The sequence below is a fragment of the Nansenia antarctica genome (genome assembly GCF_963989245.1).
Source record: "Nansenia antarctica genome assembly, chromosome: 8".
Lineage (NCBI taxonomy): Eukaryota > Metazoa > Chordata > Actinopteri > Argentiniformes > Microstomatidae > Nansenia > Nansenia antarctica.
Window position 1 is genome coordinate 6,489,748 of NC_137678.1, and position 144,179 is coordinate 6,633,926.

The following is a 144,179-nucleotide window of genomic DNA, read 5'->3' on the forward strand; positions in this document are numbered from 1 at the left end:
CCCCTCCCAATCAGACAGTGAAAATGACTGGAGCTTGGCTCAACCAAAACGCAAAAGACCACAAAAAAAGGCAATCCGGAAAAAACCAGACAAAAAGACTACTCCAGAACCCAAACCCCAACGCCATACAGGTAAGCCGGCTCCCCCCCCCAAACCCTCCTCCCCACCCTCTTCCTCTCTCCAGTCATCACATGCTCCTCACCCTGCACAGCCCACCAGCCACCCCCAGTCCATGCTCACCGGACCGTACGGGCCACCGAAAATCACCTCATCAACAACACAGATGAGGGGGCCACCAGGCAGTCAGAGGGGAGACAACCCCCACACCATGAGCAGCCAAGGGGAGGTACCACACTATCTGGCCCCCAACGACCCATTGGAGGGCCTCAACCTCATGTGCAACAGTTTAGCAAAAATTGGAACAAACCAAATCCAAGAACCATGAGGATAACAATCTCATCTCTCAACACCAGAAGCCTCCGGCAACCAGACAAACGGGAGGTCGTCTACCAGTACATCACCCAACATCAGTCAGACATGTATATCCTCCAGGAGTGCGCCATCCCATTCAAGGAGATGGACGCCACCCTGGAGGAGGAATGGACACGGGGGGACTCTCTCTGGTCAGGCTCAAACATTGATAGAGCTGATGGGGTCGGCATTTTGGTGGCCAACCCTTTTCTGCAGACCAAAAAGGGGGAGGTTGTAGAGAGCGGGCGAATCCTGGTTCTGGACCTAGAGATCCAGGGTTCGCCGCTGAGGGTCATCAATGTGTACGGCCCAACCAACGTGGCCAAGAGAGTCTCCCTTTTCAAGAAACTTCGGTCTCTCCTCCTCATCCCCACACCAGTCCTAGTGGGGGGAGATTTCAACTGTGCCCTCCGGGATGAGGACCGCAGCAGGCCCAGGAGAGACCGATCCACTACAGAACTTCAGTCCATCATAGACGACTTCCAACTGGTAGACGCCGGTGGCACCTCCCCGCCGACACACACAAGGGTGAGTTCCTCCGGGAATTCTTCCTCCAGGATAGACATGTTCTTGCTCTCGCCAGGTCTGAGGATGGGAACCCTGACCAGCCAGGCGGCCCACTTCTCGGACCACAGGATGTTGACAGTGTCCCTGGAATGGGATGGCCAAACAAGAGCGGGTAGGGGTACCTGGAGGATGAATACATCGATCCTTCAGGACCCAACAGTGGTGCATTCCTTCTCCAGGCGCTACCTGGAGTGGAGGACCCTAAAAGAACTGTTCGACTCCCCGATAGAGTGGTGGGAGATGGTTAAGGCCAGGACAAAGGGCTACTTCGGGTCAGTCGGAAGGAGGAAAGCGGCAGAACAGAGGGCCAGGTTTCAACACCACAACGCGGCCCTCCAACGCCTAAGTCTCCTACAACTGGGTGGTCTGGATGTGGCCCGAGAACTGGCTGAGACCAAACAACACCTTGCCACCCTCTACCGGGAGCAACAACAAAAGAAACAGTTCAGGGAAAAACTCCAGGGCCTGGAGGAGGAGGAGAAATGCACACGCCACTTCTTCCGCAAGGCACGGTCAAAACACAAGCCTATCCTGTCCCTATACGACACCAATGGGGACACCGTGTCAGACAGAGGCAACATCCCGGGGGTGGCAAGAGAGTTCTACGAGAGTCTCTACAACATCAAGACAACCGACGAGACTCTCATGGCCACCTTCCTGGATGGTCTGGACCGGGTCCCCGAGGGTGGTGAGAGTGAGAACCCAGAGCTGACCACGGAGGAGCTCACCCGGGCCGTGCACTCCTTGAATACACACAAGGCCCCTGGACCGGATGGGATCCCAGCAGAGTTCTACAAGACTCTCTGGGATCTCCTCAAGGAGGACTTGGCGGAGGTCTTCAAAGCCGTCTACAGGGAAGGGAGGCTTGGAGAGTCAATGAGACAGAGTACGGTCACACTGATCCCCAAGAAAGGGGACCTCAAGGACCTCCGGAACTGGCGCCCCATCAATCTCCTCCCAGTGGACTATAAAATTATGACAAAAGCCCTCACCCAACGGTTTCAAACCCTCCTCCCCTCAGTTATAGCCCCTGACCAAACCTGTAGCGTCCCCGGTAGGTCCATCAACGACAACCTGCTCCTGGTAAGAGACCTCATCCTGCACTCCCAGGAGCGGAGGTCCCCTTTAGGCCTTCTCAGCCTGGATCAGGAGAAGGCCTTTGACAGGGTTAGCCATGGTTTCCTGCAGAGGGTGCTGAGGGGCATGAACTTCCCCCAGCACCTGCTCAACTGGACCGAACTCTGCTACAACAACATCACGAGCAGAGTTCGGATCAACAACCAGTTGACAGACCCCTTCCCCATCAAAGCTGGAGTACGGCAGGGATGCCCCTTGGCCCCTCTACTGTACGTCATCTACCTGGAGCCGTTCCTACGGAAGATCAGGAGCTCCCCCAACATCATGGGCTACCCTCTACCAGGGGCCCGGGGGGAGAGGCTCAAGGTGGTGGCGTACATGGACGACATTACCATCGTCGGCACAGATAGTCGCTCCATTTCCACAGCAACGAAAGTGGTGGAGGACTACTGTGCAGCCACTGGCGCCCTGATCAATAGGGGTAAGTGTGAGCTGTTTCTGTCGCAGCACTGGCAGGAGAACCTGGCAACCTCCTTCCCTGTAAAGACGGAAAACATTAAGCTGCTGGGGATCACCTACCAGAAAGATGGAGGAGCCTCCGGCAGCTGGAAGGAGACCATCCGCCAGGTCCAAAAGAAGATCTGTGAGTGGAGTGCACGGCCTCTCACAATGACAGGCAAGATCCTGGTCCTGAAGGCTATTGTTCTTCCCATTCTCCTTTACCTGGGCAGGGTGTTTCCCCCAGACAGAGCAGTATCCAAAACCATCGAAAGGATCATGTTTACCTTTGTCTGGGGGAGCCAGATGGAAAAACTAAAACGCACCACCCTGTACAAAACAGTGGAGAATGGGGGGAAAGGGGTCCCAGACATCCTAAACATCATTAGGGCACAGGGACTCTCCAACCTCATCAACAACATCAACAACAAAGATAGGAAAGCCAGGTTCTTTGAAATATACTATGCCACACCCATCCTCCGGACACTCAGGGTGACCGCATCAATAAATCACACTGTGCCCTACAGCTGGGACCCCCCTCCAGTCTACAAGATATGGAGGGACTTTGCCTTCAAGACAGGATTGTCCGCGGCTGGGCTGGCCTCATGGAAATACAAAGACATTATGACCTTCATAAGGTCGAAGGAAACCATTACTCACCCCAAGGCCAGCACAGCCGTGGACTCCAAACAGGTATGGAAAAACATTAATCATAAATGTACTAACAATAAACAAAAAGACATTGCCTGGATGGCTGCTCATGGTTGTCTCCCCACTAGGGAATTCTTGCATAGGCGGCACATCGCAACGACTGATAAATGCCCCCACGGATGCACGGACACAGAACACATTAACCACCTGTTCTGTGAGTGCTCCGTGGCCAGGCGGGTCTGGGCCCTGTTTGTTCCCTCTGTCTCCCTAAACAGCCTGCTGACCCTGCCCCGCTTGACGAGCGAGAACATCCTGTATGGTCCTCCCGGGGGGTGCACAACCCCCCAACTACAACAACAGTGGAGGATCATCAGCGCCGTCAAGCAGGTACTCTGGGAGACGAGGAACATCAGGGTCTATCAGAAACAGAGCGTCCACCTGACAACCCTGAGGAGGAGAATCACCCTCTGCCTCAGGGACCATGCTATTGTTGACTTTAAAAATAACCCGGATCAAGCAAGAGCGGTGTGGGGGGTGGAGAGATGGAAGGACGTCATCCTCTAAATCCCCCCCCCATGCCGCGCCGCATCGCCCAACCCCCCCCCACCCCGGGCCTACCTCACTACACCACCAGTTCCTGCACTATCACCTTCACCACCGTTCCAGCACAAGCCCTGGTCAGCAGTATCACCATCACAAGGACCAGGAGAGGAGCAGCGCACAACACCAACAGGGAAGTTTACTGCACCTTCCACCACCTACACATGTACACAGCACTGACCCACTTCCTACCCTCACCAGAATATCACCACACACAACCCACAGCCGAACCAGCCGTCTCTGCCAGCACCACCAGCACCAGGATGACCAACACCACTGGGTCACAGGGAAGTACTGATCACCCGCCTGACACCAAAATGCACACTACACAAACCATGCACACCTCCCTTCTCTCACTCCTGTATCTTTTCAGGCACATGTCATATCCAGCTCTGACACCTACCCAGGCTTCCAGACCCAGGAGCAGAGACCGGCGGGAACCACCACGTCACCCCAGCACCAACCCCAGGTTCCAACTCAGCGACCCCAAACCCCCTGTTCCGGGCCCCCCCCCCCCAACTCCAGGCCCCCAGCTACAGGCCCAGTCCCCTACCCGCCAACCCCCAACCCCCAGCCCGGAACAAGCTGAGAAGAGCCAGGGAGCTTTTTCCCTGGATAAGCTGTGTACAGGTTTTTCGCCTCTGCTTGCCTGCCATGCGCCGAGCTCTCTGGGCCTCTCCTCAGGGGCCTCCGGTCGGCCTGCGTGCTCGATCTGCTCCGCCGCTGGGGCGCCTGGTCCGGCTAGCCTCGTGAAGGGCTACAGGAGTCTGAGCCTGGTGGGCTGGGCCGGATGCGCCGGTGGTGGGGCGGGTCGGGTGAGTCGGGTGTGTGGGGTCCCTCGGGGGAGGGAGGTGGGGGAGCCACGGCTTTGCACTGGTGGGCAAACTGGATAGTAGTCGCTCTACAACTAGAGGGCTGCAGGGGAATTTTTTCCCGGATGCACAGCGAACAGGTTTTTTACCCCTGCCTCCTACCGACACTGGAACCTGGACACTGAACACTGAACACTGAACATTACACTACACTGGACAATACACTGAACACTGAGCACTTTAGTTAGTTTAATGTTGGTTGTTGTTGAATGTAATGTCTTAAATGTCTGATTGTTTGATTAATTGATTGTATATACGGTGTTGTGTTTTTATAAAAACCAATAAAAAACACCTGGTTCCTACAAATGCAGAGCTTTGGGATGTTTTCTGGCTGTTATATCCTGAGGTGGTCTGGATGTGGCCCGAGAACTGGCTGAGACCAAACAACACCTTGCCACCCTCTACCGGGAGCAACAACAAAAGAAACAGTTCAGGGAAAAACTCCAGGGCCTGGAGGAGGAGGAGAAATGCACACGCCACTTCTTCCGCAAGGCACGGTCAAAACACAAGCCTATCCTGTCCCTATACGACACCAATGGGGACACCGTGTCAGACAGAGGCAACATCCCGGGGGTGGCAAGAGAGTTCTACGAGAGTCTCTACAACATCAAGACAACCGACGAGACTCTCATGGCCACCTTCCTGGATGGTCTGGACCGGGTCCCCGAGGGTGGTGAGAGTGAGAACCCAGAGCTGACCACGGAGGAGCTCACCCGGGCCGTGCACTCCTTGAATACACACAAGGCCCCTGGACCGGATGGGATCCCAGCAGAGTTCTACAAGACTCTCTGGGATCTCCTCAAGGAGGACTTGGCGGAGGTCTTCAAAGCCGTCTACAGGGAAGGGAGGCTTGGAGAGTCAATGAGACAGAGTACGGTCACACTGATCCCCAAGAAAGGGGACCTCAAGGACCTCCGGAACTGGCGCCCCATCAATCTCCTCCCAGTGGACTATAAAATTATGACAAAAGCCCTCACCCAACGGTTTCAAACCCTCCTCCCCTCAGTTATAGCCCCTGACCAAACCTGTAGCGTCCCCGGTAGGTCCATCAACGACAACCTGCTCCTGGTGAGAGACCTCATCCTGCACTCCCAGGAGCGGAGGTCCCCTTTAGGCCTTCTCAGCCTGGATCAGGAGAAGGCCTTTGACAGGGTTAGCCATGGTTTCCTGCAGAGGGTGCTGAGGGGCATGAACTTCCCCCAGCACCTGCTCAACTGGACCGAACTCTGCTACAACAACATCACGAGCAGAGTTCGGATCAACAACCAGTTGACAGACCCCTTCCCCATCAAAGCTGGAGTACGGCAGGGATGCCCCTTGGCCCCTCTACTGTACGTCATCTACCTGGAGCCGTTCCTACGGAAGATCAGGAGCTCCCCCAACATCATGGGCTACCCTCTACCAGGGGCCCGGGGGGAGAGGCTCAAGGTGGTGGCGTACATGGACGACATTACCATCGTCGGCACAGATAGTCGCTCCATTTCCACAGCAACGAAAGTGGTGGAGGACTACTGTGCAGCCACTGGCGCCCTGATCAATAGGGGTAAGTGTGAGCTGTTTCTGTCGCAGCACTGGCAGGAGAACCTGGCAACCTCCTTCCCTGTAAAGACGGAAAACATTAAGCTGCTGGGGATCACCTACCAGAAAGATGGAGGAGCCTCCGGCAGCTGGAAGGAGACCATCCGCCAGGTCCAAAAGAAGATCTGTGAGTGGAGTGCACGGCCTCTCACAATGACAGGCAAGATCCTGGTCCTGAAGGCTAGTGTTCTTCCCATTCTCCTTTACCTGGGCAGGGTGTTTCCCCCAGACAGAGCAGTATCCAAAACCATCGAAAGGATCATGTTTACCTTTGTCTGGGGGAGCCAGATGGAAAAACTAAAACGCACCACCCTGTACAAAACAGTGGAGAATGGGGGGAAAGGGGTCCCAGACATCCTAAACATCATTAGGGCACAGGGACTCTCCAACCTCATCAACAACATCAACAACAAAGATAGGAAAGCCAGGTTCTTTGAAATATACTATGCCACACCCATCCTCCGGACACTCAGGGTGACCGCATCAATAAATCACACTGTGCCCTACAGCTGGGACCCCCCTCCAGTCTACAAGATATGGAGGGACTTTGCCTTCAAGACAGGATTGTCCGCGGCTGGGCTGGCCTCATGGAAATACAAAGACATTATGACCTTCATAAGGTCGAAGGAAACCATTACTCACCCCAAGGCCAGCACAGCCGTGGACTCCAAACAGGTATGGAAAAACATTAATCATAAATGTACTAACAATAAACAAAAAGACATTGCCTGGATGGCTGCTCATGGTTGTCTCCCCACTAGGGAATTCTTGCATAGGCGGCACATCGCAACGACTGATAAATGCCCCCACGGATGCACGGACACAGAACACATTAACCACCTGTTCTGTGAGTGCTCCGTGGCCAGGCGGGTCTGGGCCCTGTTTGTTCCCTCTGTCTCCCTAAACAGCCTGCTGACCCTGCCCCGCTTGACGAGCGAGAACATCCTGTATGGTCCTCCCGGGGGGTGCACAACCCCCCAACTACAACAACAGTGGAGGATCATCAGCGCCGTCAAGCAGGTACTCTGGGAGACGAGGAACATCAGGGTCTATCAGAAACAGAGCGTCCACCTGACAACCCTGAGGAGGAGAATCACCCTCTGCCTCAGGGACCATGCTATTGTTGACTTTAAAAATAACCCGGATCAAGCAAGAGCGGTGTGGGGGGTGGAGAGATGGAAGGACGTCATCCTCTAAATCCCCCCCCCATGCCGCGCCGCATCGCCCAACCCCCCCCCACCCCGGGCCTACCTCACTACACCACCAGTTCCTGCACTATCACCTTCACCACCGTTCCAGCACAAGCCCTGGTCAGCAGTATCACCATCACAAGGACCAGGAGAGGAGCAGCGCACAACACCAACAGGGAAGTTTACTGCACCTTCCACCACCTACACATGTACACAGCACTGACCCACTTCCTACCCTCACCAGAATATCACCACACACAACCCACAGCCGAACCAGCCGTCTCTGCCAGCACCACCAGCACCAGGATGACCAACACCACTGGGTCACAGGGAAGTACTGATCACCCGCCTGACACCAAAATGCACACTACACAAACCATGCACACCTCCCTTCTCTCACTCCTGTATCTTTTCAGGCACAGGTCATATCCAGCTCTGACACCTACCCAGGCTTCCAGACCCAGGAGCAGAGACCGGCGGGAACCACCACGTCACCCCAGCACCAACCCCAGGTTCCAACTCAGCGACCCCAAACCCCCTGTTCCGGGCCCCCCCCCCCCAACTCCAGGCCCCCAGCTACAGGCCCAGTCCCCTACCCGCCAACCCCCAACCCCCAGCCCGGAACAAGCTGAGAAGAGCCAGGGAGCTTTTTCCCTGGATAAGCTGTGTACAGGTTTTTCGCCTCTGCTTGCCTGCCATGCGCCGAGCTCTCTGGGCCTCTCCTCAGGGGCCTCCGGTCGGCCTGCGTGCTCGATCTGCTCCGCCGCTGGGGCGCCTGGTCCGGCTAGCCTCGTGAAGGGCTACAGGAGTCTGAGCCTGGTGGGCTGGGCCGGATGCGCCGGTGGTGGGGCGGGTCGGGTGAGTCGGGTGTGTGGGGTCCCTCGGGGGAGGGAGGTGGCGGAGCCACGGCTTTGCACTGGTGGGCAAACTGGATAGTAGTCGCTCTACAACTAGAGGGCTGCAGGGGAATTTTTTTCCCGGATGCACAGCGAACAGGTTTTTTACCCCTGCCTCCTACCGACACTGGAACCTGGACACTGAACACTGAACACTGAACATTACACTACACTGGACAATACACTGAACACTGAGCACTTTAGTTAGTTTAATGTTGGTTGTTGTTGAATGTAATGTCTTAAATGTCTGATTGTTTGATTAATTGATTGTATATACGGTGTTGTGTTTTTATAAAAACCAATAAAAAACACCTGTTATATCCTGAGGACTATGAACCTCACCTGTATAACATGTATGACTCAGACAACGGTGGTAACTTGAGTATTTATTGTTCTCTACTGTGGAGCCCCACGTTAGATCAAACATACAGAACAACATGGCCTCTTAAATACCCAGGATGCATAGCGTATACCCAGGATGCATAGCGTTAACAAAACCATAGCAACAGTGAATACATCACACTGGCAACCATTCACAAATGGGACATTCCCTTAGAGGCCAGTCAAGTACCAGACAGCACCCAGTGAACTGGGTAGCACAGAGTCCATGGCTTCCCAGTTGCATTTGTAGGAACCAGCTACTACACTTGACCAAGCCTGCCCAGTTCGCGGAGCACCCAGTGAACTGGGTAGGTTCGTCCAAGCCTGCCCAGTTCGCGGGCCACCTGCCCTGAGCACCCAGTGAACTGGGTAGGTTCGACCAAGCCTGCCCAGTTCGCGGGTCACCTGCCCTGCATGAAGAGGGCACAGAACATGAGATCTGGCATTAAATTAATTTTTAATTAAATTAATTAATCTTGCCATTTAGCAGACGCTTTTATCCAAAGCGATTTACAATTACGAATTACAGGGACATTCCCCCTGGAGTAATTGAGGGCTAAGTGCCTTACCCAAGGGCACACTAGTAGTGGTGTGGTTTCAGGCGGGATTTGAACTCACAACCTTCCGATCCCAAGTCCAACTCACTATCCACTGACTAGACCACCACTACCCCACATTACAGGTGACAAGCAGCTGTCAAAGTCCGCTTTGAAGAAACAGAAGAAGCGAGAGGCAAAAAAAGCAGCAAAAGAGGTAACCATGGCAGATGCCCCTGAGGCCCAGTCAGACACCTCCTCTGCCAGTAGTGCCCAAGCAGGGCCTTCCTGTGGTGACCCGGAGACTGACAAGAAGATCAAGAACCTAAAGAAGTGAACGGGAGAGAGAGAAAGCGCATGTCGAGAGAGACAGTGCGTGCCCAGGAGAGAGAGACAACGTTACCAGGCGAGCGAGCCGAGCCCCAAAGGGCGTATTATTGTTTAGTGGTGTTTATTATTTGCTCGCAAGTGAATTCCGCCAGCACGTCGGTGACGTGCTGAGCTGTACGGAATAAAAACGCTTGGCTCAACTAAAAAAAAAAAAAAACTGTTCTTATCAGTTTAATATCTGATACGTCCCCTACCCGGGGTCCTAGCCCTGGTCAGCAGTATCACCATCACAAGGACCAGGAGAGGAGCAGCGCACAACACCAACAGGGAAGTTTACTGCACCTTCCACCACCTACACATGTACACAGCACTGACCCACTTCCTACCCTCACCAGAATATCACCACACACAACCCACAGCCGAACCAGCCGTCCCTGCCAGCACCACCAGCACCAGGATGACCAACACCACTGGGTCACAGGGAAGTACTGATCACCCGCCTGACACCAAAATGCACACTACACAAACCATGCACACCTCCCTTCTCTCACTCCTGTATCTTTTCAGGCACATGTCATATCCAGCTCTGACACCTACCCAGGCTTCCAGACCCAGGAGCAGAGACCGGCGGGAACCACCACGTCACCCCAGCACCAACCCCAGGTTCCAACTCAGCGACCCCAAACCCCCTGTTCCGGGCCCCCCCCCCCCAACTCCAGGCCCCCAGCTACAGGCCCAGTCCCCTACCCGCCAACCCCCAACCCCCAGCCCGGAACAAGCTGAGAAGAGCCAGGGAGCTTTTTCCCTGGATAAGCTGTGTACAGGTTTTTCGCCTCTGCTTGCCTGCCATGCGCCGAGCTCTCTGGGCCTCTCCTCAGGGGCCTCCGGTCGGCCTGCGTGCTCGATCTGCTCCGCCGCTGGGGCGCCTGGTCCGGCTAGCCTCGTGAAGGGCTACAGGAGTCTGAGCCTGGTGGGCTGGGCCGGATGCGCCGGTGGTGGGGCGGGTCGGGTGAGTCGGGTGTGTGGGGTCCCTCGGGGGAGGGAGGTGGGGGAGCCACGGCTTTGCACTGGTGGGCAAACTGGATAGTAGTCGCTCTACAACTAGAGGGCTGCAGGGGAATTTTTTTCCCGGATGCACAGCGAACAGGTTTTTTACCCCTGCCTCCTACCGACACTGGAACCTGGACACTGAACACTGAACACTGAACATTACACTACACTGGACAATACACTGAACACTGAGCACTTTAGTTAGTTTAATGTTGGTTGTTGTTGAATGTAATGTCTTAAATGTCTGATTGTTTGATTAATTGATTGTATATACGGTGTTGTGTTTTTATAAAAACCAATAAAAAACACCCTACCCGGGGACCATATATTAAATTGATTTTTGGAGCAGGGAGATGGAATAGGGGCTTGCTCCGTCCACTCCACGCATCGACCTGGTATTGCAGTACCTCCAGGAACGGTGCACCCCCTCTATCTGTTTAAGTTAACTAGACCGGTTAAATGTCTGCATATTTATGAATTAGACCTGTTTAGCACCGGAAATATGTTGTCTCCATAGAAAGCATAGAGATGTTTAGTTTAGGCTTTGTAACAAGCCCTGTAGATTATTTTCTTTGTCAGATCCTCTTCTATTTCCCCAAATCTGAAAGCTACTGAACAACTTGAATATGAAGTTCGAACCAGACATTTCTTCAACAGGAAACTAAGAACTGTACATATAAAAACCATACATGGACACAAAAAGACACTGGACACAGGAATGTATTGCAAACAACTTTATTCGTAGTAGATTAGATTAGATTAAAATGTATTGTCATTGAAGAGTACAAGTACCAGACAACGAAATGCAGTTTAGCATCTAACCAGAAGTGTTATAAAACATAGTGTTTTATAGTGATATAAAACATGATAGTGATAAGTGATCGGTACAGTATGGCAAGTACGGTAGTTAGAGGTATGTACAAGAGATGGATAGCAGTAACCTATAGTTGAGGTAGATATGTACAATTAAGGTAGATGTACAGTTAAGGTAGATATGTACAATTAAGGTAGATATGTACAGTTAAGGTAGCTATGTACAGTTAAGGTAGATATGTACAGTTAAGGTAGCTATGTACAGTATGGTGTATACAGATGTATACAGAGGCTATATCAAAAGAGAGGTATGTACAAATGTGCACAAATATGGTTCGTGCAAAGGTACTATTTGCAAACAGAAGTAGTGCCAAGGGTAATTGAGTGTTCACATTGACACTGAGGGCGGGAGGGGGAGGGCTACTTACTATTACGTATGCTCGACTATCCCCTTGAAACAAGAGTTACATTCTTTATAGGCCAAGGAAGACCAACTGTATATAGATAGATAGATAGATAGATAGACTTTATTTGTCATTGTTACAGTACAGGTACCAAACAACGAAATTTAGGAGGGGAGGCTCCCCTGGTGTTTAAGAAAGGAAAAAGAAACACATTTTGGAAAAAGCATAGATGCATAAAATCACAAGAAGATAAGGAGCTGGTTTACATCAATAGAGGCTATGTACACAATCCACTGTACTATACTGCACAGATAGTCAACTAGGGTTGTCATATTGCACAAGAAAGTATTTTTTCACATTTTTTTTAAAGTGTCACAGTTTGCAGGCTTGAAAATGTACATGTTTGTGCCTCAGCACTAGCTGCCATTACAATCCGTCCGGACTTGTCCTGGGCCCAGAACTTAGGCCTTTTCTGTGTTCAGGGCCTTGACGGCCCTGTGGTAGAAGCTGTCCTTCAGTCTGTTTGTCCTAGCGGCCGGGGTCCTGTACCTCCTGTTCGAGGGCAGCTTGACAAAGTGTTCGTGCCCAGGGTGGGTCGGGTCCTTGGAGATCTTGGAGGCCCTCCTGAGACAGCGTGTTTCGTACAGCTCCTCCAGAGAGGGGAGGGTGGCGCCGGTGATCCCCTGTGCTGTTCTCACGACTCTCTGTAGATCGTTTCTCTCCGCTGCCGTGCAGCTGTGGTACCAGTTGGAGATGCCGAAGGTGAGGATGCTCTCCACTGCGCCGTGGTAGAAGGCCACCAGCATCTCCTGCTTGCTGTGTTGTTTCTTGAGGCATCTCAGGGTGTATAGCCGCTGTTGTGCCCTCTTGATGGTGCCTTTAGTGTTGTCCTTCCAGGCCAGGTCATCCCGTATGATGTGTCCCAGGAAACGGAGGTTTGAGACCATCTCTACGCTCTCTCCGTCGATGAGCAGGGGCAGGATCTCGGACTTTTTCCTCCTGTAGTCTACGATGAGTTCCTGGGTCTTTGACTTGTTTAGCAGCAGGTTGTTTACCTTGCACAGCTTGCTCAATTGCTCTACCTCATCCCTGTACGCCGCCTCGTCCCCCCCCGAGATACATCCCACCACGGTGGTGTCGTCTGCAAACTTTACGATGTAGTTGCTGGGGTGGATGGGGGTGAAGTCGTGGGTGTAGAGGTTGTAGAGGATGGGGCTTAGCACGCAGCCCTGGGGTGACCCAGTGCTGAGGCTGAGGGCTGTGGAGGTGTGGGGGCCCACCCGCACCCTCTGGGGGCGGTCGGTCAGGAAGTCCTTGATCCACGCACATATAGAGTGTGATAGACCCAGGTCTAGTAGTTTGGTCACTAGCCTGTCTGGAAGGATGGTGTTAAAGGCGGAGCTGAAGTCCACGAAGAGCAGTCTCGCGTAGCTGTTTCCCCTCTCCAGGTGGGATAGAGTGGCGTGGAGAGTCGTCGCTATGGCGTCCTCTGTGGACCTGTGGGCTCTGTAGGCGAACTGGTATGGATCCAGGTTGGGCGGGAGGCGTGTGAGTATGTGGGCCCGGACTAGTTTCTCGAAGCACTTCATGATGATTGGTGTGAGTGCCACCGGGCGGTAGTCGTTTAGGCAGCTCACCGTGCTTTTCTTCGGGACTGGGATGATAGTTGAGGTTTTCAGGCAGGGTGGGACGGTGGCCTGGGACAGGGACTGGTTAAAGATGTTGGTGTATATACTGTATTCTCTGCACTTTCCCAAAGACAATGTAAACCACTGAAGGAAAAAAGTACCACATCATCCACATCATCTTTACCAAGATATACAGTATGACAAAAGAGATGAAATGATGACGTTTTCCTCATGATCAAACTATACTCCTATAAAAAGAGAAGATCACTACCCAAGTGAAGTAAATAAACTACGAAAAATATGAAAAAGGCTTCTAGATCCCTGTTTCCATAAGATTTTCAAGCGAATTAACTACTAGGGTTACGGTTAGGGTTAAGGTTAGGCCCTAGGGAAAAGATAAAGGAACTAAACACAAAGACAGTTGCCCTGCATGCCTTGCGTTGCTGTCTGGACACAGATCCTCATCCACACCACAGGCAGTGTTCTCCCTGGCCAGGCAGGGGGGAAGTATCGCCTGGCATGACGCATCCAGCCCTGATATAAACTCCTCAAAAAGGTTCGAAAATGTGAATTTGGTCGATTATTCCTCCCCTTTAATTGTCTCGCCTGGTAAAATAAAGGTAAAAAAAATAAATAATAATAATTTAAAAAAATAAAATAATAATAAAATAATTAATACATAACACTGTTTTACTCAACAACAGGATCTAAACCAGAGGAACAGAAACCAAAACTGTACAGCTTCAAAATATGTTTAAAACTCCCATGTCCATATCACAGACTGTCATTAATTCCTTCCAGAGTTTTGCCTTTGAATTAATGATTTCTACAAGGCCAGCCCTCAGCTTTCTACAGCAGGGTTCAGGTTGACATTTAGCAGTTTTTTTTTCTGAATTATGGATTGTGGCTTGAACAGGGGAGCACATCACAGTCACCATGCCTTCCCTGTACCGCCCAGGCACTTTCCTCTAGAAATAATCCTGTCAAACGTTGTCATTTTCTCACCATAGTGTTTAGCCTACGACAGCGGTTCACTTTGAATCGTGCTCAGCCAGACATACAACTGCAAATGGTAAATGGTAAACGGACTGCACTTATATAGCGCCTTTTTGCTGCTCCAAAGCGCTTTACAACGGCCTCTCATTCACCCATTCACACACACATTCACACACCAATGGCGGCAAGCTACCATGCAAGGCGCCGGCCGGCCCGCTCATTGGGACAATTTTGGGGTTCAGTGTCTTGCCCAAGGACACTTCGACATGTGGCCAGCCGGGGCTCGAACTGCTGATCTGCCAACCGTGTGATCATTAGACGGTGAGTCTACCTCCTGAGACACAGCGTGCGGTGTTGTACTGAGCAGACGGGGGAAGGGGACCAGACTGGCCCAACGTGAGGAGAAGGCCACTGGATGGCGCTAGAGGCCAAAGATGCCACCCAGCGTGCCTGAGTGCTTCTTTATTTATGTATTTATTGACCAGGGACAGTACACGTTAATAAACCTGTTGGTACAGGGACAGTACACGTTAATAAACCTGTTGGTACAGGGACAGTACACGTTAATAAACCAGTTGGTACAGGGACAGTACACATTAATAAACCAGTTGGTAAATGAGTCAGTGTTAGCCAAATGGCTACTTTTCAACTGTTGTCCCTGTGGCCAGATGTCATAAGCCGTTCTCTAAAAAATAAAAATAAACATTGTATACAAGCATATTTATCAGAGCAGTATAGCAATAGGCTCTCAAACTAGGCCTACTAGACATTATATACAATATTATTTTCAGAAAAAGCATGTAAAAGCATGTATTAGACATACTGTACATCACAACAATGAACTACATCTAAGTCTAAGAGATACAGGGCATATAGTATATAACAAATGCAGAGCAAAAGGAACAAGTATTAAACAGTACCAGGATTTACATGGAACATTGAGAATAACATTGTAATTAGTGCTCACACAACTGATTAGCAATAAGCCAGTCTTTAAGATTGTGCTTGAACGTGTAGGATGTAAGACCCAGGAAATCATCGTGGACTTCAGGAGGAAAAAGTCTGAGGTCCAGCCCCTGCTCATCGACGGAGAGAGCGTGGAGAGAGTCTCAGCCCTCCGATTCCTGGGGGTGCACATACAGGATGACCTGTCCTGGAAGAACAACACAGCAGCCGCCATCAAGAAGGCACAACAGCGGCTCTACTTCCTGAGAGTCCTCAGGAAGGAACACATCAAGCAGGAGATAATGGTGGCCTTCTACCGCGGCGCAGTGGAGAGCATCCTCACCTACGGCATCTGCAACTGGTTCTCCAGCTGCACAACCGCGGAGAGAAATGCGCTACAGAGAGTCGTGAGAACAGCCCAGAAGATCACCGGCGCCCCCCTCCCCTCTCTGGAAGAGCTGTACAACACACGCTGTCTCAGGAAGGCCTCCAAGATCTCCAGAGACCCAACCCACCCTGGGTACGAACACTTTGCCCGGCTGCCCTCGAAAAGGCGGTACAGGACCATGGCCGCAAGGACAAACAGACTGAAGCACAGCTTCTACCCCAGGGCCATCCAGGCCCTGAACACAGCAAAGACAAATAAAAAACAGCAAAAACAAATATGTACATTTCAAGCCTGCAAACTGCGACACTTTAAATGAATGTGCAATAACACTATGTGCAATATGACAACCCTAGTCGTCTATCTGTACAGTATAGTATAGTGGATAGTGTACATAGCCTTTATTTATTTAAACCAGCTCCTTCCCTTCTTTTTTTTCTTTCTTTTTTTTTTTTCTTTCCTAGCACCAGGGGAGCCACCCCTCCTAAATTTCGTTGTTTGGTACCTGTACTATAGCAATGACAATAAAGACCATTCATTCAGATGTAAACATGTATAACATCACCCTCACATTCTATGGCTTCAGAGGCACACATACTGTACACAGACACAACTCAGACAAAAGGATTTGTGCACATGATTGGCTCTGATCATTCTTAACACATAACAATGTCAACCTGTTACTATAGGGCCTTTATACGTTGGCAGTTACAATATAAAGGGTTGGCAAGAAGATGTATTGTTAATAGCGAAGCAAAGTAATTTAATTAGCACTATGTGTGAAATGTTTACTTTGTGTTAATTAAGGCCAGAATGGTCACGTTAGTATAAATGAAATGAGTCATTAATAATACTGTAAACTTATATTATATAATTATTACAAGGCAAAGACATCATAGTTACATCATGTTACATTCTGCACTCATGGTAAATCTGAGAGAGAGAGAGAGAGAGAGAGAGAGAGAGAGAGAGAGAGAGAGAGAGAGAGAGAGAGAGAGAGAGAGAGAGAGAGAGAGAGTGAGAGAGAGAGAGAGAGAGAGAGAGAGAGAAAGAGAGAGAAAGAACCACAAATCTGATCTCTACATTCTGTTTTTATACCTACAGTACTTCCAACCCTATAGTATTTAAATTAAGAGCCGTTTGCAAGGAGAACCAATGAGACCTCATGCTATCAGTTCTGTTCATCACCACAGCAGTAACACATTCCCCAGGGCCTGGGCTGGTACAACACCAGAGCCATCCCAGTCTCGGCCCGTTGGTACGGACGGGGTGGCATATGTTCCTAGTTGGTACGGACGGGGTGGCATGTTCCTAGTTGCCTCTCTCTGGCCCCTCCCTCTCCCAGCGCCCCAGCATCAGGGACTAAGGTGTGTCACCTGTTCATGTTTGGCACCAGTGTATTCATGTCCCCACCTCCCTGCATGTATTCATGTCCCCACCTCCCTGCACTCCTCCCTGGACTTTCTTTATCATGTGATCTACTTAATTGATCACTACCAATTTATTGTGTCCATTATTATGGCTCCACCCACTTTCATACAGCTGAGGGGAGGGGCTAGTGAAAAGTAACCTATGGATGCAAGGACTGACCCTCCATGAGATCAACATTCTAGTTTTGACCAAGGTCTGAAGCTGGACAGTGTTTGTTTACAGTGGAGTAAAACAAATGTATATTTGGGGTTCTAACTGGGTAAGACAGTTAAACTAAGCTAAACTTGAGGCATTTATAAGTTATATGTTTAAAGAATCAACGGCTATTGATATATGATATCATTATTTAAGTCCAATATAGATGTACCAATTACAGACTGCACCTTTAACCATCAAATCTACATACCTTTAAGATCCACAATTAATATGTAATGTCCAATTACTGTTAAATGTTTGGTATTTCGTGAGCTTAGAATGATAAGGTTCTATCTCCGTTTAGGGTAGTTCAGAGATATTGAGCGTCAAAGTTTTTACAGTCCAGTATGTTTTGTGAGATGGAACCTTTGTATTTGATTAATTACTAACTAAAAAATGTCAACATTTTAAAAATAACACCACACAGGCATTAATAAACACCTAATGGATCAGATTATGTAAAAAACTCAATTTTGACCAAAAATGGAGATAGAACCGTATAATTCTAACGTCACGATTTGTCATAATGTAATTGATTACATGATTAAGGCCAATGTGTTGTGTTTGTGTCTGGGTTTAATGGTCTCTGTCCTCTCCCTGTTCCTGGACACATAAACGCTAACATATTGGGAGATAGGGAGCTTAGGTGGCCACACGTTAACACTGATCTCTGTCTGTGTGACTCTGTCTTCTCATCCTGTCATGGGGCCACTGCAGGGAAGGTTTGCCAAATGATATCTAACACAGCCTGTGTTACCCTGTTCCCAGATCTGGATGTCATTTAGCCAACTGTGTGTGTGTGTGTGTGTGTGTGTGTGTGTGTGTGTGTGCGTGTGCGTGCGTGTGTGTACGTTTAGAGTGAGTGTGTGTGTGCGTGCGTGTGTGTGTGTGTGTACGTTTAGAGTGTGTGTGTGTGTGTGTGTGTGTGTGTATGTGTGTGTGTGTGTGTGTGTGTGTGTGTGTGACAAAAACTGATATTGACAAAGATGAAAAAAGTTGATGTGAGCCTCTATTTATTAGTCTCGATAAGCAATTCACTGGATAAAACAAATACTGTTACAACACAAAATTATTTATTTCAAAGCAAACTTGTCAACATGTTATAGTAACAACTTCATAATAAAAAGACAAGGGTTCTTTCCTGTTCTTGCTCTTTTTTTCATTTTAATTATAAAAGAAACAATTCACTCTCCACCAAGCATTCACATTTAAAGTGTCCAAATAACCCTTTTTTATTTGCAAATGCAAAGACTTGTCAATAATAAATAATACTATAAAATGTACACCAAAAAGTTGAGTATCCACCACAAGGTAAAACGTAGAAGGAGTGAGATGTTTTAGGACAAGTGGGAGTTGGAAGTGCTTTAGGGGGGGGGGGGGGGCTTTTAGCAAAATGTGAGGGTCCATACAAGTCACAGAAAAGCTGATCATCTATACATCAACACTAGCAAGATAACAAAGTCGTTTTTTGTCCCTTTTGTTTTGTACAAAGTGTGTGTGTGGGGGGGGCGGGGGTCTTACAAGCAAGCATCATCATCTGAACTGTGGAGTACCGTACATAAGCAAGAATTAAGGCAGCTTTTCTGTTCACATTTGAAAAGTCATGACATGGTTCACATATCTGTTTAGTCTTCTACTCTTCCTCCATCAAGGTTTTGTATAGGAAGTTGTTGCTGCATATTTCAGACTGTTGACCTAGCTCCTTACCTCATTTCATCAAAATGGACGCTGGATTCTTTCTCATGTTATTCCTCACCTCTCTGCTATGACATAAACAGAGTTTAGTCTCACCCGTTAAGCTACATATGAAAGCACAGTGGCTCAAAGTCCCCAGTCTAGATGTGTACATGTCGGACCAACTGGAAAATGCCTCCCTGTGAAAATCAGATTTGAATAGGCTACCTATTTGTGCTCCTGCTCCTCCAACAGCCAAGGACAGCAGTGTCGGCTGATATCAGCTGTAAACACACACACACACACACACACACACACACACACACACACACACACACACTGTTCTGCTGTCAGACAGCAGACCGACCTATTTCGGTGTCTCAGTTTCAACTGTCTCCCACATCTGTCAAGAACCGCAGACACTACTAGATTTCAGTTTCAATATGTATCTGTGTCTCTGGATTGAATTACATGTGTGAGGTCAAATAATAGTATAAGGACATTTTTTCCCCGAAATGTTGTGCCTTTGGTGTCTGTCTGATATGGGTCGAAATTGTTAGGGATTAGTCAGTCAAAAGTAGTTTGTGTGCCAATTTAATTCATATGTTGTAACTCATAGGCATGTTTACTGTATGTTAGTGTGTTTACATTGGACCAGGGCTCTTTGTGTGTGTGTGAGTCTGTGTGTGTGTGTGTGTGTGTGTGTGTGTGTGTGTGTGAGTGTGTGTGTGTGTGTGAGTCTGTGAGTGTGTATGTGTGTGAGTGAGTCTGTGTGAGTCTGTGAGTGTGTGTGTGAGTGAGTCTGTGTGTGTGTCTGTCTGTCTATGTGTGTGCGTGCGTGCGTGCGTGCGTGCGTGTCTGTCTGTGTATAAGGGCTTGGACCCCTCTGGTTGCTGAAGGCAACGGAGTCTGGAAGAGAGATCAGACAGACGGGGGGAAAGAAGGCTGGGGGAATTCAAGGCGATGATGACTGACCCGGGCCAGACCCAGCCTACATGCCTGACTGTGGCCCCGGGCCACACCCAGCCTACATGCCTGACTATCAACACGTGCTAGATTGCGTTGCAGTGCTTCACTTCTGAGTCGACAGTCTCTAATCTGAACACTGGGCTCTGGTTCCCCCTGCTTAAGAGACCGGCCAAATATCTGATGACCACTGTCAGCATTGAGGAGGTCAGACAAGATGGAAAGATGGAACAATACATTCCCCTATACTGTAGGAGTTCAACTGTATGTATGTATGTATGTATGTATGTATGTATGTATGTATGTATGTATGTATGTATGGGACTATGATTTTAATACTTACTGCCTAAGTCGTTTATATTTTCCTAAATGGCAGAAAGCGGTCCCTGTTGCCTGTTTATGTTGACCAACTGTCCTGTTTTATGATGTTGTAACATGTCATTGATTTAGGTATTTTTGGAGCACAGACTCTGATGGAATGACTAACTACTCAGCTGATCTGGGGGGCAGTTCAATACGACAAAGCATTAGGAGGACTGCAGACACAGTAGTATTGCATATCACTGTACTACGCTCCATAACAACATGATGGTTGTGTGGCCAATCTACTCCATGTGTACCTGTAACTCGGTTGTTAAGTCTGACGTCTAACGCGTGACGTTTAGCAATTTCCGGGTCCAAATAAAAAATTCCCCGCACCAGGGTACCAGTGTACTACAGTGGTAGAAGGACAGTTCAATCGTTTTTTAGACTGGGATCTATTCATACAACAAGGGACACAGCACTTTCCCGTTTTTCCCATATTGTCAGCGTCTTTGAGGAAAAGCGCTATATAAATATAATGAATTATTATTATTATTACTGGCATTTCGAAGAGAGCGCCTCAGCCAACTTTGGACCCGGAAACACGTCACGACTTAACAACCGAGCTGTCTGAGCATTCCACCCAACTGACTCGGCCTCGTGCGCTGTGTTCCAAATCACAAACAAGTGAAGTACAGAAGCTGTATGTATGTGACGCGGTCTGGTGAAAAGGGCCACATGTCAGCAATTCTCAACTCGCGACAAATGAGCAAAAAGCTTCTTTAAAAACAAGCTTCTAAAACACTAGCCGGTTTCACAGACAAGGCTTAAGCCTAATCCTAGACTAAAAAACATCTTCAATGGAGATTTTACATTGAAAGTGTGATTTAGTCCAGGACTAGGCTTAAGCCTTGTCTCTGAAACCGGCCCTAAAGGTTTTCTGTTGTTTTGCATATTACGAAAGTTGAAGTGTTGAAGAGCCCACTCGATATATAACAGCAGTTTTAGGATCACTAAATCATTTGTGAATTGGATTCACTGTCTCGTCTGCTATAGGCTACTGGTAAGTGACACATGGTTTGTAAACAATCATATGTTTTAGGACGTGTTCAAATGCAAGGACTGTGTGATCATCTAATTGTGTGTAGTTATGTGTTTTTAGCATGTTGATGTTCTATCAGTGTGTTGTGATGTGCTAAACATGCAGTTAGATGTTCATAGCGATGTTCCTTTTTAGCGCTAGCTATTAGCAGCTGTTTTGCGTGTGTTTTGATTCAGAGCGCGTTTCTCCACTATTTGGTTTGAGGTGGACCAACATTCAAATAAGATATTATCTTCTTCAACTATTTTCAATGTATGACACATCACTTGAAAGTTTACAATCTGCACTTTCATAATCTGGGATTTAAATAAAAAAATAAAATAAATGACCATGCCAACTAGAGGACATTTTAACCAGACTCTGTCACATATGTAGGTGGAACCGAGGCGTCATGCTTGTGGGATGAGTGACCTCGCCTGAAATATGAACACTTGTTTTGGTTTCCTGAGCTAACGCTGAGGCTTTAGCTTAGGGGGCTAAGGCAGTGTTGTGACAAGCAGAAGACTCTGATTTGAGCTCCGGCGTATGTGACCTATGGTGAAGTAGAAGAAAGGTATGCTGAGAGATGTCACCATTCCATCACTGTGCTTAGTCAGATCTTTGACCGTTGAACAAGCAGGAAACCAAATTCTCAAAAAAAACAAAAACTGTGTGCTGGAGCAAAAAGAAATGTTGCATGGAGGTGTAACATTACGCTACTCAGGTGTAACATTACGCTACTCATTGGTGTTGAGGAGAAAAAGAGGGTGGCGGCGGGTAATTTGACGAACATCTACGGGGGTGTCCTACACTTCAATACTCAGCCCCCTATTTTGTTTTTGCTTGACGCAAGCAATATTTTACCAATTTGTCTGTGTAACTGCAACAAATTGGGAAAGAAAAACGTTTTATTTTAAATTCTCACCAATCAGTAAGTAGTCTATGACATCATGGTTGATGTTCAGGTACACAGATAGAACTGTCGAGGGGCTATGACATCATGGTTGATGTTCAGGTACACAGATAGAACTGTAGAGGGGCTATGACATCATGGTTGATGTTCAGGTACACAGATAGAACTGTAGAGGGGCTATGACATCATGGTTGATGTTCAGGTACACAGATAGAACTGTAGAGGGCTATGACATCATGGTTGATGTTCAGGTACACAGATAGAACTGTAGAGGGCTATGACATCATGGTTGATGGTTCCACAGTCCAGTTCTAAACCAGCTATAATAGGAACGTATGGCAGAAAGTGTTTAGTGTTTATAACTGTTGGAACTGGTTTTTTTCTCAGTTCCAAGCATTATGAATTGGCATTGGTGTTTTTTTTTTTTTTAAACCCAATGACCACCTTCAAAATGTACAGTTAGACTCTAGTTCACCTGAATACAGCTTTTTGATAAGTATACTTTTTAAGCTATAATAATTCAATTGTTATATAGGTGGTGTTGTTATTTGAAAATGTCTTTCAATTGGGCTATTTCATTACATTTGAGAAAAGCAGTGTTTACCGCACATTGCAGTGCATTCAAATGTGTATCTATGTATCTAATTAAGGAAATACAACAGTATTTCAAATACAACACACTACACATGTAACTGCTGCCATAGAGTCCTGTTCTAGTTGGTTCAGAGCTGGACCTAACAAGATGGCTGCCAACTGATTCCATTCCAGTGCATACAGTGTCCATGACAACAGCCTATCTGCAAGCCCACCTCCTGGACAGGATGCCAAGACCATCTTTAAGCACTACTTCTGTTTGGCAATAGTTGTCGTTTTTTTTTTACATACCAGCTGAAACTTAGTTCCCAACTTGTTGTTTTGTAAGTGCGTCTACACTGCACTTACTGACAGTAAGTGAGCATGTTTAATTAGGTCTGGGATGTTTGAATACATACTTGACGGCATTCTCAAGTCTCTGGATTGAAATTGTTCATATCCAAGTGCTGCCTTCTGGTCTGGTTCTATTGTAATACATTAACACTCCAGGGGTAGAGTAGCCATGATTTGAGCCACTTGAAACAGTCAGTTACTGTAATTTGAGCAAATTAGATCTCTCACATGATGTCTCAGAAAAAACAAAAGACACAAAACCACAAATGGAAAATATGAAGCAGATTAAGTCACTTTATCAAGAAACAAACCCTTGCCTTCCTCGCCCTGGACGTTTGTGTCGATCTGAAAAGACTGAACAGGTATTTGATGCTGGAAGCTCCACCGTGAGCCCTGATTGGCCAGGTGGAATCTTCCCTATCTTGCCTATCCAATCCTTATCCTTTCACATCTACACAACTGTCTGGAGTAGGGGTTAGTGGTTGTTTCAAAGTCAAATAATCATGATGATTTTCCATTCATAACCCAAGATGAATTAGTATACAAATTGTGACTTATTAGTTAATTGGTGCATTTGTTTCAGTAGTTTGACTTAAGATCTGGTTTTACAGTACGCTTCAATCAGTGTCTCTCGAAAATGATTTATGATCGACTAGCCAATGTAAACGTGAGAGCCAGCTTACCTTATGAACTGTAACTCCTATTGTGTCATATAACATCTCTGCCTGCACTCATACTCATCCCATGACTGATCCACAATGACTCTCATTGCCCTAAATACTTATTGATTGTAGATCTGAACGGTTCAGATGATTCAGAGCAACAGATCTGGGTTGAAAGATATTTCCCCCTCAAAGCCATTGTAAATAAATGATCTTGGATCACCAGTGTGTTTCTCAGTCATATGACATCATGGATGCTAATACCCATGTCCTCTTTAGGCACCCTGCACTGTCCAAAGTGCTCCACCAATAGCCCTAGAACCACCTTTGTGGCTGAGGCAATGCACTTGGTCAACAAGTCAACCTAACACCAGACTGGTCAGGATCAGGACCCTGTCTCTGACACTAAGTAATGTCTTGGGTAGTTATTGCCTCAAGGGGATGAATAAAGTTAGACACATGTGTCGATCTTTGAAGATTCGACAGGTTCGATAGGCTAGGTGGAACTTCCACCATCTTGTTTGTACTTATCCTAGATGTGTCTAGGAAGTAGGGATTCAAGTTTCTTTTTTTTTTCAAGGACAGGATCACTGACTTCTTACAGCCAGTAAAGTAAAAAAAAATCGAAATGTTGGTAAAATCTGGTAATGGGTTTGGTGGTCTTAACTCTTAATTGACTATTGATTAACCTTTGTCGTCTGAGCAGCAGCTAACATTGTGCACCCCATGATAGAGGTCATAATCCATTATGAGGTCATAATCCATGATAGAGGTCATAATCCATTATGAGGTCATAATCCATGATAAAGGTCATAATCCCAGACCCATGTGAATCAGAGATGTCGCTGTAGGTTCATTACCACTGCGGTGGTCAAACAAATGGAGGAGAGGGACCGACAGAGAAACTAAATGGCTTCGACAAATGAATCACAGATTGCACATGCTCCACAGTTACCCACCGTCGTTGTCTTGGTGAGGTCTCAACCCTGTTGTCCTTGAATTGCAAAACATTGTCTTTTAAAAACCCACAAACACTGAAGTCGAGTTTAATGACAGCCAGGTCTCCTCCTTGTGGAAACATCCCAACTGCTCCAACTGAGAAATGGAAACTGCTCAACTTCAACAGGCAGAGAAAGATGACGAGGGTCGTATTCCACCGCTCCTCTTCTCTCCTTCTTGATCACGTCTAGAGGCTCAGAAACGTTTCCCTCTGATTGTTAACTTTCACAATATGGCCCTGTTTTGGTTACCAGTCCAAGAACGATGCCCTATTACCACCACTGGCCATATAAATAGGGATAGGGCGCTTTGTGCTGGTAGTGGAAAAGGGAGATGGAGGGGATAGGGGGTTTTAGCCTGACTATCTTGCCACATAGTTGAAAAGACAAGCTGTACTGCTCTCTCCTCTTTACTGTCCATATGGGGCGACTCGGGAAAACGCTAACGCCAAAACCAATAAGAATGAAGATCATTTTAAAAACTAGGTAGAGCAAGAAACCCTAGTCATATCCTTGATGCGTCTCAGGTATGGTCCAGTGGAGATTCCACGTATGGACAGATTGCTAGCGATGGTAACTTAGGCCTCTTCCAGCTAACATAGGACTGCTGGTGTACATGTTAAGTGCTGTGGCTTCTCAGTCTAATAGACATTTGCTTTGGAGGGAAAGGACAGACGAGATGGGACAGGGGGCAGTGTGGGCTGAAGGAATGTCTCTCAGGGAGAAAAAAAGTAGAGGAATCGGTCTGGTCAGGGTCGAAGGTCAACGATGAATGCCTCAAGAGTCACCTTGTGCCAGCACTCCATCAGGGTCATTGGGGTCAGCCTGTGCTGAGAGACCAAGACTGCGTGGACTCTCATCAGGTGACCTAGCTAGAATTTGGTTGGATGGACTGGGAGGGGGTTAGTGGAGGGGGTATGGAGAGGGTATGGAGGTGGCGATGGCGGTGTAAGATGGCTAGTGTTGTCAACATCTCGGCGTTCCTTGCTCCATTGGTGAGATCCCTCCTTCTGTCAGAGCTGGAATGTGAAACAGGAGAGAGAGAGAGAGAGAGAGAGGTGATCCCGAATTAGACCTATGAGACTAGACAAATGACATACCGGCATATTTCCTAGATACATTTATTGTTACATGCTAGACAACATAACACTTGCATGTGATTTAATTATTACTTCAGTTACCCTAAAGAGTAAAGGAAAAAATAACATAATGGAAAAGTATATGCAGACAATCATTTCATGTGAGGCTTAGTTGCTTAGAACAGTTGCTTGAGAATTGATGTCCACCCATGACCATGCGTACGCACAATGCAAAGTGGTAAAATTAAGGAACTGCTTATAAAATTGCTAATAGTTAAATTACTTCATTTTCACTTTTCATTCATTTCATTTCAATTCGTTTTATACCATAGGAACTGTTGACATTTGATAGTATTTCATCAATTCGCTACATTGTTGTCTAATGAAAAAGTTGAGCCGGTGCCAGTGCTGGGCCGGTGCCAATTTTGCTTGCTTTTAAGAAACTTACCAGCACCAGCAATACCACTCATTAGGCTCCAATGGAAGCTAGCGTGATGTGGGCTATCGTGCTAGCGTGATGTGGGCTATCATGCTAGCGTGATGTGGGCTATCGTGCTAGCGTGATGTGGGCTATCGTGCTAGCGTGATGTGGGCTATCGTGCTAGCGTGATGTGGGCTATCGTGCTAGCGTGATGTGGGCTATCATGCTAGCGTGAGGTGGGCTATCGTGCTAGCGTGATGTGGGCTATCGTGCTAGCGTGATGTGGGCTATCGTGCTAGCGTGATGTGGGCTATCGTGCTAGCGTGATGTGGGCTATCGTGCTAGCGTGATGTGGGCTATCGCTGATGACAGTTTCTCAAAGCCAAGTGCATTCACAAAAAAGTCTCAGTACCCTTCTACAGCATAAAAGAAAAATAGAGGTTTCGTTAAATAAAAAATAAAAACAATCTAAATGCTAAATGCACACCCCCCTATAGTTTACTGTTGCAAATGCTAAGGTGCTATTGATATTCAGCCAGATCTAAAATAGGCAAAAAAATAAATAATCTTATTTGCACGTTGGTTTGGGCAAAGATGATGAGAGAACCAGGGGCACCTCTTTGGGTCCTCAGGAAGAGGGGGTGCCATGAGACCAACCTTTTCCCCCCCCTCACTTCTGATTCTGATTGTGAATTCGCAGACACCGCCTCTTTAGCGGCGGTTGGAGCTCGGGGCTCCCGGCAGTTGCCAGAGGAGCACTGATGGTGCAGGAGACGATAGCCGTCTTGTCGACACAAGGCTTTGGCACAGGCTGGATGACGACACAGCCGGCCGTGGACAGCAGGGGCAGTGAGTACGGGTGGTCCTCCTCATCCAGACTAGGGTCGGGTTCCAGCTTGCCTTGCCCAGCGCCCCCCGCCTCCTCACACGGGCCCCGCTTACCTGTGTCCCACTCTGCTACTGAGAGGCTGTTCTCCTTCAGCGCCTCCCGCTCCAGCTCACTGTCGGCTTGCTTGCCTTCACCTCCTCCTCCTCCTCCTCCTCTCCGGCCGAGGTCCAGATGCAGTTCTGAAGGAGAAGTGTGCGACGTGCCGTTGACTATTACGTTACAAGGGGCAGCGGGGCCGGGCTCAGTCCATGCGGTGGTACCACCAGGCAGAGGGAGTTTGGCGGGGTGGGGGTTTGGCTGGGGCGGTGGGGGGGTGGCGCTGCAGATGGACATATCGTTACAGAGCAGGGAGGTTGGCTCCAGCGAGCCGCCGAGGGCCTCCCTGGCCTCCTCCTCTCCCATGTCCTCTGGGAGGTCGCTGCCCCCCCCCAGACCAGAGGGATCTAGAAGGGCCGGCGAGGCGGGCGGGGGCAGGGGGGGGCTCAAGTCTGGTTCCACTTCCGGCTCCACCTTCACCTTGAAACTAGGCGCCACCTGATGGATGACTTGTTGCGGCCGCGGCCGCTGGCCCAGAGTCAGGTCGATCACCCCGTCAGGCAGGGAGGGGGAGCTAGGGGGCGAGAGGCCAGAGACGCTCCCTTGACTCTCCTCCGCTTTAACAGTCAGATCCACAACGTCAGTCCTACTCCTCTCTGTGCCAAAGTGGCTCAGGTTATAGCCAGAGAATCCTGAAGAGAGTGTCCCAGAACTGGAGGGGGGCCCGAACTTCCAGTCACCCCCAGAGGATCCCGGGGTGAACGGCCTGCTGGGATTGATGGGCTCCCCAGAAGCATTGGGAATGGGGTTGTTGTTGTTGTTGCTATTGGGGTAATACCCACAGGTATTGGGATTGTATGGGATGGGCACAGGGATGGGTATAGGAACTGGTAGGGGTACGATGACAGGATAGGGGACCAACAGGGTCGGCGGGGGCACCAAAGGTGCAAGGGAGGGCATGCCAAAGTTCATCATGTGCGGCATGGGGATGGGGCCGTTTCCCATCATGTTGGGAAAGGAGGGGAATCCGGGCATGTGGAGGCCTGGGTGCGGCGGCATCATCCCTGGAGGAATTCCTGGAGGATGGATCCCTGCCAGGTTGGGGTTGGAGGACGGGTGGACATGAGGCGAGGGCATGGGCCTGTGCATAGGACTGGACGGGGGGCCCAGGGTCCTGGGCGGTGGGGGGGGCGGACCGATGCCCGGGATCATGGGATTGGACAGGGGGCTGTTGGGTCCTGCGGCGTGAGGCGGGCGGAGGAAGGGCGGCGGGCGGATATGATGCATCATCTGGTGCTCCATGAAGAAGGGAAGAGGCACGGGCCCCCGCGGCGTCATCACCATGGGGGGGCTGCCCGGGGGCATGCCCATGGAAGGATGCAGAGCGTGGACCGACGGAGGGGGTAAGGAGGGGCTCTCGTGAGGTCTGGATGAAGGGTTCTTAGCCGAGGAAGAGGAAGGAGAGCAGACAGCACCGGTCTCTGAGGGAGAGGCAGCGATGGAACAGTTGGGGGCCGGCACAGAGGTGTTAGCGCCCCCTGGAGAATGGGCTTTGCGTCGCAGGTCCATTAGGGGCGTACCCCAGGACTCCGGCGTAAGGAGCTGTACCCCACCACTGCTCTCCAATTTGCCTTCGACAGGACCGTGTCCTGGGTTGGACAGGACACCCGGCAGCGCAGCTTGGGTCTCCTTGTAGAAGATGTCCATTTTGTACTGGTTCAGACATTTGGCACTGCAGAACTGCAGTCTCCGCTCGCCGGCGCCAAAATCCAGGTACTCCTTGGTGTGGCGGATGTGTTTGCACCAGTCACACACCTGCAACACAAGACACATACAAAACAAGACGTCAGCAGGTGCAATACACTACACACGCCATCACTTTTGTAGTTCTGACATAGTTATGTAATTATATTTTGTAAATTTCAAGACTTTAAAATAATAGCCCTGATCCTCAAAGCTTAATGCCACTGGCTTACCGAATCATACCTCAAAATATATATTTTTTTTATTTCATTGTTTGTAATCAATGTCATTGTACACAAACAATGTTTATAGCTTTGAAATATGTTGTAATAAAACAAATGAAATACAACTTATGTCATCATCATAGGCTGTTAGTTCTTGCATCCAGATCTTGGTCTAATCGTTTGAGAGTGGTCACATTTCTCTAGCCCCAGCCTCAACTTTATATTCAAACAAGTGACGGGTTAGCTATTTGGCTAAGGATTGTGTCTTTAACCCTCCAGTAAGTACAGTGTAAATAACTACGCCTAGCCAGAATGACTCATAGGGAAGGGACCTGTCTCCTGTTTCTGTAGTGTGAGGTAGCTTAACACCCCCTTAACAGGATTCTAGTTAGAGAGGCAATGTCCTCCAATAACCCAACTATGACCTGGGTCAGGGGTCAAACCCCAACTGTCCGATCTCAGAGTCGACACTATAACCACTATAACCATAATCACTACACTGGCTCCCCGCTGGTGGAATGAGCTTCCCACGGCTGTCAGAACGGCAGAGTCACTACCCATCTTCCGTCGTAGACAGAAGACCCATCTCTTCAGGTTACACCTTAACTGCTCCCCCTGAGACATCCACTACCCCCCAGCACTACATCTCCTGAGACACCCGCTTTCCCCTTTACTGTGTCCCCTATGACTTCTATTGCCCCCCTTGTACTGTCTCTCTGTTCTCCAGTGTCTATATATTATTTATTTTTTAAATAAAAAATATCACAGAGACTGCCAATGGCCCCGGGCCTGAGCTGGATTACTCTTCCTGCTAGGACTGGTGGATTGATGATTCAATTGATGCTTAGTCAAATGTATTGATTGTAAGTCGCTTTGGAATAAGGCGTCTGCTAAATGCCAAAAGTGTAAAAAAAAGAAAAGAAAAAGTAAACCACACGTCCAGTCAGACACTATGATGTGTCTTCTTCTAGCATTCTGTCTGCCAACGGCCCCTGGCCGAGCTTACTCATTCCTGCTATGACAGATGGATAGATTCACTTACTTGGTCAAATGTATTTGTTTTAAGTCGCTTTGGATAAAGGCGTCTGCTAAATGCCAAACATGTAAATGTAATGTAAATGGGAGAGTATTTTTGTTTATACTGGGAAATTCCAAGCATCCTATGAATCTTAACCCACTCCTCTTGGGAACGTTGTCGGACTGGGCTAGTCTCTTTAAAACGAGAAGTGCCAAGGGTTGGGGTCACGTGACCCAGTGAGTTAAAAAAAGAAATATATAAAAAGATATCGATAAAATGTCAGGACCCTCCTTTCATGACTTTTCCTAGATATGTGCGTTTTGCCACCCAGTATCCTAAATCACACCAGGAGGTATCAGCCTAGTTACATCACTAGTTACAGTGACTCGTCGTCCTGCTGTTTTGCTGCTGCCTCTCCTGTCCACCTGTTGTCGCTTTCATTTGCACCAAAGCAGGTGAAATTGATTAACAATCGTTTACGCTTCCTAACTGGACAGATCGATATCCCAGAAGTTTAATTAACTTGGTGTTATACTGTGAAGATTAAGTGGTCCCTTAATTTTTTTAAGCAATGTATTTAGTGCCCCTATTTAAAAATGCAAAGTTTGGAACATCATTAAAAAGAAGAAGAAAAAGAACACTGATGACCTGAGCTGAAAGGCTGGTAAAGCCACCGAAGACTTCTCCAGTGGACGATTGAAGAATGCTCTGCATAATTAAGAAAACCCCCAAAACAACTGTCCCACTCATCAGGAACACTCTCCAGGAGGTAGGCGTGAATGTGTCAGAGATTACCATCTGCAGAATCACCAGCTGAACAACAGAGGATTCACTGCAAGATGCAAACCACTAGTTATCCTCAAAAAGGATGGTCAGGTTACAGTTTGCTAAAAAGAAATGGACTGCACTTATATAGCGCCTTTTTTGCTGCTCCAAAGCGCTTTACAACGGCCTCTCATTCACCCATTCACACACACATCCACACACCAATGGCGGCAAGCTGCCATGCAAGGCGCTGGCCCGCTCACTGGGAGCAATTTTGGGGTTCAGTGTCTTGCCCAAGGACACTTCGACATGTGGCCAGCCGGGGCTCAAACCGCTGATCTGCCAACCTTGTGATCATTAGACGACGACTCTACCTCCTGCGCCACAGCCGGCCCAAGTAAAAAAAAAAAGCATGCAGATGTCTGGAAAAAGGTATTGTGGACAGATAAGACACATATCATTATCAGTACCAGAGTGATTGCAAGAGGACAGTTTGGAGAAAAAAGGATCTGACCAAGATTTACAACATACCATGTCATCTGTGACTGTAACTAGCTTAGCGGCCTTGTGGTTAGAGTGTCCGCCCTGAGATTGGGAGGTCGTGAGTTTGGTCCCCGCCGAGTCGTACCTAAGACTATAAAAATGGTACCAGATGCCTCCCTGCTTGGCACTCAGCAATAATGGTTGGATTGGGGGTAAGACCCTGTGACGTACCAGCGTTATGCCGCCTCATGCTATGGAAACAGGAGATCAGAACAGAGAAACAATGGCTCCTGGCCATTAGGCTTGAGAGAACCATCGGTTCTCAAGGCTACTTACGTTACCTCATTTGTCAAACATGTTGGAGGGTGTGTTACAGTTTGGGCATGTATAGCTGCCAAGCTGTATAGCTGAACTGGCTAACTTGTCCAAGTTGATGATGTAACTGTTGGTGGCAGCAACATAATGTATTCTGAAGTGTACTCTCGAGAACAAGCAAATTCCTGCAAATTTATTGGATAAAACAATGACCCAAAACATACTGCCATAGCAAGAAACTAGGTAGTATTTTAGGGCCAAGTCAAGTGGCTGGCCAAGTCAATCTTCACAACAAGTGAAGATGGCTGCAGTGGCGGCAGAGCATGGCAGAAGATATCCAGCGTCTGGGGGGGTCAACAGACTTGCATGTCTGAATGGTGAAACCAACCTGTAAAAATGTAAATAAAAGCTGACAATCTCTACTTAAACCACATAGTAAAAGTTTCAATCCAAACAAATGGAGTATAGAGCCAAAAGTTGAAAGACAAAAGAAAAAGCTGTCTCATTCAGGGCACTATAGAACATCCTGAGAGTCTTCCTTTTTTTTTAAATGCTTAAAAGCTGAGGTAAAGATGGCTTTTAAGTGGCTTTTAAGTGATTCCTAACCTGGGCGGATGTACTCAGAGCCCTTTAACGAACAACACCAGTCCAGACAAGAAATGTTCATTAACATCTTCCACCTTTGAAACCTCCTTTATAATGAGTAACGTGTGCACACTGAGCCATCGAGTCATGTGTGACAGTCGTCACAGGCAGAGCAGCAGGATGAAAATGTTTGTATCACATTGCCGCAAGTATAATATTTTTTCTGTAAGATGTACAGTATTATGTATGGGAGGATCTCTGTGTGTGTGTCCATCGTAGACACTGAAGACCCATCTCTTCAGGTTACACCTTAACTGCTCCTCCTGAGACTGAAAGACACCCGCTTTTCCCCTCTACTGTGTCCCTAAAAACGTCTATTTGCCCCCCTTGTACTGTTTCTCTGTTTCTCCAGTGTCTAAAAAAAAGGTTGTTCCTTCTATCAATGGCCCCGGGCCTGAGCTGGATTACTCTTCCTGCTACAACTGGTGGATTGATGATTCACTTGCTTAGTCAAATGTATTGATTGTAAGTCGCTTTGGAATAAGGCGTCTGCTAAATGCCAAACATTTAAAAAAATATCTTGGGGGGCTGAGAGGGATAGAGCCAGGTAAGCAGGCTTCCACTAGAGGGCGCTGTATTAGCTTGAGTTCTACACTCTGAAGATACTACTAGTACGATGCTACTAATAGCTGGTGTTCCAATGTGAATTCCTCTGAAGCTAAAAGCAAAACAATCAAGAATATTCTTCTTCTTCTTCAGTGACTACAATCTGTCTCACTTTTGCTTCCAACCAGTAGCGGCGGATTCCTAACTGGAGATCTGGGTGCAGAACGTTGACATTCACATTATGCATTGTTGTCAATGGGAGGCTTCACAGGGGAGGATTAACAACACGTTAACACAGGTGTGTCTGTTTACTCCATCTCATCCCGGAGCACAGGGACCATTTCAACCTAATCAAAATCAGGAATGGCAACATTCACAACAACACAACAAAACACTATATCGACCGGTGACTGCATTTCAATACAACTGATCCAAGAGCAGTTTGGCATTGTTCTCCATTCCAGTACCGGAGGCCACCAACCCCACGGTCTTGTTCATGTCCAAAAGACTCAGTTCCACTGCCCTAATCATTCATTATTACCCTTTTCCCGCTTCTGCTTGCTTTGAGACTGAGATAATCAATGTGACCCTGGTGAATAAATAGCTGTGGGTAAACCCAGAACATGGCCGGTACTTGTCAGGCCACACACAGCTCACTCCACCAGCTCAAGGGGGCCGTGGCAGCGACTCACTGGAGATAATTACGGCATTAATCAGTTGTCAGACCCCTAAATGACGTCCATCCATCAGACAGGCCATCATCCCCCTTGCTGAATGCTAATACCTTTCTGGGTTGCTGCAAGGAGTTGACTGGGTTTGGCTCACAGACTGCTTATGGTACTAGACTAGCATATATGATACTAGACTAGCATATATGATACTAGACTAGCACATATGATACTAGACTAGCACATATGATACTAGACTAGCACATATGATACTAGACTATGATACTAGACTAGCATATATGATACTAGACTAGCATATATGATACTAGACTATGATACTAGACTAGCACATATGATACTAGACTAGCATATATGATACTAGAATGATACTAGACTAGCATATATGATACTAGAATGATACTAGACTAGCACATATGATACTAGACTATGATACTAGACTAGCATATATGATACTAGACTATGATACTAGACTAGCATATATGATACTAGACTATGATACTAGACTAGCATATATGATACTAGACTAGCATATATGATACTAGAATGATACTAGACTAGCACATATGATACTAGACTATGATACTAGACTAGCATATATGATACTAGACTAGCATATATGATACTAGAATGATACTAGACTAGCACATATGATACTAGACTAGCATATATGATACTAGAATGATACTAGATAGCACATATGATACTAGACTAGCATATATGATACTAGACTATGATACTAGACTAGCATATATGATACTAGACTATGATACTAGACTATGATACTAGACTAGCATATATGATACTAGACTAGCATATATGATACTAGACTAACACTTGCACACATCAAATGCTCAAGTGAAATACAGCATTATCTGCAAAAACTCACATGTATCATACAAAACATGTATGCCATACAGGGGCTATTGCTGTGCGCTGTGTGAAAACAACAATATTATTACAATGTTTTGTAAAACAAGCCAAAGGAAGGGCCAGACTACACCCAATGTCTTTCAAAGTTACAAATTGCATAACCTACTTAGTGTTCATTATTGATGTTTTTTTATTGATGTTTGTTTTAAAATGTGTGGTTAAGCAGCACACATACAAAGATGACATAGGGAGCATCGATCCCAAAAAACATATTCAGAAAAGAAATCCTCACAATATCAGATGTCAGTGTTCACACAACAAACACTTATTTGACCATCAAGGTGCTTCTAATGGTAGAATTTACGAAATAATGTAATCTCACTGGGTTCAGTGATTTAAAAAAATAAAGTGACGCATTTCTGATTCTCTAATAAATGGACTGCACTTATATAGCGCCTTTATCCAAAGCGCTTTACAACAGCCTCTCATTCACCCATTCACACACCCATTCACGACAAGCTACCATGCAAGGCGCCGGCCCGCTCACTGGGAGCAATTTGGGGTTCAGTGTTTTGCCCAAGGACACTTCAACATGTGGCCAGCCGGGGCTCGAACTGCCGATCTGCCAACCTTGCGATCATTAGACGGCAGCTCTACCTCCTGCGCCACAGCCGCGCCATGTGATAAAGTGCTCGATCTGCTGGTGGCAGATGGTGGTAGTCATTTAGCAGACGCTCTTATCCAGAGCGACATACAATAAGTACATTTGTCTAAAGTAGGTGAATCAACTACACATCCTATCATCCCCAAGCACACCCCATGTATACGGACTACCTAAACCTTACTAGTTACTAGTTGTACTGCTAATTGTATCCTGTCTTATTTTGGTCAGTGCTAGAGAAGTGGAAGAATACAATTGTTAGTCAATTTTCTTGATGTGTCTTCTTGTTTGTGCAAAAGTTCAGGTTTAGTACACGTGTGTAAGGAAGTGCTAGGAGCTCTGAGGAGGGGGAGCCCTAGATCTCTCTATCTCTCTATCTTAGTCTATGCTGGAAGATGGAGGGCAACAAACAGCTAACGACCATGAGCTCTACCTCCATGTCTGACCCAGAGCCGTGTGGTAGATCTTTCCATGCACTAGGAAGCTCTGCTTGCTCCACATCCAAGTGGTCACATGCGGTCGATGTTCCCTGTGCCCTCAAGGGGGCATAAAAGCAAAGGGGTATATATATATATATATGCCATTTAAGCTGATGCTGTTATACCTCCTTTTTTGCCCCCTTGCAGCCAGACATTTCAACCCTGGAGAGGCACACAGCTCCCTCCTCCCTGATCCCTGCAGCCAGGACTATCCAGGACTATCCTCTTCCCTGGAGCTCGTTCTGGACATTGATCATATGCTCCCTCCCTACAGGTCAAAAACAGCTACCTGATGCTCACAATGTTGTTGCTCACGTCGGCACAAACGACACCAAGGATTTTGCAGTGCTTATTGACAGGTTGCAATGCTCAGTAAGGTGTGCTTTCAACTCTGGGCCACCAACACCAACGTACAACTGTGGCAGGGACATATTTAGCCGCCTTTTGCACCTGGCTGAAATATTTCTGCCCTTCAATTTCTTGAGATTATATTGATAATAATTTATATTTTCTGGAAGATTTTAGAAAAGGGAAGTGCTATATCCTAATGCAAGAGAGGCTGGTGTCATGTCAGATAACATGAAAGACTAAAGACCGCCTAAAAGATCACTCTTATTCCATTTTACCATAATCTGATTGGAGACACAGACCGAATGGTGTCTCTGTAGACAACCTTGTATTGGTACCAATCTGAGATAGTATAGATAAGAGTCAAATGCTAATGTTGAGTTAGCTGTTTAACCAACTCTAGAGATACCGTTTGTGACAGGGTCTGGTTAAAAAGTCCTCAAGTAGGGCATGGTCATTTTTCATTTTTTCCAGATTATGAAAGTGCAGATTTGTAAGCTTTCAAATGATGTGTCATACATTGAAATCTGAAAATAGTTGAAGAATATATGCTTATTTGAATGTTGGTACACCTCAATCTAAATACCAGAGAATATCACTCTGAATCAAAACACACGTAAAACAGCTGCTAATAGCTAGCGGCTAAAAAGGCACATCGCCATGAACATCTAACTGCATGTTTAGCACATCACAACACACTGATAGAACATCAACATGCTAAAAACACATAACTACACATAATTAGATGATCACACAGTCCTTGCTTTTGAACACGTCCTAAAACGTACGTTTGTTTTAAAGCCATGTATCACAGTAGCCTACGAAGCAGAATAGCAGACGATACAGTGAATCCAATTCACAAATTATAAGTATTTAGTGATCCTAAAACTGTTGTTTGTTATATCGCGCGACTTGAGAATTCGACTTGAGAATTCCCGCCATGCGGCCCTCTTCACCAGACCGTGTCACATTGGATTTCAAATCACGGCATGATTTCAACTTGATTTCTCACTTTATGGAGTTCTGCCGGCAGAAACATTAATTGTCTCTGCCTTCGGTGAGAACAAATACAACACATATTATGTGACAGCAGCTGGTGAAAGCGGGGAACAAGTCGGCAACCAACCAAATGTTCAGACTTTTATTCTGAAAAATGTGTTGTTGAAAATCAATGACTCACTCACTAGTCAAGACAAAATGGATTGGTTGAGTAATCTCCACTACTCTACACTAACTAGGTGTGTTGACTAGCGAGTGTGTCATAGATCTTTTTTCAACGTCGACATTTATTTACATTTTTCTGAATAAAAGTATGAACATTTTGATTGGTTGCCGACTTGTTGGCGCTTTCACCAGCTGCTGTCACGTACAGCTAGCGCTTATCTCATTTATTTTGTCCTTCATCGTAAATCTATCCCATTCTCACATGCAGTGGCATTGCTCAAGGATTTGGAGAGGATCTGCAAAGAGGAGTGGGCCAAAATCCCTCCTGAGATGTGCACAAACTTGGTGACCAACTACAAGAAACGTCTGACCTCTGTGCTTGCCAACAAGGGTTTCTCCATCATGTTCTAAGTCATGCTTTGCTAGGGGATCAAATACTTATTTCCCTCGATCAAATGCAAATCAATTTATATTATGTATTTTTCTAGATTTTTTTGTTGATATTCTGTCTCTCACTGTTAAAATAAACCTACCATTAAAATTATAGACCGTTCATTTCCTTGTCAGTGGGCAAACTTACAAAATCGGCAGGGGATCAAATACTTATTTCCCCCACTGTATATTTAATAGCCTTTATCCAAAGCGACTTAGAACAAATACATTTGACTAAGTGAATCATCCATCCACGAGTCATAGCAGGAAAAAGTTATCCATGCTAAGGCTTGGAGCCATTGGCAGTCGTCATACTAGAAGAAGGAAGAAGAGATGGGTCTTTAGTCTATGGCAGAAGATGGGGAGTGACTCTGCAGTCTTGACAATGATGGGGAGCTCGTTAACCTCAGCATCATGCTGGACTTCATAATTTTATTTGAACCTCACTCCAGAGACCACATCACTCCGGTCCTCCAAATCCTACACTGGCTCCCAGTCGGATTTAGGATTCAATTTAAGATTCTCCTCAGCACCTACAACACTCTGAACACCATGGCACCCTCCTACCTTCACCCTACCCTACCCTCCTACGGACCGCCTACTCTAACCCTAACCCTAACCCTAAGAAGAAGAAGAAGAAGAAGAAGAAGGAGAAGGAGAAGGAGAAGGAGAAGGAGAAGGAGAAGGAGAAGGAGAAGGAGAAGGAGAAGGAGAAGGAGAAGGAGAAGGAGAAGAGATTGAACATTGCTTTGGCATTGCTATAAACTTTGCAAAGAATGCAACATTAAACATAGACTTTTAATCGTTGCTATGTAAAGACCTTGGTCCCATTTAATTGCCAGGTAGAACTGTTGTTGTAAATGGGTACAAGTCAGAACCCCACTGACTTGAATAGGTTATTCCTTCCTTGCAGTCAAACTGCAGAATGTGAACAAACCTTGAGACTCCTCATCATCTTCTTATGAAGTCTTATATGGTGTTATATCGTCTTATTAACATTCATAGCACCTTATAGACAGAGTCACAGTACATTATGAAGACAATATGATATGATACAATGACATAATAAGTCAGAAGAGGCCTTAATTTCATGAAAATATCACCAGCTATAGCAATTATTGTGCCTAATTACAGAACTTATATGCAACAGTTGCATAATGCTCCATATCTGCCAGTCAGAACTGATATTAGTAGACTCGTCTTTTTAACTGACCATTTAATCCTGTAAAATGTAATGAGGTGTAGCTGAAGGAAAGTGTAGAAAGGTATAAAGGTCTCTGGGTCTCTGGGCTGAGTTTGACAACGTTAAGACCCTAGATATTTTAAATTATAAATGTGCTGAAATTGAAATGTTCCTGGACTCAAAAAGACAGATGGAGAGCACTTACTGTAACGACTTTCTGCACTGTGAGTGAGATTTCACTGCACATTACCCTAATGGAGTTGTTTTTCCTCTCTCACACTCCCTCTCTCCCTTTTTCTCTCACACTCCCTCTCTCCCTTTCTCTCTCACACTCCCTCTCTCCCTTTCTCTCTCACACTCCCTCTCTTGCACACAGATGTTTGCAGGATTGTAATTATGGTCATTTATTTTTACCGTGGCCATTGAAGCGACGGACACTCTAGCACGGTTTAACCGTTGGCTGTGTGGTAATTACCTTGCCACCTAGTGCAGATGAACATCATGATGGCGTTTTGACCTTTTCTCCCTCCATCCTCCTGCCACAAGCAGGGGTCATTATTTGTAGTAACAATAGGTACTTTCTGCGACAATTTTGGAAGAATTCAACACAATGTTCTGTATGCTCTTGTGAGAGCTACTGAAATAAAAGTCTACTGCATATTGGGTAGTGAATATGAATGGCAGAACTAAATTGTTGATGGAAATTTAAAAAACAGCATTGTATGTTACAAACAAAATGCTAATGCTCTTACAGTGCACTGTGTAAGTAACGGGACAGTGAAGCATTTGTTCTTCTTTTGGCTCCAAACGTTTGGATCTGAAATCACTATTACTATGAGCTGGAAGTAGAGATCCTCAACTTTCATTGAAGGGGTTTTCTGTTGCTGTCACCATGAAGACATCACAACACTTTTACATAGACACTAAGGGTGTGTTCTCACTAGAACATTTGCGTCACTTGGAATCGTTTTAGTTTAGGCTAAAATTCGCTTTGCTCTGCGTCGTTTGGAGCTGTGAGAACGCGCATTCGAAGTCGCTCCCGGAGCAAACAACCCATGCATGCTCCGCTTGAAAAGGGTGGTTTCGCTCCTGTTAGAAACGACGCATCGAGGCTGTCCATAGGAAAACAACAGCGCATGCGTGTTGATCTGGATAAGAGCGGGGTGAGTCACCCGGCAGGCAATTTTCAAATTTTCGGACCAATCAACTACCTCGTCTGTTGCTTCGATTGCGTATGTTACTTCGTTTACATAAAGGGCTGTGAGAACGCAAGTCAGAGAAATAATTTATGCAACAATGTTGCAAACTCATCCACTTGCTCCGTGTCTCGATTCAGACTTTCATGTGAGAACATGACCTTAGGCATGTTAGGCTGTCAAAAGTGCAGATTTATCAAAAGTACAACTTAAGCACTCATGTTTAGTATTTGATTGGTAATGCTTGTCTGCAGTAACTGCCTGAAGTCTGCGACCACTTGACCACACCTCGGGGTCTCTTCTCTGGTGATGCTCTGCCAGGCCGGTACTGTAACCATGGTGATGCTCTGCCAGGCCGGTACTGTAACCATGGTGATGCTCTGCCAGGCCTGTACTGTAACCATGGTGATGCTCTGCCAGGTCTGGACTGTAACCATGGTGATGCTCTGCCAGGCCTGTACTGTAACCATGGTGATGCTCTGCCAGGCCTGTACTGTAACCATGGTGATGCTCTGCCAGGCCTGTACTGTAACCATGGTGATGTTCTGCCAGGCCTGTACTGTAACCATGGTGATGCTCTGCCAGGCCTGTACTGTAACCATGGTGATGCTCTGCCAGGCCTCCTGTACTGTAACCATGGTGATGCTCTGCCAGGCCTGTACTGTAACCATGGTGATGCTCTGCCAGGCCTGTACTGTAACCATGGTGATGCTCTGCCAGGCCTGTACTGTAACCATGGTGATGCTCTGCCAGGCCTGTACTGTAACCATGGTGATTCTCTGCCAGGCCTGTACAACCTTCAATTATTGTTTGTTTTGAGGACAGTTTGCCTTGAGTCTCTCTGTCTCCTCTTCAGCGAATGAAATGCTCAATGTTCAATAGGGTTTACATGTGAATATTGACTTGGTTAGTCAACATTATACAACAGTTAGTTCCGACCAAGTAATTTGATTGAACAAGAGGCATTCCATGAGTGCTGATATACAGAATTCGATTGTTAAGTCGTGACGTGTTTCCGGGTCCAACGTTGGCTGAGGCGCTCTCTTCGAAATGCCTCAGTAATAATAATAATTCATTATATTTGTATAGCGCTTTCCGAGGCTCAAAGACGCTGACAAATATGGGAAAAACAGGAAAGTGCTGTGTCCCTAGTTGTATGAATAGATCCGAGTCTAAAAAACGATTGAACTGTCATTCTACCGCTTTAGTACACTGGTAATCTGGTACACTGGTGCAGGGAATTTTTGGTTTGGACCCGGAAATTGCTAAACGTCACGTTTGACTTAACAACCGAATAACAGCACTGGGACTTTTAACTATAGGTATCACTCCGAAATGACCGTTAATACAAAGTAGCTAGCCTGCAGATGTTTGTGTTCAGGTTACTAGGCAACAGTCCAGTTGCGGAACTATTTTTTGTTGACGGAACCAAAATAAATGATTAAATAAACAAACAAATCATAATCTGTTATAGTCACTTATTACTGTTAACTAATAAATTGCGCTGTAGAACTGTTGTATAAAAGCAATATCACACAGGAGGTCGTGCTGTTATACTGAATATCAGCACGGCTGTGATTGTCTTCCTACTCGGCCTGCGGCCTCGTACCTACGACCCAATCACAGCCGTGCTGATATTCAGTATAACAGCACGACAACACAATTTACTCTTTTCCCTTTCCAGAAAATTGTTGAAGCCTCTGCAGTTCTGCAGACGAGGCTTGGGCAGTTTCCGATTTTTGATACCGACAAAGCGTCTCCAAATAATACAGCAACTTACGATTAAACCGCGGTTTTGAGTATCATGACTGTATCATTATTATTACCATTATTATTTTAACGACAAAAAGCTAGGCTTATCAAATAATAACAAAATAACAAAAACAGCAGTAACGAAAATGGGCATAAAAGCGTATCCTACTACGTTAGGCTATTCAAATTATGTGTTAACATAATGTGCTAATTAATCCCTCTCTGTGCTGCCTCTCCATAACGCCTTTTTTGTATGTTTTGGTTTGTTTAATGTATTGCTGTTTGTAAGTGCTTAATGTTGTGTAGCCTGTAATTCTCCTGTGGCTTCTATGTGCTTGAAATGTCGCTGCTCCCATAAGTGTGTATGTGGTGTGGTTTGTAAACATGCTCTGGCTTGTGTGTGCTTCTACGTGTTTGCTATGACTCCATGTGTCCCTGTCCCCTATGCGCTGTTAGTGTTTGTTGCAGCCGCTTGTAATCACCTCAGCTTGCTTACTTGTGTTTTTTGTCAAGTGTGATGTTGGGGTACCTTGTCTCAGCCACGTGTTCTTAGAATATTGAAATGTTTTATTTTAATTAATGACGTTACTTTTCAGGATGCCATGTTACAACTGGCCGGGGACTCCAGCTGAAAATTAGCCGACTACACTAACGCTGCCTTTTTTACTGTATTTTATATGGTTCATGTATTTGGATTGTCCTCGATATAATAAACTAATAAACTAAACTAAACTTAACTAAACCATGTGTAACGCAATGTAACATAACGTCCAGCGCCTGTCTTTCCTTTTAAGATGTTCAGGGACGAGGGATGAAAACTAGCCTTCTTGGCTAATTCTGTACAACCCTGATGCCCAAAAGGTTGGGACGCTGTGTAAAATGTAAATAAAACAGAATACAACGATTTGCAAATCCTTTTCGACCTATATTCATTTGAATACAGTACAAAGATAAGATATTTAATGTTCAAATTGATAAACTTAATAGTTTTTTTGTAAATATACACTCATTCTGAATTTGATGCCTGAAAATGTTGGGACAGAGCCATGTTTACCACTGTGTAACATCACCTTTCCCTTTGACAACACTCAGTAAGCGTTTGGGAACTGAGGCCAATAATTGTTGTAGTTTTGAAAGAGGAATTCTTTCCCATTCTTGCTTGATGTACGACTTCAGTTGCTCAACAATCTGGGGTCTCTGTTGTTGTATTTTGCGCTTCATAATGCGCCACACATTTTCAATGGGAGACAGGTCAGGAGGCTATTGCACGAACGTTGATTAGTATATCAGCGATAAAAATAAATCAGGCGATCAGGCAACTCGGGATTGGAATTCAAGCCTCAGGTGATTCCTCAAACGAGGATCAGGCTTGTGTCATGAGTGTTCACAGAACACCGGCTTAGAAATCCTCGATATGGGCGCGTGCACACAGACATAAAGAGCCCTGAAGTGTCGAACTGTCGAAATGAAGATACTCCACTCTGCAGGGGTCCTACTTTTGCGCAGCATGCCGACTTATTGATCTTTATGAAGACGGAAAAATAAGATGTAAAATAGTGCAATACTGCCGCAATTAACAAGGCGAGGGAAATGGTTTGGCAAGAAATTGCTGCCCGATTAAATGCGTAGGTCATACTAGCCCCAGTTATTGTTATATGTTCATATTTTAATGAATTAATATTTACTACTGTGGTGATATGAGCAGCAGGCTACAAGCTGTCATATCGTCACGATGGCATAGTGGTATCGACCGCTGTCATAGTATTTATTCGTAATTTTAAGACGGTGGTTCAAATCCCTCTTCTGACACACTTTTTACTGCATTTCGTTGTCTGAATCTAATCTAAAATCTCATCTAAAAAAGTATGTAGGCTATAAAATGATGGTGCAGGCTAATTTACAAGAACTGACACGATTACAATGGTGTTTGAAGCCTTTCTGAGTAGTAAATTATGTTCTTCTAACTGGACCCTGGATTTGGCATAGATACTTTTTTATTACTGATGGATAGATGATTCACTTAGACAGATATATCTATTGTAAATCGATTTGCATGAAGGCTTCGGTTAAATGTAAAAAAATAAAAACATTCAGTTGAATCAAGTCTCGAACACGTAACCTTTCGAACTCTAGCTGGCTGCCTTAACCACTGCGCCAGCCACGCCACTGTGATAAAAGCAATGCAAGTTGATAGACTTTTTTAAATTATTATTATTTTTACACTTTTTTGTATTACACTTTTTTAGATCTATCAATCTATCACACTTTCAAAATATCAAGTTATCTATCACACAATCAAACTATCTATCTAACGATCGATCACACTTTCAAAATATCAAATTATCTATCTATCACACAGTCAAACTATCTATCTATCTATCTCATAAAAAGTGGGAACTAATATTTCCTAAAAGACACTTGAGGAACTGTCGTTCGGGATGTAGTTTCCGCCTGTGAGAGATTTTTTGACGCACGCATTACCTAAACTAGCCTGTAAGTCTGCTCGGGACCAGAATTACACAGAAGGATTGGTTGCATAGCAACCAAGCAGCGAATTATTTGAGCCACATTGATGGAACCGACCGCAAGCTTATATAAACCTGGATCAGAGTTAATCGCCTGGATCAGAGTTGATCTCGCTTAGTGGAACAGGCCCCAGGACTGCAGGCTAGCCAGTCTCGTACCCGCAATATTTTACTACGAAGCCGCACACTGTTGTAACACAGCAGAATGTGGCTTGGCTTTGTCCGCTGAAATAAGCAGCAGGGACGTCCCTGAAAAAGACGTCGCCTGGATGGCAGCATGTTGCTCCAAAACCTGTATACATATATATACATGTATATACAGTATATATATATGTACCGTTCAGCATTAATGCTGCCTTCACAGATGTGCAAGTTACCCATGCCATGGGCACTAATGGCACTTTTCCACTACCGTACCGTACCGTGTGAGCCCGGTTTGTTTTGCTTTCTCCACTGCCAACCGAGCCGTACCGGGTCGAAGTACCCGTGCTGGTTTTGGTTACCCTTCCTGACTCAGAGTGAAAGGTACTATCCGTGCCAGGCTGTGTGTGACGTGTGACGCTGCAGACCGTTGAATGGTCAATGGAAATCGTCACAACATCGTCATCCCATTTTCATAGAGTTCACCGCTAACCGCCTTTTTTAAAAACATTTTTAAAAACCTTTGATATTATTTAATAACCTTAGAGATTTCGCTCTCAAAAAACGTCATTTACTTTTTCTGTAATTGCTTATTAATAAAGATTAGAAAAAAAAAATGATAACCATCCTATTATCTTAGTTTAATGTAATTTCAATGCATCATAGAACTTTTCTTTACAACAAGCATAACAATTATGGCTATTATGGCGATGTGCTGTGCCTATGCTAGACCGTTCCACAGTCCAGTGCGCTTCATCATCCCCCTTCGAAAACTGCCATCCCCCCTTTCCATCCCTTATGTCATTTTTATCAATGAACGTGGTATTACTGCTATTTCAACATTTAGTTTTGTCGTATTTGTCGATAACGATGACACGGACACCCACACATGTATTGTGGTTTACTTATTACTGTTCAGCTGCACTTGAGGTTACATTCAATGCATGACTTGTGCTATAGGCAAAAAAGAATTATGAAAGCGGCAAGTAACAGACACGTAACATCCATATGCTGTGTAAACAAAGACTACCAGCAAGACACCAGAGGTACCAGTCACCCTGTTCCTCTGCAACAAACGCAGAGACCACCACACACACACACACACACACACACACACACACACCCATGCACACAACCGCACACACACACACACACACACACACACGCACACCCATGCACACAACCGCCCGCACACACACACACACACACACACACACACACACACACACCCATGCACACAACCGCCCGCACACACACACACACACACACACACACACACACACACACACACACACACACACACACAAGAATGTGGCTGCATCATCAGTGCTTAGGTATAATCATGTATTGAAAACTGCAGACCAATGTTAGAGTCTATTTGTATCGCAAATCATTTGAGTTCAGTGGTTGGATCTGAAAGGCAAACATGGCATAGGAACTCATGTAATGATCCCTAATACTGTACTGTGTGTGAGCTGTGTGTCCAAGTGATCGAAGTGTATTAAAATGGAACTGATCCTATTGAAGATAAAAAAAAAAAGATTGTCTGATTATTTCACACAACACAGCTACTGTATATGAGAAACAGAAACACATCGGAACTTAACACAATGCATAATGGAAAAATGAGAAAACAAATAAAGCCATTTGTATGAAAAAAGTATGTGTATGATTAGCTTTCCTAGTCACAAAACAAGCTATAATAAACAAACAGCATATTTCTTTAAAAAAACAAAAACATTAATCAACACATCCAAACAGTCATGAATATCAAAATATGAAATAAGTCATTACTTTTATCTGCAGTCGCAATCACTCACACTTAAAAAAAAAACTCTAAATCTTAAATCTTGTTTGTTAAAGGTTTTAGTCCTTACAAGAACATCGCTGTTTGCCTTGAAGACAAGCCTGGGCGTGTCCTTAGCATAGCTGCGCTGGGGGCCGTCTTCATCTCTCGCCTGAGGGGACAAATAACGGCCTCTTTTTACGAACTGACAAAAGAAACAGGTGAACAGAAAAGAAGAAGGGAAAAAACAACAACAAACTTATGGATGGATAAGACACTGACAGAGGTCAAAATGGTCTAGAGTGGGAAAAATGGCGAGCATGCACTGGATGTTGTTGTGAGTCCTACGCTGGTTCTCATCATCATAAAACAAGGCTTTGTGTGTGTGTGTGTGTGTGTGTGTGTGTGTGTGTGTGTAGGTGTGTGTTCTTGCGTGCGTGCGTGTGAAAAGGGTGAAATGACATCAGAAGATATACAGTGTGCTGGAGGGAGGTTTTGTGCCAAATTTTCAGAATGACCTTTCAATTCCATTTCATTCAATCTAGAGAGACAATTTAAAAAGTACCACACGGCAGTCAATTCGAACATTTTTCATTGAACATCCCGTTTCAAAAACTTTTTTTCCCCCTCTGCCATAAGGCCTCTCAACACCTGACTCCCTGCACTAACCCTGCCAGATGTACAGCACTTTATCAAGTGTTTTTGTCTTGTGGTTATGTGTGTACATTGTCCATGGTGATAGTCGTGTGTAATGTGTGTATGTTTGATGTATTTGACACTGTCGCTGTATTGAGTTTTTTCCATCTGTACCGACAACGAATGCCACCGACCTTGGTGGTGTGGTCATTAAACCATTCATTCATTCATTCATTCATTCATTCATTCATTTCATATAGAAGTTCAGGAGGAAGTCAGAAAGGTCCAAAACAGGATACACAGGTGTCCTGTGTATGTACCAGGACTGGGAACTGATGGAGCTGTTTAGACTATTGGGTTAAACAGAACCAGACCTGGATAAAACACATTCAGATACTTGAGTTAGTTTTCCTCGTACAGGAGATGGTATAGCCCCAAAGATAATTCAAGTTACCTCAAATAATCTACGGCATTTGATATGTATTTCATCAAGGTTTGACATCTTATTATTTTATTATGTGAAATTATACATTGCTTTTATAAAACGCATCCATAAATTCTCTCTGTCTTAGGAGAGGTTTGGTTACGCTGACATTGTTATTTTGAATGGTGAAAAAAGTGTATTCAAAGAGATTCAACACGAGTTTCCAGCATTGTTATTGTTGAGAAATAAAGAATACATTAACCAGACATGGAGGATTGCAACGGCTACTTGGAAGGCCATTTTCAACTACATCCAACTACAAGTTACATAGATACTGTAGTTCAAAAGACTGCCTCTGTAACAACTTAGCAACGAAGATACAGAGTTTTTATTATTATTATTATTATTATTATTATTGGAAGATTAACTTTCCTTCCTTTTTTCTGACATTAAATAATTAATATAATTAAACAATATCATAATTAAAAGGTGCAATATGTAGCTTTATCCCCTTGACATTTTCACTAAATAAACATGCTGAATCATTACTTATGATGCATTGGCAGTCTGTGACAGTGCGTGCAGCAGCTGGTGAGAGGGGGAACAAGTCACCAAAAGTCATCAAAATGTTCAGACTGTTATTTTGAAAATACATTTCAACGTTGTTGAAAATCACACAATCACTAGTCAAGTCAAAATACTGCAACCTAGTGAACTATAACACTACTTTACATTGTTAGCAGGCTCACAAAACAAGCTGTGTTTGTTGATTAGCGAGTGTGTCATTGATTTTCAACAACGAACTCAAATGTATTTACATTTTTCTAAATAAAAGTATGAACATTAAATCGACTGCCGGCTTGTTACCCATTTCACCAGCAGCTGTCACATGATACTGTGATCCCATCAGTTTCCAATGATCACTTAGGTCACGCTTTTATTTTGAAGTTGCGAAAACGATCTTAATGTGGGAATCTGTCCCGCATTGTCGTTCAGAGAACAGATGCCAAACTGCCCGACATGTTTGTTGTAATTATATGACTTGGCAGATCGCGTCAACCAAAAACCGTATTCGGTAAACATTTTTACCTTTTCACACATTTGGCCGGGCACTGAATGTGCTTATTTCTTTTGCTATTTCCTAACCCTCCTAACCCATAACTTGGGTGGCCGAACATTGGGTGCATTCCTACCATCATCTGATAATCTACTGTTGAATCAACCTTCATCCATAACAAATCAAAAGCAAAAGATGTCATTTTGAAACCTGCCAATGCTGTTGCTGGACTAGCAGTTTCTCCAGGACGCAGAGAACATGGAGATTTCTCAGCACGTGAGATATCATATATACTATATATCAAACATATCTATGACATTCATGAGACACACCCGGCAAATGTACGTTTCTCCGCCAGAAATGCGCAGTCGGCACAATGGCGTAGTGGGCTGGCATTCTAATATGCGCTGGAGCCCTGCAAGCACAGTCCACGTGCACAGCACATGTCTGCACAGGTGAGATGGTGTGAAGGAGATGAGCCCATGATGATGATACAGGAAGCACATCCCCATCATCCTGTCAACCCTTCATCATCATCATCATCATCATCATCATCATCATCTGGGTATCAAACATGGAGCTCATCATTTTATGAAACAGATTTGGAGGAGCGCAGCACACACACCCCAACACCTGAGTCTCTCTCTCTATCTCTCTTGCGCACACACACACACACACACACACACACACACACACACACACACACACACAGGCACACTCACAGACACACATATAGAGACACACATACAGAGACACACACTTACACACACACACACACACACAGACACACACACACACAGACACAGACACAGACACAGACACAGACACAGACACACACACAGACACACACACACACACACAGACACACACACGCACACACACGCACACACACACAGACACACACAGACACACACACACACACAGACACAGACACAGACACAGACACAGACACAGACACACACACACAGACACACACACACACACACACACACACACACACACACACACACACACACATTACCAGTCTCCAGTTTGCTCTATGACCCTCTGGCCCTGTGCCAGTTCATCTACATATAGTACTAATGAGGTGCTGGCACGGCATGAGGGCACGCACACACACACACACACACACACACACACACATAGACCCACACACACACACACACACACACACACACACACACACACACAGACACAGACACAGACACACACACACACACACACACACATAGAGACACGCACACACACACACACACACATAGAGACACACACACACACACACACACATAGAGACACACACACACACACACACACACAGTGAGAAAGCAAGCCAGCACCAGACACAAAGCGTCCATCCTGCAGCAGTGTAGTCATACAACCCAGACACAATGTCCTCTACTGGGCTGAACAGGGTCTGTACTGGGTTGAACAGGGTCTGTACTGGGTTGAACAGGGTCTGTACTGGGCTGGACAGGGTCTGTACTGGGCTGGACAGGCTGAACAGGGTCTGTACTGGGCTGAACAGGGTCTGTACTGGGCTGAACAGGGTCTGTACTGGGCTGGACACGGTCTGTACTGGGCTGGACAGGGTCTGTACTGGGCTGAACAGGGTCTGTACTGGGCTGGACAGGCTGAACATGGTCTGTACTGGGCTGGACAGGGTCTGTACTGGGCTGGACAGGCTGAACAGGGTCTGTACTGGGCTGAACAGGGTCTGTACTGGGCTGAACACGGTCTGTACTGGGCTGGACAGGGTCTGTACTGGGCTGGACAGGCTGAACATGGTCTGTACTGGGCTGAACAGGGTCTGTACTGGGCTGAACACGGTCTGTACTGGGCTGGACAGGGTCTGTACTGGGCTGGACAGGGTCTGTACTGGGCTGGACAGGGTCTGTACTGGGCTGGACAGGGTCTGTACTGGGCTGAACAGGGTCTGTACTGGGCTGAACAGGGTCTTTACTGGGCTGGACAGGCTGAAAAGGGTCTGTACTGGGCTGAACAGGGTCTGTACTGGGCTGAACAGGCTGGACAGGGTCTGTACTGGGCTGGACAGGGTCTGTACTGGGCTGGACAGGGTCTGTACTGGGCTGGACAGGGTCTGTACTGGGCTGGACAGGGTCTGTACTGGGCTGAACAGGGTCTGTACTGGGCTGGACAGGGTCTGTACTGGGTTGAACAGGGTCTGTACTGGGCTGGACAGGGTCTGTACTGGGCTGGACAGGGTCTGTACTGGGCTGGGCAGGGTCTGTACTGGGCTGAACAGGCTGAAAAGGGTCTGTACTGGGCTGAACAGGGTGAACAGGGTCTGTACTGGGCTGAACAGGGTGAACAGGGTCTGTACTGGGCTGGACAGGGTCTGTACTGGGCTGGACAGGGTCTGTACTGGGCTGAACAGCTTAAAGAGACTCAGGAAGGTGGGTTGAAGCCTACCTGGCCACAAACAGTTTTTTCCCTAAACAGAAATCTGAATCATTTCTAACTGGTTGCCGTTCCAGTGATTGAGGGCTACGCCATCTCAGCTTGTCTTCACGGTCTCTCCCTCCCTTCCCTTCTCCTCTAGTCCCTCTAGGGCTATAAGAGAGCCATGAGTTTCCTTAAGTTCAAATTGAAATAAAAAAAATAAAAAACTGAACGAACTACAATTAAAACGGCAAAGAATCTCTGACTCTTAGCGATGGTAGCTGAGGCCGTTGGCTAACTTGGTCTTCAGACACATGGAGGTCATTGGACGATTCAACTGCCTATCAGTTACATTGTGGCAGTGTACGCATGTCACAGCAACTTATATCAGCAACTGGGGTTTCAGTGAACTCCACTCACTCCACTCCTAACCCTGCCACCCCCCCTCTCCCCCTGGACATGCATACAACCTCCCCTACCCCTAACCATCTCCCCTAACCCTGCCACCCCCCCTCCCCCCCTGGACACGCATACAACCTCCCCTACCCCTAACCATCTCCCCTAACCCTGCCACCCCCCTCCCCCCTGGACATGCATACAACCTCCCCTACCCCTAACCATCTCCCCTAACCCTGCCACCCCCCCTCCCCCCCTGGACATGCATACAACCTCCCCTACCCCTAACCATCTCCCCTAACCCTGCCACCCCCCTCCCCCCCTGGACATGCATACAACCTCCCCTACCCCCTAACCATCTCCCCTAACCCTGCCACCCCCCCTCCCCCCCTGGACACGCATACAACCTCCCCTACCCCTACCCATGTCCCCTAACCCTGCCACCCCCCTCCCCCCCTGGACATGCATATAGCCTCCCCTACCCCTAACCATCTCCCCTAACCCTGCCACCCCCCCTCCCCCCCTGGACATGCATACAACCTCCTCTACCCCTAACCATCTCCCCTAACCCTGCCACCCCCCCTCCCCCCCTGGACATGCATACAACCTCCTCTACCCCTAACCATCTCCCCTAACCCTGCCACCCCCCCCCCCCCCCCTGGACATGCATACAACCTCCTCTACCCCTAACCATCTCCCCTAACCCTGCCACCCCCCTCCCCCCCCTGGACATGCATACAACCTCCTCTACCCCTAACCATCTCCCCTAACCCTGCCACCCCCCCTCCCCGTTCGTTAACTCTGTGTTCTATGTTGCTCATGTTATCTGTTGCTTGTTGTTTCTGTGTTTTCCGTTTTTCCCACATTGTCAGCGTCTTTGAGCCTCGGAAAAGCGCTATACAAATATAATGAATTATTATTATTATTATTATTATTATTATTATTATTATTATGAGGACTCACATGAGTGTGAATGTTCAGATAAAACCTCTGTCTTGTAAAGGTTACCCTGGTAATGCTGCTTCACCAAGGAGGATTGTCTTTTGATTTGTTTTTAAGGAGACGGAATTTCTCCATCACCTTGGCAACATCGGCGTGGCAACAAATTGCAGTTTCCATCCAGCTAAAGTGCCCTGTGTAAACATGGTGAGGCTGGGCCACTTCTGAGGTGTGTGTGTGCCCAGCGGTGACCACGGCCCAGAGGGGATGGCACACCAGCTGTCACACTGCTAACCTCCATCTGGCTATGCCCAGGGGTGTGTGTGTGTGTGTGTGTGTGTGTGTGTGTGTGTGTGTGTGTGTGTGTGTGTGTGTGTGTGTGTGCGCGTGTGTGTGTGCGCTCCACCTGCCAATAGGGGTGTGTCTTAGAAAAAGAGGAAAGCCCTCAGGAATGTACACACACACACACACTTACACACAATAACAGCTAAGAAACACACGCTGAGGAGAAGGTCCATTGAATGCATGCACACACACACGCATGCACGCACGCATGCACACACACGCACACGCAAGCACACACACACACACACACACACACACACACACAGACACAGACACAGACACGCACGCACACACACAATCTCACATAAATCCACAACTTTGTATTGGGATGTAGTTCTAGAAGTAAAAGATGTGTTAGCATCTTAATTGAGGTAACTGTGCTAGGCTTCAAATGACACGGTTGACATTTTAGAGTCAGTCACCTTTTTCACCCACCTACACTCAGCTGTGTCTGCCTGACCTTAGGACATGTCTATCACAGCGTGAGGACACGCGTTTTCTGACTTGATGCGCGGCAGCCAGTGTTCTGTTGCGCAGTAACTTTGGCCGGTAAAAATTACGAAAAGCTGATGAATAAAATTGTCAAGGCGAAAACACATGATCAGTCTGCACGGAGTCACACTATCTGTTGTAGGACAACGGACTGCCTTCTCTCTGAACCAACCACCTCCTTGGTCGTGTCTCCAACTTAGGCCTGGACTACACGTATATGGATATTTAAGCGGATATTTTCGTCCTCATTTAAAAAAAAAACTGTCCACACCACAAAAATATCTCTGTCCATACCAAAAGCCAAAACTGAACACGATCTGTCAAATACCATAGAAGAACGTTACGGACATGCGCAGTCAGTTGTACTCAAACGGCGGCAGTGACTCAAAACATAAACAGACCAAACTCTTTGAAACAGACAGAAAAGCAAAGTACAAAACAGACAGAAAAGCATGTTATGGCGACCAAGAAGAAAACAAAAAACAGATTATTTTGTGGGGACCGACAATGAAGTTGAGCCATTGTTGCTGTTGACAACCGTTTTGCTTCAATGCGCATGTGTCCATCCATATCCATATACGTGTAGTCCAGGCCTTAAGCTTATGATTGGATAGATCAGTCTCGCAAAACTCATCAAAATAAGCCTGGATTTTCCTTTAGCGACGTTGATGGAATACCCGCCAGGGAGGAAAGGAGACTGGATGTTTGGAAACACTTACAAACATCAGACAGCAGAGAGTGGCAGAAACTCTAGCAGTATCATATTCCTGCATGCACCTTCTTCCTCTGTATCTATCTATATACCATCCCTCTGTTACACAGTGTATCTATCTATATACCATCCCTCTGTTACACAGTGTATCTATCTTTATCCCATCCTTCCATCCAACCACCCATCCATCCATCCATCCTTCCATCCAACCACCCATCCATCCATCCATCCTTCCATCCATCCTTCCATCCATCCTACCAACCACCCATCCAACCACCCACCCATCCATCCATCCATCCTTCCAACCACCCATCCTTCCATCCAACCACCCATCCATCCAACCACCCATCCATCCATCCATCCTTCCATCCATCCTTCCATCCATCCTACCAACCACCCATCCAACCACCCACCCATCCATCCATCCATCCTTCCAACCACCCATCCTTCCATCCAACCACCCATCCATCCAACCAACCAACCACCCATCCATCCATCCATCCAACCATCATCCATCCATCCTACCAACCACCCATCCATCCTTCCATCCAACCAAACCATCTTTCACATTCTTTCTTTTTTAAAGAAAGGGGCAGTCCCACTCATATTTTTCATTTTATTTGACAGATACAGTGAAGATTTAGACAGGAAGGATGGGTGAGAGAGAGAGGAGGGATGACATGCAGGATATGTCCCCGGCCGGATGACATGCAGGATATGTCCCCGGCCGGAATCGAACCGGGGACCCTGCGGTTACATGGTCAGCGCTTAACCCGCTACGCCGCCTAAGCACCCCCACATTCTTTCAACTACCCTTTCTTCTCATCAACCCTGAAGGAAGCTTTCTGATACCTATTCAACTTGGTAAACTATTATGGTTTTTGTAACTCCAAAAACACTCACCCAGTTAGCCAACCAACTCTTTACCCACTTCATTCAACTACCCGACCTTACAACATGCTATCTACATGTTATCATTGAGGGTAGAATGGAACTTTCTTCTATGAAGTATTTGCCTTGTAATAATTGCACAAGTTCACAGTATTATTAAAGCCTCATTCCATTCATCCTATTCGATCATTCTTGCAATAAACAGCAGAAACTCAACAATTCTTTGCACATAGTGTTAACTAGATTACTTGGAGTCAGATTTATAATATCCAATTATGTTTTGCTATTAACAACACATAGCCACATCTCCTTGCCATGCCTACGTGTTATAACTGACATCCTAATAAAGCTACAATAGCAATTATTTGATTTCAAATCAAAACAAAGTAGAAAACATGCTTCACTGGCCCATGACTTATCTATGTGGGTAGAATATTGAAATTCTCCCCTCTACTCCTCAGCCGGTTTCACCATATTCATAGATGTTAATCAGGAACAGGTGATCCTCTGTGCCATATGTTAGTGTTAGTGTTAGGGCATATGTTAGTGTTAGGGCATATGTTAGTGTTAGGGCTAGGGCCTATGTTAGTGTTAGTGTTAGGGCATATGTTAGTGTTAGGGCCTATGCTAGTGTTAGTGCTAGGGCATGAGTGCCAATATACAGTATAACAGCACTGGGACCTTTAACTATATGTATCACTCCGCCGCACAGGTGTTCTATTAAATGACCGTTAATACAAAGTAGCTAGCCTGCAGATGTTTGTGTTCAGGTTACTAGGCAACAGTCCAGTTGAAGTTCATTTGCGGAACTATTTTTTGTTGAAATATAAAAAATAAATGATTAAATAAACAAACAAATCATAATCTGTTGTCTCTTATTACTGTTAACTAATAAATGGTGTTGTAGAACTGTTGAATGAAAGCAATATCACACTCGAGGTCGTGCTGTTATACTGAATATCAGCACAGCTGTGATTCGGTCGTAAGTACGAGGGCGCAGGCCGAGTACCGAAGACAATTAGTCCAAAATGCAGCAGCGAGAGTTTTAACCAAAACAAGCAGACGAGCTCATATAACTCCTATTTTAGAAACTCTACACTGGCTTCCTGTTAAGTTCAGAATAGATTTCAAGATCCTTCTGCTTGTTTATAAAGCTCTCACTGGCATAGGACCAGAATATTTGAAAGACCTTTTGCTAGCATATCAGCCCAATAGAGCTCTCAGGTCTTCTGACGCTGGTTTTCTCTGTGTACCACATGTACAAAAGAAGAGATTTGGTGAGGCTGCATTCTCATTTTATGCACCCAGATTGTGGAATGCACTGCCAGTTTACATTAGGGATGCAACCTCAGCACATGTTCAAGTCAAGACTAAAAACCCATCTTTTTAATATTGCCTTTAAATGACTAAATAATTAAATTAAGATTATATAATGATTAAAGCACTTTGAGCTGCAACGTTCGCAGGAAAAGCGCTATACAAATAAAGTTATAATTATTATTATTATTATTGCTTAAGTGTAATAATCACTTTGGACCAGCAGTTCCAGAAGGTAGCTTGCTCTCATCCTCTGTGACGTCATCTATTGTTAGCACACAAAGGATTAGAGCAAGCCACTGTCCCTGTAATGATAGGGGAGACCGGGTCACAGTGGTTGACTGTCCCAGTGCTGTTGGTTTTACATTGAGATGTGTAATGTCCTCATTAGGGATTATCCATGTTGTTATTAATGGAAGGGTTAGCACCACAAAACGATGAGAAAAATATCTGTGGCATATAGGGAGGAAAAGCTATAATATGATGCTATATTTGAATAGCAAGGTCAAAAATATATCATCAAGAGTATAATTTTAGCACAAACATGTGGTTGGGGCTGATGGACTCATTGACTTGAGGTTGAAGAAAACGTTGCCCCTGAAATGGCCCTGGGTGAAATGGCTCTGAGAGAAATGCCCCTGACTGAAATGCCCCTGAGTGAAATGCCCCTGAGTGGAATGCCCCTGAGTGGAATGGCCCTGAGGCCCTGAACAGAAAAATGCCATATTCAATATGTTAAGTTATGTAAAAAATAAATAAAGACATTTTACAAAATTGTGAAGTGCACCCTTTTAATACTTAAAATTATAGCTTATTCTAATTACATCTAGATCATCATTAGATGTCATCATTAGACATCTTTGAATGGTACTTCTCTTCTGAAACAATATACTCCAAAAATGTACATTAGAACCATGTCATATCCCATTGTATCGTCTCGTCCTGTTTGTCCTGTTGCGTTTGCCGTAGTTGTTTTTCCGGGTTCAGAGCACGCTGGCGTCCGCGTTGTGACTGCCGCTTCTGTTTCCCGGTCCTGTCTTTTTGTATCCTGTCTTTTTGTATCCTGTCCTGTCTTTTTGTATCCTGTCTTTTTGCATCCTGTCCTATCCTTTTTGTATCCTGTCCCGCCGACCTCCGCTGCCTTCCCCCCCGCCATCTCCCGCCTCTCACCGCCTTCACTACCGGACTGCAGTACTCACCGCCTTCACTACCGGACTGCAGTACTCACCGCCTCATCGTTCCTGTCCCCCGGCTCTGTGTTGCCGACCGACCCGCTGCGCGCCGCTCTCAGACATCGCTGGCCTGGCCGTGCTGTGCTACTACCCTCGTCCCGGGAGGTAGCCACCGCTCCCTCCCCGGTCCGGGGGTTGCCATCTCCGCAGGTGAGTGTCAGTCCTTCCCAGCCTTCACTCACTGCTGCGCGATTTGGTCGCTGGCATGGCACGGCTAGGCTGGCCGGCCGCGCGGGTTCGGTCCCAGGCTGGCAATACTGATGACAACGGCAACGGCGGCACCGCGCTGTCGCTCTGGTTCACTGCCTGTCGTTTTGCCCTGGACTCCCGGCCATCTCACCTGCCCCCCACCTCCCCCTGCCCTTCTCTCGTCTCACCTACACTCACTGAACCACAACCATCGCCTCACTGCTGCTGCTGCCACCAAGGCAGGCATTCTCCGCTGCCGCCGCCACATCCATCGAGGCTCCCAGCAACATCAACACCGGACTCTACACCACCCCCTCCCCGTTCGCTGACTCTGTGTTCCATGTTACTTGTTGTTGTTACTTGTTGTTTTTGTGTTTCCCCATGTGTATCCTATATTGTCAGCGTCTTTGAGCCTCGGAAAAGCGCTATATAAATTTAATAAATTATTATTATTATTATTAAATGTATGGTTTATATCAATTCTACCACAAATTACATGAACTTACCACAACTTCCAAGTCAATGGGTTAACCGGTCATAGTAGAGTTTTTCAGATTGGGTTCACCTTTTAGAAAGTACACAATTTTGTACACATACTCCGCCTATTTCAGGGCTCTAAAGGTATTGGAAAAAATCACATAATGTCCAAATAAAGCACTCATGTTTAGTGTTTGGAATATATATTATTTAACACTAGAAGAGCTGTGAGGGGTCACGGTGACCCCTGTGAGTAAAAAAGAAATTATATCTTTGCACTCGATCAAATTTCAGCACCCTCCTTTCATGACTTTTCCTAGATATGTGTGTTCTACCACCCAGTATCCTTACATTTTCAAAATCACATAAGATAGTGTAACGCTTTTTTGCAGTTTTTCTGTGTAGGAGGCAGGCTAAAAAAAGAAGCGCCCTCTAGTGATCTCGGTGTGTAAATAGCAGATTTACATTCTAAAAAGGGGGTCTATTTGACCCCCAAGGCGGCTCTACTAGTAGGTAAAATAGGCACGGCTGTTGTAGTGTTAAACAGGTTATTTATTAATATATTGAAATCTGAAATTAGTTGAAGAACATTATTTCAATGTTGGTACACCACAAATGGAGAATCGGAGTAAAGTCACTCTGAATCAAAACACGCTCTTGCAACCATGGCGTTGGTAGCTAACTAGCAGCTAGCAAGAAAACATTGCTATGAACATCTAACTGCATGTTCAGCACAACACAACATGCTGATAGAACATCAAGATGCACGCGGACCTTTCCACCAGACCATGTCACAATTAAAAATAGGTCTCAAACGCTTCGGATTTGGACCCCTAAAAATAATCTTACTGTAACGATTACAATAGGCTTCCAGCCCTTCGGACTTGGACCCCTAAAAAGGATATCTAGCAGTAAGATCCCATTGGTGTTATGTATGTATAGCAAACAAATTGAGCACAAATGTTTATTGGTAATTAATACATCAAAATCTAAACAAATTCTCTGAGGACTTTAAAACCATAAGCACAAAGTTAACCATATTGTGACTAAGTAGAGCATTAACAAAGATTTATTTAACCGCCCCCCCCCCCCCCCCCTCCCCATCCTCAAGGAGGGGGTCAGGTTACGCAGACGAGGCAGCTGGAGATATTTCACGAAATCCGATGCGTCGCCTCAGCCTGTGTCTACCTCATCTCACTCGCTATGTCACAGCTCCCCTTTCCAATGCACACAGACACCAGATACCTTTTCAAGCTATGATTTCTTTTTTGTGGGGATGGGGGGGGGTGAATAGTGGAGGTTTGTTGTTGTGGCTAACCTTGTGGGTGTATGGAAAAAGGAAACATGTTGGTATCACTTACACAAATGGCCTGCATGAATGTGCAAGTGCAAGATAAAATATAGAATAAGAGCACATGTTGTCTCTGGACAACATGCGAAAAATACAACACACATTTCTGATGTTTCTAGGTCTCAGATTTAATTATGTTCACCTTTCGGAATGGAGCGCCGCACATGAATGTTACTTTTCAAGATTTCACAACAAGATACTACTTTTTAAAATTAGGATGTCTTCCAGTTTCTGAAATAAAAATACACTCTTTTTGTATGAAACAAACACTCTCTAAAATTATTTTACCCTCTCTTGCTAGCAAACTAGCGTAGAAATGCCATTGAAGTTTGTGTTAGTAAAATCACAATCGTTGCTAGCTACCTTGCCTAGGTATATCCTTTTATCTCTAGACCACGTCAAGACTAGGTCACTACCCCTCTAGACCATGGTCAAGACTAGAGGTCACTAACTGCTCTAGACCATCCGCCTTTTTCCACCTCAAAACATCGCCAGATTACGACCCTCCCTCACTGACTCCGTTGCCGAAACCCTCATCCACGCCTTCGTCACCTCCCGTCTGGACTATTGTAATGGAGTCCTGTTCAGGTACCCAGCAAAGCCCTGGACAGGCTCCAGTATGTGCAGAACTCAGCTGCCAGGGTCCTCACCCACACCAAGCCCTGGCAGTACATCACCCCCACCCTCATTCACCTCCACTGGCTCCCGGTCAAGTCCCGCATCACATATAAAATCCTCCTCCTCACCTACAAATCCCTCCACGCATGCGCCCCCCAGTACCTAACTGACCTCCTCCCCCAGCATACCCCTTCCCGGAACCTGCGGTCTGCAGACAAGGGCCTGCTATCCACCCCTCGCACCAACCTACGGACCTTTGGGGACAGAGCCTTCAGCGTGGCTGCACCTACTCTCTGGAACTCCCTCCCCATAATGATCCGCAACGCCCCCACCCTGGACTCCTTCAAACTAGCCCTCAAAACTCATCTGTTCTCCAAGGCCTTTAGCCCCTAGTCATTGTTTCAGTTTTGCTTTGTTTGTTTTCTGTTTTGTTTGTCCGATCATTCCCTTGTAAAGCGTCCTTGGGCTTTTTGAAAGGCGCTATATAAATTAAAGTTATTATTATTATTATTATTATTATTATTATTATGGTCAAGACTAGAAACAAAGCCATCTTAAGAGACAACGTCTCAAAGCCGACAGTCACCCAAGGCTCAGTCAGGTACTCATATGTGCTTCAAGAACCAAGGACAGGTCTCACATGGGACAAGGGGCCTGGAGGCCGGACAGATGCAACGCACTGCCAAAATGACGGACCGTGGGGTGATCCCCTATAGTGGTTCCACCAGGACCAGGATGGTGGCCATGTTGCCGTTCATGGCAGGTCCTGTAAGAAGGAGAGGGCTCTGGGAGAAGAGCACTTAACCCCAGTCACTCCATTCATTCATCTTCCTTCCTCTGTATACCCTTGCTGTTTAGGTGCCATATACTGTAGTAGCAGCAATTAATTTTCTAAAGTTATCCACTACACCAATTCATATTGATATTTTAATTAATTTAACAAATATAATAATTGTTGATTTAAGGTTACTTCATATCATATTTTTGATTTTAGAATTTTAATGAGTGGCAAAATCTATAATATTTAGCAAACTCTGTTAAACAAGCAGTGAATAAAGTGATGTTAAGGGTGAAGTAGTTTTAAACGTTGCTGCCCTCTTCGGCGACACCGAAAATGTGAAAACATACAATATGCTGTTTTCTAATAGCGGCAAATGTGTGCATATCCATGTAAACAAACAAAAGATACCAATGGTACAGAAAGGCCAGTGTTCGACCACGACACCAGGAATGATAAAGTGCTTTGTTTGGACCAAAATTGCGCTCGCCACCAAACACTTTTTATTATGCAATCTCATTCCGTGATTGCTATCGATTTATCATGGCCATTTAGCCCTATTTTAAAGTAAAAAAAAGACATACTGGACCTTTAACCAAATAAGCATGTGAGAGAGATTTTTCATTTGATTGACTTTATCTTGGCTATATAAAAGCGTAACAGACTTATCATGTATGTCCCTATATTCTCCATGTATGTCCTATATTCTCCATGTACATCCCTATATTCTGTCCATTCCAGCAGCACCGCTTAAGTGCCTCCAAAGCGATATGTATTTATTTTAGTAAAATTGCTGCCCGGTCAATGTGACAGTTAGGGAAGTGATGGTCACATGGGTTAAGGTGTGTTTGAAAAGGTGTCCTTCTGCCAAGGTGGCATTCTCAATGGGACAGAGAAAACGTAGTACCATTTTAGTTTAAATCTTTGGTTTAGGGAACCAAATGTTTGACAGAAACACACGTCTGTCCAAAGGTGGTAAGTAGGGTTCAAGTCTATGGAAACCATGGTTACGACTGCTATTAAGTGTTCTGTATTCAGATCCTGCCCACAGGATGTCAACTAGGAGTCATTCTAAGGCTGTATAAAGAAAATGATATTGCAGGTAATGTTTCTCGAAAGTTTTTATTTTATTTTATTGAAATGTTCTTATTGACACGCCCCAAGTTCTATATAAGCTTAAGCTGTGTATGTATGTGTAGCTTTTTCTCTGTCAGGCAATCCACATGGACTTCAGTGGGATATGAACTAGAACTTTCAACTGTGACCTCAAAGATGGTCATGGTTGACTCAATGTGCTATTCTTATAGACCGGAATAGAGCATAAAGAATCAATAGTAAAACAAATAAATAAGCATTGTACATTGAAACTGGACAAGCATGTGAACACACAAACAATGCAACAGGAAGTCTTCCTCTCAGGTGGTTGGAGGTGTATGTAGGTGGGAAGTGATGTCAGAACATGTACGTAGGTGACACATGGACTGCTCTGACACTGCACAGGTGGTTAAGGTAGTTAAGGTAGGAGGACTGGGAGGGGAGCTCACCTTGTTTCTCTTGAAGTAGGCTCTGCGGCAGGCGGCGAAGCACTTCTCACTACAGAAGCTCTTCAGCTCGCTGCCCATGTTGAGGGAGTAGCGCTTAACGCCCACCTTCTGACACCAGGCGCACATGATCTGGACGTTGGACATGTCTTCGTCTGAGGAGCCGCAAAACAAGCAGACAGAGGGAAAGCAAGTTTGTGGAAATCTGTACATAACATAGCAGGGTAGTCTATAACAGTGTATGTCACACACACACAACAACAGGGAAGGAACACAGTCTTGGGAATCTACAGTATATCCAACTGATCAAATAGTGATCTTAACACTAGAACAGCCGTGCTACTAAAAGAGTCAATGACCCCCACTTTACAATGCTCAAGCTGCTATTTACACACAACGACCACTAGTTGTCCGCATGAATAAACGTTTAATAATGATAATTGTGACTGTGTTTTGTGTACTGTTTTATTGTTAAAGCTAGCCTCCCTGTAGGGTTGCTGTAGTTTGATAGTAAGTTAATTGGGCTGTAACAGTCGTTTGCTAGCCAACATTTGCATGCTGTGCTTTGCGATAACAGTTTCATCAGCAGTGATCTCCCAGATGTTGCCCTTTTGGAAGTGATAGAATTCATCATAGAGCTCATCCAATCAGGGGCTATATCATGAATTGTAACATAAGAAACACACTTTAGTCTATAGAAGTTCCAATACAAGCCTCTGTTGCCCTGCCAATAAATGATGTCACTTAAGGTCCATACAATAGTCGGTAATGAGCCAGTATGTTACTATAATAACAATTTCGATCTCTGGCCACACAAGCGTTTTATCATCGTCGTGCAAAAGAATTTCTGGCCACATGGAACGTGTATTCAGGTACACTGGGCATGCACGTAATGGTAGACCCAGAAAATTACTCATATAATTGAGACAGTACCGTAAAATAATAGAAATTCATTCACTTTAATTCATTCGGTAGTATTGTCAACTCCTGATCAATCTCCTCTCCACTTGCATTACGTCTGCATCCAAGATATGGCATGTCTACGCTGTGTACATTTCGGTTGTATAAAAAGAGCTGATGCATAATAAACTTTAGGATCATTGTTGAAGTGCCTCTTGCTAAGATGTTTCTAAGACGATAAATTATATCACAGCACTGGTTTATCAAGTGTAGGCTATTTATAGCTATAACGTAAACTTGTGTCACACATCACAATAGCGCTGAATGGTTGGGTCATCTGCTTTCATTCATTCGTTAGACACTCCTGCAGTCCCGATCGATCTCCTCTTCACTTACATTACGTCTGCATCCAAGACATGGCATACATACGTTATTAATCTGTGCATTTTAACGTTTGCTATTCTGTTGTTCAAAGAATAAAACTGGAACATATATCACATGTTTCTCGTTGTCATTTTGATTGGTTTGCCGACTTCACCCTTTCACCAGCCACTGTCACATGGTCCCAGCGGGAATCTAAGCACTGTTAGCACCATGAGATATTTATGGAATGAGTAGGATTCACACATACTAGGCTATATTATAGTGAACAGTAGTATAGTTATAGCTATTTCTCCTTTATTTTCAATTGAAAGTTCATAATAAACTAGTAACTGAAGTGTGTTGGTGTGCACCTCTAACGAGCAAACATGCATGTAGCCATCGTTTTAACAGTAATCTTCCGAGCTTCCCCACCTCAGCCTCGTTTTCAATTCAACATGGCCGCCAGCTGAATAAAGCCTATTAAACCCTCCATGACATCAAATGGATCTATCATGGTCAACTATGGCTGCTCGTAATTGACTTGAATTGACTCTTCCTGTGGAACTCCTTCCAATAACTCCCAATTATCCCATTATGACCAAAATCTGTGCACGGATGAATAAATGTACAATAAATGTATAATACATGTATAACAACTGTATGCCCATTAGTCTTTTTACCCACTCTTGTTAAGCGTAATGGATCTATACATGCAATCGGTTTTAAAGTAAAGACTAATTGAATATTTAAATATTTAATTTAATACTAATATTTTATGGTATTTTATGTTCTTGCTGCCCAATCTCAGAGCTCTCTCTCTCTCACTGTAGGTGTGAATGGACGTAATAAAACCCCAGTGGCTTGTGTTTCCTTCCAAAATACCTCTGTCATTGTACAGTTTTTAAAAATCCATGTTCAATGTTCCCACCTCAAATTATCAGTATTGAAAAAAAATTACATTCTGCAGCAACAAAGGCATAACTGTTCTTTTAAAAGTATCTTGTTATTTGCCACTGAGGTACGTTGTTTTGTCTCTCTTCCCATTAAGCGTTAGCTCAACCTTGCATCTGCAGAGCGAAAGAGCCTGGTAATTATGCAGCTCCCATACTAAATACCTACAAACATCCAGTGTACCTGCACCTCAAAAGCCCCTCTGTTACTCTAGCAGGGAATATTCATTATTCAATAGGGGGGACGTTGAGGGAGGGGGTTAGCAATATGTATTGGACTTATGGCAGGACCACACCATCTGGTCCCCCCTCCGACCCCCCCACCCATGCTAGGTGGAGGGGGTTCCTCTCGGGTGATGCCAATGGCGCTCTCTTCACACCGACCAACGAGCATCTCAAGCCATGGTGGCTCACAGGTCACACAGGGAATCACATCTGTTTGACCAGGCTCACGTAACTGTCCACTGAGAGATGACCAGGTGATGGAGCAAAACCAGGTTTGTGGGAAGCTCCTAGTGACCCTCACCCTCTAAGTGGGGTTTCAAACTAAGACACACACACACATCTGGCCCCAAACAAGATGCCTATTTCAACGTTTGCTATTTCTTTGCTTTCCAATACAGGAGGTGCACTTTATTTAGCTCACCCAATACCTGGAGTGCTGGAAAGATGGGGTTTGAACATAGGGGACTATTCTACTGGTTCAGTTATGCCAAGCAAGATAAATCAAGCAGCTTTTGCGGTTTTTAAAACAATTTCAAGTCAAAAAGTCAAAAGTCACTTTATTGTCCCATCACTGGGAAATTTGTATTGGGCTTGCACCCCACAGCAGCCAACAAAGAGCAACAGACAATACAGAATATTAGCACACAAACAGAAGGCGGCCCTGATTAAAACAAGAGTGGAAATAAAACGATAAGCAAGATATGTTCACATTCATCTGGTGCAGTTTAAAAGTTTAACAGAAACGGGAATAAAAGAATTTTTAAATCTATTTAATCTAGCGCGGGGGACTCTGAACCTCCTCCCAGAGGGCAGCAGTTCATACTCTGCATGTAGGACATGGGAGGGATTCATGAGAATTCTATTAGCCTGTCTGAGAGTAGCCTGTTCAAAAATAGACTGCAGGGATGAGTGGTCTTTCACCCCTATGATCTTCCATGCAGTCTGTATCAGTCGGACCAGTTTGGACCCAGTGTTGCCACAGTTACTTTGAAAAAGTATTCTGATTACTGATTACTGATTACTCCTTTAAAAAGTAATCTAGTTACTTTACTGATTACTTGATTTTAAAAGTAACTAAGTTAGATTACTAGTTACTTTTTTAGTTACTATTGGCAGCTGCCTAGGCACCCGACCCCCCCCCCCCCCCCACCCGCAACATAAAAATGAAAACTGGTTTTGCCAAAACTCACTTTATTTTAACAGTAACTTAAATTACATAATTAAACTTTAAACAATAACTTAAAACAACAAAATAAAGAGTCTTTCTTTGCCTCACCCAACATAAATACTTGTTTTTAAACAATAAAATAAATATAATCTTTATTTAAGTGGGGCTACCCCCCTCAAAACGCAATTTCCCATTTTTCCCCGATTTTGAGATGAGTTGCTCTTTTGCCTCCTAAACATGTTTTCTTTCATATTAGTGACAATACAACATCGACAAAAACACATTTGGTTGTTTATTTTACTTGATTGTGGTGCATGCGTCCGTAAAATCCTCATAAATTCGCCAAAAGTTAGTAGTTTACGCACAGCGTTACCGAAACGGCTGCTGTCTGAAATACATCAAGCCTGGCCTTGTTTGAAAGATGTGTTTCTTGTGCTCAAAATGGCCGCTTCCAAAATTTACAACGCCCCTTGTATCAGCAACCAATCACTAAAATAGATAGGTTGCATTCTTTTAGAATACGCGATTCTATTGGTTGATGCGAAAATTCTCGAATGTGATTGGTTGTCGTGTCCCATGTGACGCGGAAGGCGGAACTAGCCTCTCCACTCAGCCGTTTAACATTGGCGACCTACTGAACTTTAGGGACACTTTTGGGACACTTCCTATGTAGCCAGGGGAACAGAAAAAGACACACACCATCAGTGGGATGCCAGCTTTCAGACAAAAGTGATTTCAAGTCTCTAGCCCAATGTATCACCAAACAGCGCTCAATTTAGTCAATCACTGTGACCCACCGTTTAACATTGGCGACCTCCTGAACTTTAGGCTCACTTTTGGGACACTTCCTATGTAGCCAGGGGAACAGAAAAAGACACACACCATCAGTGGGATGCCAGCTTTCAGCCAAAAGTGATTTCAGATCTCTAGCCCAATGTATCACCAAACAGCACTCAATTTAGTCACTCACTACCCCTCCCCACTCAGCCGTTTAACATTGGCGACCTCCTGAACTTTAGGCTCACCTTTGGGACACTTCCTATGTAGCCAGGGGAACAGAAAAAGACACACACCATCAGTGGGATGCCAGCTTTCAGACAAAAGTGATTTCAAGTCTCTAGCCCATTGTATGGCCTCCTGTGGCCAGAATTCATAACTCCCCTCCTGAGTGAGCTAGAGGTCTGGTTTTCACAAATGTCGAACATCTTCGGTCGCGCCTAGCAGAAAAAACTCGACAGAGTACGGGTGCCAAGCCCCTTACGAATGACCTCGTCGAAAACGGTGCGTCTCTGCGCCTCGGAACGGCCGCGCTGACCGAAAAGCATTTAAAAATAACTCAAATTCAGGCTTCTCGGCCTAGGCACTTCAGGTCAAAGTACCGCTGCGTCGCAACCGTACGAGCCACAGACGCCGTTCTAATATTTCCTGAATCGGCTCGGGCCCGCCGAACACATATCCGAGCCCCGACTCGGTTGCGGCGCCAGTACCAGGTTCTGTCCCTCTCTCACACACAGGAGAGGCAGATGTGCTCACACACCAGTACCAGGTTCTGTAACTAGGCTTGACACAAGTGTGTGTGTGTGTGTGTGTGTGTGTGTGTGTGTGTGTGTGTGTGTGTGTGTGTGTGTGTGTGTGTGTGTGTGTGTGTGTGTGTGTGTGTGTGTGTGTGTGTGTGTGTGTGTGTGTGTGTGTGTGTGTGTGTGTGTGTGTGTGTGTGTGTGTGTGTGTGTGTGTGTCTGGCTGGCTGGCTGGCTGTAGTTCTGTGTGCTGATTACATGGTGGTGCCAGAGGTTTGTGAGAGAGGGAGACACTTTCTATTCCATAACAGCCACTATTTGTAGCCTGTGTGCATTTCTGTTCAGTTTATGTTATTCAGTTATCAGTCAGGTGTTTAGGATGTTTATTGCTAATGGTTTGATTAGGTTTTGTGTTTGTGAATAGCAGTTTTTTTGTTTTTATGTGTTTGTCCACACACTTGTCCACACACAAGGATTTTCCTTGCACCAAAACAGACCAAACTTTCCACATTTCTTCCTATCCATATTCTGCTTCTCTGCACACAAGAGTTTGATGATATATCATTCATAGCCCTGTTTATAGTACATTTTATACCAAAACCATGGCGAAAATAGATTTTTTTATGACTATGGACAGTATTTCCTGATGTATGGGCTGATACGAGGACATAGACACAATCTGCTGTGTGCAAAGTTTGTTTTCTTATGTGTCAACATAAATAAAATAAAAAAATAAAAAAATTGACAAATATGATGGTGTGAGTGATCCTGGAGATTTGGGTCCAATTAGCATCTAATTTGCATAATAAACATAAACAATAATAAATTCAGAAAACTTGCAATACATTTTTTCATAGTTTTTATGTACATAACAAACTGGGAATGTGTTCATAGTGATATCTATTTTCTTTCTTTTTTTGCCTATTGGCAAAGTCTAGGGGGGGTAGCCTCCCCTTAACAGTAACTAGCAAGGAGGGGTTTCACAAAACCTAAAACCTACCCTGACCATTCAGGCTTTTACCACAGGACAATATTTTCTTGCCAGCACAGAGTGTACAACGAACATTTATGTTCTTGTCATCCTTTGCTGACACAAACTCAAAATAATCCCTATATTTCCAGCTATTTAACGCATATCTCTGTTCTCGCTCCATTATACGCTTCTGTTTACACTGTGCAATCAGCGTGGTGATACACGTGAGCGATTCTGCTGCACCTCGTGTTGAAAACGTGATCACTGACGTCACTCCCCAAGACGCGAGAAAAGCAATAAATGTTTGTTTACTATCGAACATTACAAAGAAATACTGCATTTAGCCTAAGTTATGAGGTAGTAACGCAATAGTAACGCACAGTCACTCGAATAAGTAACTTTAATCAGATTACTGATTTGGAAATAGTATCGCGATAGAATAGTCGTTACTGGGAAAAGTAATCAGATTAGAGTATCGCGATACTTAGTATCGCGTTACCGGCATCACTGTTTGGACCTTAGTTTTACAGATAGGTTACCAAACCAAGATGTAATGCCGTATCTGATGAGACTCTCTAAGACAGACTGGTAGAAGAGTAGCATACATTTTTGGTCAACACCATGAACTCTAAGGCGGCGTAGGAAGTGTAGTCGTTGTTGTAATCTGCTACAAAGGCTGTCTACATGAGTGCTCCAGGTGAGTGAGTTATCAATGAAAACCCCAAGATACTTGTAAGAGGCGACCTGAGAGATGGATTGTTTGTGGATGACCACAGGCCTGTGGTCCCCAACACCTCTGGGGTCGAACAATTTGGCGAACAGTGTTTCCTGTAAGCAAATTGTGTTGAGCAGACGCAAATTTGAGAAATTGTTTTGAAACGGACAAGGACAAGGAAGAACACTGATGTTTGTTTACTGCTACAAAACCTTTTGCTAACCTTTGACCCTGTTGCTCAACATCTCTGGGTATTGGCGTCCTACCTGCTGGTGGCTTGATCATTGGGGGTGGGATCAGCGGAACTGTAATGGGCATGTTCCCGTGCTCCTTGGCGCTGGGCGTGGAGGTGGAGGGGGTGATGGAAGACTCTGGCGTGGAGTGGGAGCTGTTGGCTTGGTTAGGAGAGATATCGCTGTTCTCCAACGACGGTTGCATTTTTGGCAAAGAGTTTTCTAGCAGAGATAAAAAAGGAAGTGGGGTTGGTCCTGACTATGTAAAAAATAAACCAATAAATGGTTTCCCTTTACACAGAGGACCAAAGTCCTCAAAATGCAAAATGCTCTAATACGGAAACGACACTGGCTGCGCACTCGCGCCAACGACATGCAAGCTCTGCAAAAAGTGCTAAAGAGTGTTAACACTCCAATTCTATAACTTAGTTTAATCCAGATCGTTAGTGTGTATCTGCAAGCAATCGGGAACACATTGTTTTCCCCCCACGTCTCAAACAGAAACGGGTTCTGTTTAAGACGATACGCTCCAAGCTTGCATGCTTGTCGGCGCACACACGCAATCTAATGTAACGTCTGTGTTCGACAGGGATCTTCCATTAAGCCTTTGCAGATGGTCAGATCGCCGGCCCAGAACACCATTGTTGTAATCATTCATAGACTGCAAGTCCACCACAATGTAGCCCAATCAAGTAGCCTAAATCAGATTAATACCACTCAGCAATTCTGTTAGTTGTACAAGTATTTAATTGGAGTGTTCCCCTGGGGGAATTCTGTCTCTGCCAATAACAAGACACAAGTTATTCTGTCATTTCATTGAATGTTTAGTATATTGTCGAGACACATCCCATGTAGGATTGTGGGAAGCACAATGATCCAATAATCCACATCAACCTTAAAATGATGGTAATTTAAATATGCTAAACAGAGGATTCACAAGGAAAGCAGTCTTTCTTGATCTTACATTTTCAGCTCTTGAATGGAGCTATAGTCTGTTGTTTTAGAAGTGATTCCAAGCTAATAAAATGTATTATCTCTTCTCATAATTTCTACAGTGTCTACATTGCGGCTCACGACGTGTACTCACCTTTAAGAACTGAGATATGCTGACGTGCCTCTCCATCAGGACAGTTCTGGATCTCGATGTTGTCCGACTCTCTTAGCTCCACCTTGTCATAGCCGTACCAACCCAGAAGCTCATTCATGGTATTCTCCGCAAAACTCTGCAAGAGACACAATTACATTTACATTTTTGGCATTTTAGCAGACGCCTTATTCCAAAGCGACTTACAACAAATACATGTGACTAAGTAAGTGAATCATCCATCCACCAGTCATAGCAGGAAAAAGTAATTTATACTCAGGCCAGGGGCCATTGACAGTCGTCATCCTAGAAGAAGGATGATTTTTTAAATGTGTACTTTGACACTGGGGAAACAGTACAGGGGGGTAGTTGATGTCTCAGGAGGGACAGTTAATAATAATAACTTTAATTTCTATAGCGCCTTTCAAACAACCCAAGGACGTTTAAGAGCGGGTCTTCAGTCTTCAGTCTCCGGCGGAAGATGGGGAATGATTCTGCAGTTCTGACACAATCTGGCCTTCAGATGAACAACACAGACATTTTCTATTCACTGAAAAAAGGAGAGGCAACATTTAAACTAGCTATAATCCTAGTACAAAAGAAAGAAAATACAGTTTTTCTTCAACCAACCAGGATAAAGAATACATAATGCTGACATAACGAACAACATTGAAGATGAAGATGAAGTCAATGTCACTTATGAAAACATGCATCAAGACTCAACTATTGTTTAGCTCATCTACAGGAGTTTTTATTTGGTGTGTCATGCCAACACTGTGTGTCATCATGCCATATGCTACTGTACAGTTGGGGACAATTCTGTTAGCACTTGGCTAAAAAAATAAGTAAAAAATTAACAAACATTTGTTCTTCACATGTTTATTAACCAGTATGGGGAGGGTCATGTTGTACTTTCTAAATGGTGAACCCAATCTGGAAAAAAAAGCACAGACTTTAAGTTGTTACAGTTTTTCTCAATTGCTTTGGTGCATTTCTCTGATCAGAATTGAAATTCTCATAACTGTTAGTTCAACCTCCACAACATTTAGTCATTTGCGCACATCATAGTAGCAGTTTCTCATTCCTTCAAACAAATTGCAAATGCTTTTGGACATGCATCAATTGCTGTCATACAAGTCTCTGCTGTTTTATAACATTATCATTTGCTTATGTCATGTCAGTCAAAATGAACTATACTTTTGGATGCTGAATAGTCATTCCCTATAAAACTAATAGTCCTCATTTCCTATAAAACTAATAGTCCTCATTTCATTGCTTGAGTCATTACATACAAAAATGTTGAACAAGTTGTCAAAATCTGTCAAGCAAATTGTATATATTTCATTATAATTTTTTCCTGAAAAAACAATTTATCTCGGGTGAACCTCAGCTTTCACTGATGAGGAGGAGTGTGTGAAGCATTAATTGTAACCAATGATAAGCCACTTACCCTCAATTGGCAAGCATATATGAACTGAGCAGGACATAGTGTGTACCATTTTGACAATACTGTGACACAGAAATAGAAGGTCAGCATCGTGGAAGAGGGGCGAGGAGGCGGGGAGGAAGGGGAATGGGACAAAACAGGGGAAGAGGAAGAAGAGGCCAAGTACATAGGCAGATTCCTGGTGAAATTAGGGCAATTGTGGACCATGTTGTCAATCACGGCCTCACAATGGCTGAGGCTGGCCGAAGGGTGCAGCCAAATGTTGGGAGAACCACTGTAAATTAAATTATTCAAGCATTTTGTCAGGAGAACAGGTGTGTATATTGGACAGTAATTCAGCACTAAATCTGCACTGCACTACTGTCATTGTGTCACACATGAAGCTTACAGTGGGACAAGAACTTGTCACTTTTTACATTTTACATTTAGACTTACAGCTTTACTGCAGCACAGATTTACTGTACTGTAGTGTAAAGTAGTGTTACAGTAAAGATTTGCCATATTTACAGTATGGTACTGTACTGCAGCATTTTACAAGTGGGAAGCACTGTTATTGTACACTTACAGTAATATGGGTTACAGTTTTTTCTCAATTGCTTTGGTGCATTTCTCTGATCAGAATTGAAATTCTCATAACTGTTAGTTCAACCTCCACAACATTTAGTCATTTGTGCACATCATAGTAGCAGTTTCTCATTCCTTCAAACAAATTGCAAATGCTTTTGGACATGCATCAATTGCTGTCATACAATTCTCTGCTGTTTTTATAACATTATCATTTGCTTATGTCATGTCAGTCAAAATGAACTATACTTTTGGATGCTTAATAGTCATTCCCTATAAAACTAATAGTCCTCATTTCATTGCTTGAGTCATTACATCCAAAAATGTTGAACAAGTTGTCAAAATCTGTCAAGCAAATTGTATACATTTCTTTGCCATATTTACAGTATGGTACTGTACTGCAGCATTTTACAAGTGGGAAGCACTGTTTATTGTACACTACAGTAATATGGGTCAAAGCAGTATATCTCATGTTTACTGTACATTACTCTGCACCACATAGGATTGCAAGACAACCTCGCAGAGGTGGAAGAGGGCCCCTTTTTTACTCCGCAACAAGAGGAAGCCATTTGTGCAATGGTGATTGCAAACAATGCCATAAGGTTTGAGAGAGATACAGAGCGCTGTTATAGAGGATGACAATATCTTTGGCAATATTGAATCCGTTTCAATCTCTACAATTGACAGAGTGCTCAGGAGAACATGAAATGCGCATGAAACAACTGTACAATGTGCCATTTGACCGGAACAGTGACAGAGTGAAAGGAGATCCGTCACCAGTATTGTACAGGTAAAACATTTATGTGTTCTATGCACTGGTGAAGGCAAGCTTGCTATGCACTGGTGAAGGCAAGCTTGAAGAGGTGGGTTTTGAGGGCCTGTTTAAATGTTGGGAGGGTGTTGGCCTGTCTGATGTGGTTGGGGAGGGCGTTCCAGAGGGACGGGGCTGCGGCTGAAAAGGCCCTGTCACCCCAGGTCCAGAGCTTGGTCCTGGTGGTCTTGAGGGTGGTTTGGGTCGTCAGACCTGAGACAACGGGAGGGGGTGTGGAGGGGACGAGGTCGGCAAGGTAGGAGGGGGCCAGATTGTTGATGGCTTTGTAAGTGGTGAGTAGGATTTTGAATTGTATCCTGTACCGGGAGCCAGTGGAGGTTTTGGAGGACAGGGGTGATGTGGTCACGGCGGCGAGTGGAGGTGAGCAGACGAGCAGCAGAGACGTATTGGAATTTGAGACCTTAAGACCCTTTGTAATCACTAGATCGAGGGTATGGCCACGACATAAGCTACTATATCTCTCTGCTTCCAAAAGTCAGTTTCCATCCTTTGAAATCCTATCACATACAAGGAACCCAAGATTGGTAGATTTATTTAACCTTTATTTATCCAGGAAATCCAGAGACTAATTATCAAAACAAGCCTGGATTTTCCTTTATTGCTGTTATGGAATACCCCCCAGGTGCACCCTGTCCACAATATAAATGCAATTGCAAAACAACACTTTAAATAGGTTATATATACACAACACAGTCAAATACAAAATACACACAGTAATTAATCAAAGCAAGAGCATGCCTCTATGATCTGGCCTAACCAAGAGCTCAAAATTGGGACTGGGACCAATAGCTTTAACCTCTGTCTACCCTGCACATTGTTCCATGTCTGAGGAGCACAGTCGCTAAAAGGTAAAGATACATAATAATAATAATTAATAATAATTCATTAAATGTATATAGCGCTTTTCCGAGGCTCAAAGACGCTGACAATATAAGGGATATGGGAAACACAAAAACAACAAGCAACATGGACACATGGAACACAGAATCAGCGAACGGGGAGGGGGGGGGGGGGGGGGGGGGTGGTAGGGGGGGGGTGGTAGGGGGGGGGGGGTGGTTAGGGGTAGGGGAGGCTGTATGCATATCAGGGGGGTGGGAGGGTTAGGGGAAATGGGTAGGGTAGGGGAGGCTGTATGCATATCAGGGGGGTGGCAGGGTTAGGGGAGATGGGTAGGGGTAGGGGAGGTTGTATGCGTGTCAAGGGGGGGGGGGGGGGCGGGGGCGCCGGGATGGGGGAGATGGCTAGGGGTAGGGGAGGCTGTAGGCATGGGAGAACAGGTAGGTTTTGAGGTGGGATTTAAAAGTGAGGAGTGAGGGTGAGTCTCTGAGTGGTTGAGGGAGAGAGTTCCAGAGGCGGGGTGCAGCTCGTGAAAAGGCACGGTGACCGAAGCCTTTGAGTTTTGAGGGTGGGACAGTGAGGGGAACAATGGATGAGGATCGGAGGGTACGGGTAGGGCGGTGGGGGAGAAGGAGGTCAGTCAGGTAAGGGGGGGCCAGGCTATGGAGGGCTTTGTATGTGAGGATGAGGACTTTGAATTGTATACGTTCTTTGATGGGGAGCCAGTGGAGAGAGTGGAGGACAGGAGTGATGTGGTCACGGGAGCGGAGTGCAGCAGAGTTTTGGACCATCTGGAGTCTATGGAGGGAGCGGGAGGTGATGCCGGTGAGTAGGGAGTTGCAGTAGTCAAGGCGGGAGGAGATGAAGGCGTGGATGAGGGATTCATCATAACAAGCTCTGAGAGCATATCTGATCGACACTAGGTCACAATGAAAGCAATGATGTGAGGTAAAATAGAGGAAAATCTAACCTTTTTAAATAGAATCAAAATCATGCTGTAGGTCAAGAATGGCCTGCTGAGTTGAGGGACCACAGGAGTAGTCGACAGTATCATCAGGATAATGACGTAATTTACAATTGTTCAAGGACAAATCAACATTATTTATGTAAATGATAAACAGCATGGACCTAGGTAAATGGACCTAGGATCGAACCCTGCGGAACACCTTTATTAATATTGAGAAAACTAGATGAGTCTCCTGACATATAAGGAGCATAATAATGTTTTTTACAGAAACTCACTGACACAAACTTCAGTCCCTCACACACACCACCTGCAATCGATGTCACAATCTCAGACATTATACTCTGTATACTCTACACACCACAGCAGTCTAGTCACACACGGACAATGGGGCTCACCATGGAGTAGGGTGGGTTGCCATGGATATCACCCTCCTTGCCTGCCCATGGGTGGGCCCGCTCAGCCCGAACCTGATGAGACACATGAGTCATTTCATTACATCAAGCATTACAACTGTCACTCAGACAGCACTACATCAATCATTACAACAACTGTCACTCAGACAGCACCAAATCAAGCATTCAATTGTCAACTACGGGCTACCTCTGCTGATACCACTGGATCAGGGAGGTACATTTCATAATACCAAAGCATGTCAACGTCCATTGAAAATGTCCGCTCTGAGTCAAACTGCAGACTGTGATTAATCACAGCAAGGCGTGAGATGAGAACAAATCAATAAGGCTGAGCCAGAGAAAAAAACATGTTTGTTAAACACCAGAGCTTCATTTAAGGAATGGAAGGTTCTAGTCCCAACAACCAATAATAATAATAATAATAACTTTATTTGTATAGCGCTTTTCCTGCAAACGTTGCAGCTCAAAGTGCTTTAATCATTATATAATCTTAATTTAAATATTTTGTAATTTAAAGGCAATATTAAAAGGATGGGTTTTTAGTCTTGACTTGAACATATTTCCTGAGGTTGCATCCCTAATGTAAACTGGCAGTGCATTCCACAATTTGGGTGCATGAAATGAGAATGCAGCCTCACCAAATCTCTTCTTTTGTACATGTGGTACACAGAGAAAACCAGCGTCAGAAGACCTGAGAGCTCTATTGGGCTGATATGCTAGCAAAAGGTCTTTCAAATATTCTGGTGCTATGCCAGTGAGAGCTTTATAAACAAGCAGAAGGATCTTGAAATCTATTGCAATCTTCATTAAGAATGTCCTGCAATGAAGCAAGTGGCCTACTGGATCGATGCAACTTGTTTCAGATGGTTGCCAATGCAACAGGAACACTGCCTAACCGCCATGCAAGTTGTTGCTAACGTGCTTCGTGGAAATGGTGAAGATTTTTTTTTATATATTTTTTTTTTTTATTGGCGAATAAAGGCATACAAGTCAGGGACAAGAATATACAAATGCAAATTATACAATTGACTTAATAAAAACTAAATGAGAGTTTTATTTTCTTAATCCCCCATTTGGTGTTTGAACAGAGAACTAGAACACCTTTCTTTTCTTTCTTTTTTACCCCTAAACACCCACCCAGCCCAAACTCTCAAGTGAGAGACAAAGCAAGACAATAAATAAATAAAAAAAATAAAAAAAATAAAAATAAAAAGACAAGCACAAAAAATAAATGTATAATTTAAGTAAATTAAATAATTGTAATAAATTAAAAAACACATAGTAAATGAAATTAAATTAAACAGGGAGAAAAGTACAAAAGAACAGATACACTGGGTGCTCACCTCAAACAATAAACAAATTAATCAATTGGGATCCAGAGAGGAAAGAGTATTTACATAAGAAATGATAGGTTGCCATCTTTTATAGAAATTCGCTATCGAGCCTCTTAATGAATATTTCACCTTTTCTAGTGACAAAAAGGAGATCAAGTCGTTTAGCCAGGTCGTAGCAGAAGGTGGATTTGGGCTTTTCCACTGCAACAGAATACGTCTACGGGCTATGAGTGAGGAAAAGGCAACAACATCAGATTTTTTTGGGGTGAGACTGGCTGGTATACGGGGTACCGGTACTCCAAAGATGGCTATCAAAGGGCAGGGTTCTACTGTAACCTTGAGGGCATCGCTTAGTGTCTTAGAGAAACCAGACCAGAAATCTGCTAATGGAAACGGTGAAGATTAACAATGTAGGTCTTCACATCGTACTTTTTCTAGGTACGTTACTATATGTAAATATCTTTACGTCCTATTGACTGACCACACTTAAACATGTTTTCATTATATAGGCACATTACTTTCCAGAGGATATCATATGAATCATTGATGAGATTAATTAATAGTTTTTTTTAAATATATATGTACAGTACAAAAAAAGTGGAAAAGTGTGTCCAAACTTTTGACTGGTACTGTAGATTTGTTGTAGATTTCTGACATGTTCTAAAGGATGTTTTGGTCGGAGCTTGTGAGAACGTACAGTATGTCTGTAACATTTGTCTGTAGGTGAAAAAGCTCCCTAAAATGTGACCTAACATAGGAAGGTGAGTAAGTTACATTTTCAAATGTGTTACCTTAAAAACAAGGTAGGACATTGATTTACTTAATGTATATGCATGTGTATATGAATCATGCAGTTTAGAGGGACGTTCCTTTAAAAAGATGTTTCCTGGTTTGGCCCTGACTGTGTGTGTAGTTGATATTTAGATATAGATGTTTGACATTTTCTTCCTTGTAGGAGTCATATTTTGGGCTCCATTAATTCTGGAAATACAGTATGTCAAACACACCTTGCAGACACTCCAAACCAACTAATATGATTATAGAATCACCCTCTGAAGACTTTTGTCTGCATTACATTTTTGAAAAGTCACTTGACAATGCTGTGATCCACTTTGGCAAAGAAATTCTTAAGTGTATTAAAGCCTAAAACATTTCAGAAAAATAATGCAGACTTTGGGCTTTGGGCCACGTTTGCGCTAAGACGTTTTCAGAGAGGGATTCTGTCATAACATGATTCGGGTTGGAGTGTCTGCAGGTGGTTTGGGTTGGAGTGTCTGCAGGTGGTTTGGGTTGGAGTGTCTGCAGGTGGTTTGGACCTATGTGACCCTGAATGGGGTCCTACAGGGCCTAGAATATGACTACTCTAAGGAAGCAACATACTGTATGACTATAAGGGTGTGTTCTCACTAGAACATTAGGGTGTGTTCTCACTAGAACATTAGGGTGTGTTCTCACTAGAACATTTGCTTCACTTGGAATCGGAGTTTAGGATAACATTCGCTTTGCTCTGCGTCGTTTGGAGCTGTGAGAACGCACATTCGAAGTCGCTCCCGGAGCAAACAACCGACGGATGCTACGTTTGAAAAGGGTGGTTTCGCTCCGGTTAGAAACGACGCATCGAGGCAGTCCATAGGAAAACAACAGCGCATGCGTGTTGATCTGGATAAGAGCGGGACGAACAGGCAATTTTTTATTTTTCTGACCAATCAACTACCACGTCTGTTGCTTCGATTGCGTATGTTACTTCGTTTACATGAAGGGCTGTGAGAACGCAAATCAGAGAAATAATTTATGCAACAATGTTGCAAACTCATCCACTTGCTCTGGGTCATGATTCAGACTTTCATGTGAGAACATGACCTGAGACTGTCTGGCCTAGTCAACTACAGCCAAGGTCAGGGACAAACCAGGAAACATTGTAAAGTGGAACATCCCAAATGTGGAGTAAATTAGTAAATTAGCAAGTAAACTTCTGGAATGATCAGTTGGTCTTTCAAAGCCTTTCTGTCCCACCATAGCAGTTCTACAACCCACTTACTACATGTAGGTTTCACTAGATGCTGAAAGGCATACTGTACGTAGCATTTTTAACTGATACTTATCAGTGTCACAAAAACAGTATGAATCAAGAAAAATGCTATTTAAAAATGTGTGGGGGAAAGAGAAGTGAAAAGAGGTCAAATGTGCAGTTTGACATCATTAGCTGAAACGGTTAGTTCAAGATTGTTATATTGCTATAAAATAAAAGCAATCCTTTGTGTCCCAGACTATTGTCTCCGTTAGATTCTGGCATGTGACTTCCTTCAAAGACTGAGGGGTTTTGACATGTTACAGGAGGCCAGTTATTTCTCAGAGCTGGCTGGACACACTCTGTCCCACTCTGGCCTTGGCCAACACGCTTGTTCTCTCTAGTCGCTGGATCAGATTACTTTAAGAAAATGAAAGGGTGCAAAGCCGACCACCATCGGCTGTCGCTGCCCTCTCCTTCACTCCCTGTCCCCTCTGTCACCCTGCCACTTCCAGAAATTGGGAGTGGTAAAGAGAGTGCAACACAATCTGGATGGCAGGCCATGAAAGAGGCAGACACGTCTCATGAGGCGGTAGGGAGGCAATGCTTGGAGTCCACTGCAGATGTGCATACTCTCTGGACTCTGGGCTCCTTTCTTGGATATCCTGTTCCCAACCTAACGTCAGGCACCTAGTCACTTGTGTAAATCTGAGAAGATTAGATAGCTGTCCAATCAGTGGGCAAGATGGAATTAGCATAATGCTGATATGTATCTAATCCTTACCCATCTAAAGTGCCTGGCTATGAGCTGATTGGGGGTTGGGCAACCATAGCAAACCGGACAGATCTCCTTATCTCAGCAGTAAATACTGAAGGAAATTGGTTATGTTTGTAGTATAAATGATGAATGTGGTAACAGTGGATTTGTTGTAAGCATAATGAGTGCAGAATGTTGCTTTAAGGGGCAAAGAACAGTTTAACTGAGCAGAAAACTAGAGGCTATACGCTCCCTCAAACTGGACAACCCCACCAACCCTTCGTTAAACATACGCAGTATATTTCAGGCTCACTGTTCAGGGGGTCAGAAATATACCACAACACCAACAGAAATAAGATCCATTCAACCCAATCATAGCTCTTTGGCCAACTCGCTGTCACCTTCAAAGTCCATAAAATGATGAAAATGTAGCCGCTTCGACCAAGAATGTTATTATACTACACAAGGCAGCAGTTCCCTTGTTTCCTTCGGTTAGCGTGAGGCTGTGCTGATAGGTACGAGCGTGGAGGAATATGAGACATCGTGGACAGAAACCAGAGTAGGTCACAGTACACTGTGATAAAATTCCCTAATCCGCACGCCAAGTTTCCTTGAGCAAGGCCCTCCTTCAGACTCTCTGGGCTCACACTTCTTCATTTCCTTGTTCACTCTCTCTCTCTCTCTCTCTCTCTCCCTCTCTCCCTCTCTCCCTCTCTCCCATCCCTCCGCTTTCATTTCCCCCTACCTTCCTTGATATCCGAGTCGGCACAGACACTCAGGTTTCCGTTTTTACAGCTTAGGCAGCCCAATGCTGTATACATTCCTTTCTCCCTTGCTCTTACCCTCTACAATCCTCTATCCCACCCCCTTCTATCCCACCCCCTCCACTCCCCCTTCGCCTCGATTACTTACTGCAGCTTAGTTTACCGTGCTGCACATTAAAGCGGCACAAGATGAAGGAAACACTGTCAGACTGTTTGGTTTTTCAGAGGTATGATTCCTCACAAGGGGACATTGTGTGATTTTTTCCCCTCTTGCTTTTTAGAAAAGGGATGGTGAGGAGGGGAAAAGAAAGAAAGAAAGAAAAGAGGCAAAAGTTTCAAAGTAGCAAACAGGTCTTCAGCCTCGGATCAAAGGAGCAATAAGTTACAGTGTGTAGCGAAGATTGCTGAATGTAGAAGCTGTAAACAAACAAATGTCAAGATAAAAGCAGTAACAGACTCTGACCGTGGAAATGTGCCTAAGATGTGTTTTCCCTCTGCGTGAATCAAGAGAACAAACAGGAAACTAATATCAGCTTATGAGAACAAATAAGAAAGGTGTCCACAAAGAGAGACTATTTCATCCTTGTTGTGGTGGTTTGGTTTACTTTGGACCTAGAGCAAAATCTCAGTAAATCTGTCCCACTGCAAGAATCAGTGGGCCAATATTGTCATGGTCTTAAGTTTATTAAACGCGTTGTGAGCACACTACGTCGCCAGTTATGAACAATTGAGATCGATCCAACTTTGAAGACAAGATTCCCCTTTTTTCCCCTGTTGTCTGTCCTGTGTTGTCCTGTTTTTTGCATTTGTTTTGTTCATGTATACATGTGAAAAAAGCATAAACGCACCTACTGTAAAGCCAAAGCAAATTCCTATATGTGTCAAGCATAATGGCAATAAACGTTATCTGAATCTGAATCTGAATCTGCTTCCATAGAGTGGACAACTCCTCCACGCCCTCAGTTCTGCTGGGGTTTATTTTTTTATTAATTAATTTTGCCATTTAGCAGACGCTTTTATCCAAAGAGACTTACAATTACGAATTACAGGGACATTCCCCCTGGAGTAACTGAGGGCTAAGTGCCTTACCCAAGGGCACACTAGTAGTGGTGTGGCTTCAGGCGGGATTTGAACTCACAACCTTCCGATCACAAGTCCAACTCACTATCCACTAGACCACCACTAGCCCTCCTATTCCTTACTGGCTCCTAATTGATACTTTTCTGTCCCCTGAGGGCAGTTTGTCTTGGACAGTTTAAAGGGCCGCAGCTCACAAATCAATCAAATGTAATTGAAAAAAAAGTAATTGTACTGGAATTGCTAATGTCAACAATGCTCACTTTTACATTCATGTATTCTCTGGTTGAATCAACACCTATGTGTATGTGTAGCCTTAAAGTCTAAAATCCAGCAATCCAATCCACAAGGCCTAAAAAGGTCTCAAATTTCAGTTATTCGGTCTAAAAATGAGGTGCTAGGTCTAAAAAATGAGATCATGCAAGGAAATCAGTCCGACCACATCTATTTACGTGGAAATTAATCAAGCTGGAACCAAAAAAATGCCAATTATCTTCCTTTTTTGTCTGTATGGCAGTGAAATCCCTCATTTCATCACCTCGAGGATGACAAAAAGCTATCATATGGTGTCGCGGATAGGTCTAAAATGATATTCAAGGAGGTCTATAAAAAACATGTACTGCTATGTTGTGAAAGCAGACACTCTCACTGATTCAACTAATCAAGTAATCATGTTTAACTGATTTCTTGAATCAGGTCTGTCAGTGGTACTAGGTGAGAACAGCCCTGTGAGGTTTCAGGACCAGAATTGAATAAGATGACCAAAAAACTGTTGCACTGGTATTTACCTGGAATTTACTAGATAATGATGTGGCAGTAATTGGTCATGGTTGTGCTTTCTGCAATAATTCAACACAATCAACTACCTGGTCCCTTGTGGTGCTGTTATTTATTAATTAAATCAAAATAGGTTATTACTGTGTTTATCATCATCATTTTAGACTGTCATTTGTACATTTCATAATTTGTGTCATGAAGTGATGTTATGAAGTGATGTTTCTTACTTTGATTGGATTCGTCTTGCACTGACCTATGACCTATGACTGTAGATTCAATGACTGTAGACCTATACTGGTAAGACCTATACTGGTAAGACCTATACTGGTAAGACCTATACTGGTAAGACCTATACTGGTAAGACCTACACTGGTAAGACCTACACTGGTAAGACCTATACTGGTAAGACCTACACTGGTAAGACCTATACTGGTATGACCTATACTGGTATGACCTATACTGGTAAGACCTATACTGGTAAGACCTACACTGGTAAGACCTATACTGGTAAGACCTATACTGGTAAGACCTATACTGGTAAGACCTATACTGGTAAGACCTATACTGGTAAGACCTATACTGGTAAGACCTATACTGGTAAGACCTATACTGGTAAGACCTATACTGGTAAGACCTATACTGGTATGACCTATACTGGTATGACCTATACTGGTATGACCTATACTGGTAAGACCTACGTATACTGGTATGACCTATACTGGTAAGACCTATACTGGTATGACCTATGACCTATACTGGTAAGACCTATACTGGTAAGACCTATACTGGTAAGACCTATACTGGTATGACCTATACTGGTAAGACCTATACTGGTAAGACCTACTGGTATGACCTATACTGGTAAGACCTATACTGGTAAGACCTATACTGGTATGACCTATACTGGTAAGACCTATACTGGTAAGACCTATACTGGTAAGACCTATGACCTATACTGGTATGACCTATGACCTATACTGGTAAGACCTATACTGGTAAGACCTATACTGGTATGACCTATGACCTATACTGGTAAGACCTATACTGGTAAGGCCTATACTGGTAAGACCTATACTGGTAAGACCTATACTGGTAAGACCTATACTGGTAAGACCTATACTGGTAAGACCTATACTGGTATGACCTATACTGGTATGACCTATACTGGTATGACCTATTCTGGTATGACCTATACTGGTAAGACCTATACTGGTATGACCTATACTGGTAAGACCTATTCTGGTATGACCTATACTGGTAAGACCTATGACCTATACTGGTAAGACCTATACTGGTAAGACCTATACTGGTATGACCTATACTGGTAAGACCTATGACCTATACTGGTAAGACCTATACTGGTAAGACCTATACTGGTAAGACCTATACTGGTAAGACCTATACTGGTAAGACCTATACTGGTATGACCTATACTGGTATGACCTATGACCTATACTGGTAAGACCTATACTGGTAAGACCTATACTGGTAAGACCTATACTGGTATGACCTATACTGGTATGACCTATGACCTATACTGGTAAGACCTATACTGGTATGACCTATACTGGTAAGACCTATACTGGTAAGACCTATACTGGTAAGACCTATACTGGTATGACCTATACTGGTAAGACCTATACTGGTAAGACCTATACTGGTATGACCTATACTGGTAAGACCTATACTGGTATGACCTATACTGGTAAGACCTATACTGGTAAGACCTATACTGGTATGACCTATACTGGTAAGACCTATACTGGTAAGACCTATACTGGTAAGACCTATACTGGTAAGACCTATACTGGTATGACCTATACTGGTAAGACCTATACTGGTAAGACCTATACTGGTATGACCTATACTGGTAAGACCTATACTGGTAAGGCCTATACTGGTAAGACCTATACTGGTAAGGCCTATACTGGTAAGACCTATACTGGTATGACCTATACTGGTAAGACCTATACTGGTAAGACCTATACTGGTATGACCTATACTGGTAAGACCTATACTGGTATGACCTATGACCTATACTGGTAAGACCTATACTGGTATGACCTATACTGGTAAGACCTATACTGGTATGACCTATACTGGTAAGACCTATACTGGTATGACCTATACTGGTAAGACCTATACTGGTAAGACCTATACTGGTAAGACCTATACTGGTAAGACCTATACTGGTAAGACCTATACTGGTAAGACATATACTGGTATGACCTATACTGGTAAGTTGACCTCTCTTCCATTACTGCCTCCTTGATAATCACTTCTGGCCTAGCCTATATACAGTATATATATATTTATTTGTACAGACTGTACATAATATGAGTATGAATATGAAGACACCTGCATACTACAGGTAACCAGCCGGGAGGGAAGTACTGAGGGTTTTCTTTTCTTTTCTGGTAATTAATTGATCAATTAATGTCAATTAATAATTAATGTAATTAATTTATTAGCAAGAGAGTTCAGTCACCTGGAGTCCCAGGTCCGAATAAGTCCAGAAATATAATACATTAATGAAAGACATAGTTTAGAACCTCATGGCCAATAATTCAATAGTTCCCAAAGTATAATGTATTAATTCTTAATATAAATAAATTATTCTCACAATTGGTAGTAAGGGAGATACCCGGTGTGTCCTTCATAACCATGCCTGTCACCTTCCACAGGTTAAACAAAGATCACTGATGAGATGGAGCCACAGGATGGAATGACACATTTGTTCTGTGTCTTTTTACATCTCCAGTCTGCAACTCGTTTTGTCCATAGCAGGTATGAATGAATGAATCTTTTATTTCGAACATGATTTCAAATAATAAAAGAACAAATAACGAATATGTAGAGTACAGACCTATCAATGTTGGAAAGGGAGTAGGATGAAGCCTAAGCTTATCCTGTCCTACCCCTATCCCTCACTCTCAAGTGAGAACAATTATACTTTATACAAATCCAATTAATAATACATACATTTAGTGCATAGTTTGAACAAATTGTATACATTTCTTAATAAGAGCTAAGACTTTAAGTGACATACACAGATGACTATGCTGCCAATCAGACATCATGCCTATCGCAAAGCTTTTTGGTTCAAAGCCTTATCTGTTACTATGTCATGTTTTATCATAGAATATAAAAGAATAATCAACTAATTTTACAATCAAATGCACCAACAGATGCACCTCCAAGTGCAGCATAGCCTGGGCTATGAGTCTCGATGTTACAGTGGATGAATCAATACCAAAAAAGGCATCAAAAGTATGATAATACACAAGTACCGATACCCAAAGGGGCAATTATCTGTCTCAATTAGGATTCCCGTTGCTGTGGTTATTAACACTCAATTACAGGACATTACAGGACATGCCACTTCACAACAAGTGGATGTTGCTTTAACGGGGTGTTTACCCAGAGCACACCTCTACAGAGGGAGGAGGGGGGTGATGCACCCTAACATCGTCATTATTTGTTAAATAATTCGTATAAAATCAATATTAAAAACGTGCGTCGCCTATATATAGGACCTGCACATCTGCCGTGGTTATTATTCTGAACAGGCTAATATCACCTCAACCCCACCATGCACTGAATGTGTACAAACAATGAACACATGCAATCCTGAGGAGGAGACAAAGCCCCCCTGCAGAATGCCATTCCGTCGCGGTCTAAGACGGAGGCCTATGAAAGCACAAGGGATGCCGTGTCTAATAGGGAATGATAGCATTGATTGGATGAATACATCGTGAGCATTGCACGTTTGGTCACCGTGTAATATTAGAAGGTATGCATAAACATAACGCACGGGAGATACGGTGCTGTTGTCAGGTCAGGCGCGTGCAGCCTGTGGAAGGAGGACGCACATCTGGAACACGCCTCTGCCCGCAGCTGGACGGAGCGCGTCTGATCAGTCTGGAGGCGACGCCAGGTTAAAGCCAGCACACTGAATCTAAACTACTTTAGCCTGGCTCCCCCATGGAGGAAGTGTCTCTCCCACAACGCTTTATTCTGGTGGACCCTATGTCTGGTTTCGCCGGGGCTAGCGGTAGTTGTAGTAGTAACAGTAACAGTAGTAGTATGTAGTAGTAGTATGAAAGAATGAATGAATGAATGGTCTTTATTGTCATTAATACAGTACAGGTACCATACAACGACATTTAGGAGGGGGGGGCTCCCCTGGTGCTTGGAAAAAAAAAAATAATACTAAAAACAAGGAGGGAAAAGAGCTGGTTTACATAAATAAAGGCTATATACACTATCCACTATACTATACTACTATATACTATACAAATAAAACACTGTGCTGTACTCTATGCTATGCTATAAATATCCTAACATTTCCTGTCTCTGAACCTTATGTACACAAGGGTTGTCATATTGCACATAGTATTATTGCACATTCATTTAAAGTGTCGCAGTTTGCAGGTTTGCAGGTTTTAGTAGTAACAGTAACAGTAGCAGTAGTAGTAGTAGTAGTAGTAGTAATAGTAGTAGTAGTAGTAGTAGTAGTAGTAGTGGTAGTAGTAGTAGTAGTAGTAGTAGTAGTAGTAGTAGTAGTAGTAGTAGTAGTAGTAATAGTAGTAGTAGTAGTAGTAGTAGTAGTGGTAGTAGTAGTAGTAGTAGTAGTAGTGGTAGTGGTAGTAATAGTAGTAGTAGTAGTAGTAGTAGTAGTGGTAGTAGTAGCAGTAGTAGCAGCAGTAGTAGTAGTAGTAGTAGCAGCAGTAGTAGTAGTAGTAGTAGCAGTAGCAGTAGTAGTAGTAGCAGTAGCAGTAGTAGTAGTAGTAGTAGTAGTAGTAGTAGTAGTAGTAGTAGTAGTGGTAGTAGTATAGTAGTAGTAGTAGCAGTAGTAGTAGTAGTAGTGGTAGTAGTAGTATAGTAGTAGTAGTAGCAGCAGTAGTAGTAGTAGTAGTAGTGGTAGTAGTAGTAGTAGCAGTAGTAGTAGCAGTAGTAGTAGTAGTAGTAGTAGTAGTAGTAGTAGTAGCAGTAGCAGTAGTAGTAGTAGTAGCAGTAGTAGTAGTAGCAGTAGTAGTAGTAGTAGCAGTAGTAGCAGTAGTAGTAGCAGTAGTAGTAGTAGTAGTAGTAGTAGTGGTAGTAGTAGTAGTATAGTAGTAGTAGTAGTAGCAGTAGTAGTAGTAGTAGGTAGTAGTAGCAGTAGTAGTAGTAGTAGTGGTAGTAGTAGTATAGTAGTAGTAGTAGTAGTAGCAGCAGCAGCAGCAGTAGTAGTAGTAGTAGTAGTAGTAGTAGTAGTAGTAGTAGTAGTAGTAGTAGTAGTGGTAGTAGTAGTATAGTAGTAGTAGTAGTAGTAGTAGTAGCATTAGTAGTAGTAGTAGTAGCAGTAGTAGTAGTAGTAGTAGTAGTAGTAGTAGTAGTAGTAGTAGTAGTAGTAGTAGTAGTAGTAGTAGTAGTAGTAGTAGTAGTAGTAATAGTAGTAGTGGCACTGCATTTTCCATGATCTCCAATGGTAAGGGAAAGCACGCAAATTCCATTCATTGCAGTGGTCCAGATTGTGAACTGTCTATCTATTGACAACAAGTCAAAGTGGAACGAAAAAGACGGAACGTGCGTGATGCGTATGGCAAGACAATAATAACCTCATCTCTGTTTATTCTAAGGCTAGAGTCTGCCTCATGTGTACACCGTTATCCGAAGGCAGTTTTATACGTAGGTGACATTCGTGCATAAGTGCATTTAATTGTCCAAAAAAGAATTTATGAACCAGACATTTGAACCAGTGCAGACACTAAAGTTGGCCGTTCATCCAGTAAGCCTAACATTGCTTTTCGGTGAATGAGAAAGAGGCTGAGCGCTCACACACGCATCCACACATCCACACAGATGGCACGCTTTGCTCTATTTCCACGCGTAATCGGCGGTAACGGTACAGCGTCAATAGGCTTCCCCTTACCTTCATTTCTTCGTTGATTTCCCTTTTAACGGGATGAGCCGGTTTTCTGCTCCTTTTATTTTCGGGGGGTCTGCCCTCTTTTTCCATCTCTGCCATTTTTTAATAATAATATCTCTGTCAATATTTCTGTTTGTGTGGGGGTAGGCTGGACAAAGTGTGAGGCGGGGCCGCTTTAGAGTTGCCCAAAGGAGAATGTCAAGCGTATGAACGACCCGTCGGGTAAAGTGAATAACGATGCCGTTGAGGGCTCGGTGTACCAGTTCGGGTCAGCCATCTTCTGTTCCTATGTTCCACGGTCTGTGCAGAGCGAGTCGGTGTGAGCCTGCCTCTGAGAGAGAGAGTGAGATGAGAGGTTGTCTGAGAAGCAGCCAGACAGGGGGAGGGGTATGTATGGGGGGCGTCCACTGGAGTATTATGATGATGTGACGCGCCGATCAGAGGTGAGCTGTTTCTGCTCCATTTTCCATGGGCCCGTTATTTTTTCTTCTTCTTTTGGGTCCCCCCGTCACATGCAACCAGACACAGACCACCCAAGAGTCCAGTGGACTCATCCGTTATGTGTGTGCATTATGCAAATCTGCAAAACAGGTGGCTTCTTCTTCAGACGAATGATTGATCTCATCACTTTTAGTCCTGATATTGTGGCATATAAGTCTCTGCATAAGTCTCTGCATCGGTTATGTGTGCATTATGCAAATCTGCAAAACAGGTGGCTTCTTCAGACGAATGATTGATCTCATCACTGTAGTTTAGTCCTGATATTGTGGCATATAAGTCTCTGCATTGGAAAATCGGAAAAGCCTTAACCGGCTTACCAAAAAACATGTTTAGTACCATTTAAAAGGAACGAAAGCACTGATGAGCCTCTTGTGGACAGATACGACGAATAATGTCATGTGGCAGAGTGATTGCAGTGAATTGCAGTGATTGCAAGTGAAAAACTGCAGCGTGCAAACCTCTAGTAATGAAACATGGCCAGGTTACAGTTTGCTAAAAAGTACCTCAAAGAGCCTGCACAGTTCTGGAAAAAGGTATTGTGGACTGCAGAGTCACTACCCATCTTCAGGTTACACCTTAACTGCTCCTCCTGAGACATCTACTACCCCCCAGCACTGCGTCTCCTGAAGACACCCGCTTTTCCCCTTTACTGTGTCCCCTAAAACTTCTATTGCCCCCCTTGTACTGTCTCTCTGTTCTCCAGTGTCTATATATTAAAAATAAAACAAAGTCTAGGTTTAGAAGAAGGTGATGGAAGTAGATTTTTCCTTCTATCACTGAGACTGCCAATGGCCTGAGCTGGATTATTCTTCCTGCTACGACTGGTGGATTGATGATTCACTTGCTTAGTCAAATGTATTGATTGTAAGTCGCTTTGGAATAAGGCGTCTGCTAAATGCCAGAAATTTAAATGTAAAAAAATGTGGACAGATGAGATAAGATGAACATGTACCAGAGCGATGGCAAGAGGAAAGTGTGGATGAAAAACTGCCCAACACCAGCCTTCTGTACCACCTCATTTTTCAAAAGGTAGTGGAGGGGGTGTTATGGCTTGGGCATGTATGGTTGCCACTGGAACTGGCTAGCTTGTCTCCATTGGTGATGTAATACTGCTGAATTCTGAAGTGTACAGGAACATCTTGTCTGCTCGATGTCTCTAAACTCCTTGGATGTTGCGTCAGCAGACAGCATCTCCCACCTCAGACACTCTGAGTTGCATTGCAAGGTGATAATATAAGGCAGCCCTGACAGCACTGGTGGAAATGCCCCGGGTGGTGACACCCCTGGTGATGTCGTTAGGCTCTGGCCCCCAATGTTTTATGAATAGCCCCGGATCTTTGGATTCAAAGGTTGCCATCTACCACATCGCCCTCAACCACAAACGTGTGTACCCATCAGCACATTCATTTAACCTTCTACACCTCTAATGTAACCTGTTACCTCTCTAATGTAACCTGTTACCTCTCTAATGTAACCTGTTACACCTCTAATGTAACCTGTTACCTCTCTAATGTAACCTGCTACACCTCTAATGTAACCTGTTACCTCTCTAATGTAACCTGTTACACCTCTAATGTAACCTGTTACTCCACTGTCAGGTTGGGGATCGCTCTACTGTTGAGCCTTTGGCTTTGTTGTGTATTTGTTTCTCTGTCTGTCCTAATGTCGCTGATTGATAACAACTGTGAGTGATTAGTCTTGGTCTATTTATGTTCCCCTGTGTTTTCCCTCTGTGTCGGTTGTTCACTTCATGTACGTGAGTGTTGTGTGTCAGCAGAGCCTTATCGTTCCTCGCCGTATAGGAAGCTAAGTATTGTTTGACTGTTGCTGAGTTTGTGTAAATGCTTTGCACACTTAGGCTATTAGGAGTTTTGGAGACTAAGGTCATGTTCTCACATGAAAGTCTGAATCAGGACACGGAGCAAGTGGATGAGTTTGCAACATCGTTGCATAAATAATTTCTCTGATTTGCGTTCTCACAGCCCTTCATGTAAACGAAGTAACATACGCAATCGAAGCAACAGACGTGGTAGTTGATCAGAAAAAAAATGTAATTGCCCGTTCGTCCCGCTCTTATCCAGATCAACACGCATACGCTTTTGTTTTCCTATGGACTTCCTCGAGCAGCGTTCTCACCAAAAGCGAAGCGAAGCAAAGCGATGGATGCGTCGTTTCTAACCAGAGCGAAACCACTCTTTTCAAGCGGAGCATGCGTCGGTTGTTTGCTCCGGGAGAGACTTCGAATGCACGTTCTCACAGCTCCAAACGACGCAGAGCAAAGCGAAGTTTATCCTAAACTCCGATTCCAAGTGAAGCAAATGTTCTAGTGAGAACACGCCCAGAGTGTCCAAAAAACATAGGGGGAGTACGTGCAGATAAACTGGTGATAAAATACTGGTGGTGTCAGCTGTTTTAGCGTGTTTTGCTCTTTTACCTGGCTACATGACATTACTACAACATAAGGATTAGTTTCATACCATGTTATTTAAACACAAAAACATGCCTGTCAAATCTGCCAGTCGCTCAGGGTTGCCAGGGTTGCACGAACATGGATTAATTGTTAAATGTCGAGCCTTTTAGGTTGACAGCAGGTCATTAATTAATTAATGTAATGTGGGGGAGTATTACTAAGAAACTGCCAGACTACGCCACCTTTATGTATCATGAGGGGAGGTCCTCAGACTGTATTTCACCATAAAAATCAAGGAGGGAGCATGGGAATAGAGCTAAAAGGCAACAGTTGCAACAATAATTCATTTTGTATTATTACACACACACTCACAAACGATAGTGTTGCAACACTTACAGAGGGTATGCCCAGGGAGAAGGAGAGTGGCTACAGGCACATTGTAAATAATAATTATAATAATACATGTATTTTATAAGGCGCCTTTCATGGCACTCAAGGTCGCCGTACAACAACAAATCTAAAAACAGCCACAAAATTCAAAACACAAAAATACATAGAAATATACAGTATAAAACATAGCCAGCAGCAGAGCAGCACGGGAACAGTAAATCAACACGGATATTGATAGAGGGTCAGTGATAGGAGGGTCAGTGATAGAGGGTCAGTGAAAGGAGGGTCAGTGATAGGAGGGTCAGTGATAGAGGCTCAGTGATAGGAGGGTCAGTGATAGAGGCTCAGTGATAGAGGCTCAGTGATAGAGGGTCAGCGATAGAGGGTCAGTGATAGGAGGTCAGTGATAGGAGGTCAGTGATAGAGGGTCAGTGATAGGAGGTCAGTGATAGAGGGTCAGTGATAGAGGGTCAGTGATAGGAGGTCAGTGATAGGAGGTCAGTGATAGAGGGTCAGTGATAGGAGGGTCAGTGATAGGAGGTCAGTGATAGGAGGTCAGTGATAGAGGGTCAGTGATAGGAGGTCAGTGATAGAGGGTCAGTGATAGAGGGTCAGTGATAGGAGGTCAGTGATAGGAGGTCAGTGATAGAGGGTCAGTGATAGGAGGTCAGTGAAAGGAGGGTCAGTGAAAGGAGGGTCAGTGATAGGAGGTCAGTGATAGGAGGTCAGTGATAGGAGGGTCAGTGATAGAGGGTCAGTGATAGAGGGTCAGTGAAAGGAGGGTCAGTGATAGGAGGTCAGTGATAGGAGGGTCAGTGATAGAGGGTCAGTGATAGAGGGTCAGTGAAAGGAGGGTCAGTGATAGAGGGTCAGTGAAAGGAGGGTCAGTGATAGGAGGGTCAGTGAAAGGAGGGTCAGTGATAGAGGGTCAGTGATAGAGGGTCAGTGAAAGGAGGGTCAGTGATAGAGGGTCAGTGAAAGGAGGTCAGTGATAGAGGGTCAGTGATAGGAGGTCAGTGAACGGAGGTCAGTGATAGGAGGTCAGTGAAAGGAGGGTCAGTGATAGAAGGTCAGTGATAGGAGGGTCAGTGATAGGAGGTCAGTGATAGGAGGGTCAGTGATAGAGGGTCAGTGAAAGGAGGGTCAGTGAAAGGAGGGTCAGTGATAGAGGGTCAGTGATAGGAGGGTCAGTGAAAGGAGGGTCAGTGATAGGAGGGTCAGTGATAGAGGGTCAGTGATAGAGGGTCAGTGAAAGGAGGGTCAGTGAAAGGAGGGTCAGTGATAGAGGGTCAGTGATGGAGGGTCAGTGATAGAGGGTCAGTGATAGAGGGTCGGTGAAAGGAGGGTCAGTGATAGGAGGTCAGTGATAGGAGGGTCAGTGATAGAGGGTCAGTGATAGAGGGTCAGTGATAGGAGGTCAGTGAAAGGAGGGTCAGTGATAGAGGGTCAGTGATAGGAGGTCAGTGATAGGAGGGTCAGTGAAAGGAGGGTCAGTGATAGAGGGTCAGTGATAGGAGGGTCAGTGATAGGAGGGTCAGTGATAGGAGGGTCAGTGATAGGAGGGTCAGTGATAGAGGGTCAGTGAAAGGAGGGTCAGTGATAGGAGGTCAGTGAAAGGAGGGTCAGTGATAGAGGGTCAGTGATAGAGGGTCAGTGAAAGAGGGTCAGTGAAAGGAGGGTCAGTGATAGGAGGTCAGTGATAGAGGGTCAGTGATAGAGGGTCAGTGAAAGAGGGTCAGTGATAGGAGGGTCAGTGATAGAGGGTCAGTGAAAGGAGGGTCAGTGATAGGAGGGTCAGTGATAGAGGGTCAGTGATAGGAGGTCAGTGAAAGGAGGGTCAGTGATGGTGGGTCAGTGATAGAGGGTCAGTGATAGAGGGTCAGTGAAAGGAGGGTCAGTGATAGAGGGTCAGTGATAGGAGGTCAGTGATAGGAGGGTCAGTGAAAGGAGGGTCAGTGATAGAGGGTCAGTGATAGGAGGGTCAGTGATAGGAGGGTCAGTGATAGGAGGGTCAGTGATAGAGGGTCAGTGATAGAGGGTCAGTGATAGGAGGTCAGTGATAGAGGGTCAGTGAAAGGAGGTCAGTGATAGGAGGTCAGTGATAGGAGGGTCAGTGAAAGGAGGGTCAGTGATAGGAGGTCAGTGATAGGAGGGTCAGTGATAGAGGGTCAGTGATAGGAGGTCAGTGATAGAGGGTCAGTGAAAGGAGGTCAGTGATAGGAGGTCAGTGATAGGAGGGTCAGTGAAAGGAGGGTCAGTGATAGGAGGTCAGTGATAGGAGGGTCAGTGATAGAGGGTCAGTGATAGGAGGTCAGTGATAGAGGGTCAGTGATAGAGGGTCAGTGATAGAGGGTCAGTGATAGAGGGTCAGTGATAGAGGGTCAGTGATAGGAGGGTCAGTGATAGGAGGCTCAGTGTGAGCATGTTGTTGTTTTTTTGTCATTTGGCCCACGGTGTGCTCGTCTTCGCCCAAAAGTCTCTGCCTGCAACGTTATTCATCTCAGCTGCTTCCCCCTCCTGCCTCTCCCTGCATCTACCACCGGACTACAATCTCCACTGCCACCACTAACCCCATCACTGGATTACAAACTCCCACTGGATTGACAGTTCTCTGCATCAGCGGTCCTGTCCCCCGGCTCTGTGTGTTTGCCTATACCCGCTCCTGGCTTGTTAGGAGGAGCTGTCGTGTTTGGACCCAGGTGCAGTGCAGAACAGAGGAGACGAACCACTAACAATAAACGATAAAACAAAAGAGGAGAAAGCTTAGTCTCCGATAACTGCTTAAATAGGTCATAGTCAAAGGATAACAAAATAAAAAGGGGAGAGGGCTTAATCTCCCAAAACTCTGTCTATAGTACAAGGCAAGGCAATGAACTTGCAACAGTCTTTCAATACTTAGATTCCATGCAGGCGAGGAACGATAAGGCCCACGAAAGACGCACACAACGTAAATTAAATAACTCAAAGATGAGTAAACTTTATGAATACGAAAGCTTACATAATTGATCACCTTTTATCAGGTGTCAAAATCTATAAACATAATTTGCCCCATGTGCCCCATGCCCTGAAAACGACTATACAGTGCCTTCGGAAAGTATTCAGACCCCTTCACCACATTTTGTTGTGTTATAGAATCAATTTAAAATTGATTAAATTGAAATGATTTGCCATCGATCCACACACAATACCCCATAAAGACCCTTTTTTTTCTTTTTTACATTTCAGTAAATGTATAAAAATGTAAATACAGGAATACCTCACGTGCATCCAGACCCCTTTCTATGACACTCTTACAATTAGCTAAAATTCAAAAATGTCATCAACAATTCAGTCAATAAGTTGAATTGAGTCCATTTTAATGCAAGGATAATAGTCAATGTAATTTTGGAATTAATATCTTTGTTGTTATAGGGTCTCTGATGTGCATAGGTTCTAGCAGAAGATCCAAGCAAGCAGATCCATCTGAGGCATCTTGGACACATGAGGACCTCGTCTATAATGACATCATGCCATTCCTGGCTTACTTCACAAATTAGCGGCATCAACTCACTTAAATAAGACATTTGATAAGGTGTGGGGGCCCTTCTCAGACTACTTTCAGGAGTTCGATCCAGACATGCTGTCCTGTTGAGATGTGTTTTGAGTTGTTTTATACATCCAGGAAACTTCCCTTTTCTTTTTTTATAATTGCATTTATTTACTTTTCTTTTTCTTTCAATATGACACTATAATCAATGTGGACGCCCTGTGTCATTTTCTTTTCATCTGATCAAGAAGATCTGTACATAAGTATACTTTGTTGGAGCAAGGACTGACCGGGGAGGGGGGGGAGCAGATATATGTTGTTAACTACGACTGTGCTTTGTTCATATGTTTGCATTTGATATAAAAAAATAAAATAATAATGAGTGGCATCCACTCTGACTCTGAACACAGGGGACTCCACGGCTGTGTGCCCAGTCCCCTGCGCTGCTCCCTGTGTGCCCGTCACTGTGTGGCCACGCACAGCTGCTACTCCATCAACAGGTTTTCTGCTGACAGCACTGTGGTCGGCCTGATCGGTCGGCCACTAACAGCCATGAGAGCCTACTGGGAGGAGATAAGAGTCCTGGTGGACTGGTGCCAGGATTAGAATCTCTCCCTCGACATCAGCAAAACCAAGGAGCTGATCGTGGGCTTCAGGAGGAGGCAGGGGGGGCGGCATGACCCCTGCCTGTGTGACTACCCACCTACCTGCTCTACCCCTGGCTGTGTGACTACCCACCTACCTGCTCTACCCCTGGCTGTGTGACTACCCACCTACCTGCTCTACCCCTGGCTGTGTGACTACCCACCTACCTGCTCGACCCCTGCCTGTGTGACTACCCACCTACCTACTCTACCCCTGCCTGTGTGACTACCCACCTACCTGCTCTACCCCTGCCTGTGTGACTACCCACCTACCTGCTCTACCCCTGGCTGTGTGACTACCCACCTGTGTGACTACCCACCTACCTGCTCTACCCCTGGCTGTGTGACTACCCTCCTACCTGCCTGACACCTGGCTGTGTGACTACCCACCTACCTGCTCTACCCCTGGCTGTGTGACTACCCACCTACCTGCTCTACCCCTGGCTGTGTGACTACCCACCTACCTGCTCGACCCCTGGCTGTGTGACTACCCACCTACCTGCTCGACCCCTGGCTGTGTGACTACCCACCTACCTGCTCTACCCCTGCCTGTGTGACTACCCACCTACCTGCTCTACCCCTGCCTGTGTGACTACCCACCTACCTGCTCGACCCCTGCCTGTGTGACTACCCACCTACCTGCTCGACCCCTGCCTGTGTGACTACCCACCTACCTGCTCTACCCCTGCCTGTGTGACTACCCACCTACCTGCTCTACCCCTGCCTGTGTGACTACCCACCTACCTGCTCTACCCCTGCCTGTGTGACTACCCACCTACCTGCTCGACCCCTGGCTGTGTGACTACCCACCTCCCTGCTCGACCCCTGGCTGTGTGACTACCCTCCTACCTGCTCTACCCCTGCCTGTGTGACTACCCTCCTACCTGCTCGACCCCTGGCTGTGTGACTACCCTCCTACCTGCTCTACCCCTGCCTGTGTGACTACCCTCCTACCTGCTCTACTCCTGGCTGTGTGATTACCCTCCTACCTGCTCTACCCCTGGCTGTGTGACTACCCACCTACCTGCTCAACCCCTGCCTGTGTGACTACCCACCTACCTGCTCGACCCCTGGCTGTGTGACTACCCACCTACCTGCTCGACACCTGCCTGTGTGACTACCCACCTACCTGCTCTACCCCTGGCTGTGTGACTACCCTCCTACCTGCTCGACCCCTGCCTGTGTGACTACCCACCTACCTGCTCTACCCCTGGCTGTGTGACTACCCTCCTACCTGCTCGACCCCTGCCTGTGTGACTACCCACCTACCTGCTCGACCCCTGGCTGTGTGACTACCCTCCTACCTGCTCTACCCCTGGCTGTGTGACTACCCACCTACCTGCTCTACCCCTGCCTGTGTGACTACCCACCTACCTGCCTGACCCCTGCCTGTGTGACTACCCACCTACCTGCTCTACCCCTGGCTGTGTGACTACCCACCTACCTGCCTGACCCCTGCCTGTGTGACTACCCACCTACCTGCCTGACCCCTGCCTGTGTGACTACCCACCTACCTGCTCTACCCCTGCCTGTGTGACTACCCACCTACCTGCTCGACCCCTGCCTGTGTGACTACCCACCTACCTGCTCGACCCCTGCCTGTGTGACTACCCACCTACCTGCTCGATGCCTGCCTGTGTGACTACCCACCTACCTGCTCGATGCCTGCCTGTGTGACTACCCACCTACCTGCTCGACCCCTGGCTGTGTGACTACCCACCTACCTGCTCGACCCCTGCCTGTGTGACTACCCACCTACCTGCTCGATGCCTGCCTGTGTGACTACCCACCTACCTGCTCGATGCCTGCCTGTGTGACTACCCACCTACCTGCTCTACCCCTGGCTGTGTGACTACCCTCCTACCTGCTCGAGCCCTGCCTGTGTGACTACCCACCTACCTGCTCTACCCCTGGCTGTGTGACTACCCACCTACCTGCTCGACGCCTGCCTGTGTGACTACCCACCTACCTGCTCGACCCCTGCCTGTGTGACTACCCACCTACCTGCTCTACTCCTGGCTGTGTGACTACCCACCTACCTGCTCAACCCCTGCCTGTGTGACTACCCACCTACCTGCTCGACCCCTGCCTGTGTGACTACCCACCTACCTGCTCGATGCCTGCCTGTGTGACTACCCACCTACCTGCTCGATGCCTGCCTGTGTGACTACCCACCTACCTGCCTGACCCCTGCCTGTGTGACTACCCACCTACCTGCTCGACCCCTGCCTGTGTGACTACCCACCTACCTGCTCGATGCCTGCCTGTGTGACTACCCACCTACCTGCTCGATGCCTGCCTGTGTGACTACCCACCTACCTGCTCTACCCCTGGCTGTGTGACTACCCACCTACCTGCTCTACCCCTGCCTGTGTGACTACCCACCTACCTGCTCTACCCCTGCCTGTGTGACTACCCACCTACCTGCTCGATGCCTGGCTGTGTGACTACCCACCTACCTGCTCGACACCTGCCTGTGTGACTACCCACCTACCTGCCTGACCCCTGGCTGTGTGACTACCCACCTACCTGCTCGACCCCTGGCTGTGTGACTACCCACCTACCTGCTCGACACCTGCCTGTGTGACTACCCACCTACCTGCTCTACCCCTGGCTGTGTGACTACCCTCCTACCTGCTCGACCCCTGCCTGTGTGACTACCCACCTACCTGCTCTACCCCTGGCTGTGTGACTACCCTCCTACCTGCTCGACCCCTGCCTGTGTGACTACCCACCTACCTGCTCGACCCCTGGCTGTGTGACTACCCTCCTACCTGCTCTACCCCTGGCTGTGTGACTACCCACCTACCTGCTCTACCCCTGCCTGTGTGACTACCCACCTACCTGCCTGACCCCTGCCTGTGTGACTACCCACCTACCTGCTCTACCCCTGCCTGTGTGACTACCCTCCTACCTGCTCTACCCCTGCCTGTGTGACTACCCTCCTACCTGCTCGACCCCTGCCTGTGTGACTACCCTCCTACCTGCTCTACCCCTGGCTGTGTGACTACCCTCCTACCTGCTCTACCCCTGCCTGTGTGACTACCCACCTACCTGCTCTACCCCTGGCTGTGTGACTACCCACCTATCTGCTCGACCCCTGGCTGTGTGACTACCCACCTACCTGCTCGACCCCTGCCTGTGTGACTACCCTCCTACCTGCTCTACCCCTGGCTGTGTGACTACCCTCCTACCTGCTCGACCCCTGGCTGTGTGACTACCCTCCTACCTGCTCTACCCCTGCCTGTGTGACTACCCACCTACCTGCCTGACCCCTGGCTGTGTGACTACCCTCCTACCTGCTCTACCCCTGGCTGTGTGACTACCCACCTACCTGCCTGACCCCTGCCTGTGTGACTACCCTCCTACCTGCTCTACCCCTGCCTGTGTGACTACCCACCTACCTGCTCTACCCCTGCCTGTGTGACTACCCACCTACCTGCCTGACCCCTGCCTGTGTGACTAATCACCTACCTGCTCTACCCCTGGCTGTGTGACTACCCACCTACCTGCTCTACCCCTGCCTGTGTGACTACCCACCTACCTGCCTGACCCCTGCCTGTGTGACTACCCACCTACCTGCTCGACCCCTGGCTGTGTGACTACCCTCCTACCTGCTCGACCCCTGTCTGTGTGACTACCCACCTACCTGCTCGATGCCTGTGTGACTACCCACCTACCTGCTCGACCCCTGGCTGTGTGACTACCCACCTACCTGCTCGACCCCTGGCTGTGTGACTACCCACCTACCTGCTCTACCCCTGCCTGTGTGACTACCCTCCTACCTGCTCGACCCCTGGCTGTGTGACTACCCACCTACCTGCTCGACCCCTGGCTGTGTGACTACCCACCTACCTGCTCGACCCCTGGCTGTGTGACTACCCACCTACCTGCTCGACCCCTGGCTGTGTGACTACCCACCTACCTGCTCGACCCCTGCCTGTGTGACTACCCTCCTACCTGCTCGACCCCTGCCTGTGTGACTACCCACCTACCTGCTCTACCCCTGCCTGTGTGACTACCCACCTACCTGCTCTACCCCTGCCTGTGTGACTACCCTCCTACCTGCTCTACCCCTGCCTGTGTGACTACCCTCCTACCTGCCTGACCCCTGGCTGTGTGACTACCCTCCTACCTGCCTGACCCCTGGCTGTGTGACTACCCTCCTACCTGCTCTACCCCTGCCTGTGTGACTACCCTCCTACCTGCTCTACCCCTGGCTGTGTGACTACCCACCTACCTGCCTGACCCCTGGCTGTGTGACTACCCACCTACCTGCTCTACCCCTGCCTGTGTGACTACCTACCTACCTGCCTGACCCCTGGCTGTGTGACTACCCACCTACCTGCTCTACCCCTGCCTGTGTGACTACCCACCTACCTGCTCTACCCCTGCCTGTGTGACTACCCACCTACCTGCTCGACCCCTGGCTGTGTGACTACCCACCTACCTGCCTGACCCCTGCCTGTGTGACTACCCACCTACCTGCTCTACCCCTGGCTGTGTGACTACCCACCTACCTGCTCTACCCCTGCCTGTGTGACTACCCACCTACCTGCTCTACCCCTGGCTGTGTGACTACCCTCCTACCTGCTCGATGCCTGCCTGTGTGACTACCCTCCTACCTGCTCGACCCCTGCCTGTGTGACTACCCACCTACCTGCTTGACACCTGCCTATGTAACTACCCGCCTGCCTGTCCGACCATCTATTTGCTTGCCTGACCCGCCGAATTCCCCTTCTGTTAACTTTCAGAATAAAGGTCTTGCTTTGTACTTACCTGCCTGTCCCGCGTCTACATTTGGGTTCACCCTCTGATACGTGACAATAATGTCACCAGCCGAACTACAAAGGCTTCACTGCAAGGTACAAATCACTCGTTATCCTCAAAAAAGATGGTTACAGTTTGTTCAAAAGTACCTACAATGCCTGCAGAGGTATGGAAGGAGGTCTTGTGGACAGAAGATGAATATTATCATGGACCAGAGTGATTGGAAGAGGAAAGTTTGGAGAAACAGGATCTGCCCAAGATCTTTAATCTGTGAAATAAGTGGAGGGGTGCTATGGTTTGGAGATGTAGAGCTGCCACTAGAACTGGCTAACGTGTCTTCATTTATGATGTAACTGCTGACGGTAGCAACAGAACTCTGAAGTGAACAGAAACATCTTGTCTGCTCGAGTACAAGCAAATGCCTCAAAAATGTATCTATGATGCTACATCATACAGTAAAATGTGATAGTGACCCATAGTGATCCGCAACGCCCCCACCCTGGACTCCTTCAAATCAGCCCTTCAAACCCATCTGTTCTCCAAGGCCTTTGGCCCCTAGTCATTGTTTCTGTTTTGCTTTGTTTGTTTTCTGTTTTGTCTGTCTGACCATTAGAATTGTAAAGCGTCCTTGGGTTTTATGAAAGGCGCTATACAAATCCAAGTTATTATTATTATTATTATTATTAAAACAATGACCCTAAACATACTGCCATAGCAACTAGGGAGTTATTCAGGGTTAAAAAGTGGAAGGGTACTGGCCAAGTCAATGTTCAGATTCAAATGCAATAGAATGTGCATTTCATTTCCTGATGATAAGATTGTAGGCAAAAAGACATTAAAACAAACAACAGTTGAACACGAATCACCAGAGAATATACACAGCATCTGGTGGGATCAATGGATGGCAGACTTCAGGCAGTTTTTGCATACAAAGGATTGGCCAAGATCAACCAAATGCTAAACATTAATACATTATTTGGACTGTGAATGTGATTTTTTTTCTTCTAGAGCCCTTAAATAGGGGGACCTTTCTAAATGGCGAAACACAATCTGAAAAAATGTAATAAAGAATTAAAGCTGAGAATCTCTACGTTTACCCCCATAGTCATTGTTTTATTTAAAATCCAAACTGTTGGAGTGTCGAGCTAAAAGAAGACAAAATGCTTCCTCTTTCCAATACTTCCAATGGAGGCCACTGCATTTGCATGATCAATGCACGATTCCATGTGAATAGAGGCTAGTGCGCATCCAGCCTCTGAAGAAGACAACCATGTCCGTTTTTCTCTATTTGTCTATTTCCAACTTGTTTACAATGATACCTCCTCCTGTGTGCGTGTGTGTGTGTGTGTGCGTGTGTGTGTGTGTGTGTGTGTGTGTGCGCGTGTGCGCGTGTGTGTGTGTGCGTGTGTGTGTGTGTGTGTGTGTGCGCGCGCGTGTGTGTGTGTGTGTGCGCGCGCGTGTGTGTGTGTGTGTGTGATATCTCCTCCTGTGTGTGTGTGTGTGTGTGTGTTTGTGATATCTCCTCCTGTGTGTGTGTGTGTGTGTGTGCGCGCGCGCGCGTGTGTGTGTGTGTGATATCTCCTCCTGTGTGTGTGTGATATCCCATGCATTACAATGAGACCATTCTCAGATCGTGTACACAGTCGCTATGTAGGTTACACTTTAATTTCGAATTAACCTGATAATTATCTCTTATTAACTCCATGTTTTCACATGAATATCAGATCATTTAACTGTCAAGTATTCACGCAATATATACAAATATATTTTCACGTCAGTACGAGATGATTTCAGCCTCTCTTTTAACGTGACGATTATTTTTCTTATTTATGAATTAATTATGTGTTGCTTTTTTTCTGCCGAATCTGCACAATTGAACAGATTATTTTTTTTGCATGTTTTGCGACATGCCGTATTTCGACTCGTCAAAGATGGCGGCCTCCTGAGTTGGATATGCTTGCAGGTCGTACGGATTCTGACCGCACGACTTATCTGGAAGGAATTAAGTGTCCAACTCTTTTTAGGATGAACTAGGAAGTGTCCGATCACTGAGACTGTTGGTTACTCCGTTCAGAGACGTGTTGAAGACGATCCATTGAACATGACATTGTCCACAGCGCCGGTGACAGCGATCCCATCACAGTGTGTCTGACTCCTCCGTGTCGGCATGGGTGGATAGGGAGCCCTACCGGACACGTTTCTGGCTCTACAAGTGAATCCCCCAGGCCATCCCTGGAAACATCTGAACTCGCTTTGTTACTTTGAATTACGGTCGGCGTGTGTCGCTGGACGTCCAGAGACAGAGACAGAGACAGAGACAGATACAGATACAGAGACAGAGACAGGGACAAGGACAAAGACAGAGACAGAGAGAGACAGAGAGAGAGACAGAGAGACACAGAGAGAGACAGGGACAGACAGACAGAGACAGAGAGAGACAGAGACAGATATTCATTTGTGCTTGTGTCTTTGAGACTCTAAACAGGGTTTAAGTTCACTGTGAAACAGTGGTTAGGAACTAGAGGTTAGGAACTAGAAGTTAGGAACTAGAGGTAAGAGGCTAGGAGCTAGAGGTTAGGAACTAGAGGTTAGGAACTAGAGGTTAGGAACTAGAGGCTAGGAGCTAGAGGCTAGGAACTAGAGGCTAGGAACTAGAGGTAAGAGGCTAGGAACTAGAGGTTAGGAACTAGAGGTAAGAGGCTAGGAGCTAGAGGTTAGGAACTAGAGGCTAGGAGCTAGAGGCTAGGAACTAGAGGCTAGGAACTAGAGGTAAGAGGCTAGGAGCTAGAGGCTAGGAACTAGAGGCAGACAGACAACCAGCCAGCAGCGATGGCGGTCATGGGGTCTCGACTCTGTCGCGTGGGTCTGATGAGTCGTGGCCAGAGGACCATCAGTCTGTTCTCCAATGCCTCGCCGTCAGATTGGACTAAGGTGGTCTCGGAGGCGGAGAAGATCGTGGGCTACCCCACCTCCTTCCTGAGCCTGCGCTGCCTGCTGAGCGACGAGCTCAGTAACGTGGCCATGCACGTCAGGAAACTGGTGGGCACCAGACACCCCCTGCTGAAGACGGCCAGGTAAGACTTTACTAGGGGACAGACAGGTAGACAGGTAGACAGACAGGTAGACAGACAGGTAGACAGACAGGTAGACAGACAGGTAGACATAGGGGACAGACAGGTAGACATAGGGGACAGACAGGTAGACAGGTAGACAGGTAGACAGAGAGGACAGACAGGAGGACAGACAGGTAGACAGAGAGGACAGACAGGTAGACAGGGAGGACAGACAGGTAGACAGAGAGGACTTTGTAGAGATTCTGGACTGTGGCTATTGTAATACTTGCCATATGAATATGTTTTAATTACCAATATAAAGTTTAAGTTCCATTTTATGACAGGCACAGGTTGGGACATCTTAATGATAACAATGCCTAGGCAGGAGGTCCTTCTTGATGGACACCTGTTAGTTGCCGTGGTAACAGAGTGACAGTTTGTTTTTTACTGACCCTCATAGAGGATGGATATCAAAGATGTACAATAAAAGAGTTGAAGACCTTTGCTCCGTGGTCCTGCGATTTGTATGAAGCACAGATATTTCAGCCGCGAGGGTGGTAGTTCTGTTCAGAGATGTTGCTTGTTCTGTTAGTTTGGATAAGCGTTGATATGCTAGTATTGAACTCTGCACATATCCAGTGTCATCGTGATAATTGTGTTATTTATGTTCGACATTGAACAATGAACAATTGTTCTTACCTGATTGCCACTTCAAGTCCATACTGCCGTTTGATTGGTCTCCTGTAGTTCATGGTGCACTTTGTGTTTTTGTGTCTCCTCCAATGAATGACAGCACCTCCTCCATTTGCCCAGCGTTCATGTGGCGTGAATGTGAATGCTCTACGTCAAACAACATGTTCACCATTGGGCAGGTTGCTTAGGGATTCAAAGCTTTGCATCAAAGTTTGGACAGACAAGTGGTGAACCCGTCCATAGCTAGCACACTACATCTTCTGTTTGTTTTGTGTTTGTTTAGTGCCGATGGGGGTATTTGAGCTTCAGGAATAAGTTTACTATCTCATCTCAGTTACACGAAACACAAAATACAAGACATGAATTGGAGGGTGTGTTGTCTCCGACAGTGGAGGGTCCAAAAATAACAAACCAAGACAAAGCAGAGCAAACTTAGTTGATGAAAACAAAAGAAAAAACAAATACTATCAGTCATATCATGTCAATAGATTCTATGAACAAGTATTGTGTTTGCCCCAGAAACCATGGACTCATTATTCCTCCCCTTTAATAATACCAACTGGTATTGTATTTTATATCGTTGGAAAGCCTGATTAGTCACCTTTACAACGAGGTACAACTTGTAAGGATCATGCATCCGTGGAATGAGTAACACAGCTAAACGTGTGGGTAGCGGCCCAAAAATATTTGCCAAAATTCCCTGCAATATTCTTCTGTTGGTATTCACTCTCGTTTTGGGCTTCAAGTGCTGGCAGGTGTATATATATATATATATATATATATATATATATATATATATATAATGTACAAATGGTACAACTCTTATATGAATGTGATTATAAAGTGCCTGGTAAGTAATGATACAGGGAAGAATTGTTTCTAAATTTGGCTCTGTACTCCAAAAGGTTGGATTTGTAATCAAATATTTTATTTCATTGTATTTGTGTTTAGAAATCTAAATCTCTAGATTCTAAATCTATTTAGAAAACACCTTTTTAGGCATATTCCCCCTATTTCAGGGAACCAAATGTAATGTGACAATTGACAGATTAGCAGGTGTTAGCTAAGGCAGGTGTGTCCTGTCATCATGTTTGCAGGCATGAGAGAGCTGTCAATGAGGATTGATTCCAGGCTTTGCCTTTGGAGTCTGCTATTACTGTCTGTCAACATGAGGACCAAAATGTCAACAAAGCCATTATTAGACTGAACAATCTGAAAATAACTATCAGAGTAAAACCTTAGGCTTGCCAACTGCCATCAACAGTTTGGAACATCATTAAAAAGAAAATCACAAACGGAAGGAAAACTGTCTACAGAGGATGGCCGAAGAATGCTCACCATAATAAATAAATAAAAAACATTACAATAATAATAATAATAACTTGGATTTGTATAGCGCCTTTCATAAAACCCAAGGACGCTTTACAATTCTAATGGTCAGACAGACAAAACAGAAAACAAACAAAACAAAACAGAAACAGTGACTAGGGGCCAAAGGCCTTGGTGAACAGATGGGTTTTGAGGGCTGATTTGAGGGAGTCCAGGGTGGGGGCGTTGCGGATCACTCTGGGGAGGGAGTTCCAGAGAGTAGGTGTAGCCACGCTGAAGGCTCTGTCCCCAAAGGTCCGTAGGTTGGTGCGGGGGGTGGACCGCAGGTTCCGGGAAGGGGTATGCTGGGGGAGGAGGTCAGTTAGGTACTGGGGGGCGCAGGCGTGGAGGGATTTGTAGGTGCTGCGGGACTTGACCGGGACATTCCCACAGATCAGAAACTCTCTCCGGGAGGCAGGCGTGAAGAGACCATCTGCAGACGTTACCAGCTGAACCACAGAGGCTTCACTGCAAGGTGCAAAGCACTAGTTATTCTCAAAAAGGATAGTCAGGTTAGAGTTAGCTAAAAAGTACCTAAAAAGCCTGCAGAGGTCTTGTGGACAGATGAGATTATTATTATCATGTGTCAGAGTGATTGCAAGAAAAAAAACTAAGATTTACAACATACCACCTCATCTGTGAAACATGTGGAGAGGATGTTATGGTTTGGGCATTTATAGCGGCCACTAGAACTGGCTAACTTGTCTTAGGCCTAATTGACGATATAACTGCTGACAGCAGCAGCAGAATGTATTCTGAAGTGAACAGAAACATCTTGTCTGCTGGAGTACAAGCTAATGCCTCCAAATTAATTGGATGACGCTTCATCATCATACAGTAAGACAACGACCCCAAACATACTGCCATCGCTACAAGGGAGTTTTTCAGTGCTAAGTTAGCCTAAGTTCTTGACTGGCCAAGTCAACATTCAGATTTAAATCCAATTGAACATGCATTGCACAATCTTATAATAAAATTGTAGGCAGAAAGACCTAAACAAACAACAACTGAAAGTACAGGCCTGGCAGAGCATCACCGTGGTTACAGTACAGGCCTGGCAGAGCATCACCATGGTTACAGTACAGGCCTGGCAGAGCATCACCGTGGTTACAGTACAGGCCTGGCAGAGCATCACCATGGTTACAGTACAGGCCTGGCAGAGCATCACCATGGTTACAGTACAGGCCTGGCAGAGCATCACCAGAGAAGAGACCCAGTGTCAGTTGGGGTCAAAGTGCGTGCGAAGGATTGTCGACCATATACTAAACACGAGTAGGCCTACTTCATTTGGACATTACATGACTCTGTCCCATTACTTTTGGTGCCCTGAAATAGGGGGACTATGTATAAGAAGTGTGTCCCATTACTTAAGTGAGGCAGTGTATGTCCTGTATGCATTTAGTTAGGTTCAGCAGCCACGACAGCTCAACTTTGGAGGTGAATCAGAAGAACATGTGGCAGACAGCTTCTTGCTCCATTAAGCATCAAAACATCATTTTAGAAATTCCAATGCTATTTGTGTAAGTGTAACTATATGTCTTCTTAGGGTTGTAAGTGGTCAAATTGCAAAATAATTATTTCAAAGTAGGCTAATGTTTATATCAAAGTATCTTATGGTGTCGGGTCGCCCAAAAACCCCGTCAGAACTCAAACTTTGTCTACATAGTTCAGATTTGCACGAAAACACTACAAAAGTCCAGTAATATACAGGAGCTGTGGAATTTCTAAAAGGACGTTTTGGTCTTGTTTAGAGCAAAAAACTACCCTGTTTACTTTACTCTACTACAGTCTATCTTCAAATTAAGTGTTGGGGGAATAACTAAATAACAAGGGTAAGCATTTCAAAACCATCCTGATCAATTGTCAACAAAAAGAAATGTCAAAAAAAAGTGTCAAAATAGTCAACCATCACTTTAAAGTTGGAGCGCATTTATCTGAACGATGGTGAGAACTTTGACTGCCAGAGTGACCCCCAGTGCCGTCTCTCTGGACTAGGTATAGACGGGTCGCTATAAGTAAGAGGGCAAGGGACAGGGAGTGATAAAGAGAGTGCTGGCCTGGAACCCGATCCCGCCATGCAGATGAGTGTGTTGGAAACCATAGCCCAAGGGTGTAATAACCTATACACCTAAATCTGATATGACAATCCATTTGGGTGTTGTAGCACAGCGGGCGAAGTGGACCTCTGCCTGTCTGACTCCTCACTGTCAGCCTGGGTTGGCTGGTTCCTATTTCCCTCTGTGTCTCCGCCCAAGACGCAGAGCGGGTAAAAATATCCACAGCAGCAGACAGGCAGACCCTCGTGGAGTTGTGTTTCTGTTTTCCCTTCCCTTTCATTCTTAAAAAATGCAGCTCAGCTAACTTTGCCCCAAAGTCTGGAGTTACAGAGAGAGACAGTGGCTCAGGGGAGAGAGGAACTTCTCACTTGGTATGCTGGGAAGACCTTGAGACAGTTTGACTTCTTCTTCCAGTAATTTACTTAAATTGTTTTGAACTTGTGTTCCCTCTATTGTATGACTACACGAAGAGTGTCAGCCACATTAAATGGTAACTGGTCAATGGACTGCACTTATATAGCGCCTTATTCCAAAGCACTTTACAACAGCCTCTCATTCACCCATTCACACACACATTCACACACCAATGGCGGCAAGCTACCATGCAAGGCGCCGGCCCGCCCGCTCACTGGGAGCAATTTGGGGTTCAGTGTCTTGCCCAAGGACACCTCGACATGTGGCCAGCCGGTGCTCGAACCGCTGATCTGCCAACCATGCGATCATTAGACGGCAGCTCTACCTCCTGAGACACAGCTGCCCCATTGAACAATAGGCTATGGGCAGATCCATCTAAAAGACCCATGAGGACCAACTTATTAGAACAAATGAAATTGGGTGTCAAATGAAAGCTAAGAATCTATTTTGGGGGGAAATTAAGTCCGAAATAGATTTCTCGAACATCTTCCACCATAAGAATAGGGATAGGGAAAGGCTATGACTTCTGGTCAAACATTTGGAGAAGTGTCTAAGAAAAACAAAAAAAGTCTTTAAATGTGTTTGGAAAAACAATATGTTCAGTTATTGGACAGGTTTTACAGACCCTAAGGCCCAGTCCCGTTTCCCTTCCCTACAGCTCGTTCTGAATCTGGAGTGCCACTCACTTTGGAGCCAAGGCCTCTGAACAGAGACACAAGGCGTAGTGGTTGTAATCTTCCCCTATGAAATGGGACGACCCTTCAAGACCCTGATACGTCATCGCTAGTGTCATAGAAAAGCATGGACGCTTGCGATTCATTCACACAAGTTTCATCCTATCAATCGATCAAACAAGTCATCAAATAAAAAAGCACAATGCTTAATTTTCTGGTCGATGAATGACAGAATAACAGTGCTCTGTAGGCTAGCAACCCCCCGTGCTCCTACCCTGCCAGTCTGCACTGATATAAGAGAACAGTGCAACAACTTTGCAGCTGAACTTAAATTTCAGGCCTCATATGCCATCAAAGGGCGGAAATCCGACATGGAAATATGTCAAAATGCATGACTATCATGCACAAATCAGCCTTAAAATATGTAACGTTAGATAACGTTAGTAGACACGGAGCACAGTTTTGGTTTAATAAATGCCATAGCTATAGCGTCATATGCCATCAAAGGGGGGAAATGCGACATGAAATGCGGCACCACCATGCACAGATCAGCCTTAAAACATGTAACATTAGATAGATGACGTTAGACATCTGCACTAGGGCTGCACGATTAATCGATTTTAAATCGAAATCGCGATTTGAAATTATGCGATTAGCTAATCGCAAAGCCTGCGATTTTTTTTTTTTTTTTTTTTTTTTTGCTATTTAGCTGACGCTTTTAATCCAAAGCGATTTACAATTACGAATTACAGGGACATTCCCCCTGGAGTAACTGAGGGCTAAATGCCTTACTCAAGGGCACACTAGTAGTGGTGTGGTTTCAGGCGGGATTTGAACTCACACAACCTTCCGATCACAAGTCCAACTCACTAGACCACCACTACCCGTATGGGATACGTCATACAGCGCGTCGGATTCAACGTCAATGAACGTCAACGTCAATGAACGTCAACAATGAACGTCAACAATGAACGTGAACGTCAATGAACGTCAACGTCAATGAACGCACACCAACAACATCGCACGTGAAACGCCCACGTTTCGGTAGCTAGCAATAGCAACATTCATGGTGGATAATGGCTTCAGCAGAAGTAGTTTGATGGTATCATGTGGTAATGCTCTCTGAAAATAGATAGATTCATCCAATCACCTGCCAAGTATTTTTTGAAAGTACCTGCCCTTTTCCAAACAGCTTCCAATTAAGCTTTCCTAGATGGTTGTGTGAAACAAACCACCTGAGTCAGGTTAGTAATGCTCCATCACATGTTTTAATCTGAAGCTTGATTTTAAAGCAACCCAACTTTAAAGCAACCCAATGTAAGTTTAGTTCTTTCACTCGTAGCTCGGGCTGTGGGGGTGCTAGAGGAGGGAGCCTCTAAGTCCCCTGAAGACGTACAAACAAACTGCACGTTGATACGACCTTCCTAGCCGGAGATATGGCCACACTTTACAAAAACGTTTTTTTTTTTTTTTTTTTTTTTTGCTATTTAAAAAAATAATAATCGCAAATTAATCGCAATCGCGATATCTGTCCAAATAATCGCAATTCGATTTTTTCCCCAAATCGTGCAGCCCTAATCTGCACAGATTTATTTTTATGGCGTTTTGAAATCCGATGTGACAGGAATGCTGGAGAAACAGCTCCTTCAAATTAGCCCTCAAAACTCATCTGTTCTCCAAGGCCTTTGGCCCCTAGTCATTGTTTCAGTTTTGCGTTGTTTGTTTGTTTTCTGTTTTGTCTGTCCGATCATTCCCTTGTAAAGCGTCCTTGGGCTTTTTGAAAGGCGCTATATGAATTAAAGTTATTATTATTATTACATGATTAAAAACCCATCACTGCTATCATGCACTGGGTTGCTCACTGCTCACCTCCAGTCTCCTGCTCACTGTTCTCCACACCCATCAATAAAATTACATAATAACAACTGCTCGGATTAGATTGCATGTTTTGGTTTAAGTGCCACAGCTATAGTGACATATGCCATCAAAGGGGAAACATGCGACATGGAAATGCACAAATCAACCTAATGTTAGATAGATAACTTTACACATATTTCTACCATCATCCTCTGTCAAACGGCACATGTAAGAATTTATTTATATACAGGATTGTACATACAGGATTGAATTTATTTATATACAGGATTGTACATCTTGTTCTGGTGCGGAAATGTGAGCACGCTCCGATGGCCTGGTGTATTTCTATGGGGAGGTTGTGGTGATGACATGGTGTATTTCTATGGGGAGGTTGTGGTGATGACATGATGTATTTCTATGGGGAGGTTGTGGTGATGACATGGTGTATTTCTATGGGGAGGCTGTGGTGATGACATGATGTATTTCTATGGGGAGGTTGTGGTGATGACATGATGTATTTCTATGGGGAGGTTGTGGTGATGACATGGTGTATTTCTATGGGGAGGTTGTGGTGATGACATGGTGTATTTCTATGGGGAGGTTGTGGTGATGACATGATGTATATATGGGGAGGCTTTGGTGATGACATGATGTATTTCTATGGGAAGGCTGTTGCCTGGATGCTTCCATTGGATTGCCCGGGACGTCGGGACTAGGGCTGGGTTAAAAAAATTGATTTCCCGATTCTGAATCGATCTTCATTGAATGAGCGATTATCGATTCATAAATCCCGAGATCGATCTTTCATGCATTTTCCTGCTTGCAGCTTCAACCCGCAACGAGATCTCGTGGCCAGATCTCACGCTACAAGAATTGATCATATCTCACGCAACGAGAGGTCTCAACACTGTAAAATCGAAAAACATGGCGATGGCAGGGACACTCAAGTCACCACCAGGCTTAAAGGCAGATGTCTGGGTGCATTTTACATGTACAAATTATGACGATAGAGATGAGCAGGACAAAAGCAAAGCCATATGCAAGCTGTGCGCAGTGGAGGTTACATTTTGTGGAGCCCTATTAAACTGTTTTTTATTATATGTACAAATGGCAAATCAATTATAGGACCATTTTAAAAGTTTTTTTTTCTTCATAACAGGCAACTTGAAGTTTTAAAGTGGGTACTTTAGTGGGTACTTTAAAACTTCAAGTTGCCTGTTATGAAGAAAAAAAAACTTTTAAAAGGGTCCTATAATTGATTTGCCATTTGTACATATAATAAAAAACAGTTTAATAGGGCTCTCAAGTTTTTAACAGAGTTCAGAGTGAGATTTTGGCGGCGGCGGGGAGGGACGGGGTCTGATCTGATAAATGACATCAATTTGTAAAAAAGTTTTTAAAAAAATCACACACACACACAGTCTCAGCGTCAAAGGATATGGTCTTCTCCCACGTTGACCAGTCTGTAGCCACTTCGAGATGTGAATGATCAATTCAAATAATCTGTCCTCTTCTGTGTAGCGAGCATCTGAATCAATAGCTCCAGTCAGCCCGTGTCGTTGGAATCAGAACGTTGTTTGTTGTAGCGGGAATATAAAAATGTTACCCGGATACAGCAATGCTATTATTTTCTGATTGGCTGTTCGGTAGCTATATTTTTTTATTTGATTAGCTGGTGCGTGGCCTTCTGAACTCTAGGGGAACCAGAGGGAACTCACTTGATTCTCTACCTGTTCTATTTGGCGTGTGAGCGTGTGAACGGATTGAAATGCGTGTGTCTCACGCCCAATGCGTGAGACTTGAGAGCCCTGGTTTAACGATCACTAAATACTTATAATCTGTGGATTGGATTAACTGTTCTCGTTTGTCGGAGGCTACCAGTAAGTGATAATGACTTGTAAACATACTTTCGTTTTAGCTTGTGTTCAAAAGCAAGGACTGTGTGTTCATCTAGTTATGTGTAGTTATGTGTTTTTAGCATGTCCATGTTCTCTCAGCATGCTGTGATGTTATAAAAACGCAGTTAGACGTTCCTAGCGATGTACCACTGTTAGCCGCTAGCTGTTAGCAGCGTTTGTTGTTGTTTGGTCAGTCACTTTTCTCCTGTCGCATTCCCATTCGGTGCACCAACATTCAAATGCTCATGTCGTCTTGAATTCTTTTCCGATTTCAATGTATGACGCATCATTTGAAAGCTTACCGTCTGTAGTTTCGGACTATGTAAATAACCGAACAATTACTTAAGCACATGGTTTATGATTTCACCAGCTGGCATCATGACATTGTCAGACTCATTACACACAGGTAGCTACTAGCCAACTCTCATGCCCGTGGCCGTGACCACTGACTACTACTGTTGTCATCACGTGAGTGACGCCCCAGATCGCTGCCTATTTTCTTTCTGGTGCGATCTGCGATCCAGCATTCAGGACCGATATCGCAGCGATATCAATATCGGATCGGGACATCCCTACTTCTGATGTTGTAAAGGAAGAATCTGTATGGAATCGAATTAAGCCGTTTCCATACAATTTGTAAATAGCTGCAATGGAATTATGTTGATTTGAAACATTCTTTGTGTTGAATACTTATTTCCCTCACTGTACATACCGTATTTTCCGCCCTATAAGGCGCACTTAAAAGTCCCAAAAAAAAAAAAAAAACGACAGTGCGCCTTATAACCCGGTGCGCCTTATATATGGATCAAAATGTAAAAATTACATGACCAATATTTTTTTTTTAATAATAATAAAATGTTTCAGTACGACTGGTAAACTACAAAGCCGCACCGCTTGCAGCATTACGGTAATCAGTAAACGACGGCCGCCATCTTGGAATCTCCGCGAATGCTATTGTTATTCTATCATGTGCTCTGAATGGATGCCGTACTCACCCAACTGTTCAATTCGGACACTCACACCGCTTGCAGCATTACGGTAATCAGTAAACACCGGTGTTGTGCTTACTCACAGTCCCACACCACAAGACCCCAAGTAAAGAAGACTAAACAGAGTTTCCGAGGGAACAAAGTGAGATTCTTGGTGCTTTCAACTTGAAGTTTTAAAGTACCCACTCGATATAATAAACAACAGTTTAACGATCACTAAACACTAGGGTTGGGTACCGAAAATCGGTACCGGTAGGTACCGGTTACTTTACATTCGGTATGTACCCGTACCGAATCGCAAAGGAGATTTCGGTTCCTCATTTCGGTACTTTTCTAAAAAAAAAAAATCTTCCCCTGGTGTCCGGTGTCATGCAACAGTCAACCACACGTGACTTGAGTCGTGACGTGAGTGACATCGCCTGTTTCCAATTTCCAATCAGTGCGTGCGTGGTAGTGAGGTGAGCAGTTGTGTTGAGAAGAAGAAGAGTGAGTTTATAGTAAGTGTAGTAATATAGTTAGTGATTGTATTATTGTATTGATATTATTATTATCATCATAATAATCATAATCATGTTATCTAATTTCGCTAGCTAGCCTAGCTACGAGGTCACCGAGAATGCCGAAGACCGCAATGAAGACCGCAATGAAGCGTTCTAAAGTGTGGCTGCATTTCACCCGGCTCGATGAAAACAACGCGAAGTGCTCAAAATGTTTTAAATCATTCGTGTGTAAAGCAGGCAACACATCGAACTTGATGAAACACCTGACAACGCACGCGATACATTTAAGGGTAGAAGGGTGCTCCGTGTTTGACAGCTTGCGCAAGTTCACCCGCCCTTCGGCTGAGCAGCAAGCACCTCCGGAGAGGGGGAGGCGGAGGCGGAGATCGCCATTCCCATTGAGGATGATGATGACAGCATTTCCTCAGGTTAGTAATAATGTTTCCGTTTATTTATTTAAAGAGGGGGACAGTGGACATTCGCCCTCTATGATTTCTTGTTTTGTTTTATTTAACCAGGAAAGGGACGGGGGATTGAGAGATTAAACATGCAGGTAGGTAGGCCCAGGATGGATGGTGTTAGCTGGACTGGGGGAGGGGGAGTAGGGTGAGGGGTGTGTGGAGGTCAGGCAGACCGTCTGATCCGCACCCAACCCAGGTGTCGTTATGTGGTACAGCATTCAAGAGGGTCCTATCCAAGACAGGCAGCAGCAAATATTTAGCTACAGTCAGTAACATTATTTAACCTATGTTTATATTGTTGGCTCAACAATGTAACTGTGGTTGTAGGTGTAACTGTGGTTGTAGGTGTAACTGTGGTTGTAACTGTGGTTGTAGGTGTAACTGTGGTTGTAGGTGTAACTGTGGTTGTAACTGTGGTTGTAGGTGTAACTGTGGTTGTAACTGTGGTTGTAGGTGTAACTGTGGTTGTAGGTGTAACTGTGGTTGTAACTGTGGTTGTAGGAGTAACTGTGGTTGTAGGTGTAACTGTGGTTGTAGGAGTAATTGTGGTTGTAACTGTGGTTGTAGGAGTAACTGTGGTTGTACGTGTAACTGTGGTTGTAACTGTGGTTGTAGGTGTAACTGTGGTTGTAGGTGTAACTGTGGTTGTAGGAGTAATTGTGGTTGTAACTGTGGTTGTAGGAGTAACTGTGGTTGTACGTGTAACTGTGGTTGTAACTGTGGTTGTAGGTGTAACTGTGGTTGTAGGTGTAACTGTGGTTGTAGGTGTAACTGGTTGTAGGAGTAACTGTGGTTGTAACTGTGGTTGTAGGTGTAACTGTGGTTGTAGGTGTAACTGTGGTTGTAACTGTGGTTGTAGGTGTAACTGTGGTTGTAGGTGTAACTGTGGTTGTAACTGTGGTTGTAGGTGTAACTGTGGTTGTAGGTGTAACTGTGGTTGTAACTGTGGTTGTAGGTGTAACTGTGGTTGTAGGAGTAACTGTGGTTGTAGGTGTAACTGTGGTTGTAGGAGTAACTGTGGTTATTGTGCCTCAGCAATAAAAAAGTGAAAAGCTGTTTAATGTTGTCGACCGTGTTATTATTATTATATATATATTATATATATATATTTTAAAAAAAAGTACCGAATTAAGTACCGTTTTGGTACCGGTACCGTTTTTAAAGTATCGGTTAGTAACCGGTACCGGATAAAACCCAAACGATACCCAACCCTACTAAACACTTATCATTTGTGTATTGGATTCATTATTCTCGTTTGCCGGAGGCTACCGGTAAGGGAGGGTTGATTTGTAAACATACTTTCGTTTTAGCTCGTGTTCAAAAGCAAGAACTGTGTGTTCATCTAGTTATGTGTAGTTATGTGTTTTTAGCATGTCGATGTTCTCCCAGTATGTTGTCATGTTATTAAAATACAGTTTAGACCTTCGTAGCGATGTGTTTTGTTAGCTGTTAGCCGCTAGCAGCGTTTGTTGTGGTTTGGTCAGATTCACTTTTCTCCCATTCAGTGTTTGAGATGAACCAACATTCAAATACGCCTGTCGTGTTCAATCTTTCTCTGGTTTGAATGTATGACACATCATTTGAAAGCTTACAATCTGTAGTTTAAGCATGTGTAAAAACTGAAAAAGTACGTTGCACATTTCACCAGGAGCTGTCACATATTGGTTGTTGGTTATAATTGTATAGCCTATTGGTTGTTTTCTGGTGTTGTTTTGCTCTGTTTGTAGTCTACTTGATGTATTTTTATCAGCTGTTAAATCACCACAGCGGTTAATCCACTAATAGAGATAATAGCAGATTGAAAATGCTTGTAGCTAACTACTCTATATCTCGTGGTTGCAGCTATTGCGAATTGCTATTCACGCGAGTCAGCTGTGAATCACCGCAGGTCCTTGACGCTTGTTGCAAAAATGGATGACGAACGGCTGATACTTGAGGTGGAAAAATATATATTTTTGACAGTGGAGCAGGTAGAACGTTGATGGTGACAACGCTCAGGTGGAGCTTGGACAACGGGAAGTTGACACAACACAGATGGAGAGGTGACGCAACGCAGTAGGTGGAGCTTGGGCGTAACGCAACCCCAGTCAAACAAAAAAACCGACAGTGCGCCTTATAAGCCGGTGCGCCTTATAAGCCGGTGCGCCTTGTATATGAAAAAATTTATAGAATAGGCCATTCATTGAAGGTGCGCCTTATACTCCGGTGCGCCTTATAGGGCGGAAAATACGGTAGGTCTGCAACTATAAACATGTATGACTAAATGATCACTATTCCATCTCTCTCTACCTCTCCCCCTCTTTCTCTCCATCTCTCTCTACCTCTCCCCCTCTTTCTCACTATTCCATCTCTCTCTACCTCTCCCCCTCTTTCTCTCCATCTCTCCCCCTCTTTCTCTCCATCTCTCCCTGCACTCATTCTTGCCCCACCCCTTTGCAGGAGAGGGTTTGGGATTGATTGATGTGCCATGGCGTGGAGACTGGCGTAAATATTAATCATCTGCCATATTCAGGCAACAGCCTTGTCCAGGATCTCCTCAGGGACGGAACATTTGGTTTTGCAGTCCTTCTGTATTACCACTGATTTTACCTGCTAGTTTGTCAAAATACTTTCTGTACATTACTGTAAATGATTTCACAGTGTTAACATCTTTGTAGTATTGATTTCCCGTGCACCGTCACAAAGGGATGTGTGATTGACAACTTGATTTCTGATAGTAGTCACAGGCTGTGCCCCAATATTCATACTGTGTCCTGTCTTAAAGTATACTGTATACTAACCATACTGTGGGAGTCATCCCTACGTCCCCTGGGTCCTTTGTTCCCTGCTCTAAAAGGGTCCTATGTTCCCTGCTCTAAAAGGGTCCTATGTTCCCCGCTCAAAAAGGGTCCTATGTTACCCGCCCCCGAAAAAGGGTGAGATTGGGCAGGGCAGTCTGGCTCGCCGGCAGTGTGTGGAGGTGCCCACGGTTGTTCTATATGGATGATCGGTGACATTATTCTTCCGACTTCTTCATCTAAGCAGGGTTGGGCCGGGTTAGTACCTGGATGGGAGACCACCTGGGAATCCCCGGTGCCGTAGGTTCTTACCCAGTAGAGAGACGCGCTGGTTTGAACAAAGTGCTGCACAGAATCACTGATCTACAAATCACCTGCTGCAAAAAGTAAAATAAGCACCCCTCAACATCAGAGAATCTGCTCAGTGCTTGCTGAGGCTGATCATGTGGGGCGGCTGTGGCTCGGGAGGTAGAGCCACCATCTAATGATCTCAAGGTTGGCAGATCGGCGGTTCGAGCCCCGGCTGGCGGTTTGAGCCCCGGGTTCGAGCCCCGGCTGGCCACATGTCGAAGTGTCCTTGGGCAAGACACTGAACCCCAAAATTGCTCCCAGTGAGCGGGCCAGCGCCTTGCATGGCAGCTTGCCGCCATTGGTGTGTGAATGTGTGTGTGAATGGGTGAATGAGAGGCCGTTGTAAAGCACTTTGGATAAAGGCGTTATATAAGTGCAGTCCATTTACCATATATAGAGATAGATAGATACTGTCCGATGGAAATAAGTCAGATTACCATTTAGGGTAATCTCCAATTGGACCGAGCACATTTTCTCTTTACTCTCGTTAGTGCCCCTGCTGGTACGAAATATGCGGCCGTGGGAGTTGTATATAGATTACCGGTATATGGTGTAATTATTGTAATAAATATGAAGGCTATTCAGCAGTGTGATGATACTTCTATGAACATGCTGCCCCAATGAAAGAGCTACTAGACAGTGGGAATGTGCATGACTAAGTCATCAACAACGATGGTTAATTGAGTGATTTGAAGTTTACAAACTGTGGGTTTAAAATCAGGAAAATCTGGTATTCTGTATGTGAATATGAAACGGTTAGGCTATATTTTCATTGGTCAGTTTCTGATTATTGGATTTAAAGATCTGTCAATTAAGTGGTCGGTTGATTAGGCATATCCCTATCAGAGATATGGCCCCTCTACTATAGATCATATCCCTCTCAGAGATATGGCCCCTCTACTATAGATCATATCCCTATCAGAGATATGGCCCCTCTACTATAGATCATATCCCTCTCAGAGATATGGCACCTCTACTATAGATCATTCATATCCCTCTCAGAGATATGGCCCCTCTACTATAGATCATATCCCTATCAGAGATATGGCACCTCTACTATAGATCATTCATATCCCTCTCAGAGATATGGCCCCTCTACTATAGATCATATCCCTATCAGAGATATGGCCCCTCTACTATAGATCATATCCCTATTCTCACAAAGACTTCACTATTCAACCCAGTCTGCCTTCTGCTTCAAGCGTTGGAAAACACTTTTGGCTACAACCTCTTCCACGTGTTGTTAGCGGGTCTTGACTGGTCTTAGGCTTGTTGCTTTCCTATTTCTGTTTTCGAAGAGGAGTGCTTGTGAATAAGAATTGTGTTATCCTGTCATACAACCCCCTGTATCCCAGTTCATATCACCAAACTTGAACGTGTCTATCATACTTTCTGTATCTCTCTCTATTCCCCTCCCTTCATTCTTTCTGTCTCTCCTTCTTTCTGCCTCTCTCTCTCTCTCTCTCTCTCTCTCTCTCTCTCTCTCTCTCTCTCTCTCTCTCTCCTCCCTGTGGTGCAGGGCCTGGGTCAAGGTGTGGGGGGGGGTGGGCGGGGGCTCCGTGTTGCAGAGGCTGGTGTCTGGGTAGGAGCGAAGTGGGCGGCGCTGTGTGTCTGCTCTGGGCTTTTAACAGGAGTGTGATTCATGGCACACAGGGCTCCCTAGGGACCGGATTAGAGGTGCGCTGTCTAACTGCTCCCGTGGGAGGCGAGATACTTCATCTGCACACACACAGCAGCCAGGGCTACGGCAGTGGCTCGGCTCACACTGTGTGTGTGGCCCCGTGCTGGCTGGTTGTTGTACCACAGCTGATCCATATGGACTCACAGACCACCGTAAATGAGTGATTTAGTGTCGCCACATTGGACGTCTTTGTTTAAAGCATTTAGGAGCCATTTGATTATTCTGCTCTTCAATTAAAGTCACCCCTGACGTCTTTGCATTTGTCCCCCTCTTTGCTATTGTAAATCTAATCTCCAGCATCCCCTCACCCAATAGCTGTGCCCCCCTCGTTGTCAATCAAAGCAATTTTTTATACCAAACACTAAACAGTATCACTCAGTGTTAGAGGTGTCGTGTACAATTTACAATTATGGCCAGATAGTCTTTGACCAAGCAGGGAAATGAATGGGGATCTGTGGAAAGGCAGAGTCCTCTTCACCAGTCTGTAGACCTCGATGAGTCGATGAGTCACCATCATGATGCAGCAAATTAACCATTTTGTTGGCTTAGAAGCAATGTGGGAGGTTAAAGGGAGTTTTCGGGGCACCCAAGAGAGCCAGAGAGAGGGGAGAGAGAGGAGAGAGAGGAGAGAGAGAGGAGAGAGAGGAGAGAGAGGAGAGAGAGAGGAGAGAGAGAGAGGAGAGAGAGAGGAGAGAGAGAGGGGAGAGAGAGGGGAGAGAGAGGGGAGAGAGAGGAGAGAGAGCTGCGTGCTGCACAACCTCATTAGCATAGTGTCGCTCTGCTCATTACCATACAATTACTGCACAACCTGCTATCCAAAAGTATCCTAAATTCCGTTTTAGTCAGAATGGATTTTCTTATTAGTTTTTCTCCTTTTTGTTTTGTTTTGTTTTGTTCAGTGTCTGTCTTCATTGATAGGGATAGTTCCCCCTTAAACCACATTTCTTTGTTTTTTTATAGTGTTTTCCTTCATTGACGGGATACTTCACCCTTAAACCATAGCCTATTTGTCTAATGTTCATGCATATTGCATGCATTTTATGTCCATAGCCTGCTCCTATTTGCATCCACTAAAACACCACGCGCAAGGACAGCTACTTTTTGCCAACTAGGGGGCCAGTAAATGGGAGTCTAGGGTGGATTTGTCAAGGGGATTTGGATTCAGCCATTCCACATTCAATTGATAATCCCTCATACAACTAAACACTGACGTTGAGGTAGTGAATGCTTTATGCATGACTACATTCTAAAGATTCCCTAAAACATTGAATAGGCTACGTAGTGAAAAAGGCCACTTAGGTGGTATCTGCTGTTGTTTCACTGTCTTAAAGGAGAAGGACAAAGGCGAGCTTTAGAAAGGGAGGCGCGGGCAGATCCTACAGTGCCAACGTAGTCCAATAGGGTTGTGCTGCAAAACCCCTGCACTGAAATGGGTGTGCCTGAACAGCTTGATTGCTGTGCAGTCTCATGCTCAAACAGGGTAGTTACTCGCTGTCACCGAATTGTGTAGTAGGGAGTAGGGACCTGACACCCCATGTAGCTATGACCCCTGCAGACATACAGTAAAGTCACCATGCAAGACGTTTTGGAAATACTCGAACAACATGTTATTGTTGATGGTGTGTAAAGCATTGTGGTGTGTGTGTGTGTGTGTCCCTCTGCTTCCATTGAGATTGGAAGATGCTCACCCATGGCTGCTGCCAGTTTCAGATAAGACATGCGTGTCTGAGGGCTGTCCATAGGAAAACAACAGCGCATGCGTGTTGATCTGGATCAAAGAGCGGGACGAACGTGCATTTTTTTTTTTCTTCTGACCAATCAACTACCACGTCTGTTGCTTCGATTGCGTATGCTACTTCGTTTACATAAAGGGCTGTGAGAACGCAAATCAGAGAAATAATTGATGCAACAATGTTGCAAACTCATCCACTTGCTTCTGGTCCTGATTCCGACTTTCATGTGAGAACATGACCTTAATGGAATCCGCTGGAGTGAGAGTATGTGGACATAAAAAATAAAAAAAAAGAGTAAACTATCTCTTTAGTCTTCTTTTGAATGTTACTGAGCATATCATCTACAATACACTGTATCTAGTCTTGACTACAATAGGAATGTATCATCTCTGTCAGAAAAGTGGATTTTATGTGTAGGGTGTAGCAGTCGGATAAATCAACTCAAGGTAATAAACCAGGTGGTATTCTCATTAAAAAAATAAAGAAAAGTGGCTGTGAGTTTGGTCCAGTGGTCTACAGTCCACACCTCACCTCTAGTGGTACCAGATGTTCTACCACACCTCTAGTGGTACCAGATGTTCTACCACACCTCTAGTGGTACCAGATGTTCTACCTCAGTCTGCCACTTTCCTTTCTGAGTCCACCTGATCCGTAGAATAAAATACAAAATGGAGTGTCTTGCCTGTTATTGAACGTTGGTCTCATCCATGCTCCTCCATCTCCCCAGGGGCTTTGTGTACGACAGCAGGAACAACCTTCAGATGCGGGGGCTGGTGGTCCTGCTCATGTCTAAAGCAGCCGGGCCGAGCCACAACACAGCGTCCGATCTCCTTCCTCAGGACATGGTCAGCGGTATTTACCCCAGGTAACAAACATTTAGTTGAATTTGCATGCAGTACTTAACCCTCTGAGATCACAGCCCATTTTCTCCACAAATGTTTGGTTTTTTGATTTACATATTTGGTTTAATAATGATGACAGTTGTTGGTTACATTCGTGACTTTTTATTATTAATAATAATAATAATAATAATAATGTGTATTAGTGTTGTTCCGATACCATTTTTTGATCCCGATACCGATACCTGACCGTGCAGTACTTGCCGATACCGAGTACCGATCCGATACCACGGCGTGAAAAAACAAAACAAAAAAACATGTTTTTTGAGCCGCATACTCACCTCGATGTAAAATTATTGCTAACACTTACTCTGGCACTGCTCAAAACCTTTGTAAAACTCGTAAAGTTTTTGTAAAACTTCTAAGTAAAAAAAAAAAAAAAAAAAACTTACGTTTTTGTAAAGTACTCGCCGATACCGATACCAGCATTTTTGTGCGTATCGGTGGCCATGCCGATACTAGTATCGGTATCGGAACAACACTAATGTGTATACATATGATAAAAACAAAAACATACAGAGACCATTTGTATGTGATAATATAGATAAACCATATAAAGCTATTACGTGAGGGGAAAAGAAGCAATATCCACCTTCCTGTATAATAACCATGTCGCCCAATACCTCCAGAATGTCTCAACACCATCTCAAAGAGAAGGTGAGACTCTCAGACATTCCCTGTACTGTTGTTATCCACTGTCCTTTTGTTGGAGGGTCCTTATTCAATCATTTCTTGGTTATTGCTTTTTTGCTAGCTACCATTAATACTTTAAGGACGTACTTATCCTGAGTACTAAATGTGGTCGGTATGTTACCCAGATATACAGTGCTGAAACTACACTCAATCTCAATGTCCCATTATCACATTTATTTCTGATACTAGCTCTAGCCAATAGGGTTGGATTGCTGGACATCCCCCCAAAATGTGAAAGGAATCAGCCATAGAATTGTTATACTCTTTCCAGCAATTCCCAGCTCCTGGTCTGCCACTCTGAGGGCCAGTTTCACAGACAAGGCTTAAGCCTAATCCTGGACTAAAAAGCATCTTCAATGGAGATTTTACATTGAAAGTGTGATTTAGTCCAGGACTAGGCTTAAGCCTTGTCTGTGAAACCGGCCCTGAAAGTATTTTCTCCTTGGAGTAATAAAAAACCATGTAGCCATTAAAAAAAAAAAAAAAAAACTATGAAAATTCTCTCCATTGTCCAGAGCTGGAGGTGAAGGATTGTATTTTACATATGTTCAACCATTCTTCCTCAGTCAGGACTATGCTCTGCTTCTTTCTCCCACCTATCTGTAAAATATAAGGTGGAGTGGTTCTTGGTGGGTTGTATACTCAAGTAAATTCTTGACACCAGTTTCTTGGGTGTTGCCGTTATACGCCGTTATACGCATCAATAAAAATGTTGATGACTCATTTCAGTAACCTCATTATTCTTTATATTCCTATCGAAGTGATGCCTCAGCTGTAAAGACCTGTTTCTCTAGGTTGTGCTTAGCAATAAGATATTGGAAGCTCTTCAAGCAATATGATGTAATTCCCGTTCCTAATCCATCATTTAAGTCTTGGGTCCAGTCTTGGGTCCAGCTGCCCTGGTTTAAAACCTCTATCATACGCCACCCATCTTAATAGCCGTGCGTCTCTTTCCAGTTTTGAGTGTTTACATTCTTTGTACCCCAAAAAATAAGAGCAACCCTTGTCCAATGACTTAGTTCATCTGAATGGCCGATCTTAGAAGTTGTATCACCCAGTACGGATTGAAGGGAGAGACATACCCCCCTGTTCTTTCGGTAACTGTAACGTTTTGAATCGCACCTCAGGCTTCTGACCTCTCCACACAAACCTAGAGATCAGTCGGGTACGATCATCAAACTGTTTCTCTGGGATCTCTACTGGTAAAGATTGAAAAAAGAGGCGACGTGATTTAATATTTGGGGAATATGTTCAGGAACAACATGCCATGACAGAAACATACGTGAGCTGGCAGAGTGGGTGCCTCTCTCACCTAGCAAAGATTGGCCTTCTGCCTTTTTTCGGTTAACTGATTTAGCCTAATTTGTTATTGACCGAATATGGTAATGTCATTTTAGTCTGTAATCAGCTTTCCGATAAAGTGTGCATGGATCGACTCTGTCAGCGACAGCCTATGTGGACTAGCCAGCGACGAGAGAAGACACTTTATGTCGAAAGCATTTTGTTTGTCCAAAAAAGCATATTGAATATTGAATGATCCAATGTGCCATAATTGCGGACATGGGATTTTTTATGCTGAATATATGAATTTACAATTCTAAATAAACTTTTATCTAAGGACATCATTTCTAATTTCTCTGACTATACAATTCGTCCTTTTCCAAAACTCATAAGCTACCGTCGCCATTATTGTTAATTCAGAATTTTAAAAAGGAATTACAATAAAACTAATAAAAAAGAAAATACATAATTAATATCAGCTCACAAATTGGGCAAGTGAAGACACAGATATGAGTTATTGTTTCACAACATGCCTTCAGTTTTGTGAGAATTGTGTTCTCAGTATGTCATGCAACACATCTCAGCACTGACATTCGCATGTACACAAACATATACAGTATGTGATCATTACATACTCTCTCTCTCTCTCTCTCTCTCTCTCTCTCTCTCTCTCTCTCTCTCTCTCTCTCTCTCTCTCTCTCTCTCTCTCTCTCTCTCTCACACACACACACACACACATGCAAAGAAAATGTAGAAATGCCAGCTGGGTCACCTCATTTGCCCCCAACCTCTCTCTATCACTCTCTCTCTCTCTCTATTTTTCTATCTCCCCTCTTTCACCCCCGCCAGAACACGGGGCTCATTAGCTCCCGCATTGATGAGCTGATCGGGAGAGGATTGATGGATCCCCCCGGGGGTAGAGGGGAGCTCTCCTCCCTTCTGACAGGCAGCATTTGTAACACGTCTCCTCCTCCGGTGGCGGGTGCTTGTTTCTCACCAGGGCATTAGAGACAGAGACAGAAACGTTCACGCTTCACACTATTAATCAGCTTCACTGCAACGCCAGTTAGAATGCAACAGGATGAAGAAGTCCTGATGATGTAGACCAGAGATGACCCTGTTAGACAGAGATGATCTGGTTAGTCAGAGATGACCCTGTTAGACAGAGATGATCTGGTTAGTCAGAGATGACCCTGGTTAGTCAGAGATGATCTGGTTAGTCAGAGATGATCTGGTTAGACAGAGATGACCCTGGTTAGTCAGAGATGATCTGGTTAGTCAGAGATGATCTGGTTAGTCAGAGATGATCTGGTTAGTCAGAGATGATCTGGTTAGACAGAGATGATCTGGTTAGTCAGAGATGATCTGGTTAGTCAGAGATGATCTGGTTAGACAGAGATGACCCTGGTTAGTCAGAGATGATCTGGTTAGACAGAGATGATCTGGTTAGTCAGAGATGATCTGGTTAGACAGAGATGACCTGGTTAGACAGAGATGACCCTGGTTAGACAGAGATGACCTGGTTAGTCAGAGATGATCTGGTTAGACAGAGATGATCCTGGTTAGTCAGAGATGACCTGGTTAGTCAGAGATGACCCTGGTTAGTCAGAGATGATCTGGTTAGTCAGATATGATCTGGTTAGTCAGAGATGACCCTGGTTAGTCAGAGATGACCCTGGTTAGACAGAGATGACCTGGTTAGTCAGAGATGACCCTGTTAGACAGAGATGATCTGGTTAGTCAGAGATGATCTGGTTAGACAGAGATGATCTGGTTAGACAGAGATGATCTGGTTAGTCAGAGATGACCCTGTTAGACAGAGATGATCTGGTTAGACAGAGATGACCTGGTTAGACAGAGATGATCTGGTTAGACAGAGATGACCTGGTTAGACAGAGATGATCTGGTTAGTCAGAGATGATCTGGTTAGTCAGAGATGACCCTGGTTAGACAGAGATAATCTGGTTAGTCAGAGATGACCCTGTTAGACAGAGATGATCTGGTTAGTCAGAGATGACCCTGTTAGTCAGAGATGATCTGGTTAGTCAGAGATGATCTGGTTAGTCAGAGATGATCTGGTTAGTCAGAGATGATCTGGTTAGTCAGAGATGACCTGGTTAGTCAGAGATGATCTGGTTAGTCAGAGATGACCCTGGTTAGTCAGAGATGATCTGGTTAGTCAGAGATGATCTGGTTAGTCAGAGATGACCTGGTTAGTCAGAGATGACCCTGTTAGACAGAGATGATCTGGTTAGTCAGAGATGATCTGGTTAGTCAGAGATGATCTGGTTAGTCAGAGATGACCCTGGTTAGTCAGAGATGACCCTGGTTAGTCAGAGATGATCTGGTTAGACAGAGATGATCTGGTTAGACAGAGATGACCCTGTTAGTCAGAGATGATCTGGTTCGACAGAGATGACCTGGTTAGTCAGAGATGATCTGGTTAGTCAGAGATGATCTGGTTAGTCAGAGATGATCTGGTTAGTCAGAGATGACTCTGTTAGTCAGAGATGACCCTGTTAGTCAGAGATGACCTGGTTAGTCAGAGATGACCCTCTGGTTAGGCCTGGAACAGTTGTCTCAGAAATAATTGTAATTGACAAGGGCCGGCACCTTGCATGGTAGCTTGCTGCCATTGGTGTGTGAATGTGTGTGTGTGAATGGGTGAATGAGAGGCCATTGTAAAGCGCTTTGGAATAAGGTGCTATATAAGTGCAGTCCATTTACCGTTTCACTGTTATGTGACCCAGATAATGTCATAACACAGCAACCTATGAAGCAAACCATGCCTCTTTATGCTCATAAAACGTAGTTTGGGGGCGCTTAGGTGGCGTAGTGGATTAAGCACTGACCATATACTGCAGGGATCCCGGTTCGATTCCAGCCGCGGACATATCCTGCATGTCATCCCTTCTCTCTCTCTCTCTCACCCATCCTTCCTGTCATAATCTCTACTGTGTCTGTCATTAAAAGGAAACATATGAGTGGGACTGCCCCACTCAGAAAAAATAAATAAAAAATGTCACCCTTCACTTTCTCATACACATTTGGAATGGCAGTTTTGGAGATGTAAGCCTTACTAGGCAACTCGTATTGGCCATCAAAAGAGTACACAGCATGCCTTTAAATGCCTTTAAACGCTGGCTTCTCTCTGCTTCTCAACTGTATTGAAAAATAATTCAATAATGTATTAAGCATTTTGAGCTGCAAAGTTTGCAGGAAAAGTGCTATACACATAAAAGTTATTATTATTATATTATTATTGAATGGCCGCATCTCTGCGAGTAACCATTTGGAACTGTCCCGCTTATACTTTGTGCGTCTGCTTAACGACTCACCAAGACCCAGTTGTTGGGAGGGACGAGCCACTGCAGCGCAGTGTTAATGTTGGCACTTAGTCTTTGGTGTTTAGATGAAGATGCACACCAGTTCTCGTCACACCAAGTCACCTCCATTTTTCTTAGTTCCAGTCCAGTTCCAGTTGATGAAAACTGCAAACGTTCCAGTGCAGTCTCAGTCCACAAAAACCCCCAAACATTTTAGTCTAGCCGTAGTCAGCGACGAAAACTCGACTAAAATGTTAGGGAAACAGTACAGGGGGGTAGTAGATGTCTCAGGAGGGACAGTTAATGGCGTTTGCCTCACAGGATAAGTGCTTGTGGAGTATCACTCCACGGTTCTTGGCTGTCTGGCAGGAGGTTACAGGAAGAGTCTCAACTGTGATGGAGAGGTCTGAGAGAGGCCAGGCTTTCCCAGGGAGGAAGAGGAACTCGTGTATATACACACACACACACACACACACACCACTGGAAGCTGGAAGCTGCTCCTCTTACCTTTGTTTTGTCAACTCCCTTATGGATGAGAACGTTGGTGAAATGTCTGAAGCCTGTTTCTTTTTTTTTTGCCAAGTCACTTATTGTGACATATTGAAACATGTTGCTAGCTTTCCAGCTTTAATAGCTACACACAGACTCTCTCATAAACATACTCACACACACACATACTCACACTCACACACACATACTCACACACACACATACTCACACATACTCTCACACACACACACACACACACACACACACACACACACACTCACACACACACAAACTCACACACACATACTCACACATACTCACACATACTCTCACACACACACACACACACACACACACAAACTCACACACACACAGGCTCATCATTCTCTCACTCCCTTACACACACACACACACACACACACACACACACACAGGCTCATCATTCTCTCACTCCCTTACACACACACACACACACACACACACACACACACAGGCTCATCATTCTCTCACTCCCTTACACACACACACACACACACACACACACACACAGGCTCATCATTCTCTCACTCCCTTACACACACACACACACACACACACACACAGGCTCATCATTCTCTCACTCCCTTACACACACACACACACACACACACACACACACACACACACACACACACTCACACACACACAAACTCACACACACATACTCACACATACTCACACATACTCTCACACACACACACACACACACACACACACAAACTCACACACACACAGGCTCATCATTCTCTCACTCCCTTACACACACACACACACACACACACACACACAGGCTCATCATTCTCTCACTCCCTTACACACACACACACACACGCACACACACACACACACACACACACACACACACAGCTGTATTTCACAGCGGTGCTGTCGAGCCTGTGAAGGGAGGAAAATGGAACAGAACACTCAGGACAAGGGGCGTGTCAGGGGGCGGAACACCTCAGCAAGATGGCATCAGTTGCTATGCAACTGGGCGCCAAAGCTATTTATACACAAGTCCCCTTCTCCCCTTCTCCTCCCCGGGCTGCGCTGCTTATCATAAGTTGTGGATCTGAGGCATCGCCCCGGCGACCAGCCTACGGGGGTCCGGGAGGGGGGGAGGGGGGGAGGGGGGGGGGGGGTTACTGGAAATCTCAAAGCACGTCTGTCAGAATCGCCCCTCCGTACCAAAGCCATTATGCATCTCTGCGTGTATGTTCCACACGACCCGAGACCTTCATTATCAGTTTCAGTGAGGGTTCCCTGCTCCATACTTGCGCTGCAGTCACCATGCATTGTTCTCATCATGGCCTGGGTTGCTGTTAGGATGTGACCAGTTACCAGCCACAGTCCAGAATTCATGAAACAATGTTTTTAGAGCCTCATGAGCTTAATACAGCTGTTATCCCATCATGTTTCACTCCAATGCAACAGGAATGTAACCAACACTCTATAGCTTCGAAATATGTTTAACCCCCCCGCCCCCCACCCCATGTCTCGGTCACTGTCAGTCCTTGCAGACTGCTTTCTATGAATATTAGCCTCCAAACTCCATCCCTCAGCTTTGTGTCTGGCTGACTTAAAAAACAAAACAAGATTGTGGCTTTAATTGATCTTAATGAAACAATGTAGCAATGTAACACTTTCAAAATCAAGCATGAAAGTAAGACACAGCGAGAACACGTTCTGAAATCCAGCTTGTAATGTTGCGCTTTGCTGCCCTCTGTGTCCAACAATTGAAATACATTTTTATTTTTATTACCAGAAATAATGTGATGTTCTTATAAATACAAGTCTCATTCCCTGTGTTCATGGCCGTAGCACTAAAACTCATATCTGAAAATGTTTACCTGTCTCAGTATATTTCGATTCACAGCTCATGGCAACCATCATAAAATAGCAACATAATAGCAAAGAATTGTCATGCACACTCCTAACTTTCAGTCTACCCAGACGCATTTGAGTCCTGTGCCTTTTAGATTGCCGACAAGCCCAACACCGTCTCCTCTCGGCTGATAGAGGACAATGGATGTGATTGAGAAGAGAAAGCAATGACATTATATCATTTTACATAACAACTCTGAGAGACTGTCAAACACACAATTACCTGGCAGCCCAGACATGTATGTGTACAGACCAACCAGACATGTATGTGTACAGACCAACCAGACATGTATGTGTACAGAAGACCCAGACATGTATGTGTACAGAAGACCCAGACATGTATGTGTACAGACCAACCAGACATGTATGTGTACAGACCAGCCAGACATGTATGTGTACAGAACACCCAGACATGTATGTGTACAGACCAGCCAGACATGTATGTGTACAGACCAACCAGACATGTATGTGTACAGAACACCCAGACGTGTATGTGTACAGACCAGCCAGACATGTATGTGTACAGACCAACCAGACATGTATGTGTACAGAAGACCCAGACATGTATGTGTACAGAAGACCCAGACATGCATGTGTACAGAAGACCCAGACATGTATGTGTACAGACCAGCCAGACATGTATGTGTACAGACCAACCAGACATGTATGTGTACAGAAGACCCAGACATGTATGTGTACAGAAGACCCAGACATGTATGTGTACAGAAGACCCAGACATGTATGTGTACAGAAGACCCAGACATGTATGTGTACAGAAGACCCAGACATGCATGTGTACAGAAGACCCAGACATGTATGTGTACAGAAGACCCAGACATGTATGTGTACAGAAGACCCAGACATGTATGTGTACAGAAGACCCAGACATGTATGTGTACAGACCAACCAGACATGTATGTGTACAGACCAACCAGACATGTATGTGTACAGACCAACCAGACATGTATGTGTACAGAAGACCCAGACATGTATGTGTACAGACCAGCCAGACATGTATGTGTACAGAAGACCCAGACATGTATGTGTACAGACCAACCAGACATGTATGTGTACAGACCAACCAGACATGTATGTGTACAGACCAACCAGACATGTATGTGTACAGACCAACCAGACATGTATGTGTACAGACCAACCAGACATGTATGTGTACAGAAGACCCAGACATGTATGTGTACAGACCAACCAGACATGTATGTGTACAGAAGACCCAGACATGTATGTGTACAGACCAACCAGACATGTATGTGTACAGACCAACCAGACATGTATGTGTACAGACCAACCAGACATGTATGTGTACAGACCAGCCAGACATGTGTGTGTACAGACCAGCCAGACATGTATGTGTACAGAAGACCCAGACATGTATGTGTACAGAAGACCCAGACATGTATGTGTACAGAAGACGCAGACATGTATGTGTACAGAAGACCCAGACATGTATGTGTACAGACCAACCAGACATGTATGTGTACAGACCAGCCAGACATGTATGTGTACAGACCAACCAGACATGTATGTGTACAGACCAACCAGACATGTATGTGTACAGACCAACCAGACATGTATGTGTACAGACAGACCAACCAGACATGTATGTGTACAGAAGACCCAGACATGTATGTGTACAGAAGACCCAGACATGTATGTGTACAGAAGACCCAGACATGTATGTGTACAGAAGACCCAGACATGCATGTGTACAGAAGCTGGTAAGAACACAGCTGTTGACAGGTGAATGAAATTGAAATTTCAATGTGCAAATTGAAATATCTCATTAGGACTTTTCTTTTATCGCTGGGTGAAAGATGGGCTTAAGTGGCCGTCACCACACCCAGCTCTGCCATAGCAGGTTCCTCTGTGTCACCGTGGCAGGCTCAGCCCATATGGAGAGGGAGCTAATTATCCACAGCAATAACTGAATCAACATCTGATTATAGTCTCCCGCAGGACACGTGAGAGGCTCCATTCATACGCTGCTTTCAGGTCTTTTTATCTGAAAGCCAACAGTAGTTGTTTATTAAAACTTCGCATTGTAAGGCTTATCTATTGTTTGTTAGTGATAAAGTGAGAAGATGTGAGGGATGAAGTGAGGACAAATAAATACATTTCGGGTGATTCGGGTTTGACATCTCACTACGACAGTGGTTACCAAACCTTTTTATTAGCAAATTAATATGAAAAAGCCTAATTGGTTAACAACATACATTAAATTGAATAATGTTCATTATAAAAATGCATTTATCTTTTGTTGTTTAAAACCTAAAATAACTTAGGAATGCTGAAACGATTAGCATTTAGGCAATTTAGTGCTTTGTTGGGCATCCGTAATCAGTGGGACACATGCACCTGCTTTTGAGAGCAAAGTCTTTGGCTGTGGGGAGAGATTGACGAGAGCGATGCGCAGGTCCTGCTCCACTGACATGTGGTGCCTCCTCTTGCTCTTCGTGTACTTCAGGTGAGAGACGGCCGACTCACAGACGTAAGGTGTTGGGAAGGGTGACAAGACAACAGCACAGTCTGACGGGGGCGGCTGTGGTGCAGGAGGTAGAGCCGCCGTCTAATGATCGCAAGGTTGGCAGATTGGCGGTTCGAGCCCCGGCTGGCCACATATCGAAGTGTCCTTGGGCAAGACACTGAACCCCAAAATTGCTCCCAGTGAGCGGGCCGGCGCCTTGCATGGCAGCTTACCGCCATTGGTGTGCGAATGTGTGTGTGAATGGGTGAATGATAGGCTGTTGTAAAGCGCTTTGGATAAAGGCGCTATATAAGTGCAGTCCATTTACCATATGACGAGTTGGATATTCATGTGCCACAAGCAGCCAAAATGCATCCAAACCCATCTCTCCAAACTTTCAAAGTGTGGTCCATCCTGAGATCTGCCACCTCCTCTTGGGTTTTATTTGGCGGCAGATTCTGACGTTAGCCAATTGAAAGGATTACGGATCCAGTCATGGTCCTTGCCTTTGTTTGGGAGCGCAGCACCTTGCCCAGCCTAGCCACCGTAGGCTCTGGTGCTCAGACCCCATTTCATCACAATCGTCAACAGGCACGACTTCAGTAGACGTGGCTTTATGTAGTTAACTACTTTGATAGCTTGTTCTAGAACTTCTGTTAAACTTCACTCTTACAGAGATAATCAAACTTACTAGGTTGGTTCGCCAACAAACGATACTAGCTACTAGCTACTTTCTCACGTGCCCCTTGGGTGCCAAGTGAGTTTTGTTGCTAGCTTGTGGGTGAGCTTCCATTATTATCTCCATTGTATCTTTTATTGTATCTCCACCAATGGGGAGATGGGAGGGTATCTCCACCAATGGAGAGATGGGTGGGTGGGTATCTCCACCAATGGAGAGATGGGAGGGTATCTCCACCAATGGAGAGATGGGTGGGTGTCTCCACCAATGGGGAGATGGGTGGGTGTCTCCACCAATGGGGAGATGGGTGGGTGTCTCCACCAATGGGGAGATGGGTGGGTGTCTCCACCAATGGAGAGATGGGAGGGTGTCTCCACCAATGGGGAGATAGGTGGGTGTCTCCACCAATGGAGAGATGGGAGGGTGTCTCCACCAATGGAGAGATGGGTGGGTGTCTCCACCAATGGAGAGATGGGTGGGTGTCTCCACCAATGGGGAGATGGGAGGGTGTCTCCACCAATGGGGAGATGGGAGGGTGTCTCCACCAATGGGGAGATGGGAGGGTGTCTCCACCAATGGAGAGATGGGAGGGTGTCTCCACCAATGTAGTTCTCTTTTTTTCTTGTCCTCCGGGTCGATACAAATGGCCGCCTGGTAGTCTGATTAGTGGTAGAGAAACAGATTGAAGAAGGCATCTGTTGTTTTCTAAACTGGTGGAACCAATATTTATACAAATACCTTCAAATAAAAGCTAACAATCTGTACGTTCACCCCATATTACTAACTAGTATTACCTATGGGATCTATATTCTGAGCACCATCATAAACTGTCAGGAAAGATGTATCAGGCAGTCATCTGATTAGGGGTGGGCATCGACGATCGATAATTGATCGATAAGGATCTTGGTCGATCACAAAATAAAACATTTGGTCGATCACAAAAAAAAAAAAAACTTTTTTTTTTTTTTTTGTGATCGACCAAATGTTTTATTTTGTGATCGACCAAGATCCTTATCGATCAATTATCGATCAATTATCGATCGTCGATGCCCACCCCTACATCTGATGATAGATTATTACATCCAAGCAAAGTATACCTAACGTAATGTAATTGTTTTTACATAAAAATATCTTGGGTGTTTATTTCGGACAAATTGTAAAATATGTAAAAAAAATCATGCAATTGACTTACTAATGGTTTGACAGCCCTACATGTATTATAACACTTTAAGATTGTTTGATGCATTGTTTCGCTCCCTGACTTTTGAAGAGCGCCTTGGTCTTTCTACTGTAGAAGGAGGTCAACATTGCATGCAACATGCAGTGCACACATATGCCCATGTTGGCATGGGTTCGAATCCGGCCCATGCCCTGCTGACATGACCTCTCTCCCTTCTTCTCCTTACTTTCCTGTCTGTCTTCACTACATCTGTCTAATAAAATGAAAAATATGAGTGGGACTGAAAAAAAAGTAAAAATAAAAGAATAAAAATAAATTATTTTGTAAAGAAAAAGAGGTCAAAAAGTTAGGGGTGTGCTGATTTGATTTTTCTATAGACTCTGTATTTCTGTTCCCATGCAGCCAACGCAATCTTGCTGAAATCACAGAACTCATCCACACCGCCTTCCTGGTGCATCGTGGGATTGTTAACCTCAAGGAGTGGACCAACTCCGACGGCCCGCTGAAGGACATGCAGTTTGGTAACAAGATGGCCGTCCTGAGTGGAGACTTCCTGCTGGCTAACGCCTGCACCGGCCTGGCCCAGCTCAACAACACCAAGGTGAGACATCGTTTGGCTCCGATCTGTAGGCCAGAAGCTATTTGAAGAGAACATTTTAGTCAGTTGGGTCATTTTTTTAATAGGGTGCCATTTGCACTTCATAACTTGTGAAAAATAAATTGTTGATTTATCTATATTTTAATCTTCTATTATATAAAGGACATATCTAGCTTGCTGAAAAACATAGTGGTCGAGCTCAGGCACCTAAATTGTATTTTATTTAGAATACCCTCTGTAGTTGAATAGGGCTAACAGAGTGCACACTAACAGGGTGGGCACTAACAGGGTGGACATTTTGAGTTAAGGTTAGCCTTTAAGCCCAATGTATGCTTCTGCGTAAAATCGAGGCTACGGCGTAGGTTGACGCGCACCTCTCCAAAAATGTAACTACGCGGCAGTGCCTACGCAACCGTAAGCACTGTGATTGGTCCGCTTGGTAGCACATGATTCCGACTCTCTCGTAGACCAAAATGCAGAAGCCATGACAGAAATGTCATTTACTTTTTCTGTAATTACTTATTAATAAAGATTTGAAAAATTATGATAACCATCGTATTATCTTAGTTTAATGTCATTTCAATGCATCATAGAACTTTTATTTACGACAAGCATAACCAAAAAAATCGCTATTATGCCGGTATGAGTACACCGTTCCAACGGAGCGCCCTATGGAAGCGTCAGGCACAGCCTTCCCATAGCGCGATTCACATTTACGAGATGTACAATCCTGTTTATTTAGAAATAAATGATTAGTTACAGGGAGCCCCATGGCTGTTCAATGATATTTATGATAGACATATTTAATGTAAAGTTATCTATAAGAACTGTGATTGGTCCGCTTGGTACCGTCACATTCCGACTCTCTCGTAAATGCGGAAGTCATGATAGAAATGTCATTTACTTTTTCTGTAATTACTTATTAATAAAGATTTGAAAAATTATGATAACCATCTTATTATCTTAGTTTACTGTCATTTCAATGCATTATAGACATTTTCTTTACAACAAGCATAACAAAAATAAGTTTTTTCATCGCTATTATGCCGCTATGAGTACACCGACCAACGCGGAGCCGTAAAGACCAACGCAGAACTATAAACCAGGAGAGCCCTTGCGCAAGCTACGGCGTAGCCGCGCGTAAATTCGACGCAGAAGCATAAATTGGGCTTTAGCCAGCCTGTGTTAGCATAATGCCTAGAATGACCATGAATACTTGATGAGGAATCTAATTTGCACTAAAAACGTTTTTTTTGAAATTATTAAATTTGATTGATCTCCTCAATATTTAACAGGGTGGACACGTTATGGTCAACCACATTAAATTCACTTGATAAAAACATAAAAATCAGATGGTAAAAGAGGTAGAAAATCACACAGCTTACCACATTTGAAATCCCCTCCACTGATGTGATGTCACCTCATGAGAGTGATGTGATTGAGAAATATGGTTTTCTTTTAAAAGGGACATTAACACAGCTTAACATGGTGGACAGTGACCGCAGGGCCAAACATACAACCTTAATTTTTTGTACAAAATATAATTTTTGGGGGATAAAAAACTATATTTGATTTCAATAGATATTGATCAGGAAAATGAAATAATAATAACATATTTGGAAATGTACAGTATATGTTTTTAATAGTTATTTTGGGGGTTGAAGTTGAATGAACAACACATGGCAAAAAATCTTTAACCAAAGCTTTTAAAATGTAAAAAACAACAACTTAGAAGCCCATATCATTGTATTCATAATAAATAACAATTTACTATACATGAAAAAACTAATGGTATTAGTATTTGTCCAAATTTAGACAAAATACAACATGATTTGTACTGGGGACGGAAAAGGCACCGTATAAAAAAAAGACCCAGTTAACTGTTTATTTGATGAATGGCAATACATTTAAAATAAACGTAATTATAGATAGCTCAGCTCTATATAGCCAGGGTTCGACAGTAACGCTTGCCCGCTTGCCTGGACTGGAGCAAGTACAATTTGCCCGGTTTGTTTGCGCGAGCCCAACGACGCTGTTGGATCCTGAATATGTTTACCTGTGTGCAGGAAGAACAACAGACGGCGCAGGCGCGTTCATACCTGGCTTCATACTAGCGAATCCTGATGTGGTTTTGAAAAAAAAAAAAAGATTATGATTTGTTTGTTTATTTCATCATAAAAATAAACAAAAAATAGTTCCGCAACTGAACTTCAAATGGACGGTTGCCTAGTAACCTGAACACAAACATGTAGTAATTAACGGTCATTTAGTACAACGTCTGTGCAGCTGAGTGATACATATAGTTAAAAGTCCCAGTGCTGTTATACTGTATATCAGCACTCATGGAATGCCTCTTGTCCAATCAAATTACTTGGTCGGAACTAAAGTCGTATAAAGCCTAATATCAAATACTAACAACCGTTCCGTCTATAAACAAAAGATATTTCCACTGTTCCACTGCCCATGTCCAGCAGGTCATTAGCTGCCTAACTGTCAGTATCTGACTGTTCTTTTTCACCCCTGTCTGGCATAACATCCACTGGTTGGTTACAAATGAATAACTTCCATACAGGTGTCATATCACTGCTGTAGCCTTTGACCATTCTTGATATGTGTGACACTTTGCTGCAGCTCCAGTGAGCGCTTGCCCGGGCTCTACTTCACATGGCTAAGAAATGAAATTGGAAAGCTGAGTACATCCAGGCCCACTCCTCCCCTTAACCAGTAGCTTCATTTAACTAGTTCCCTTTAGTTCCTGCATCGAAAATGTACTTCCAAACATTGGTTTTTACTGTAGCCAAAATGTTGCATATTTTAGATAATCGATTACATTTTACAGAACGTTAGATAAAGACCTAATTAGGCTACGCAGCTTGGAAGTGTGGTCTTTAGTAGTAGCCTAACCAGTGTTATATCTACCAGAGCGCAAGTTGCTGTCAGTATATGAAGCAGTAAGCTAAGATAGAGCAGTGTTTCCTCCAGGAATTTTTACCATGGTGGCGGGTAGTGCTGACCGATTTTTCGCGCGCACGCGCCAGCCTTTTTTAAAAGGCAATTTTAGCAGATTCAAAACACGAAATTCTGTGCTCACTACCTTTTCCAGTTGAACATAAACTAAACTTTTTTTAAAAACATTTTAAATGCTGCTATTGTTTGCGAAGTTACAAGATCGTTAAGGGCTCTGCACACAGCGTGCGATTTCTGTTGCGCGTCGCCGTCAACGTTCCATTTTGAAGTTTGAATGGAAGTCTATGAGAACATACAACAGAAATTGCATCGCACGCTGTGTGCAGAGCCCTTTAGCCCGCAGCGCAGAGCGCACAATGTATACGAGTTGACTCGCTGGAACGAGACAGGCCGCAAGACCACCACACACGTGCCATATCATACCGTCTCATCATAATTATTACATCGTATTTATCATCATATTTTTCACTATGTGTGGTTACCTGACCGTCTTCCTCATCTTCTGGTACTTTTCGTTTGAAATACTTTAACAAACTCATCTGAAAATGGAACCAGGAATTTATGAACACATAGCTAGCTAACATTGCTAGCTAACATTTCTGGCAATTACTTTAAGTAGTTCTAAGGTAGCGGAAACATAATTGTTTCACAAAATAGCCTGATTTAGTTGACCATGAACATCAGACTACATTACGAATGTTCATTTAAAATACTTGTATACTGAGCACTGGTATAAGAACACGAACCATAGAATGCAATAACCCACCGTCGTGCTGATGCAGTGTTGCTAATCAATCTGTAATGGATTGTAACACCTGAAGTAGTTTGTAGACTAGACGCAGCCTACCTAGATGTATTCGACCAATCACAAAACAGTTTTGCAAGCGCGTCGCTTCGCGCTTGTGGGTGTGTCTAGCGCTGTGAAGGTCTGAAAAGCGGCCTAAATCTTTTTTTTTTTTTTTGGTTGAGAAATCTGCATGGTGGCGGAGGAAATTCCATCGTGGCGGACCGCCACGATGAAATGCATGTATAGGAAACACTGATAGAGGTACTATGGCAATATACGTAACATAGCCTAGAGAGGCTATATTAACAAGTGCATACCCTTATAGAACCCTAGTGTCTGGGTTGCCCCCCTTGTACTGTTTCTCTGTTCTCCAGTGTCTATATAATAAAAAATAATAAAAAGTCTAGGTTTAGAAGAAGGTGATAGAAGTAGATTTTTCCTGAGCTGGATTATTTCTCCTGCAACGACTGGTGGATTGATGATTCACTTGCTTAGTCAAATGTATTGAGTGTAAGTCGCTTTGGAATAAGGCGTCTGCTAAATGCCAAAAATGTAATAATAATAATAATAATAATACATTTTATTTATAAAAGCACTTTACATAGGAAATCTCAGAGTGCTACAATTAAACACAGGAAGATCAGTGGCGTATCGCAAAATCCCGAGGCCCCCCCGCAAGGTGGCGGCCTTTCGCAACCGAGGTAAAAAAAAAAGTGCGTTTTTTAGAGTGCGAAATTTCGCAATATGCACTCTACATTCTAAATGCTTGACTTAGCGAAAGGTACAAACAAGTGAGAGCAATAGCCTATAACTAAAACCAAATTGTAGACTACATCAGTAGAATGTATTATAAAGTAGAAAAGTACAAGCTTTATTTCTTTTAACAAAGTGTGTGTGCACAGCAGTGCGATATCTGTAAACATACAACCTGTACACTCTCCGCTAAGGGTTGCCAGATGGGATTAAGAATTTCCAACCTAACCAATCTAAAAACTTGTAAATCCACCAAAAACCAGCCCATCTGGCAACCCTGTCTCCGCTGCATCAGAGTCTACTTGTTGCGCAAAATAGCCCAGGGTTTGTCAAATCCTTTGTTGGACATCTAGTTTCTTAAGTCCTGGTATATTGTGGCATTTCTTTACTGTTTGCCATCTGGTCTAGGAATACCCAGGGAGACGCAGAAAGCAGAAGTAGAATAGAATAGTAGAATACAAAAAGAAACAGCTATATATAGCCTAACCATGCTAAATTATGTACTGACAGTCTGTGACTGTGAACCTGGCCGGACCCTGCCCTTCTGCCTGACTTTGAGTATGATGCTGCCCAAATAAATGTTATTGTTTAGTGCTGTACGCTGTCGTGGTATTATATTGTGTGAATTATCATCTGTATGTTGTTTTTCTTTCACTCGACTAACCGCCGAGATAATACTTGAGACATGTACTTCCGTAAACTTTTTTTTTTTTTTTTTTACAATATCGAACCGACAGTCCCACATATAGCGGCTATAATGTCCGAATAGAGAATCTACCACCACCTAAAGAATGCTTATTGTACTTGTATCCATGTTGAGAGTGAATGACACATGGACAGACAATCAGGCAGCAAGGTGCACCGAAGCAAACTGACACTGAACCCCTCATATAGGGCTTTCACACCGGCAAAGAACCGTGCCGGTTCGCGTTTGGGAACGTCCGAACGTTGGCGTATAGGCCTATATATTAAAATTAAGGTTGACACAATGAAGGGCCACTTATTTTCTTTGTTTTATAAAAAAAAAAAAAATGTATCCAATGTTAGGGGGCCCCCTAGTGGCTGGGGCCCCCCCGTGGTGCGTCGCTTGCGGGCCCGTCCGCTACGCCACTGAGGAAGATGTAAATGTTAATGTAGTGCCATTAGTCTCATCATAAAACCGTGGATGAGGAGGGTTCAGCAGTTTATTTAAAAAGAACAAACTCATTTTCAAAGGTCTGTGATGGACGGGGCGGGGGGGGGGGGGGGGGGGAGGCGACTGTGGGCTGATGTCAGTCGTCTTCTGCTGTCCAATATGTAGGTTCTCATCATTCAGCATCACAATAGGCTGTGTGATCGTTCCCTCTGTCAGCTGGGAGGCAGGTTGTCCTCCATAGAGACGCATTGAAAACTCTGGTTATTCTGTCGTATTAAAACCCCCCCACTATTATCTTGAGGCGGCTGTGGCGCAGGAGGTAGAGTCGCCATCTAATCATCACAAGGTTGGCAGAGCAGCGGTTCGAGCCCCGGCTGGCCACATGTCGAAGTGTCCTTGGGCAAGACACTGAACCCCAAAATTGCTCCCAGTGAGCGGGCCGGCGCCTTGCATGGTGTGACAAATCACAATTAAGTGACAAAAAATGACAAATAAGGTTAAACCAGCTGGTTTAAGTTTATGCAGTGGATCTGTCTGGAGATTCATACAGTCACCATCATTTCGCAACAAGACAAACCTCTCCTAGTTGAGAGAGCTCTTCCAGTTGGCATATTTCTGCCATGTCATGTCAGAAAGGCCCTCAGGATTATTAGGGACCCCAGCCACCCCAATCAGAAGCTGTTGGAGTCGCTGCCGTCGGGGAAACGGTACCGAAGCCTCGGGGCTGAAACCCAGAGGACGTCACACAGCTACTTCCCTCCAGCAATCAGCCTCCTGGGGAAACGCACTGGAAGATGCAGAAAAAAAAAGACTGTCCCCCCCCAAACCAGCCACATTCACACTACAGAAATAATATATATTTTATGACTACTTCCACACTACCTGACTACTTGTACTGTATTATATTGCATTTCATCTTATTGGACTCTGCACAGCATTTTTGCGTTGAATTGATTCCACTGTAATACGACTACCATCACTGTATTACTTTATTATTATGTTATTATTACTTACTTTACTTATGTTACTTCACTCTATTATTGTGATTGTGTATCTTGCTGCAATGCCCATGTTGAAGAACCTGAGCCAAATATGTTTACTCTTGTGTAGTGGTACAGTGGGATGTAATAAAATAAATTCTGGTTCTGGTGCTTCTTAGTGGGCCTCACTTGTGGGATACAAACCCAGACTAACTTCCCTCCCGTATTCTCAGATCTCCTCTGCCAACCAACTTGTCATCCCTTCTGCCCGCCTGACTACTATGGGATCTAGAGCCTTCAGCCGTTCTGCTCCCCGTCTCTGGAACTCTCTGCCACCTAACATACGCAATATTGACACACTCACCACTTTCTTTTTTTCTTCTTTTTTTTTTAAGTGGGGCAGTCCCACTCATATTTTAAATTTTTATTGACCGTTACAGTGAAGATTTAGACAGGAAGGAGGGGGAGAGAGAGAGGAGGGATGACATGCAGGATATGTCCCCGGCCGGAATTGATTGTTGGCCATTCCATTTTGTGTTTTTTTAGGGGTAAGATCTCGGCACCGATACCGATATACACCATGGAAGGCTTTTCATAGTGGACAGACTATGAAGCATGTGGCCTTCAGTGCTTTTGCAGGCTAGCTGAGGGCAGTTTCAGATTAGTGTGAAATTCCCCTGAAAAACAATTTAGAGGGAAATAATGGAAGTGCCGTGCACACACGTGTGTTGTCATTGTCACACCACAGATCTTTTGTGTCACGTTCTAATGCTCTGGGCATGTCGGGATCTGATGTAATGATCAGATTTTTCTTTTAAAAATGTGAATACATTTCCGCATTGTTGAAAACAACGCTAGGCAACAAACACAGCTTGTTTTGTGAGCCTGCTAACAATGTAAAGTAGTGTTATAGTAGCAGTGGGGATTACTCACTGAATCCATTGCACTGCACTAGTTTGGCTTGACTAGCGACTTTGTGTTGTGATTCTCAACAACGTCAAAACGTAGTTCCCCCGTGTAGTCCGAACATTTTGATTGGTTGCCGATATGAGGACCAAAAGACGAGAACGTGTCACGTTTCTTCTGTGTACACTGGCGACCGCCTGCTGACAGTCTGTCACCAGGCTCAGCTGTCAGAATGCGGCGGCACAAGTGGATCAAAATAACCATGTTTCTATCGGACGAAACCCCCCTCTGCCCTCCCTGTCCTCCAGTTTGACTGACTGGGTTCATGCTCAGGACAGACTAACAGGCATCTCAAAGTGCTGCTTAAAGATCCGGCCGTAGGATGCAAATGACAACCGTGACAATACAACACTCTTTGTTGTTCTTCCCTCCATGTTTTGAAATTGGAAATGGCCAATTGTTTGGGGAGAGACAGTCGTTTATATATATGTTACTGTTATGCATCGACGGCAGGATTGACTAGGTTTTTTCCCATTTTGTTGAATCCAATATCATTTGGAGAGTAAGATATTTAACATGTTCTAACCCATAAGCTGCATACTCCAGAGCCTGTCATGGCCTTCTAAACCATGAACTTTGAACATGACTGTATGGATAACATTTGCAAATATATTTGGAAATAGGTCAGCTGTTGTTTTCATAAGACTCTAGGGCTCCCCCTACTGGTCAGATATCAGAAGTGGACTCACTCAAGATCACTGTTCTCAAGAGCCATAAAACAGATTACTCTGCATGACAGTATTACAATGAGCACCCACATGTCTTGATTTGTTACATTTTGAGCCAAATGAGGATCCCACTATCTCCTAAACAGTCTCCCACTATCTCCTAAACAGTCTCCCACTATCTCCTAAACAGTATCTCACAGTGACAATATTGAGACCCCAAATCAATGCTGGATAGAGAATGAAACGCGGCCACTGGCTGGTTGCTTTAATAAAGTATTGTGTGTTTGATCATGAACACTAGCACAGTGATTCTCAACCAGGGGACGTAGGAACACCAGGAGGGGCTCAGAGAGCTTCCATTTCATTGGCCGTTTCACCATGAATGTATGCTTTTACACATTGTCCCACATAATAATGGCGTCATATGGCCATGCCACAGAATCACTAGGACAGAGGGAGCAGTAGAAGTTGTAGATGTCGCACTTGGAGGTTTTTCAGCATTACACACAAACCAGGGAATTTTGGGGGGAGTGATTGATCTGGATTATGTGTCCTGGCCTTGAGAGGAGCCCTCGGCCAGTCTTGTATAAATGGTAAAGTGATCTCAGAGCGAGGCTCCAGTTTCTCTCCCTCACAGACCTGTCGGCAAAAAACGATCCGGCTAGATTTGGGACTGGAGCAAGGGGGGGCTTATCTGATACTTTCCAAAAAAAGACACCTCACCCCACCCCTCGATCTCAGCCCAGCAGAGACAGTCCACAGCACATCTGGTAACACTGACGGCACATTGTACTTTTTGCTCTTTTCTTGAGGCTTGAGTTTCCTCAATAATTTTTTGTAAAGACTCCAGTCACCCAAATATCACTGAGACTCGGATAGAGAAAGAAAAAATAAATGAAGAAATGGATAACATGTATTCTCTCTCTTGTCATTCATAAGCACTATTCAGACGGGATTAGTATTATCTGGTGACCTCATGTAATTAGGAATCACCCCCCGACGTCTGTGTTTCACGTGGAGAATTCCCCCTGGATAAGCGAAGTCTGTGTTTTACGGAATATCCGGGGGAATTTACGGTCATTCCACATATGATGTCATGGCTCTGTGTAACAGGATATGATGTCATGGCTCTGTGTAACAGGATATGATGTCATGGCTCTGTGTAACAGGATATGATGTCATGGCTCTGTGTAACAGGATATGATGTCATGGCTCTGTGTAACAGGATATGATGTCATGGCTCTGTGTAACAGGATATGATGTCATGGCTCTGTGTAACAGGATATGATGTCATGGCTCTGTGTAACAGGATATGATGTCATGGCTCTGTGTAACAGGATATGATATCATGGCTCTGTGTAACAGCCTCTTCATGAACAACAAGCACAACAGGCGTTGGTTTAGGTCTCCAACACATGGCAGAAAAAAGGTGCTGGAGAAACAAACTCACCCCAAATCACTGACATGTCGATTAGCACAGCATACGTATTATCTCGGGACGTCTGTGATGGTGTCCAGCGAATTAGAGAGAGTCCAGTGAATTAGGGTAGGTCATTTGCGTTGGAATTTTTAATTCGCCGAATTCGGCTAATTCGCACAGGATTACGAAC

The 144,179-nt window shown here is 44.8% G+C and overlaps 2 protein-coding genes across 2 annotated transcripts in view; one reads left to right on the top strand and one right to left on the bottom strand.

Annotated features, from left to right (window-relative positions):
• Positions 1-27,188: 27,188 nt before the first annotated feature.
• Positions 27,189-88,118, bottom strand: sobpa (sine oculis binding protein homolog a; the record flags this gene model as incomplete). The annotated part of the gene is made up of 7 exons (XM_080537967.1): positions 27,189-29,258; positions 46,500-46,613; positions 62,207-62,358; positions 69,281-69,469; positions 70,335-70,470; positions 75,374-75,445; positions 88,023-88,118. 7 exons carry the CDS (start codon positions 88,116-88,118, stop codon positions 27,189-27,191), a joined length of 2,829 nt encoding a protein of 942 aa, XP_080394093.1.
• A 14,784-nt stretch (positions 88,119-102,902) lies between these two features.
• The window catches only part of pdss2 (prenyl (decaprenyl) diphosphate synthase, subunit 2), a 74,060-nt gene continuing 32,783 nt past the window's right edge, over positions 102,903-144,179 (top strand). The window contains exons 1-4 of the mRNA XM_080538643.1: positions 102,903-102,952; positions 103,030-103,334; positions 121,494-121,631; positions 134,118-134,316. Coding sequence (XP_080394769.1) covers positions 103,090-103,334; positions 121,494-121,631; positions 134,118-134,316 — 582 coding nt within the window. The 5' untranslated portion in view covers positions 102,903-102,952; positions 103,030-103,089. The remainder of the gene's footprint in view (positions 102,953-103,029; positions 103,335-121,493; positions 121,632-134,117; positions 134,317-144,179) is intronic.